At 38.5% G+C, this 144179-nt stretch overlaps 6 protein-coding genes, 1 long non-coding RNA gene and 1 pseudogene across 10 annotated transcripts; 6 read left to right on the plus strand and 2 right to left on the minus strand.

Moving 5' to 3' along the window:
- Window positions 1–1565: 1565 nt before the first annotated feature.
- On the plus strand, window positions 1566–3737 carry LOC104245672 (protein SRG1-like). The gene is made up of 4 exons (XM_009801320.2): window positions 1566–1811; window positions 2249–2496; window positions 2949–3273; window positions 3474–3737. Exons 1-4 carry the CDS (start codon window positions 1566–1568, stop codon window positions 3735–3737), a joined length of 1083 nt encoding a protein of 360 aa, XP_009799622.1.
- Window positions 3738–20779: 17042 nt separating this feature from the next.
- On the plus strand, window positions 20780–36659 carry LOC104245671 (protein SRG1-like). 3 transcript variants are annotated; one of them, XR_011405296.1, is made up of 6 exons: window positions 20780–21337; window positions 23208–23455; window positions 24765–25089; window positions 26961–27224; window positions 27988–28267; window positions 36408–36659. XR_011405296.1 is itself a non-coding variant. In XM_009801317.2 (5 exons), the coding sequence occupies exons 2-5, from the start codon at window positions 21086–21088 to the stop codon at window positions 27222–27224; spliced, it is 1089 nt and encodes a 362-aa protein (XP_009799619.1). In that variant the 5' UTR covers window positions 20794–20962; window positions 21072–21085; the 3' UTR covers window positions 27225–27391. The 3 variants fall into 3 exon arrangements, 2 of the variants coding, with proteins under 2 accessions (XP_009799618.1, XP_009799619.1); XM_009801317.2 differs by lacking the exons at window positions 27988–28267; window positions 36408–36659 and having other exon boundaries at window positions 20794–20962; window positions 21072–21337; window positions 26961–27391; XM_009801316.2 differs by lacking the exons at window positions 27988–28267; window positions 36408–36659 and having other exon boundaries at window positions 26961–27391.
- Window positions 35232–37234, plus strand: LOC104222488 (oxoglutarate-dependent flavonoid 7-O-demethylase 1-like; annotated as a pseudogene).
- A 391-nt stretch (window positions 37235–37625) lies between these two features.
- LOC104222489 (uncharacterized) lies at window positions 37626–41239 on the minus strand. Of its 2 annotated transcripts, none has more exons than XM_009773717.2 (9): window positions 40834–41239; window positions 40077–40169; window positions 39448–39552; window positions 39240–39360; window positions 39021–39112; window positions 38775–38903; window positions 38489–38668; window positions 38269–38385; window positions 37626–38085 (listed from the first exon to the last, which is right to left on the minus strand). In XM_009773717.2, exons 1-9 carry the CDS (start codon window positions 41149–41151, stop codon window positions 37909–37911), a joined length of 1332 nt encoding a protein of 443 aa, XP_009772019.1. In that variant the 5' UTR covers window positions 41152–41239; the 3' UTR covers window positions 37626–37908. The 2 variants fall into 2 exon arrangements, with proteins under 2 accessions (XP_009772019.1, XP_009772018.1); XM_009773716.2 differs by having other exon boundaries at window positions 39021–39119; window positions 39208–39360.
- A 1553-nt stretch (window positions 41240–42792) lies between these two features.
- On the plus strand, window positions 42793–50832 carry LOC104222490 (oxoglutarate-dependent flavonoid 7-O-demethylase 1-like). Its single transcript, XM_009773719.2, has 4 exons — window positions 42793–43436; window positions 43557–43801; window positions 44550–44874; window positions 50481–50832. The coding sequence occupies exons 1-4, from the start codon at window positions 43191–43193 to the stop codon at window positions 50739–50741; spliced, it is 1077 nt and encodes a 358-aa protein (XP_009772021.1). The 5' UTR covers window positions 42793–43190; the 3' UTR covers window positions 50742–50832.
- A 1647-nt stretch (window positions 50833–52479) lies between these two features.
- LOC104222491 (oxoglutarate-dependent flavonoid 7-O-demethylase 1-like) lies at window positions 52480–64149 on the plus strand. The gene is made up of 4 exons (XM_009773720.2): window positions 52480–52824; window positions 53477–53724; window positions 63398–63722; window positions 63810–64149. Exons 1-4 carry the CDS (start codon window positions 52567–52569, stop codon window positions 64074–64076), a joined length of 1098 nt encoding a protein of 365 aa, XP_009772022.1. The 5' UTR covers window positions 52480–52566; the 3' UTR covers window positions 64077–64149.
- Window positions 64150–64240: 91 nt separating this feature from the next.
- On the minus strand, window positions 64241–71575 carry LOC104222486 (ABC transporter B family member 9-like). Its single transcript, XM_009773715.2, has 12 exons — window positions 70899–71575; window positions 69555–69609; window positions 68767–68942; window positions 68430–68651; window positions 68106–68344; window positions 67473–67998; window positions 67079–67352; window positions 66325–66988; window positions 66007–66235; window positions 65666–65932; window positions 65321–65584; window positions 64241–65237 (listed from the first exon to the last, which is right to left on the minus strand). The coding sequence occupies exons 1-12, from the start codon at window positions 71139–71141 to the stop codon at window positions 64593–64595; spliced, it is 3804 nt and encodes a 1267-aa protein (XP_009772017.1). The 5' UTR covers window positions 71142–71575; the 3' UTR covers window positions 64241–64592.
- Window positions 71576–107419: 35844 nt separating this feature from the next.
- LOC138886460 (uncharacterized) lies at window positions 107420–134837 on the plus strand. Its single transcript, XR_011405193.1, has 3 exons — window positions 107420–107499; window positions 108429–108487; window positions 134750–134837. It is a non-coding gene; the product is annotated as an uncharacterized lncRNA (long non-coding RNA).
- The last annotated feature ends 9342 nt before the right edge of the window (window positions 134838–144179 follow it).

A 144179-nucleotide genomic window follows, 5' to 3' on the forward strand; every position in this document is an offset into this window, starting at 1 on the left:
GAACTTTCTTGTAAACTATATATGTATATACTACTATAAATTGCTTATATATAGCTATATAAATATATATATATATATAGTATGTATATAGTATGTATATATAACGGTGTATTATGTGTATATATAATTATATATTGCCTTATATAATTAAATGTCTATTAAAAATAGCAGACTTATCATCAAATCTTTTGATGACTTAGCAAACCTTCTTGATAAGAAACTTTCTGGTTTAAATATTAGACCAATTGATTTATCAAAAAACTTTGCTGATAAAATTGAGACTGTTTCTGATTATAAAACTGAAACATGGTCAGAGCTTAATAAGCTCAAGGGTAAATCTGTCGTTAAAATGTTCTAGAATCGTAAGGACTGATAAAATTGAGACTGTTTCTGATTATAAAACTGAAACGTGGTCAGAGCTTGTGCTTGAGGAGGGTATATAGCTTTAACAATATATATATATATATATATAAGTTATAGATATAGTTCAAATTAAAGTTTACATTTAATACTTCAAATTAAAGTTCAATACCTTCAACATAATACTTCAAATTAATCTAACAAATTAGAACATTAAGCATAATACGTCTAATAATTTTAAATAACACAAATTGTCTCAAATCAACTTAAAATCTTAAATACGAACGTCTGGAGAACGCGCAAGACAACTCTTTATATGCCTCCTTAAAGAGCTTGTGCCCTCCTTTCGACGACGAGTGTAGACTCGACCACAGTTCTTGCACTTTATTATGTAAACTTCTTCATTTTCTTCTACCACATTAAAGTGTTCCAAAACAAATGGGTGCAATGTAGAATCACCGGGCATGATTTAACTTGAATTAAGAATTTGAGTTTGAGAAATGAGAGATGAGTGAAGACTTGAATACTTCAATTTGAGTTTGAGAAATGAGAGAGATTGATGAATTTGTGAGTAAAAATGAAAGAATGAGGGGGTATTTATAGTTGAGAATTGAGAAAAAGTGTAATTATAAAAAGTTTGGGGTTAAAACAAAGTTTGAGGGCCAAATGACTATTTTTTAAAGTGCCCAACGGATAAATTTTGAAGGCCAACAACTAGATTTTAAAAATCTGACCGTTGGTCTTTTTTTAATTTTTTTTTTAAAAAAATTAGCCATTGGAGCCCGTTAGGCCCGTTGGGCCCGGTTGAACCGGCCCAGGCCCGCCTGCTGGTCCCGGGCTCACGGGCTATTTGTGTTGAACCGGCCCACCATGGGCTTTTGCACCACTAAAGCCCAGACCCGCTTGAACCAGCCCGTTAGGCCTGCGGTCCTGGGCCGGTCCCGGGCCAGGCCCGGACCACAATACAGCCTTAAAATGGCCTAGCACTACTTTGTACTGCATATAATAATATTTGTTACCTCCTAAAAAATAGAACGTCAATGGAGTGTCGATTAATGCTGGCAAAAACTGACGTTGGACATCATATATATATACACACACCCACGTTTTTATATAGTATTTTACACGCACCCCAATCATTTCAGATCTCTATATATACGTTTGCTATCTAAGACAAGTTCTCTTAGAAAAAACCTCATTAATCGATGGAAGAAGCTGCAAGCTCGAGAAAGATAGGTAGCACATTGAAAGTTCCTAGCGTTCAAGAGCTGATAAAGCAACAAGTAGCCGTTCCGCCGCGATATATTCGTGATGATATTGAAATGCCTATGACATCATCCATTTTACCTCAAGTTCCGGTCATTGACATGGAAAAACTGCTGGCCATTGGAAATGATGGTTCAGAGCTTGAGAGGCTTCATTTTGCTTGCGTAGACTGGGGATTTTTTCAGGTATATGTATATTTCAATGATCAAATGTTGTTCGTTTTAAGATTTTAAGTTGTGGAGAAATGGTTACAAGGTTTGTTTCTTATAGCCCGTTTGGCCAAGCTGCAAAAATCAACTTATTTTGAGAAGTGCTTTTTTTCAAAAGTATTTTTGGTGAGAACAGTTTATGTTTGGCTAATTAGTTTGAAAAGCACTTCTGAGCAACAATTAATGTTTGGCCAAACTTTAAAAATTGCTTCTAAATGTATTTTTCTGTTTCTTAAAAAAGTGTTTTTTGGAGAAAAGCTACTTTTTTCTGTTTCTCCAAAACTGCTTTGGCTTCTTCTCAAAAACACTTTTTTTCCTTCCAAAAGTTTGGTCAAACACCTCAATTTTTGGCCAAAGAATATGTTGATGTTACAACAAAATTTAACAATCTTTTTAATACTAGTTTCTTGCAGTTGGTGAATCATGGAGTGAGTTCATCATTAGTGGAGAAGGTGAAGTTAGAAATCCGAGCATTTTTCGATCTACCATTGGAAGAGAAGAAGAAGTTTGAGCAGGAAGAAGGGGATGTTGAAGGATATGGGCAAGCCTTTGTTTTCTCTGAAGAGCAAAAACTAGACTGGGCAGACTTGTTTTATATGACCACTCTCCCTACCCGTTTGAGAAAACCTCACTTATTCCCAAAGCTTCATGTCTCACTTAGGTACCTCTCTCTCTCTCTCACACAAAAAAATCAGAGTTATAACACAAAAAAGAGTTACAAGAGAATATGAATGAAAAGAAAAAGGAAACATGAAAAGATACACAAGGTATACATACTATTTGCTAGTCGTATTTTGTTTCTCCAATGACCATTTAATTCTTTTGGACAATAAATTTTTGTTAACAGCTAGCTGCTATATAGTAAGGCACTGTTTGTTTTTCTTAAGATTAAGATGTTTGAATTTGATTACACATATGAATTAAATTGTTGCGTTAAGATTAAGACACCTGAATATAAATATATATATGATTGGATTAGTGCTAACTATATATATATATGTGCCTTGATCTTCTAACATGTGTATATTAAGCTTAGATGTATATTCTAGCATGTGCCTTGATCTTCACTCACTTACTCATTTAATGTTTGTATGATATGATTGGATACTTTAGGGACATCATGGAAGCACACTGCCAAGAATTCAAGAGCCTAACAATAAGCATTTTATGTCAATTGGCAAAGGCTTTAAAGATGGATGAAAAGGAAATGAAAAATCTGTTCACAGATGGTATGCAGTTAATAAGGATGAATTATTATCCTCCTTGCCCTAAGCCAGACAAAATCATTGGCTTAAGTCCTCATTCTGATGCTGATGCCCTCACCATCCTTCTCCAGCTTAATGAAACTGATGGTCTCCAAATTCGAAAAGACGGTATTTGGGTTCCTATAAAACCCCTCCCAAATGCTTTGATTGTTAACGTTGGCGATATGATGGAGGTAAATAAGATTTTCCTTGTTATATGTTAAGTCTTGCTTTATTTTTCGTGTCATCGCATTTCATATATATATCGGAAATAACCTCTCTATCTTCCTAGACCATACTGAATATGTTGTTGTATCTTACTTCTGCTATTGAAACATCTAAAGTTTCTTGAAAAGGGATTTAATTCAGGTAAATGTGTTAATTGACTTGGCAGATAGTGAGCAATGGTGTTTATAGGAGCATTGAGCACAGAGCAGTTGTAAACTCAAACAAAGAGAGACTATCTCTTGCAACATTCTATATCTTTAATCTCGACTCTGAGTTAGGTCCTGCACACAGCCTCATTGGACCACATAATCCTGCAAAATTCCGAAGTGTTCGTGTAGAAAAATATTTACAGGATTTTTTTGCACGAAAACTTGATGGAAAAGCGTTCATTGATTGCATGAAGCTAGAGACCAAAGATGACGAATCCTAGGCCGCATTTGATACTCTACTTGGTTTATTAACTTATCAATATCACATGAAGCATTTGTAAGTTACTCTTCCAGCTTGCTTGGATGGTTCTTACCCATTGTATTGTATTAATATATTGTATTGTATTGTACTATTCTGTATTGTATTGAATTATTTTTAATTATTATTGTACTGTATTGTTAAATCCGTTATGATGTAATAACAAAAAAGTTTAATTTTATGTAACAATAAATTTGATATGATGGATCGTTATATCATTTCCCTATCATGTTACGCACTTACTTATTACTTATTATTTTATAATCATATTTCTCCATTTACCCTTTTTCTGTTTAACTCCACCTTGAATTTTTAGTTGTTTTGTCGCTACCTTTTTGTATACAGTAAAAATCGGGTTTGCCCCTTTTTATGAATAATCGAGACCGGGAGTGACAGGACAAGGTTCGACCCCATGTCATACCGAACCGAGACACAAAGTAGATGGCTGAGCTCGTGACTCAGGGACCAATCGAGATCGAGACCAACCTGGATCGAGATCAAGCGGAGTAAAGATCGAGCAAGATCGAGGGGAGCCTGGCAAGTCAAATAACGGAAAGCCGAGATATCCGCGATCGGGTGAGGATCGCAACGGAAATCCTGGCACGTATCGAGAAGATGATGATTAATCAGCCAATCATGGGATTTCTTACTGTATTTAGAATTATACCAAGAATAGGACTCCCCTACTATATAAAAGGATCTGATCATTTGTAAAACACATCATTTTCACGTTACATAGAGCAATACACTGTTTTTCTCCTATGCTCTCAATATTCTTTTACTTTGTTCTTGTATCAACTGAATCCTCACTTGGTTCTAGGGTGATAAAATTCGAGGGCCAAGGCTGCTTGATTCATTTGTATTGCTTAAATTTTTATTTACTGTCAATTTCAATATCAATCTACATTTTGCTCAGTTTGTGCAAAGTAAAATCACGTATGCTTAAAACCACAGTATAAATTTAATTGTTATCCATTTTTAGGGTAAACAGGTTGGCGCCCACTGTGGGACTAAGGATAATAGTGATTGCCTGATACTAATTTTCGTAACACACATTATTTTATGCTTGTTCTTTGAAGTGTCTTTGATTACAAGATTTGAAAATGTCAAACTCTCCGTCAGCACCTTAACACATTGACAATGGTCTCAGCCACCACGGCGAGAATGAGAACTTTGCACTAGGGAACGTTGTGCCCCTGCTGGCCTCAATGGAGTTTTGGCTATAGACCCAATCGACGTCAGTTCGCATGTAGCCATCAATGGAAATTTGGTCGTCGATCCCGAAAGCAGCGTTCGTGGGGGTACCCGATCAGCTAGTCAGAATGCATATGGCGGTGAAGATGGCGAGATCAGTCTGCGGGTAATCTTTGAAATGTTGCAAGCCCAACAGGCAGCAATAGCTCAGCTCCAAAATCAGAACCATACGCCAAGCAGGGTCGAACTCAAGCCATCCCAAGAAGTTGTATACGGGGTTGAATTGGCTTTGAGAAAATCAGAGGAATCGAAGACCAATCCTGCTATCTTAAAGATGCTCGAGGAACTGACAAAGCGAATTGAGACAGGGGAAAAGAAGATCAAGGAAAATCATAAGAAGATGGAAACTTATAATTCCAGGGTCGACCAAATCACAGGGGCACCACCGATATTGAACGGACTAGATTCTAAAAAGTTTGTACAAAAACCTTTCCCCCCAAGTGCGGCTCCGAAGCCAATCCCCAAGAAGTTCTATATGCCCGAGATCCTTAAGTATAACAGGATGACTGATCCAAACAAACACATCACCTCATACACGTGCGCCATCAAAGGAAATGACTTGGAAGAGGATGAGATTGAATCCGTGTTGTTAAAGAAATTCGGGGAAACCTATCAAAGGGTGCTATGATATGGTATCATAATTTACCGCCTAATTCTATTGATTCATTTGTTATGCTTGTAGATTCTTTTGTAAAGGCACACACCAGAGCCATTAAGGTCTCAACAAGAAAGTCGGACCTTTTCAAGGTAAGGAAAAAGGACATCGAGATGCTTAGGGAATTCATATCTCGATTCCAAATAGAACAAATGGATTTTCTATGGTCACCGACGATTGGGTTGTTCAAGATTTCACTCAAGACCTCAACGTCCGGAGTTCCATAGCTTCACAGCAGTTGAAGCAAAATTTGATCGAGTATCCAACTGTCACTTGGGCCAATGTGCATAATCGGTATCAGTCGAAGATCAGGGTCGAAGATGATCAACTGGGGACTCCTTCTGGGTTCGTTTATCCTAACAAGCCCGTGGATAGAATCAAGAGGGATATCGATCGAGAACCAAGGTCTAATAGAGATCGATATCAACCGTATAATAGAGACCGTAGAGGCAGCGGGTCTAGGAAAAACTTTGCATGGAATGAGGGGAGAAATTATCAAGGTCAAAGTTCACGGGGACTCATGAGCAAGGGTGGTTTCGACATGGATGTTGGGCCCAAAGAAGCGCCACGATTGTCGTAATATAACTTCAACGTAGATGCATCCGCCATCGTATCAGCCATCGAATGTGTCAAGGATATTAGATGGCCTTGACCTCTGCAGACCAATCCGGCCATGAGAAATTCCAACCAAATATGCAAGTATCATGGCACTCATGGCCATAAAATAAAAGATTGCAGACAGCTAAGGGAAGAAGTAGCCCGGTTGTTCAATGAGGGGCACCTTCGGGAATTCTGAAGTGATCGGGCTAAGAATCACTTCAAAAACAGAGATTTTAGTAGACATAACGAGTAAAAAGGACCACTGCACATGATTTCACATGATCGTTGGAGGGGTCGATACTCCTCAAGGACCAGTATTAAAATGCACCAAGGTGTCGATCACAAGGGAGAAGCGAACTCAGGATTACATAACGGAAGGAACCTTGTATTTCAATAACGAGGATGTAGAAGGGATCGAACAACCCCATAACGATGCACTAGTAATATCAGTACTTATGAATAAGACTTAAGTTAAACGTGTTTTGATTGATCCAGGTAGCTCGGCCAACATAGTTCGATCGAGGGTCGTAAAACATCTCGGCCTACAGGATCAGGTTGTACCCGCAACCCGAGTTCTAAACGGCTTCAATATGGCATGTGAAACCACCAAAGGCGAGATAAGTTTGCTAGTAAACATGGCTGGGACCATCCAAGAAACAAAATTCCATGTGATCAAGGGCGATATGAGGTATAATGCCCTATTCGGGAGACCGTGGATACATAACATGAGGGTAGTGCCTTCGACCCTTCACCGGGTTCTAAAGTTCCCAACCCCGGAGGGAGTCAAAACAGTCTATGGAGAGCAACCCGCCGTCAAGGAAATGTTTGCTATCGATGAAGTGATACCGATATCGGTGCTCTCATCAACGAAAGGGTCAAGTTCGAAGGGAAGCAGAAGGTCAAATAGCAACCACAAACACCGACCTCGACCCAATTAGGGAAACAAGGGACTAATAAGGATGATGACTACGGGGGTTCCTCAATCCTTCATAGTCCTCGATGATTTCGATGCCACCAAGTCAATAGTCGAAGAGATAGAACAAATGATACCAGTTGAACATCAGCCCAAGCGAATGGTATACCTGGGCACGGGGCTAGGCCCCGAGTTCAGGTGAAAACTTATTCAATTCCTTAAAACTAACATGGATTGCTTTTCTTGTTCCCATCTCGATATGACAGGGATCCCACCAGAAATTACCACCCATAAACTGATCTTGGACCCGAAATTTTGTCCGATGACGAAGGCTAATCCGAAAATTGCTGGCTAGAAAACAAAAACCGTTTTTGCCAATAAAAGCCCCAAAACTAGTAAGGGCAAAAAAGAAAGCTCCAGTCTGAGGTCAAAACGCTTTCATCAAAGACGAGGTAACCAAACTTCTCAAAATAAGGTCCATCCGGGAAGTAAAATATCCCGAATGATTAGCGAACGTAGTAGTAGTCCCTAAGAAGGGAAACAAACTTAGAATGTGTGTATATTACAAAGACCTAAATAAAGCATGTCCCACTTTTACTTTGCCTAATATCGATCACATAATTGATGCCAAGGCCGGCCACGAGATCCTCAGTTTTCTCGACGCCTATTCCGGGTACAATCAAATACGAATGAACCCGGAAGACCATGAAAAGACCTCGTTCATCACCAAATATGGTACCTAACACTATAATGTAATGCCATTCGGACTAAAAAATGCTGGTGAAACCTATCAACGCCTAGTAAACCGAATGTTCAAATAACAAATAGGGAAATCTATAGAAGTTTATATTGATGACATCTAGTTAAGTCCTTGCGAGCAGAGGACCATTTGAAGCATTTGTAGGAAACTTTCAGTATACTAAAGAAATACAACATGAAGCTCAACCCAGAAAAATGCGCGTTTGGGGTCGGCTCTGACAAATTTCTCGGCTTCATGGTGTCCAATCGAGGAATCGAGATCAACTTGACAAAATGAAGTCTATCGAGGATATCACGAAAGTAGACAACGTGAAGGCCGTGTAGAGGTTAATATGGCGCATAGCCGCCCTTGGGCGATTCATCTCGAGGTCCTCTGATAAGAGCCATCCGTTCTTTCATTGCTGAATAAGAAGAATAACTTCATGTAAACTTCAAAATGCTAACATGCCTTGGAGGAGTTTAACCGGTACTTGTCGAGCCTGTCGCTGCTTCACATGCCAAGGGTAGACGAACAAATTTACTTATATCTGGTAGTATCTGAGATAGCGGTAAGTGGAGTCCTAGTCCGAGAAGAACAAGGTACACACTCTCTATCTATTATGTTAGTCAGACCCTAGGTAAAGTCGAAACTAGGTATCCTCATCTAGAAAAATTAGCACTCGCTTTGATAAGCGCCTCTAGGAAAATAAAATCTTACTTTCAATGTCATCCCATATGTGTTGTAACAACTTATGCTCTTCGAAATATTTTTCATAAACCCGAACTTTCAAGGCGATTGGCCAAATGGGTCGTAGAACTCAGCGGGTAAAAATCGAGTATCAACCCCGAACAACCATCAAGTCTCAAATCTTGGCAAACTTCGTGGATGACTTTACGCTGGCCCTAGTGCCTGAGGTTGAAAGAGAATTATTAGTCAACTCGGGTACATCTTTGGGGATCTGGACCCTCTTTACACAGGGTCTGTCGAACGTAAAGGGGTCCGGACTCGGCATCGTGCTGAAACCACCCACAAGTAACGTGGTTAGACAATCTATTAGAACTGTAAGATTGACTAACAACGAGGCCGAATATGAGGCCATGATTTCAGGTCTGGAACTAGCCAAAGGCTTGGGAGCAGAGATGATCGAAGCCAAATGTGGCTCCCTTCTTATTTAGAATTAGGTTAATGAAACCTTTGAAGTTCAAGAGGAACGAATGCAAAGATACTTGGATAAGCTACAAGTAACCCTACACCGATTCAAGGAATGGACTTTGTAACATGTGCCTGGAGATCAAAATAGCAAAGCTGATGCCCTCGCAAATCTAGGCTCATCGGTCAAAGATAATGAACTCAATTTGGGGGTTAGCGTACAACTCATAAGGTCAGTGGTCAAAGAAGGTCACGCTGAGATAAACTCCACAGGCTTGACCTGGGAATGGAGAAACAAATACATAGAGTATTTGAAGATTGGGAAACTTCCTTCAGATCAAAAGGAATCGAGGGCCCTACGCACGAAGGCAGCCTGATTTAGCTTGGCCAAAGATGGAACCTTACTCAGAAGGATGTTCGACAGTCCGCTAGCGATATGTCTGGGACCGAGAGATACCTAGTATGTTTTGAAGGAAGTCCACGAAGGAACATGTGGGAACCACTCAGGTACCGAATCACAGGTTCGAAAGGTAATTAGAGTCGGTTATTACTTGATTGATATGGAAAAATACGCAAAGGAGTTTGTGCAAAAATGTGAAAAATGTCAAAGACATGCTCCGATGATTCATCAACCCAGGGAGTTACTACATTCGATTTTATCCCCATGGCCATTCATGAAGTGGGGGATGGACATTGTCGGCCCTCTTCTGTTGTCACCGGGTAAGGCTCAATTTGTTTTATTTATGACTGACTATTTCTCTAAGTGGGTTGAAGCACAGGCCTATCAGAAGTTCAGGGAGAACGAAGTCATCGATTTCATTTGGGACCACATCGTATGTAGATTCAGAATACCATCCGAAATTGCATGTGACAACGAAAAACAGTTTATCAACAGCAAGGTGACCAAATTTCTCGAAGGCCTCAAGATCAAAAGGATTTTATCAACACCTTATCACCCTAGTGGGAATGGGCAAGCCGAATCGACCAACAAAACCATAATACAAAACCTCAAGAATAGGTTGGCCGACACCAAAGGAAAATGGAGAGAAGTCCTGCCTGAAGTCCTTTGGGCATATCGCACAACTTCGAAGTCCAGTACCGGGGCTACCCTGTTCTCTTTGGTTTATGGTGTTGAAACTTTAATACCGATCGAAGTTGGGGAGCCAAACATCAGATTCCGATATGCGATGAAGGAATCAAATGACGAGGCCATGAATACGAGCCTGGAGCTATTAGATAAACGACGTGAATCTGCCTTTGTTCGATTGGCTGCCCAGAAACAACAAATCGAAAGGTATTACAAACGAATGACCAACCTTCAATATTTTAATAACGGGGACTTGGTACTGAGGAAGGCCATGTTAAACACCCGAAATTCGAATGAAGAAAAGTTGGGTCTGAACTAGGAAGGGTTGTACCAGATTCTCGAGATCACAAGGAAAGGATCTTATAAGCTCGGAACGATGGACGGAGAACAACTACCGAATAATTGTAACGTAACACATCTCAAACGATATTACTGCTAAGGTACAACCCTATTTCAATTCTTTCTATTTTTTGACTAACACTTGCAGGTTATCGACGAGGAGCAGTACGAAGCCTTTAGGTCTGAAAACACGCGTTGCACTCTTTTTCCCTTGAACCGTTTTAATCCCAAATGGGTTTTTCGGCAAGGTTTTTAATGAGGCAATGATGGATCGTGCTACCTTAGAATTGAAGGCCAATCATGAATCAGTATCAAAGACTATGTTTATAGTATCTGAGATTTCTCTGCAATCAACCTCGAATACTAGGGGGATTAACCTCGGATATTGAATTATTCTAGCAAGTAAATCATTTCGAAATGAAAGGGTTTCAATAGGTAGGATTTATTGTAAGGGCCAAACGGTCAAAACGAACTGTGCCCACATAGATTGCTCGAGCCTTGACATAAAACATGTACGAATGTATGATTATTTTTAACAAGAATAAAGAGAAGTACTTTCCTTACGACAATTTAATGTCTTGGAAAAATTTCCACTTTACAACCCTATACCTTTGATCTATTATGGAAATGAGTCCAAGGGCCGATTGTAACCAGAGTTCGGATAATCACTCCCATACTCGAGGATTGCCATACATAAAATAAACACGAACAAATCAAAATATTGAACGTAGAGGGCATAAGACCTCTTAGGCAACCCTCAAAATTTAAAGGCCACGCCATACCCACTCGGGGACTGTTATCTTAGGCAAGCCTGGATAACTCGGGAAAGCAAGCTCACTGGGCTACACCCGAACTAAAGGCTAGGACCAATTTAACATGGTTCGGAGATGTCCAAAATCCATAACAAATATAGGCCTTTGAAAAAAGAAAAAAATTCTTTCACAACCTGTCCTAAAGTCTACCCTCGACAGAATCTTAAACTTAAGATATTTTCGAGAAAAAACTTCGGTAACACTGAACCCCGATAACGCCTTAAACTAGAAGGGCAATAAAGGCAAGGTTTGTTCGAACCCTCGAACACAACCTTATTATTTTGTGCTAAGGCATTCCAAACTTTGTGAATACAAGCAGTAAAACAAAGGAAAATTTTTAGAGCTGAAAAGGGTGGAAAGCCTTATATATAAATGATCTTTTTACAAAGGCTAGATCGACCAAATACAAAACTTACAAAGGCCTAAGGGCTACTTTTACTTCAAGTTCGAGATATCATTCTCACTCGACTAGAAAGCCTAAGGGCTACCTTATTTCGAGTTCAAGCAGGTTCTCACTCGATCATTAATCTTAAGGGCTACATAAACTCAAGTTCGAATAATCATTCGAGGTCCATCGATTAGAAATGGTCGAGGGCAATGCCTATTATCAGTCCTTACCATCCCAAACCTTGGACCCTTAAACACAACTTCATGATCTTATGCTAAGGCGTTTTGACCCTTACATGAAATAACAAAAAGACAACAGAAGCCATGGAAGGGAAAAAGTTTCATATATTCATCAAAATCTTTTTCCAAGGGCTATATGGCCCAATCAAGAATTCTTTACAAACGTCGCCTCAACATAAAAGCAAAAATTACAAAGCCTAAGCAGCATGGTCCTTATTAGAGGAAGCTTCTTCACCCTTGTAGTCTTCTCCACTAGATTCACTCAAACTCTCGGAGTCTTCCTCAGAGAAAGCCAGTTTTCGAGCCCTTATTTCTTCTGTTCTGGCAATCTCGATTTCAGTGGATATATCGAAACCCTGAACACGGGTTCTCTTGAGGGCCGCCCTTCGAGCTTGTCACTTCGCATGATCCACCATGCTTCTGGCCTATTCCTGGGTAGCTTCGACATCGACCTTGTATTGGATTGCATTGGCTTGGGCCTTGATATTGGCCACTGCCGCCTCAGATTTAGCCACTTCGAGCTCTTTGTCCAAGTCGGCTAAATTGGATTGAAGCTCATAAATTTTCTCTGATTGTACCATGGTTTTCTCCCTTACAGCCCAAAGCCGAGACTCGGCCGACTCCAGCTCTACTTGAAAATTCCGTTTTTGAAGCTAAGATGTCCATACACCCCCTGAACTTTTCAGCCTCGGCTCGTACTTCATCTATGTGCCTTTGAAGGTCCTTGATCTGTTCGAGCCTCTGTCGAACATGTAGAATTGGATCATTAATTGTTATCTCCAACTCATCTTCACTATCATGAAGCACTCAGAATACCTGCTCGGCCATCTCAACATGCTCATCTCGAGTCGTCACCAATTCTGCCTGAAGCTTCTTACTGAGAATCTTGTAGGTATCGCATTTCTCAGTGAGGCCCCGAACCTCAGCCTTGCATTCTTCTCAGATTCGAAAGAAGGCCTCGTGATGCAACATTGAAGCATACGAGTAAGGAAAAAAATGTTAGAATTATCTACAATTCAAAGTTTTAAAAAGATAATGGAATGGCCCTCGAACTTACTTGATTCAAAGCGTGTTGGGCCTCGTTGAACAAACAAGCAACTTCCACCTCATCTATCTTGGCTTGCTCTTCTTCGGTGACCAAGCATCGGAGATAGCTACAGGGGCAGAAAGAACCCGAGCATCCTCCAGGACCGAGATGATAATTGATCGTTTACGCTTGGGATCGACACTGGGGGCTGGAAATTGATTGTTTAGTTTAAAGCTCGAGGAAGCCTCACTCGAGCTCTTCTTTGGTACATCCAAGTCACCCAGGCTGGTGACATCTTCCACTCCAATAAAATAGCCACGGAAAGGTTCTTCTGCTCCATGGACCCCTTCCTCGTGGCAAGTCTCCACTACCTGAGCGTCATGTAGCATCGACTCAGTAAATGAAGGAAATGAGGGGGAATATCCAATATCTACCACCCAAAGTAAATCTTTTGGGGCACCACCTTCATCTTGGGAAGCCTCGAGCATGGTTTCGACACCAGCATCGACCGCCTCCTTGATAGCCTTCTCACCTCGAGCTAAAGTATCTTTAGCTCCTTCTGGCTCGAGGACTTCATCAAATCGAGGCAGAAGCAGTTTTAGCTCCCGCCGGCCCAGTAGTTCCTTGAATCTCGGTGCCAGCTCGCACACGAGCCACTAGCCCAGAGTCTTCATCATTTTTTTCTTCTTCGGCCTCATCCCTTAGCTGTTGGACTGACTCCAAAGTTGGGGGATGACGTTCCCCTTGGCTTTATGGGCCATTTTCTCTTGGGGTTTATGCCCCTCAGATTTCATGGAAGTCGAAGCCCTTTTCCTCTTCTTCTCCTTTACCGGCTTCGAGATAGATGGTGGGGGAAGGATTTTTTCATCACCATACGGGGGCCTCATTACTACGTCCTTCCCGAGGCCTATACAAGGAAAAAAGATGAGTAATATTGATAAGAGACCCGAATGATAGCCGTTCTAAGAAAATTACCGTGGTTATGGGCCTCCAATTAACCCTTTGATAACTCCGTCCAAGCACACATGGAGTAAGACTTCTACGACACTAAGCCTTTAACCCATTACCTGAGATCGGGGATTACTTCCAGCATGTGGGCCACATCTGCAACATAAAAAACATAGATGAGGAAAGAAGATGAGAAGAAAAATGGCAAAGATAGATATTCAAGGCAAAGCAATACTTACGATTCATGTTTCATTTTTTTAGGAAACGACATGTCTTCAGCAGGGATTAGGTATGAAGTCTTTATTCAGACGAATCGGCCCATCCAACCTCGATCTTGGGTGTCGTCTATGCTCGAGAATGGGGGTTTGTGGCTTGGTGGTAAAGCTTGATCAATCCTCCTTGATAAAGCCAGGGACTGTAGAGATACATAAGGTGATTGAGGGTAAAAGGATGCCCCTCGATCTTGTTTAGAAAAATTGGAGAAGAATCACGATCCTCTAGAATGATGAATAAATATGACCAATGGTCATATCGTACTCTTGTAAAAGGCAATGATGATGGGGTCTAAAGGACCCAATGTGAAAGGATAAGTGTAAACACTTAGAAACCCTTCCACATGGGTAGTGATTGACTCATCAGGCAAGGGCACCTCCATGTGTTTGTTAACATAATTGCAGTCCTCTTTAACTTGGTCGAGGAGATGTTTGGTAATTGTGCATATATACCTCGACATTGGTTCGTATAAGCCTGGTACCGAGGGTGTATTCTCTACCTTAAAATCAGCAGCAGTGGGGCACTTTGTCAGAATGAAGTCCTCTAAGAGGAGTTCTGCCACGGCTCCGTCACCGGCGAGCCTTGATGAAGAAAAGGTTTCCTTTTGTGTAATGGTTTTTGAAGTCTTAGCCATTTTTACTTTTACAAATGAAGAAGAATAAAAATTGGGAAGAAACGCTTGGTATTTTGTGAGGAAACGGGCGAAGAAACACATATCTGAGAATATAAAGCTTTGAGGAAGGAAAAAGAAAAATATTTGAAAGAAAAGTTTGGGCAAAAGAAGAAGGATGCATTTATAGATTTAAGATGACGGTTCAATCTGGTAATGGCCGACCGCCGACTGGAACGTATTAAATGCTTGGAAAACTGCACCAACAAGACATTTCAGTTACCTCTGTTACTTACGTCATGATGCTTATGTCATGGTGAAGATCGAGGGCTCAAGTCGTTTCTTGTCATTACTTTCCAAAAAATTAGGAGACTATCTATATACGGTAAAAATCAGGCTTGCCCCTTTTTATGATTAATCGAGACCTGGGGGTGACAGGCCAGGGTTCGACCCCATGCCATACCAGACCGAGACACGAAGTAGATGGCTGAGCTCGTGACTCAGGGACCAATCGAGATCGAGACCAGCCTGGATCGAGACCGAGCGGGGTAAAGATCGAGGGGAGTCTGTTAAGTCAAATAACGGAAAGCTGAGATATCCGCGATCGGCGAGGATCGCGGCTGAAATCCCGGCACGTATCAAGAAGAGGCCAATTAATCAGCCAATCGTGGGATTTCTTACTGTATTTAGAATTCTACCAAGAATAATACTCCCCTACTATATGTCGCGCCCTCTTTTTTCCCTCCGCGGAGAGAAGTCCGGGTTTCGACGTTCATATGGGAAATAATTCATTTTCTTTTGGGAATTAGGTATTTGAAGAGTTGTCACCTAACGGATTACGGTGCGTTAGGGCACCTAGAGCGATTAACTTTTAGATTGGTTTGCATTACCAGAGATTTAGGGTAAAGGCTCGAAATAACCTTGAGGGGAAGGTGTTAGGCACCCCTCTTGGTCCACAATGGTGGGTCCCGGCCGAACTTATACTTATGAACTAGTCCATTAACAAATAAATAGTTTTAAACACATAATTACAAATAAGAGCAGGTTTCGGACATTACATGACTCAAATGATGAGACAAAGGAAAGGCTTAAACAAATTGTATACACATGGAAAGTAAAGGGAATTTGGGAAGGAGGGGTCCTAGGCTGGTTAGCCTACAGGATCACCCCACGCAATGTCCAGGTGACATTCCTCAATGAGGGGCTACACGTGACATTAACGCGTAGTCATCATATCCATATCTACCCTTCCCACCCCTTAGCGGTTATTAAGCGAATATTATTTAGCGATCTCTATGCGCACTGTTACCCGTCCCTTCTTAATGGTCCTGGAGGAAATTAGGACCTCTACCTATAGGCAGTTCTAGATAGACCCTAAGGTTTAAAGGAGAAAATACTAAGGCAACAAGCAAGAACACATAGAACTTTACATAGAACTTTAGCAAATAAAAGCAGGAAGGAGCAAATAAGAGGCTTAGGTTTACCTCCGCAGATAATGCATGTAAACAACATGACTCAAACACAAACAAGGGCAGTATTATTAAACAGGATCCTAAGACATGATGTCTAGGTGAGTATTAGAACACAAGAGACATGCAGATTTTTTTTAAACTTAGAAGCAGGGGCCTAATCAGTTTGCCTATTTAAGCATGTTAACCATTAAGCAGTAAACACAAAGAGGCAGTTTCCAGTTTTATAAGAAATTTGATTACCTAAGGCTTACCTAGGCGTGGGATAATGCTCAATTATTACCAGAACTATTAAAACAGGATATGAGATATTTTACCTAAAGCATGCTGTTCTAAGTTTTACAAGATACGAAATTATTACCAGTTTTACTTAAATAGGATAAATAGACATGAGACTCTTTTATATCCTTTTTCATGCATCAATAGTTTAATTAGGTGTGACTGAGCGAGTATGAACGAGATCCTAAACATGGTATCTAATATACACATATAAGGTTCAGAATGGTTTATATGCAGAGTTCCTAAAGCAGGATTTCTAAATGCACAGCATGTTACAACATGATTTCAAAATATGCATAAGTAACAGTTTATTTTAATGTTATCGTTTATTCTAGAAATAGGATTTCTAAGTGATAATAAGGATGTCAAAATGAGATGCTGAAAATAGTATACATGAAACCTAGGAGCATGGTATCTAATGCATGATATGCTTTGCATGTATTGGTCTTAAACATAAATTCTAATGCACATACAAAAAAATATAAACCTACAACATGTTTTCTACCCTTTGATAACATGTATAGCTACCCTCCCCTTTTTCACTAGCCATCCCCAGTATTCATTTACAATGAATATTACAAACCAACATTGAATGAATTACATTAATAGATAAAGAAAAATAAGAAGTTACACTATAGGGAGCCTGCAAGTAGGCCCAGATTTCAAAAACCTCAATTGCTCAGATTGTTTCATAGCCTTTCTCAATATCCAGGTATGTCAGAGTTCCCTAAGGACCTCAAGGGATCCCGAGCAGTGCTCACACCCAGATTTCACAACCATATTTGAGTAAGTGCAGTGTGGAAGGGCCAACTCTAATGCATTAGAGTTCATAGGGATCTCATAAGAAGTCACACATTAGAGGGGGCAGAACTTAGAGATCTAAGAATAGAGTGAGAGTGCTTGACTTAGTTTTGAAAAAAAGTTTAAGTAGGAAAACAATTTGAAAAGAGACTTGAAAATAGTTTTGTAAAACAACAGAGGAGTTATTCAATAATACAGTTTTGAAAAGAGTAGGGCAATCAACAAACAACAGACCAACCTCAGAACCAAAACAAGTTCAGCATCACACATAGAACAAAGAACCAAGACAGGTTTAACACCATAAGCCTCCACACAGGGGTAAATGAGAATTGGGGACAGGTAAAGCACATAATGGTAAACACATAACATACATAAGTCTTTGGAATTGGTACAGATATGCTCAGAAACACTGATTAAACATAGTCACAAAATCAACAATGCTTAAGGGGTTCAATATAGGATCAACATAATTTAAAATCAATCCCAAAATCATACGAGTTTAGGAGTGCAGACTACTTTACAAGGGGATTCATACCAGAAACCAGATAGAGCAAGATCACATGGAGATAGACTACATAGAGGGAGGTAACATGTTCATACTAATCCTAAGGAAGGGGAGTACATGCTAATAGTGTAAACATATCAACTACAGGTTTCACAGCAAAACCATAAGTAAAAGCAGACTAGAAACATGATGAATTAAAGTAATAAAGGACCATATTGTTTTTGGAACTTGAATTGAAATCAGAACATACCAGTAAAGAAGGTAGGAAACACAAAGTGATGAACAAGAGAGTAGAGTAATCAGCCTTGGCTTGCAGCCGACTGACTTAGAACAATAGCAAGTAACTAGAGAAAAGAGAGCAGAAGAGAGTTTTTGTGTGTGAGAGAGAGTTTTTGAACCAATGTGTTCGTGTCCATGTGCTAATGAAAGAGCAAGGTACTTATAGTTTGAAAACAGGTAGAAAATAAGGCAAGAATCATAGTTCAACAGTAATTATGGAACTATGTACTAATTAGAATCAAATCAGTATAAGTACTTCCTTTAATTAAGGAGTTAAATTTAAACGGTAACAGACAAATACTAAATAAGGAAGAAAATCACATAAGGCTGAATATAACAAATAAGGAAATATTTTCAGCATAGTACAAGTACACAACATGTATAGAGACTAGGTTCAGCAGATTCTAATCAAGGAAAATACTTAAGAATCAATTGACAGCATGTTCGACCATAGATTAAGGTAAGAAAATATCTTAAAGGTAAAAATCAGTAGAGAATATCATAAGAAATCAGTGAAGGATCAGCCATAGAGATTTAAAGATTCAAAAATAGCATATAGTACTAATTTAGGAGAAATTGACACAAATTTATGAGAACAAGCGGAATAAACACATAATAGGCATGAATCATAAACCCTAATAAACCAAATAGGGTAAAATCACACAAAATTAGGGATTCACATAGAGCATAGCATGAATTAATAGAACAAACATGACATAGGCGGAAGAAGTAAAAGTCAGAGACACTGATGAACAAAATAGGGTAAAACCACAGAGAATCATAAGGCACATGAGAAACAAGCACATATACAGATTAAGCGAACATATTATCACAAAACAGACTCAGAATCCAGAATTTAAACCAAGAAACTTAGGGTTTTCAACATAATAACTCAGATAAAAAGAGAAAACTCAAATAAACGTTTAAACATAGTGAAAATCATAGATTAATACGAAAATCAGAAGGAAAAACCATTTTGAAAAGGGGTTAAGAAACCCTGGTTTGAAGATGGAGAATCGTTTTAGAAAAATCGAAAAATCTTTAAGGAAAACAACAAAATAGCTCGGAATATACCTAGATCTATTACAGATCTAAGAAATCAAGAGCTAATAATTAGGGTTTCAGAGAGATAACCCAAAAAGAAAGAGAATCAGCCTAGAAACCACAGGTTCTAGCCGGAGACGGCAGGATCTTACTCGGACAGGCCAAGATTGGCCTGAGAATGACATGAAAAATCATATGAGTGAGTTGAACCGCCTCTGGTTCCTTTGAAGACCTCAAGGCAGCAGTAACCCGACGTAGGAAGGAGCCATGAGTGCTGGGATAGTGGTGAGACCACCATAGTTACCAGCAAGTCGAAGACCGATGAGAGCTTTAGGTTTTAGCAAAGAGAATTTGAGAGGTGAGGGAAGAGTATAACGGCGGAGTAAAAGAGAGAAATGCGCGGGGGGGGGGGTATTCTCTAGGGTTAATTAAGGAAAGGGGAGATATGGACCGTTGTTTAAAATTGATCAACAGTCCAGATTAGACAAAGGATTGGGTCGGGTAGGATAAGGTATTGGGCCTGGGGTATTTGAGCCGTTTTAATTGGGTTGGGGTCTGATTTAATTAGGCTATAATTGAAATAAAAGTGGCTATTTTTTAAATACCCAATGTAAATTAATTAAAACAATTTACAAAATATATGTTAATTATAAAAATAAATTTCATGCATAGAAAATAATTTTAAAATGTTTATTTAGTATTAAAAAAATACACATGATTAATTTCTGGATGAAAATAGTATAAAATCATATGATTGGGCTATAATTGCAAAGTTATTACAATTATAGCCAAAAGGTACCAATTTGTCTAATTATGAAATAGTTTGGTCTTAATAGGACCAAAAATAATACATTACATCAAGAAATGCTTTTGAAATCATTTGTGAGGTAATTTTGTAATTATTTTTTGGAAATAAAATGCTGTATAAATTAATAAAAATATAGAAAAATTGTGGAAAAATATCAATTGCTAATCAATGCATGATTTTTGAAGACATATATGCAATTTGAAATATTTTTTGGAAAAAATTGGGTATCAACACTATATAAAGGGGATTTGATCATTTGCAAAACACATCATATGCACGTTACATAAAGCAATACACTATTTTTCTCCTAAGCTCTCAATATTCTGTTACTTCATTCTTGTATCAACTTAATCCTCACTTGGTTCTAGGGTGATAAAATTCGAGGGCCAAGGCTGCTCGATTCATTTGGTTTGCTTTAATTTCTATTTACTGTCAATTTCAATATCAATCTACGTTTTGCTCAGTTTGTGCCAAGGAAAATCACGTATTCTTAAAATCACATTATAAATTCAATTGTTATCCGTTTTTAGGGTAAACACTTTTCTTCATATCCTATCCCTTTTATCATTTTCCATCTACATGTCTTTTCGGGTAAAATATAAAATTGATCGATTCGCCAAAAACTAATTGCATTCGCTAGTAAAAAAATATATAAAAAATATGTATATTATAGGTATATAATGCACCTATATACACATAAGTGAAATTCGAATGCCCTAATTGTGAAGATGGCACGTGGTTGTGGACAATTCCTAGGAAACTTTGAAAACTATAAAAATTGTTTTTCTTTTTTCCCTTTGGATCACGTGCGTGAGCGACCTCCATTTCTCATTATATTGTTCTAGTTAGAGTTGCAGTGCCCCGGTGGGCGATGTGAAGCTGATAGTTGACGATGATGCCAAAGACAAAAACAAAACAATAAAAAAGTATGAATAAATGGCACAGGAATTGGGAAATTGACAAAGTTAGGTAAATGGAATCTATAGCTAAAAGGATTCTATAAGTCTTGTTTTGTCTTTTTGTGTTCATTGAAACATTCTATATAATCAAAATCCCTCCATACATGAGAACTGAACAGGTTTGACTAAGCCGATGAAGTCAACGCCGGCAAAATTGAAATTTGGAAATTTGTTAGTTCCAAGTGTTCAAGAGCTTGCCAAACAGCACCTTACCAATATTCCGACCAGGTATGTCCGTCCAGAACAGGAATCTCCGGCCATATTCGCCGGAACGGCGGTTCCTTCTGTCCCAGTAATCGATCTTAAAGAGTTGATGTCTGGTGATTCCATGGATTCTGAGCTTCAAAAGCTTCACTCAGCTTGCCAACAATGGGGTTTCCTCCAGGTTTATTTTCATTCGTAATTTGCTTAATTATTTTTTGCTTTCTGTGGCCTCTTGTATTCATAATTTGGCGCTTATGGGATTGTTGACATATTCATTTGGAGTTTTCTTTCAATTAAAGTTCCTAAACCCGAACCAGAGGCGGATCTAGAATTTAAAGGTGGCGGGTGCCAAAATTTTCTTTAATGTACACCTTATAAGAACTACTAATATATAATTTAACTACTAATATATAATTTGTTCGGAACGATTGTCCGGTTGATCTTTTAGTTTATTTGGGCAATTTAATAAGCACTTTATTTGCAAATATAAAAATTACATCAATTTTCCAGACCCTACTTATGAGATTTCATCGGGTATATATGTTATTATTGCCGTACGAAAATTACATCTCAGACATTAAGAAGCAAATATAATTAACATTTTAAAGAAGGAATCACACTTTTATCATTAGTAATACAAGTAAAATCAATATTTTTCACTAGGGAACTATATTTTTTTGTATGCTAAAAATAAATTTGCACAAGTAAAATAAAATCTTTAATAAGGGAACTCCATCGATCAGAATTAAAAAAAAAAAAATTCAATAGATAAATTATACCCCATAAATAAATGCGTAATTAGATAAACTACAAGATCTAAAAACTTAAAATCATAAATCTAATGCTTGCGAAATATTCATCATAATTTATTACTAAAGAGATTTAAATTGTATTGACCAATCATAGAATAACACAAATTTTTTATGTTATAATAAAAAAAAGAAATTTTAAATTAATTTTGATCTCAATCTAAATCAAGACCCTAGTTTTTTTTATATTGAAAGAAGAAACTAAAAGATTTGAGATTAAAAGAAATGCTTATATTATGAAATTTCTAAATTTTGGAGGCTCTTATTTGAGTGTTCTTGCTAAATATCATAGATAAAGTAATAGAATAAAGGAAAACAAATAAAATAATAAACGACAAATAAGAAATTGGAAGGTAGCCAAAAAGGAAAATGAGTGGGAGAAAAAAATATAAAAAGCACGATGAAAAGGAAAAGTCAGACAAGGTTCAAGATAAATTCCAACTTGAATTTTACACGAGAAAAGCTTTCAAAAAGGTCTACTAGTCATGGCACCTTTGTCAAGTTTGCGGATGGGGTGGCAGGATCATATATTTAACCTAGTTTAATTTTTTTTATACATAAATATATGATAATTTTACCAACCGAGCGGGTGTCATACCACCCCCACCCATAAGGGTGGATCCGCCCCTGACCCGAACCCTTCTTTTGTCAACCAGCGAAACTGATATAACCTTTTCTATGTGGTATTTTTGAATCTTAAAGCCTTTCAATATACTCAACACTACAAATTTGTAACAACAAATCTAATTCATTTAGCTATTAAAATCTAAAATTTTAGTACGATATTTTTAGTATTGTAGCTGGTTTCGAAATTTTTTATGTTTCACTAATTACATGACACACAGGTCTAAAATATTTTACAATGTTATGACAAATATAAGTACTATTTTGATGTCAAGCTAATAAATTTTCTTGCATTTCGTAGTTCTTTTCCATTTTATTTTTAAGATTCTTAATAAAATTTCATCTATTTAGCTCATATAAAACAATCTAACACATGCTAAAACTTGGACGGTACTGGAGTACTTATTTTCAGCTTTTCCATTTTCCTCCAAAAAAAATGGGACTTAGATTTAACTGCTCTCAAGGATTAAGCATAACATCACATTAATGGAGTCTAAAAATGCATAAGATTCCATGTCCCTTTCCTTCTCACTTTCTCACCTTCTGGGAGATCTAAGCTTTGTAATTGTGAAAATGTCTGAAGCAAAATTTTCTAGCACATCTGTTTGAATGTTTTAGGTTATAAACCACGGAGTGACACCTTCAGTAGTGGAGGAGTTCAAGAGAGAGGTTACAGAGTTGTTCAAACTTCCAATGGAAGAAAAGAAGAAGCTATGGCAACAGGGAGACAGCTATGAAGGTTTCGGGCATTTATTTGTTCTATCGGAGGATCAGAAGCTCGATTGGAGTGATATGTTTGGCATAACTACTCTTCCCCCTCATATGCGGAAAATGGACTTGTTCCAAAAGTTGCCTCCCAAGCTCAGGTGCCTTTCTCCTCACTATCTCTTTCTCACACTGTGGTAACTAGTGGCAAAACTAGTGATTTTGGTAAGGGTGTTCACGATTTAATATGAATAAAAAGTAGGAGTAATACTAATCTATATACATGGTATCATTTTCTGGCGAAGAGTGTTAAGTGTTAACCTTAAAACAATCACATTCATTTCTCAAATGATTCTGAGGTCTTTAAATAAAATCAAGTGCAAAAGGTCCAAATTTGCCCATCAATTATTGTACCATTAATTCTTGAACTATGAGTTAGGTCCCTTCACTTTTCCTCGGCGACCTACAAGAAAACCGGTAAGATCTTAGCATCAACAATTTATAACCAGAAAATGAGAAGGACCCACGTAGTTTCACCCAAGCTTCATTCTGGTCATGGGTAGATCACCCAGGTTCGAGTCCATAAGCAGTGACAATTGACTTATGAAGACTTGTTTTCGCTATGGCTCCAGTGGGCTTAACCAAGCCACTGCCTATGATGTAAGATAGTTTGTTATTCACAACTTGGGAAGTGGGTTGTTCCCACATCGGAAGAGAGAAGACAATTTTGAAGTTTTTTAAGTACTTGTCCTTTTTATGTCTTTGATTTAGGACACATACTTTTAAGTATGTGCAATTAAGTACACTATATATTTATATATTATAATCAAGACTTGGGCTTGGGTGCGGACCGGGTCGGATCCTAAAATTAATTATTTTATTTTTGTGACAGAAAAATCAAATTATTTGAATTTTAAATTCAAAATTCGAACAAATAGTTATGTCTGTTATGAAAGGGTCCAACCGAATATGTCTGTTTGTGAAACAAGACATCTTTTCTGAAAGGGTCTGTTGGTTGTCTATAAATACACAAGAATTTCCAACGAAGTGGCACACAAAAAAAAAATCACAAGTATTATTACAGGCTTTGTTGTATCCTGAAGAGAATCGTTTTGTATTTCCCTAAATTAGTATACAGGCGATAACTCTTTAAGAACAGTCGATTTTCACGCCTCAAAGCCATTTTTTGTTTATTATTTTCTAACATATGAGTCACCAACACATTCTTCAACCGGCACGCGGTCAGAGCCCTGGCTCCTCCTCCTCCTGCTACGGAGCTTATTGGTTCCCTGTTCTATTTCACAATATGTACCTTGAGCTATAATATTCTTGTGGCATAATAATGCGGACTTGAGATTAACCAGACTTGTGACTACTTTTTCTGTGGGAACTTGTTTTCTAACTTGAGCCTTGATCTTTAGTCTCCTCATTTATGTTTGTATGATATGATTGAATACTTTTGAAATGCAGGCACAGCATGGAAGCATACTGCAAAGAAATGAAGAGCCTAGCAATAAGCATCCTATGTCAATTGGCAAAGGCTTTAAGGATGGATGAAAAGGAAATGAGAGATCTATTCAGTGATGGTATGCAGTCAATGAGGATGAATTATTATCCTCCTTGCCCTGAGCCAGACAAGACCATTGGCCTCAGCCCTCACTCTGATGCTGATGGCCTCACCATCCTTATTCAGCTAAATGAAATTGAAGGTCTCCAAGTGCGAAAAGACGGTGTTTGGGTGCCTGTAAAACCACTCCCAAATGCTTTGATTGTGAATATTGGCGATATGATGGAGGTAAGTAATAACTTCCTTGTCGAGTAACTGATTTCTCAAAGGGTGGTAATGTAGTGAAAATTGCAGTTTTGGTGTGCAAGTTATAGGTTAAGTCTTTGTTTTATTGACGGTGTCATCTTGTTTCAATTATTAACATTTCCAAATTTGCTTGAAAGGATTTGATTCAGACTTTGCGAGTTAATAAATTTACAGATAATTCAAAGTATCCACCCTTCCTCTGAGAAAAATAAGATCCTTTGAGGAAGGTGGAAGTAGGACCAGAGGTGGACCCAAAATTTAAACTTGATCGATTCAACCTTTAAGGTTTTTAACATGGGAAAAGGGCCAAAATTGTACCTCTACTATTGAAAATTAGTCACGTTAATACCCGTTTCTACTTTCCATCCAAAAGCATACCTGCCGTTAGTAAAGTATATAAATTTGTCCCTAACCCTAACAGATTTCCTATGTGGCACCGGGGACCACAAAATAACTTGCCAATTAAGCAAATTTTGACCCGTTTATTTTAGAAACCCGCCCCACTAAAATTTGCCTAAAAGATGGTGGTGTTAAGAGTTGTTCAAGGAGGAATCAGGTTAAATTTAAACCATTGCTAGTGACTGCCATTGCCGGCGCTGAAAGCTTTGAAGGTCCACTAAATAAATTGCTGCAGATTTTCTTTTTTTTTTCTTATTCAAATATTATATTATATTTTACCTAAACCTAAAGCAAAACCAACGAAAAATCCACCATGCCTCCACCTCTGTTCATCTTAATGATTCAGTCTAAAATTTACCACCTTCACCTTCACCCATCACCATAAAAAGGAAAACAACCAGCTACCTCCCATTACTCTCGAGGGACCAAGACTATTCCCAAAAATTTCGCTTCTCCCTCATTTATGAGACCAACTCTCACCATCTCCATTATCTAAAATTATTTTCAAAGGAGTAGAGATACCCCTTCTGTCCGATAGAATTTCTCTCACATCCCCTATCGAAAGTTGTCACAAGAAAAAGGATGAAAGTGGAGCGACTTCTGTTGAGGTTTTCAGTTTGGGCATCAGTCGGGGGTCTTCTTCTTTTTTGTTGATTAAGGCTGGGAGTTGTAGATTATCCGATGTACAGGTGAATTGATGGCTGATGGCTGGTGTTGTAGTGGAGTTCCACCAGTGTTTTTTTTTTTTGGATGGTTGTTGGAGGATAGGTCACTGCTATGTCTAAAAGATGGTGGTGTTAGAGTTGTTCAAGGAGGAATCAGGTGTTTGGAAGGTTCTGATTTTTTAGGCTGTCTGACGTGGTGCTCCGTTAGGCAAGTTATTTTGTGGTCCCCGGTGCCACATAGGAAATCTGTCAGGGTTAGGGACAAATTTATATACTTTAGTAACGGCATGTATGCTTTTGGATGGAAAGTAGAAACGGGTATTAACGTGACTAATTTTCAATAGTAGAGATACAATTTTGTCCCTTTTCCCTTTTAACATTGAACTTATTATTTACTTTTGAACTTGAGTCCAGAAATTAAGATTTGTTAGAAATTTTATTGATTTTTGGTTGTATATTTATGTTCCATGTAAATGATACTGGGTTCGATTGAACTCATAGTATATAGACTCCATACACCACTGAGTGGGCAGTCTTAATGTTTTCATGTGATTTAGTTTGCTAAATTATATGGCTAATTAGGTTAAAACTTGCTTGATTAGAACAAATTGGAGATTATATGACTTATAATTAGCTCAAGACATGTGGATTAAATAAAAAAACTATTGCTAATCCATTCACTTGCAAGTGAGAACTTATATAATCCTATTTTTGTAAGGAAAGAGCTCATTTTCTAATAGGATACTAATAAAAATTTCAATGGTGTAAATGTGTTAATTGACTTGGCAGATAGTGAGCAACGGTGTTTATAGGAGCATAGAGCACAGAGCAGTTGTAAATTCAAACGAAGTGAGGCTATCTGTTGCAACATTCTATACCGCCAACCTTGACTCCGAATTGGGACCTGCACACAGTCTTATTGGACCAAATAATCCAGCAATTTTCCGTAGAGTTCCCGTGGAAAAATATTTACTGGATTTTTTTTCACGAAAAATTGATGGAAAGTCGTATGTTGATTTCATGAAGGTAGAGACGAGGGATGACGAGTCCTAGGTAGAGTTTGATACTCTTGTTAGTTAGTTTATCTATATCACATGAAATGTTCTTATAAGTTACTTTTGCTGGTGTAATTTGGAGTTCCACTGTTTGATACTGTAAAATAGAAAAATAGTACGTACGCTCTTTGTTTCATTATATGTGAAGAGTCTTTTTATACTTGATACGGAGTTTAAAATGTTTAAGTTTTTGTATTATATTGGTATAGAGAAGGAAATAGTTACGTGGGTTAGACATTATATTTTTGGGTTGTACATCTTATCTTGCCTCATGTCTGGATTGATTTTGTTTTAAGGATGGCCTCAGGCTTTTTCACGACTTTATTTTATGATAACTGTTGCACTATTGTACAGAGTCACCCGTTGCCCCATTTTTATTTTATGTGATTGTACAAAGTCACATGATATTCAATTGCATGTTCTTACTTTTTAGGTTCATTATGTTATGATTGGGTCAAAGGTTCGCTCGGTGGACGTCAGACTTGTCAGATGCCCATCTGCGACCCTTCAGTTTTGGGTCATGATAGATTAATTAATTAGATTTAGGTATTTAATGGAGTATTAATTAGGTAAGATGTTGACTATGATCAGAAAACTTTCAGATATCACGTGTTTCCTCATGTTTATAAAATGATATTCTAGGCTACCTTAAACAGAACAAATAAAAGTACCCATGTATTATAGGACCCCCTTGTATATACATATTACACGTTACAATTTCATATCTTTGTACGCTTACTATCTAAAACATGTTCTCTTAGAGGAAGCTGGGAAAAAAAACTCATTGATGGAAAAAGCAAGCTCGAGAAAGCTAGGTGGTTTTTTGAAAGTTCCCTATGTTCGAGAGTTGGCAAAGCAACAACTAGCTGTGTGATGATATAGAGAAGACTATCTTGACATCCAATCCTTCATCCTCTTTCATATTGCCTCAAGTTCCAGTTATTGACATGGAAAGACTGCTGGCAGTTGGAAATAATGATCATCATGATGATTCAGAGTTTGAGAGGCTTCATTTTGCTTGCAAAGACGGGATTTTTCCAGGTATATTTCAATGATCAACCACTGTTCATTTTAGGTAAGTTATAGGAATAGTGTAAATGGTTAGTGATGACTCATTAGTCATCAACAATTACCCAGGGCGACCCTTCCATAAAGCAAGTAAAGCAACCACTATGGGCCCCATGTGTTTGGGGGCCTATTTTTTATTACACCTAATAAACTATGTATAACTTTTAAAAAAATGTTCTGTAAAGTGAAAAAGTTTGATTTCTTTCTTTAACAAATAGATAAGAAGGATTTGCAACTGCTATGATTTCTACCAAGGAAATTGCACTTGAAATGAATATCGAGCCCGAATTTCCTAAGAAACGTGTGATATATAGGAAGTGACAATTTGATGCGAATGTTGATAATGAAATCTCAAAATCTTTCGAAGAGTACTTTAGAGTTGATTACTTTTATACATAATAGACCAGACTATTTTTTCATTTCAAAATAGATTTGAACAATTCACAGCATATGAAAATATTTTTGATTTTCTATTTGGCGGTAAAAACTAAGATCACTAGATGTTAAAAATTTGAAAAAAATATTGCCTTAATCTTGAATGTTCCTTAAAGCATAATAATCAATTCGTATTTAATGGTTTAGATTTATTTTCTGATAAAAGTATTAAGGAAAATAGTACAATTAGAAGATAGCAGTTTAATTAATACACTTAATAAAATAAAAAGATTTTATTCTTTTTCAAATGCCTAAATTGCTTATGGAATAATGTTAATAACTCATGTTACCGTTGCTTCAGCGGAAAGAAGTTTTCATAAATAATATTGATAAAATCTTACCTAAGATCAATAATGTCACAAGAAAGGTTAAATGGATTAGCCATATTGTCAATTGAAAATATTTATTAGGAGTTATTGATTATAAGTAAATTATTAACAACTTTGTATCCAAGAAAAGCTAAAAAAAATAGACTTCAAATAAATAATAATTTTTTTAAAAAAGAATTAAGGCCCTCATAAAGTTTGGCTTCAAGCCACAAATCGGGCCGCCCGTGCAACCACAAGCCAAAAGAATATAATATACTCCACTTTACATATAACAACAAAATTCAACAATCTTTTAATACTCGTTTCATGGATTTGTACAAATATTTCTCATCCTAGGTAGCCTTTTCTTGTCCCACCAATTATTATATGCATTTTTTTGGGTTGCCTGCTTCTACTTTTATACAAAAACAAAGCTTGATGGTGAGATCTATTTTCGTGTCCCACGAATCTTATATACTGATTTACCAAACCTCAATGCAAATGGAGAACTAGAACGAAATTAGAAAGTAAAGAATAAATTATCTTTTTTTATTTTTATTTTTTATGAAGTAAGGTGTTATATTGATGGCACCAAGAAGATGCAGAAATTAGAAAAAACTTTGGACTAGCTCCTGAATACAAAAACAACAATTGAAGCAGGGAGCTAAATCCAAAGATCAAACTACTTGATTGTTAAACTGAAGTAAGAGAACTAATGAAATCTACTAGGGAAATTGCATCATTTACAGGGTCTAAATTACTCCAACTGAAAAGATTCATCAAACACTTGGATTTCAGTGAACAGCTAGGAGTTGAAATGCCATCAAAACATGTGGTTCCTTTCGGTCCAAATACACCAGAAAATGCAAGCTGGAATCATCTGCATGTTGATTGCCAAAGTCCCACATCGGTTGTGGGCAAAATGTTTAGGGAAATTTCACCTATAAAAGGAGGCCTAATGTTTAGGATTGAAACACACCTCTCATTTGCTTTCTTATCTTCTTAAGGCATTTGTATCTTCTCTCTTTTAGTATTATTTCACTTGTATTTTTGGAGTGGAATAAAATATTGGTTGTGTCCGAGGAAGTAGGCAAAATTGGCCGAACCTCGTAAATTCTAGTGTTCCTTTTATTGTTGCTTTATTGTCTTATTTATTATTTGGTGGCTGCAATAATTTTTGGTATAGTAGTTGTGACTCATTCACACTATATACATTTGGCTTCCGCAACAATTGGTATCAGAGCCAAGGTACTGTCTAAGTATGCTCTGTGGTTGCAGCATAGTCTGATCTTCCACATCAGAAAAGATTTATCTTGGTAACTGTGTCAAGGTTCTGTCTTAGTATGCTCTGTGGTTGCAGCTTAGTCTGATCTTCCACACCAGAAAGGAAATAATCTTGATTTGTGTCGTCAGCTATTAAATAATATTCGTGTCAAAATGGGAGACAATAAACAAGAAGAATCTACATCAAGTGTCAATAATACGTCATCGTTGGCATCTTCACTTATGACAAGAATTGCGTCAAATGCGAAATTTGCGGCAGAAATTGTTGACGGATCAGGACATTTTGGGATGTGGCAAGGCGAGATTCTAGATGTCCTTTTTCAACAAGGGCTAGATCTTGCCATTGAAGAAAAAAGACCAGATGTTATTGGAGAAGAAGATTGGAGAATTATCAACCGTGTTGCTTGCGGTACCATTCGATCCTACCTTGCTAGAGAGCAGAAATATCCATACACAAAGGAAACTTCTGCAAGTAAATTATGGAAAGCACTGGAGGATAAATTTTTGAAGAAAAACAGTCAAAATAAATTGTACATGAAGAAGAGACTGTTTCACTTCACCTATGTTCCTGGTACCACGATGAATGAACATATCACCAGTTTCAATAAGTTGGTCACAGATTTGCAAAATATGGATACAACTTATGATGATGGTGACTTGGCCTTAATGTTGTTGGCGTCACTTCCTGATGAGTACGAGCACCTTGAAACTACTCTACTCCATGGAAATGACGAAATTTCTCTCAGAGAAGTTTGTTCAGCTTTGTACAGCTATGAACAAAGAAAGCGAGAAAAACAGAAGGGCGGAGAAGGAGAAGCACTGTTTGTGAGGGGTCGTCCTCAAAATCAAACGAGGACAAAGAAGGGAAGATCCAAGTCAAGATCCAGACCCAGCAAAGATGAATGTGCCTTTTGTCGAGAAAAAGGGCACTGGAAGAAAGACTGTCCGAAGTTGAAGAATAAGGCCAAACATAACAATGGAAAGGCCATTATGGATTCAAATGTAGCTGATTGTGATGATTCAGACTTCTCATTAGTTACAACAGAGTCATCAACATCATCAGACATATGGTTGATGGACTCGGCTTGTAGCTATCATATGTGTCCCAACAGGGACTGGTTCGTGGAATTTCAAGAAGGAGAATATGGAGTCATCCACACAGCGGATAACAGCCCTCTTACCTCATATGGCATTGGTTCAATACGATTAAGGAACCATGATGGAATGATCAGAACATTAACAGATGTTCGATATGTACCGGATTTGAAGAAGAATCTCATCTCTGTGGGAGCCCTAGAATCAAAAGGGTTCAAAATCATTGCAGAAAATGGAGTGATGAGAGTATGCTCTGGTGCACTAGTGGTAATGAAGGCTAATCGGAAGAATAATAATATGTACCGCTATCGTGGCAGTACAGTTATTGGGACAGCGACAGTGACATCCAGTGACGACAAAGAGGCAGAAGCAACCAAGCTATGACACATGCGCTTGGGACATGCTGGAGGAAAATCCTTGAAAACTCTATCAGATCAAGGATTGTTAAAAGGAGTAAAGGCTTGCAACTTGGAGTTTTGTGAGCATTGTGTCAAAGGGAAACAGACAAGGGTTAAATTTGGTACAACGATCCATAATACTAAAGGCATTTTGGATTATGTACACTCTGATGTTTGGGGTCCTTCCAAAACACCTTCATTGGGTGGGAAGCACTATTTTGTAACCTTTGTTGATGATTTTTCTCGAAGAGTGTGGGTGTATACAATGAAAAACAAAGATGAAGTGCTGGGAATTTTTCTCAAATGGAAGACGATGGTGGAGAATCAAACAGGCAGGAGGATCAAGTGTATTCGCACAGACAATGGAGGTGAATACAAAAATGATCATTTCAATAAGGTCTGTGAAAATGATGGCATCGTCCGACACTTCACTGTTAGACATACACCACAACAGAATGGAGTGGCAGAACGTATGAACCGGACCTTGCTGGAGAAGGTACGGTGTATGTTGTCCAATGCTGGCTTGGGCAAAGAATTTTGGGCTGAGGCAATTACATATGCATGCCACCTCATTAATCGTCTACCATCTGCTGCTATTGATGGCAAAACACCATTTGAAAAATGGTACGGAAAACCTGCTGTAGATTATAACTCTTTGCACGTGTTTGGCTCAACTGCATATTATCATGTGACGGAGTCAAAATTGGATCCAAGGGCAAAGAAGGCTATTTTTATGGGAATTACTTCTGGAGTCAAAGGATATCGCTTATGGTGTCCTATGACAAAGAAAGTAATATTCAGCAGGGATGTTACCTTTGATGAATCTACTATGGTAAATAAGGTAACAGAAGATACCAAACAAAATGATGGTGCTTCTAAGCAGGTGGAGTTTGAGGGAAAATTTATTTTTCCTACACAAGAAGCAGAGGAGGAAACAAATGAAGATTATCCTCTGGAAGAAGAGCCAGTAGAGAGGGAGATTCCAACTCAGGAACCTCAACAACAACTTGAATCAATAGCAACCAGCAGGCCAAAAAGGACAATAACAAAACCTGTTCGTCTCATAGAGACAGTTGCTTGTGCAACCTCAATTGTAGCTGATGATGTTCCTACCACTTATAAAGACGCAGTCCAAAGTTCAGAAGAAGATAAGTGGAGGATTGCCATGAATGATGAAATACAGTCCCTTCATCAGAATCATACATGGAGATTGGCCAATCTCCCGAAGGGAAAGAAAGCAATTGGGTGCAAATGGGTATTTGCAAAGAAAGAAGGATTTCCTAACCAAGAAGATGTTCGCTACAAAGCAAGATTGGTGGCCAAAGGATATGCTCAAAAGGAGGGAATTGATTACAATGAAGTATTTTCTCCAGTTGTAAAACATTCCTCCATTAGAATTATGTTGGCTTTGGTAGCACAGTTGGATTTGGAACTAGTTCAGATGGATGTAAAAACTGCGTTTTTACATGGAAACTTGGAGGAGGAAATCTACATGACTCAGCCAGAAGGATTCAAAGTTGCTGGAAAGGAAAATATGGTGTGCAAACTTGAAAAATCGTTGTACGGATTGAAACAATCTTCTAGACAATGGTACAAAAGATTTGACAAGTTTATGTTGCGGCAAGGGTACAAGAGAAGCAAGTACGATCATTGTGTGTATTTGCGCAAGCTTAAAGATGGTTCCTTTGTATATCTTCTCCTATATGTTGATGATATGTTGATAGCTTCCAAGAATTCAAAAGAAATTGATAAGTTGTAGATTCAACTGAAGAAGGAGTTCGAGATGAAGGATCTGGGTGAGGCAAAGAAAATTCTTGGCATGGAGATAATAAGAGATAAACGTTCAAAGAAACTCTGTTTATCTCAGAAAGAATATTTGAAGAGAGTACTACAACGTTTTGGCATAGATGACAAGACTAAGCCAGTTAGTACTCCACTTGCTCCCCATTTTAAGCTAAGTACTACTATGTCGCCAATGGATGAAGCTGAACGAGAGTATATGTCAAAGGTACCATACGCAAATGTTGTTGGTAGCTTGATGTATGCAATGGTTTGCACAAGGCCTGACATTTCACAAGCTGTTGGAGTTATTAGCAGATATATGCACAATCCAGGGAAGGAGCATTGGCAAGCTGTGAAGTGGATTCTACGGTATATTCATAATACTGTAGATGTCGGGTTAGTTTTTGAGCAGGAAGACAATCAGTCTGTAGTTGGATATTGTGACTCAGATTTTGCGGGTGATCTGGACAAACGAAGATCAACTACTGGTTATGTGTTTACTTTTGCAAAGGCACCAGTTAGTTGGAAGTCTACTTTGCAGTCAACAGTTGCTTTGTCTACAACAGAGGCAGAGTACATGGCTATTACAGAGGTTGTGAAGGAGGCAATTTGGCTTCAAGGGTTGCTAAAGGAGCTTGGTGTTGAACAAAAAAGTATCACAATTTTTTGTGATAGTCAAAGTGCTATTCAATTAGCGAAGAACCAAGTTTATTATGCAAGGACGAAGCACATTGATGTTCGATATCATTTCGTACGAGAAATCATTGAAGAAGGTGGAGTCACGGTGAAGAAAATTCATACTACAGAGAATCCTGCTGATATGCTGACAAAAGTGGTGACTGCAGTCAAGTTTCAACATTGTTTGGATTTGATCAACATTGTTTAACACTGAAGATTGAAGATGAAGACACAACCAAAATTTGTTACTGAGAGAAAATTGAAGATGTGGAATTTTGCAAGGTGGAGATTTGTTGGTTGCCAAAGTCCCACATCGGTTGTGGGCAAAATGTTTATGGAAATTTCACCTATAAAAGGAGACCTAATGTTTAGGATTGAAACACACCTCTCATTTGCTTTCTTATCTTTTTAAGGCATTTGTATCTTCTCTTTTAGTATTATTTCACTTGTATTTTTGGAGTGGAATAAAATATTGGTTGTGTCCGAGGAAGTAGGCAAAATTGGCCGAACCTCGTAAATTCTAGTGTTCCTTTTATTGTTGCTTTATTGTCTTATTTATTATTTGGTGGCTGCCATAATTTTTGATATAGTAGTTGTGACTCATTCACACTGTACACATTTGGCTTCCGCAACACTGCAAGATCTTCTTGATGGTTCTATCAACTTTCCAGAGACTCCAACTTTCCACTGCTTCCTTTATAGTGTGAGGAGTTGCCCAACTTACGCCAAAAACTGATAAGAACATGCACCACAGATCAGCAGCCACTGAACAATGCAAAAACAAGTGATTGACTGATTCTGATTGTTGTTGACACATATAGCATCGAAAGTAAAGAATAAATTATCAATTATATATTAAAAATCATTTACATATATGAGCAGTTGGTGAATCATGGAGTGAGCTCATCATTGGTGGAGAAAGTGAAGTCAGAAATCCAAGCATTTTTCGAACTACCAATGGAAGAGAAGAAGTTTGAGCAAGAAGGGGATCTTGAAATATGGGCAAGCCTTTGTTGTATCTGAAGAGCAAAAGTTAGACTGGGCAGACTTGTTTTACATGATCACTCTCCCTACCAATTTGAAAAAACCTCACTTATTTCCTAAGCTCCCTCTCTCACGTAGGTACTCTCTCTCTCCCCCATTATAGAAAAGAAACAAGGCACGTTAATGTTACACAAAACCATACTCTTTATAACTCATAGTCATGCTCAACTATCAGACTATAGGTCTGCCCCTGTACCTGATTTAATGTTGGACTGGGACATACAAACTTTAGAAGCATGAGCAACCCAGTGTACGAAGCATCCCGCGTTCACGCATGGTGCAAGGGAGGGCCATACCCCTAGGGGTTTGTAATATAGACAACCTACCCTGATACTAGCGTTAGTGAAAATATTACAACGGGTCGGGTCGGATATGGTTCGGGTCGAAAACGGGTAATGAAAAAAAACAGATAAATTATCCGACCCGAACCATATTTAATACGGATAAAAAACGGGTTAACCGGCGGATAATATGAGTAACCATATTCTCCATGACTTCTTGCATATTGATTACTTTTGGGAGAATTCTTAGTCTCCTAACTTGAGGAACCCCCAATTTTAGGCTCTACAAATGTAAAGTTAGACCTATTGGTTATCTATTTTCTAAATGGATAATATGGTTCTTATCCATATTTGACCCATTTTTAAAAAGTTCATTATCCAACCCATTTTTAGTGGATAATATGGGTGGTTAACTGTATTCTTTGAATCATTTTGCCACCACTACATATATATATGTCAATTAAAGTTGAGTGACTTTTTGATTACAAAAAAATTGAATGTCTTTGGCTCAATAAAGTTGAAATTACCCCATGTTTTCTGTAATGCTCAATGCTTTATATAAAACTAATCTAAGTGGCTTTGCCTTTGAATCTAAAGATAGACCTAGTAGTGAAAGATTTAATTTATGTATATAGAGAATGCAAACAACTTCTTGTAGTATTGATAGCTTAACTAGTTGTATATGTAACTTAACTTTTTTTCCAGGTTAGCTAGTACTTATAAAAGTTTTCTGCACTGTGTATACAATTTTATTTTTCCTATCTAATTAATCTTTAATCATTCTTATTTATATTATCGGACCATAAAGGGATGCACTGGAACAATACTCAGCAGACCTCAAGGAACTTGCTATGAAAATTATGTACAAAACGGCAAGAGCTTTAGCCATGCAAGCTGAAGATATGGATGTACTGTTTGAAGAAGGGCTGCAAATGATGAGAATAAAAATTACTACCCTCCTTGTCCTCAACCAGAGCTTGTCATGGGCTTATGTCCTCACACTGATTCTATTGGTCTAGCCATACTCCTTCAGGTTACTGAAACTGAAGGTCTTCAAATCAAGAAACATGGAGCTTGGATTCCTATTTCACATCTTCCTGATGCCTTTATTGTCAACATTGGAGACATTTTAGAGGTGTGAAATAAAATTTATTGTCTTCTTTTTTGGCTCTCAATGGTTTATGACATTAATGGTGGTATAATTGGTTTGCAGGTGGTGACAAATGGAATTGATAAAAGCACTGAACATCGAGCAATAGTTAATGAGGACAAGGCGAGGATCTCCATTGCTACATTTTTGAGCCCCAAATTGGATGGTGATCTAGGTCCAGCACCTAGCCTCCTCACTCCTCAAAACCCTGCAAAATTTAGGAGGATTGGAGTGGCTGATTACTTAAAGGATTTCTCTCTCAAAAGCTCGTTGGGAAATCATACCTAGATACTATAGGATTAGAAGTGGAGATGATGGGGGCAATTGAATGTTGCATTCTTGGATGCTTTTTCTCATGAATGTTTCATGTTTACTTTCTTTGTTGCTTCTCTCTGTGATGCATTCCAATTTCCCCGCTTCTTCCCTCTCTGTGTTTATGCTTCTCTGTACTGAGTTCCTATGAAATAAAGAATTTTATTATATGACTATTGGTTTAGCAGAGATGTCACTGAGGCTGGTGCTAATTCTTGTAATATAACTTCTTCATCTACTACTAAACGAACCAAAAGGTAAACTTCCATTGTCTAAGATACTTTTGTAACAAGAAGATTAAGGAGTCGTTTTGGTTGACTATCCATAAAATTTTGCCAATTTTTTGTGCATAACAGATATGTATGGGACATATGAGATTTAAGCGTATCCATTAATTAACTATACTATAATTGGATACTTGGTCTGTATGATGAATATGTGTTCCTACCAAGTAAATGACTTCCCTGGGTATTTCTGCCTGATTTGTCCATGGTTCAATTTTAAGCAACCCAACATTATCATTTGAATGTAGCGAGAAATATTCTGCTTGGATAACAACACTGCTTTTAAGAGGAAGAGTAATTGTTGTATTAATGGCCTTTTTTGAAGCAAGTACAATCCGTCTTATCTGGAGCAAAGCTTAAAAGGTGAAGAGAACAAGATAAATTTATACTTCAATACAAAACCTAAAAAGCCAGGAATGAATTTAAATTCCACATAAGGATCAAAGACATGAACTTCATTTTTGATTTCTTAAAAACAAGCTAAAAGAAAGGCACGTGCATGAGTTCCAATTTAGTGTGTGTTTGAGCAATTGTTGTAGCAATGGCTTGTTTAGTTGGACGGGTTACACAGCTGAAAGGAAGGACGTGTCCACAGTCACGCCCTGTGCTATCTGGAGAAGGTGCTCAACATCTAATTCGGGGAAATGTTGTAAAAGCTTTAAGTTGTCAACGAAATCACCACTCAGTAATTTGCTTTTGACACATATTAGCATAGCACAACAGATCCTCAGAAGCATGTCCTGCAAACGACACATTACAAGTGGTGTATTCAGCCACCAGTAAAATGAATTTGGAATTGGTCGACAGGTACTTATCTATTTTCACTCTGTGATATTATTAGGTCAACCCTCTAAATCTATACATACAAAATACACACATAATATGCTGTTGTACAAATTGGATGGTAATGAAGGGAGAACAACCTGAAGGCCAAAGGGATTGCTTAAAAGTGTATCCCAGATCCTTAAGATGTGATGCAGGCTAAACTCCTGAGTAAGAAGCAGAGTGATCCACCTAAACGCATAGAATTGCGGCTCAACCTGTTTACTTGCACATAAAAGCAACTCTCAAATAATTTGAGGAATTAATTAGACCAGAAGATTAAATGCAAACAATTTGTCAGTGCTTAAGGAATAGGTTCACCTTTGATTTATATTCAAGATGGTGCCACAATTCCTCATCATTGGTTTTCAAGAACTTTGACAAGTTTGAAAGAGTGGAGTGGATACCCACAGAACTGCTATCTAATTGTTGACAGAAGTGATCCACACAGCCACTCATTAGTATAACAAAACAGGAAAAAGTATCTGCTTCTAAATTTGCCTGCATAGCGGAAAAGCAAATGTTGCTTTTACTATTTATGGGTTCTGAGAAGGAGTTGGGAAAGGCAAGAATTTAAATAATGAACAAATTTGAGGAAAACACTTACAGTATTGTGCTCATTGCTATCAGTGCTGAAGACATAGTATAATGGGGCCAAGACCTCATTCATGCCTTGCACATAACTAATTACCGGATTTAACTTTGCAAACAAAAGAAGAATATTTCTCATTGACTCCTGCAAAGCATAGATCGATAAAGGCATCACAGACTAAAGTCACCATGATTTGCAGGGTTAGTTGATGGTGAAGAAATACTTAATATCAGGAGTTGAGAGATATAAGTAAAATGTTACCCTATTCTTCCTAGATAGTGGAGAGTCTCCGGAGAAGAATTCTAAATCTGGATGAGTTCGTTGCAAATCACGGTCTATTTGAACTGAAATTTCTGAAAACTAGAAACACCATTGTTTTATTGTCATAAAAAAGTATATCTGTGAGCTAAAAGGTTCCAGAAGAAGTCACAGTGCAGTAGGTGCTTGCCTCAAAGTACTGATGCCATATACTAGCTTTACCTAAGCTTAGTGGATGATCCTCTTTAGAAATGTTGTAGCGTTCAAGGGGCTCATTTGCGTCGCTGCTAGTAGCATGTTCAAGGAATCTCAAGCTTTTATCTTTTCTCCTTGACAATTCTGACTGTCTAAATTAAGGAGTGTTATTTGATATACAGTCGTATAAAACAACACAACTAAGACCATAAACTACAAGGTAGTGGAAGCTTACGGGGTTTAGTAAAAGCTCCTCTTTGAGCTTAGCATATTTTAATCGACTCTCAGTCAACTCCTTTTCCCATAAATCACGAGAAGTAGGTAAATACCCCAATAATAGCTGCAATTTATTATCATGGCAAAACAATGTTAAAAGTAATAAAGAAGTTCAGACATAGAGTAATAGAACTAAAGATTGCAAGAATCTTGTATTGAATCTTAGAACGAATAAAGATTCTTTCAGAAGAAAAAAACTACTATGTCGGATTGGATTCAACATTATATTCTTCTACATTCAATAGAAATACTTTTTGTCAGCTTAATCTCATAATCTTGTTCACCATTCAGTTCTATCAGGTCATAGTATTCGTTCATCCAATACACACGCTATATTCGTTCTAGTTTAATCAGTGTCATTCTTCTACTTCCTATTCCAAAGTAACTTCCAGTTTTACATCTTTCTGATGCGCCGTTCGTCATTGCATACTTATTTAATCTCAATGATCAAGAAAAACAGACGTATGTTTTCAAAAGAAAATACTTGTGGTGATTACAACACATTGGCTGGAAACAAGTACATAATTTTGGTGAAAAAATGATTATATTAAGGGATCAGGTAATTAATAGTAAGCACAGGTATTTTACCTTCCAAATTTTTGCTCGCAAACTCCCTCCATCAGGAATACCTGAACTGGCAACTCTTTGCAACTTCTCCAAATTAATCTCCTTCTCAGAAATCTGTTTCACCAACATCACAGAAACCCCAGAATTGGCAAAACCATTAGGCTATTTTACATATATAGTCAACAAGTGAGCATTTTGCATAGAAGCTCTAAAATTTACTTTGTGTGCAGGAATTATACTAGGAACTAGGAGTGGCAACGGGGGGTCGGGTCGGATATGGTTCGGGTCTAAAACGAGTAATGAAAAAACGGATCAATTATCCGACCCGACCAATATTTATACGGATAAAAATAAAATAAAAAATAGGTTAACCGGCGGATCCATGAATTCTTGCATATGATCACTTTTGGGAGAATTCTTAGTCTCCTTAACTTGAGGAACCCCCAATTTGAGGTTTTACAAATGTAAAAGTTAGACCCATTGGTTATCCATTGATTACTCATTGATTATCCATTTTTTAAATGGATAATATGGTTCTTATCCATATTTGACCCATTTTTAAAAAGTTCATTATTCAACCCATTTTTTAGTGGATAATATGAGTGGTTAACTGTTTTCTTTTAACCATTTTGCCTATTAATTGAGATAAATGGTAGTATGTGGATTAGCAAGCAAATGCCTTGGCTGTCTGAAACATGATAAATAAAGTATAGATCATCCATAATCAAGAGTGAAAATAATGAAAACAACTAATGAAAATTATGTTAACCAGTCTCACCTCATGTTCAAGATCAGATCTTTTTTCATTATCATCATTAATGATTGCGTGTACAATTGCTCCCAAATTCTTATTTGCCTTTTGGGGAACACTAAGCTCCTCGTCAAAATCATAAGTTTGATCCTTAATCATATGTTTCAAAGCAAACCCATGAAGCTCAAAAGTGCGTAATTCTTCACCTGCAGATTCATCTCTTTTATCAGACCCCATATTGTAATTTCCTTCTTCTCTACCAACCACAAAGCTACCAAGCATTTCAGGAAATACTAATTTCCTCGCTTTTTCTGAAACCTTGAGCTTGCTAATTTTGGGCACCATTTGCTCGAATTTCTAAGGGTGAATTGGAAAAGAAGTTTCTGCTTTCACTTCAAAAGTTAAAAAAAAAAATTAAGTTTGGAAGGATTGAGGCATTGTGGGGGGGGGGGGGGGGGAGTTTGGTTTCCTTGAATTTGTTTCAGAGCAAGAGAGGAATGACAGTTAGCCGTTGAATGGTAGGCGGGATTTTTTCATCTAGCGGAACAATGAACTTTTACACTATTAACTTAATTAAAAATCAACTATTGGATATTCGGAGTTAACTTTACCCACTATATTAGTAATATCATATAACTATTTTTTTGGTTAAATTTGTATACGAAATCGAGCTCGCCTATAACATGGTAGGTCAGGTTCGGAATATGACAATAAAGGACCGAAGATCGATCCCATGTCCGACCGGGCTAGAACCCGGGGTTAGGACGCCTGGCTTCGAGAATATCGAGGCCATGATCCCAGAATCGATCCTAGTCCCGAACGAGCTCCAAGCAACATTGTTAACATAGCCAACAGAAGGCCAAAATGTCCGTGACTAGTCGGATATTACGACGGAAATCTCGGCACTTATCAATAAGGGGCCCGCAATCAGCAAATCAAGGGATTTTTTAGCATTTATAGAATTGTACCTAAAGTAGGACTCCTCTACCATATAAAGGGGGCCTTATAATTAATTTAAGACACTGTAACACACATCCAAAGCAATACATTATTATTTCTCTCTTTAAGCTCTTATTCTTCCGTATCTTAGATCAACCGAAGTGCATCTAGTCCCAAGACTGTAACTGTTCCATTCGTGTGATTTGAGTTTACTTTATCATTGCTTATTTCAATTGCAACTTAATTTATCGCTTTATGTCAAGATAGATTCTCCACAATTTTTTATACCCTAATCGAAATCTTATCGTGGATAAGTTCAGTGACTCTTATTAAGCTAATCTTCTCTAGTTGATTATAACACCCTAATCCAAATTTTCATAGAGTATTTACTTTATTTCAGTCTTGTAATTGTCGCATGAAAGTTGGAATAAATTATTACCTGCATATATACGCGATAGTGCTACATTTTTAGGAGTCGACAAGGCTTTGTAAACGTATCTTTCAACAAAACAAACAAGTTCAAACAAATAAAAACGTAAAATGTCAATTATTTTGGGTACAACATGACCCCACAATATATATGGTGATCTTACATTCTCACAAGAAATCTTCAACTTAATAATTAAAATCTATAATAAAAAATGTTACACTTCAATTTATTTTACTCCGTGTTCAATCGTTTAATCATCTTAATTTGACTAGGCACTGATTTTTTTTTAGAAAAAAAGACTTTTTAGTTTTGTAGTATTAAATTAAAAATGTGAGTAATGTACCAAAATATTATTTGAATCTTATGGCCTTAATCATGTCATGTCATGTAGAGTGTTAAATTTAAAACTACCAAATATAAAAAGCAATAATTTTGTCGAAACAGCTAAAAAGGAAAGTAATGCGCAGTGAGTTTATTTTTTGGAACCGTCCCACATGTATGATGTATCTAGGACATTAATTTCCTTATGGCTTCTAGAGGTTAACTGTCTATTTTCCGTTTGGTCTTTGTCTATAGTATTCTTACCACTACCAATTGGACCCGAAAAACGTGTAGATGCAAAAGGTGTAAGTTTTGATGACCTCTCACGCAATAATCTTATCCCTCCTTTTCAATTTAGGTGAACCTATTCATTTGTTAGTCTGTTCTAAAAAGAATGTTATCTTTCTAAATTTGGTAACTATTTAGCTTAAACTTACAACTCTATCTTTAATGAGAAGCTTTTATAACTACACAAATACTCTGGATACCTTTTTGAGTTGTTTAGGACCACAAATTTCAAAAGTCTTCATTTTTTTTAAACTCCGTGCCTAGACAAACATGGTCACATAAATTAGAACGGAGTTCTTCCTCATCGTAACCTTATAATCCTTGTTGAATAATCAAATTTTGGGATCAGAAAATAGTTTAGGACTGGACAGAGATAGAAAGGAGCAACGTCGTAGAATAAATCAATATGGCCATGGAAGCACATACGACTGAGCTAGGAGGTTCCATGAAAGTTCCTTCTGTTCAGGAGCTGGCAAAGCAGAAATTGGTGACGATTCCATCGCGATATGTACGCGATGATCAGGACCGTTCAATCTCATCATTAGACAAGGAAGTTCCAGTCATTGACATGCAACATTTAAACTCTACTGACTCTATGAATCTCGAGCTTCAGAAATTGCATTTTGCAGCCAAAGATTGGGGTTTCTTTCAGGTACTTATCTATATTTCCTAGTGTTGAGATTTTACAGGTTGTAACTGAATATATTCAAGAAAATAGAAGTGAAATACGAATAATTTGTGTATGCACTCAATATGCTAACATTATTTGCAGTTGATTAATCACGGAGTAAGTTCTTCAGTGGTGGAGAAAATGAAATCTGAGATTCAAGAATTCTTCAATCTGCCATTAGAAGAGAAGGCGAAGTTTGAACAATTGGCAGGGGATACAGATGGATTTGGGCAACTGTTCGTTGTCTCTGATGAACAAAAGCTTGACTGGGCAGACATGTTTTGCTTAAAGACCTCGCCTACACATTTAAGGAGGCCTATATTTTCCAAACTTTCCCTTCCATTTAGGTATGTATAATGTCCTTTTCTAGTAATCAACCATAATATTCAACAGTTGTCCTGAGCGGAGGGTCTATTGGAAACAACGTCTCTATCTTCACAAGGTAGATGTAAGGTCTACGAACACACTACCTCCCCAAGATTATACCGGGTACTTGTTACAAATCTAATATCAGAATATTTGTTAGGTGTGTGTGAGAATAAGTCCACATGAAAAGTAGGGAAAAAGGTACTTATGAGACTTGAATATTCTTAATGGAGTGAAACATTAGAGGAAAATCATGTTGGCTTGGACCAAAGCAGATGTCGAATAATATTATACAATGTTAAGAGTATTTTTGAGTGGTTTATTAGATGCCGATGGTAAGCAACTTCCACTTCCAACCAAGAGATTGTGAGTTCGAGTCTCCCCAAGAGCAAGATGAGAAGTTCTTGGAGGTAAGGATGTCGGGGGTCTATTTGGAAACAGCCTCTCTACCACAGGATAGGGGTAAGTTCTGCGTACACACTACCCTACCCAAACCCCATTAAGTGAAATTATACTGGGTTGTTGTTATTAGATGCCGAGCTAAGGCGGCTACTGTAGGTTCGCCTGAACCATTGTTTTTGCCTTGAATTATGTATTACAACACATATTAGAAGATCATATGATTTTGAACGTACTAACTCTAGATTCTGAATTTCTGATTTCACCTCTGAACTTTATTACCTAAATCGGAATTTAATTTTATAAATCCCATGTTCTTGGAATATGCAGAGAGACAATTGAAGCGTACTCAGAAGAAGTAAAGGAGCTAGCAATGAAAGTTCTGGACCTGTTGGGTAAAGCTCTGGGGATTGAAGCAGAAGAAGTGAACAACCTTTTTGGAAAAGGGATGCAATCAGTGAGGATGAATTACTATCCACCCTGTCCACAACCAGAACTTGTGATGGGACTTTGCCCTCACTCTGATGCATGTGCCTTAGCAATCCTTCTTCAAGTCAATGAAACTGATGGTCTTCAAATTAGGAAAGATGGAATTTGGATTCCCGTTTTACCCCTCCCCAATGCCTTCATAGTCAATGTTGGAGACTCTTTGGAGGTACTTTCTCCATTCAATTTCCACTACTTATTACTCCCTCCACCGTCTTATTTTATGAAGGTGTTGGGGACATTTCAAATATATTTCCCTCAATTTCAAGAACATTGTTACTTTTTTTTTTAAAACTTCTGGGAGTATCAATTTCACAAGCATTTTATTAAGTGGTCTTTTTTTACTAAATAGTGTTAGAGTTAGTGTTAGTACTGATATTTCATAATTGCATTATTATTTGAAGTAAAGGAAATACCAAGAAGTGACATTCTATCTATGTAACTTCCTCCATTCTTTCAAATTTGCTTATTTACATTTAATTTGCATTGTAAGCTATTGGTAAAGACGTCTGTTAGCGGAAACGTAAAAGAAAGAACACAAGATTTAACGTGGTTCGGATCAAAATAATCCTACGTCCACCAGAGAACAATTGTCCTTTTAATATTAACAAAGGAAGGGGAGATTTCCCAATTACACTTAAGAGAATTTCTCTCTTAACTCTCTACTCACTACAATGTATTGTATTATTTTGGGATGATTTCTACAAGTGAAGGAGTGCATCTATTTATAGAGGTAAAGACCTCCTCTTGATGTCATTGCTGACATCAAACTACCTCCTCTTGATGTCATGGGTGACATCAAAGGAGGAAGCTTCCTCCTAGCATCCACACCAACTCTTTCCACCAACTCTTCCAATTGGCATGCCATTGTTGACTAAACATAAACCAACATTTTCAATCTCCACCTTGGTTTGCGTTTCGAGCGTGTGAACAACTCTGGCCAAAACTTCTAAGCTTACTGGGCAACCCCGTTGTAAGAAACAAGAAGAATCAAACCATTGTTGAACATGCCACCTCCACCTAGCAACTGTTCTCTTCGGAGTTGCATCAGTTGATGCACACCCCCGCCAAGTCCTTGCAGTGTGCAAACTTAGCGAGCGGGACTATCTTGGTCAACATGTCTGCAGCATTATCATCTGTGATAACCTTCACGACCTTGATAGTTCCCTCATCAATAACATCTCGAATAAAATGAAATCTGACATCAATGTGTTTAGTGCGCTCATGAAATCTCTGATTTTTCATTAGATGAATAGCACTCTGACTATCACATCTAAGAGTTGATTCCAGCTGAACTAAACTCAATTCCGCTACTAAACTTTTCAACCAGATAGCTTCCTTTACCGCCTCCGCTGCTGCCATGTATTCTGCTTCTGTCGTAGACAAAGCGACAATCGACTGCAAAGTCGACTTCCAACTGACGGCACTGCCAACGAGGGTAAAGATGTATCCAGTTGTGGACCTTCTTCTGTCAAGATCTCCTGCATAGTCAGAATCCACATAACCGAGAATTGAAATACCTGTACCACTTTTTCGAAAGGTAAGACCAACACCAGAAGCTCCTTTGAAATATCTCAATATCCACTTGACAGCTTCCCAATGCCTCTTTCCTGGGTTGGACATGTATCTACTTACCACACTTACAGATTGAGCAATATCTGGACGTGTGCATACCATAGCATACATAATACTACCAACTGCACTGGCATAAGGAATCTTTGACATATGCTCCACCTCATCCTCGGACTGAGGCATTTGTGACTCTGAAAGTTTAAAATGAGGAGCTAATGGTGTACTTACAGGCTTGCACGTTTGCATATTGAATCTCTCGAGAACCCTTTCAATATACCTCTTCTGAGAAAGATGTACAACATCGTCTTCTCTTGAAATCTCCATACCAAGGATTTTCTTTGCAGCTCCTAAATCCTTCATGTCAAATTCCTTACTCAATAGTTTCTTCAAAGCATTTATCTCTGTAATGTTGTTAGCAGCAATAAGCATATCATCAACATACAACAGTAAATAAATCATTGAGTTACCAGACATCTTCTTGTGATACACACAACTATCAAATGCACTCCTTGAGAATTCATGTGTAGTCATGAATGCATCAAACCTCTTGTACCACTGTCTAGGGGATTGCTTCAAACCATACAAAGACTTCTTTAGTTGGCATACGTGATCTTCTTTTCCCTCAGCTAGGAAACCTTCAGGTTGATCCATATAGATTGTCTCTTCTAGATCACCGTGTAAGAAAGCAGTTTTGACATCAAGCTGTTGAAGCTCCAAGTCAAATTGTGCAACCAATGCTAGTAGCACGCGAATTGAGCTATGCTTCACGACCGGAGAGAAAATCTCATTGTAGTCAATTCCCTCCTTTTGGCTGAAACCTTTTGCAACCAATCTCGCCTTGAACCTAACATCTTCCACTTCAGAAATTCCCTCTTTCTTTCGGTAGACCCACTTGCATCCAACTGTCCTCTTCCCCTTTTGTCTTTTCACTAAGACCCATGTCTGATTCTTGTGAAGAGACTCCATCTCTTCAGTCATGGCTAACCGCCATTGTGCGGCATCCTTGCAAGAAGTTGCTTCAATATACGAGGAGGGCTCCAGATCTTTAATCTCTTCTTGTGCAGCTACGAACGCATATGCAATCAAGTTTGCTTGATTTATAAGGCGTTCCGGTTCTCGTGTTTGCCTCTTCTCCCTCCCCTTCGCAATTGTGTATGGTTCATTGACAGCAAGTTCTTCAACGCCTACATCTTCTGACTCATCTTTAACCTGAGTCTCTTGATCCTTTTCCTTGGCAAGCTCCACCGGAAGCTCCACCTGCTCGTTGTTCTTGTTTCCTGAAAACTCCACGGAAACTTTACGGGAATCAAGTATAGAGGATTCATCGAAGGTGACATCTCTACTAACTATAAATTTGAGTAAAGACAAACACCAAAGTTTGTACCCTTTTACTCCATCCACATACCCTACGAATATGGCCTTCTTAGCCCTTGGTTCAAGCTTTCCTTCATTAACGTGATAATAAGCTGGACACCCAAATACTCGTAAGTATGAATAGTTAGAGGGTTCACCTGACCATACCTCATTCGGAGTCTTAAAGTCAATTGCCGATGCTGGAGATCGATTGACAATATGAGCAGCAGTGTGAACTGCTTCAGCCCAAAATACTTTGGACATTTTGGCTTGTAGGAGCATACAACGAGCCTTTTCAAGAAGAGTTCTGTTCATTCTCTCGGCAACTCCATTCTGCTGTGGGGTATGCCTGACAGTCCTATGTCTTGAGATCCCATGAACCTTGCAGAATTCATTATACTCTTCATTGCAAAACTCCAAGCCATTGTCTGTGCGAAGATACTTGATTTTCCGCTCCATTTGATTTTCAATCAAAATCTTCCACTCTTTAAATGCTTCAAAAGCATCACTTTTTGCCTTCAAAAAATACACCCAAACCTTTCGTGAGAAATCATCAATAAAAATGAGAAGATACCTCTTTCCGCCCTTCGATGGAAGTTTAGAAGGACCCCATAAATCTGAATGGATGTAGTCTAGCACTCCTCTTGTCTTGTGTTTGCCAGTGCTGAAGCTGACCTTCTTCTGCTTCCCTAGAACGCAGTGCTCACAGAAGTCAAGCGTGCTGATCTTCTCACCTTCCAAAAGTTTACGATTGCTCAACATCTCCAGTCCACGTGCGCTCATATGACCCAGTCTCATGTGCCATAGTCTTGCCTTGTCATCATTAGATAACTGCACTGTAGATGCATTTGCAGAGCCAACAATGGTGCTTCCGGCCAATGTGTAAAGGCCATTCTCCAGCTTGCCTTTCAGCATGACTAAAGAACCTTTAGTCACCTTCATAGTTCCTGCTTCGCTCATGTACCTGTAGCCTTGTTCATCCAGAGTACCCAAGGAGATCAAATTCTTCTTCAGATCAGGAACATGACGGACTTGTGTAATAGTCCTCACGATTCCATCATGGCAGCGAACCCGAACTGAGCCAATGCCAACTATTGCACAAGTTGCATTATTGCCCATTACTACGGTTCCTCCACTTTTCTCGTAGCTGCTAAACCAGTCTTTTCGGAACGTCATATGCAGAGTACAAGCAGAGTCTAACACCCATTTGTTTTCATAACTACTATTATTATTACACGATGTTGTTAGTACATAATCATTATCAAAATTATGTACCTGTTCAACTGTAGATGCACTCGCCTTTTCCTTGGACTTTGACATTGGGCAATCTCGTTCAAAGTGCCCCTTCTTGCCACAACCCCAACACTCTGTATTCTTCTTGTTCACACGAGACTTTGATCTGTGCTTTGATTTGGTCTTTCCCTGTTGGCTAGTCCGGCCTCTTACAAAGAGGCCACTTGCCTGGTCATCTCTATCTCCTTCAATGTGCCTCCGCACATCACTAGAGTTAAGTGCCTGCCGCACTTGCTCAAGCTTGATAGGCTCCTTGCTATACATCATTGAATTCTCAATATCACGATATCCTGAAGTCAATGAAAATAGCAAAGCACATGCAAGCGTCTCCTCCTCCCTTTTAATTCCTGCAATCTGTAAGTCCATGACAAGTTTATTAAACGCATCTAAATGATCTTGTAACGAAGTACCTGGCCCCATCTTAAATGTGTGAAGACGCCGTTGTAACAACATTCTTGTTGTCACTGATCGGTCTTGGTATAGCCCTTCTAGCTTTTCCCACAACTGTTTGGCCGTCTCTTCGGTACCCGTACTCACTTCACAAAGCACGTTAGGTGCAAGGGATAGTTGGATTGCACTCAATGCATCCCCTTCAATCTTCTCCTTGTCGGGAGCTGATATATCCGTAGGATACTTTCTGTCAATAGCATGGATTGAACCTTCCCTCCGCAGTAACGCCATCATCTGGATCTTCCAGATATTGAAGTTGTTGCGTCCATTGAATCTATCAATTTCAAACTTCATGGAACTCATATTTGCTTGTTCTTCCTCCTTGGATCGTTAAAGGATCCTGTCGCTCTGATACCAATTGTTAGCGGAAACGTAAAAGAAAGAACACAAGATTTAACGTGGTTCGGATCAAAATAATCCTACGTCCACCAGAGAACAATTGTCCTTTTAATATTAACAAAGGAAGGGGAGATTTCCCAATTACACTTAAGAGAATTTCTCTCTTAACTCTCTACTCACTACAATGTATTGTATTATTTTGGGATGATTTCTACAAGTGAAGGAGTGCATCTATTTATAGAGGTAAAGACCTCCTCTTGATGTCATTGCTGACATCAAACTACCTCCTCTTGATGTCATGGGTGACATCAAAGGAGGAAGCTTCCTCCTAGCATCCACACCAACTCTTTCCACCAACTCTTCCAATTGGCATGCCATTGTTGACTAAACATAAACCAACATTTTCACAAGCATAAACCAAAACTTCTGGGAGTATCAATTTCACAAGCATTTTATTAAGTGGTCTTTTTTTACTAAATAGTGTTAGAGTTAGTGTTAGTACTGATATTTCATAATTGCATTATTATTTGAAGTAAAGGAAATACCAAGAAGTGACATTCTATCTATGTAACTTCCTCCATTCTTTCAAATTTGCTTATTTACATTTAATTTGCATTGTAAGCTATTGGTAAAGACGTCAATAATACTAAACACCAAGGATTGAAGATTCTGAAACTATGACTATTATGAGTTTATTTGTTTTAACTGTCTAATAACTTGGTACTGTGCTATATCAAAATTTAAAGCTCTTAACTTTTCTTTTTCCAGATTTTTTCAAATGGAATTTACAGAAGCATAGAGCATAGATCAGTGGTGAGCGCAGTGAAAGAAAGAATCTCCATAGCAACATTTCATAGTCCAAAATTGGATGGTGAATTAGGTCCAGCTAAAAGCCTTATTACTGCTGATAGTCCACCGATATTTAAAACTATAAATGTACATGAATATTTTAGAGGATTCTTCACCCGTAAACTTGACGGGAAATCATATGTGGACACCGTGAGAATCACTTGTGAAAATGACCTATAAAACCTTTTATATGAAAGATAAAATAAAACAAATCACTGCTTATGTATTGGAATCATGCTATGCTTTGATATATAGTTACAACTTTTATGGATGGTTGTTACTACCATCGTTTTATAATCGTTTGTTTCGTATTGTAATATTTCGTGGACATAATATTTGAATAGATTATATCGTTTGTTATTGTTTAAATAGTAAATTTTTTTGTTATTTACTTTGAATGCATTGTATTGTACAATAAGGTACTAAAATACTTGTTATTGCTACAAATATTAAATTTATCAATAATTACAATAAATTAATTTGATACAACTTCGCCATCGTATGTGGACACCATGCGAATCACCAGTGAAAATGACTCTTCCATCTCAATTCTCAACCATAAATTATAAAGACTATTCCGTCCGACTTGTTCCAAATTTTAAATTATCTGACATTATTTTCTAATTAATAAATTTGTTTCTCAAAGAATGATATATTTTTGTATTTAAAATAATATAATTTTAAACTTTTTATTTTTTCTGTAATGAGAAGTTTTATAGCAAAACAAATACAACAACAACAACTCAGTATAATCTCACTAGTGGGGTCTGGGGAGAGTAGAGTGTACGCAGATTTTACCCCTACCCTAGGGTAGAAAGGCTGTTTCCAAATAGACCCTCGACATCCTTCCCTCCAAGAACTCCCCGCCTTGCTCTTGGGGTGACTCGAACGCACAACCTCTTGTGATCACATATAACAAAACAAATGTTATGACATATTTATTACGATCACATGTGTAAAAGTATTTTAGCCACACAAATATATTATGATATGTTTAATACCATAAATTCAGAAATATTTTTTTTGAACTTTATGTCGGATCAAATCAAGTCATATAGATTGGAAGAGAGAGTATTAAAATAGTGGAATCGAGTGAGAGGATTTTGTGCTTTCTCAATTTACGCAATCAAACAATAAGGGGAAAAAATAATATTCAGGTCGTTTTCTCCTGCCCAACCTACTAATTATCTGTCATTATAAAATGTCTATGAATTAATTACAGCTATATGAATTTTTGCATTGTTGATGAGGGTTCAATTCCTCACTTCTCCTGTTTTTCCCTTGAATTTTTTTTTGAGGGAGAGCCGTGAATACACACGCAAATACTGTTAACGGAGAAATTTGATTATGATGTGATATTCCACCTAATATTTTTAGATAAAATTTGATTTATTTATACAGTATAATTTTATAGTGAAACGATATCAATGGACTCTCCTTAACAAAGAGTGGCTCATCAACAGCCTCACATTAATTTTTGTTGGTTGAGTGAGATGTATCTTTTTCGTGTTCACATTATTAGATTGTACTATTACATAACTGGTATACATAAGAAATTGATTATGTATAATACTTCTAGAAAACATTTTATCATTTGCCCTGCACTGCCAGGTAAGCAGATACACACATTTACTACATTTTCTTTTTTGTTTTGTCGTCAATGTTCTTTCCAACAGTATCCAGACAATTATTTGGAAACAAAGAACTTTACTTCTTCTCCTCCATGCTTTTCTGAGTCCGAGGGTCTATTGGAAACATCATCTCTATCTTTATTAAATAGGGGTAAAGTTTGCGTACATATTATCCTTTTCAGATCCTAAATATGGAAATATATCGGGTGTGTTGTTATATAATTTAAAGTCAAATCGTATTCTTCTATATTATAAAAATGAGGTTAGGTGTGCCTAATTCTTCCCCCACCATACACACACATAAGAAGATACTATATATAAATTTGTGTGTATGAATAAACAAGAGCAAAATTATAATTAAGCTAGTAGTTATAATGATGGAGGAAAATTTGGCAACGACGCTAGGTGGAACGTTGGCTGTGCCAAGTGTTCAAGAACTGGCCACAGACTCACCGGAAAAAGTCCCGGCGCGTTACGTGAGAGATGATCAAGATTTTTCTCCGATCAAATCATCTACTTCTATTAGTTTCTCTGATAATATCCCAATCATCAACATGGAAAGCTTGCTTCTTGGAGATGAAATCGAATTGAAGAAGCTTGATTCTGCTTGCAAAGACTGGGGATTTTTCCAGGTTCTTTTTTCGAATATATAATTTACTTAAGCTGTATATTTGTAAATAAGTAGTATCTTGAAGGTTAGGAGTCATTTGGTATATATCAGGGCGTAAAGGAAGTAATCTCATTAGAACGTTTTATTACCTCTCTAGGTATTATACCATTTTCAACATGGGATAATAATCACAGGATGTAATCCAAATCCCACCTAATTTTTTAAACTTAAAATAGGCGGTGAATGTATTATCGAGGTTAACAATTCCTTGAATAAACCAACCAAATGATAAAGATGTCCTTCTCCTAAAGCTACATCTCCACCAAAATCTTTTGAAAAAGTCAAAGTTAAAATAAAAATAAAAATTTATTCAAGTTTATTTAGTTTCAAGCGAAACACATGTTTTGAATATTTATACGACATGATCTCAATTTTATTTCAATGAATAAAACAACTTGTACTAAATAATTCAGAAATTATTAATTTCACTATTAGAATTCATACATTATAATCCTATATAATTTTTTTTCCGTGAACCAAAAGAACCATTAGGGGGAGTTAGTAGTTACAGTGCATATGAATATTTTTACGCGTGCAAATTGGACTTATTAGATTCTCAAAAGTTTAATTTAATTGCATATTCCTTTTTATTGTTGTTTGCAATGATTACACAGCTGATAAATCACGGAGTGAGTGGTTCATTAGTTGAGAAAGTGAAGAAGGACACTCAAGATTTCTTCAACCTCCCAATGGACGAAAAGAAAATGTGGAAGCAAGTGGATGGAGATTTGGATGGTTTTGGACAAGCTTTTGTTGTTTCTGAGGAGCAAAAACTTGACTGGGCTGATCTCTTCTTCTTGACAACCCTCCCTCCTTTTTTGAGAAAACAACATATGTTCCCCCGTCTCCCTCTACCATTCAGGTACCCTCCACTCTCTCTTTAAATTTTATAACAATGTATGAGTAATTCAAATTTGTGTCGCATAAATTTAAAGTTACGAAAAGTTTTGCTATTTTTAAGGCTCGAACTAGAAAATTCTGATAAAGAATGAAGGAATATTTTCCATCTCACTATAACGCTCTGTGATCTCTCCAGCGTTATTGTCATGCTTGTACTTTTATAAAACTAATTAGAAGGGAAAAAGAGAAGAAGTCGGACAAGTGTTAATCAACTCACACCTTATTACGTACTAGAATATAAACCTTGTAAATACAACTCACACACGTACATTACAACTAAGTGCCCTATAGTTAACTCACAATATACTGGAGTTTCAACATAATATGCTGGAAGTTTATACACAGGTACTCCAATCTTCAGTATATTATGTTGTAACTTTCCGTGTGTTGGAGTTCCAGCATAATATGCTGGAAGTTCATACACAGGTGCATCAATCTCAGTATATTATGCTGGAATTTTTCGTGTTGCAGCAAAATAGCAGTTATTACAATGACTTCTTTTTATGCTCCAGTATATTATGCTCGAAAGTCCATTTTGTCTTTTTTTTTTCTTAAATTTATTTTTTTGATTTTTTTCTTTCTGGCTCTTTTTGTGTGTTTGGTTAGTGTGTACGGTCGAAATCGGGCTCGTCCGATTTCTGATAGACCAGGTTTGAAACATGATAGGTTGAAGATCGATCCCGGGTTCCATTGAACCAAGATACGAAGTCAGAATACCCGTCCTCGATAACATCGAGTCCATGACCCCAGAATCGACCTTGACACCGAATGAGCTCGAGAAAACATTGCCAGACCGGGTAATGGAAGGCAAAATATGCGTAACTGGTCGGGTATCACGGCGGGATTCTCGGCGCATATCAACGAGAAACCGGTTAATCTGCAAATCATGGAATTTTTACTTTTTATAGAATTGTGCCTAAAGTAGGACTTCCCTACTATAAAAGGGGGTCTGATTATTTGTAAAACACATTGTAACACGCATCCCAAAGTATTATAATATTATTTTCTTCCTACAAGCTATTGTTCTTCTATATCTGATACCATTTGAACTACATCCAGTTCGAGCGAGGCGTACTTTTTAAGGCTATAATTGTTGTCATACGGTTTGAATTTACTTTCTTATTGTTCGCTTTATTTATAATTCAATTTATTGCTCTGTGTCAACTTAATCCATGTATCTTTAAAACCACTTAGAAATTTGATTGTTATCCAATTTTGAGGGTAAAAACGTTAAGGATAATAGTGGTTATTTGATACAAATTTTCATAACACACTATTTTACACTTGTTCTTTGAAGTGTCTCTAATTTCAGGCTTAAGCTTAAAATGTCAAACTCACAATTAGCACCTCTACCTGCTTACAATGAGTCTGGTCACCACGGTGAAAATAATAACATAGTGCCCGATAACGAGACCGCTCGTTGATCCCATCGAATTCCAATTGCGGACCCGTTGGACGCTAATTCGCATGTGGCTATCGAAATAAGCCTCCCTACTGACCCCGAGAATAGCATCCATGGTGGAGCCCGGTCGACAAACAAGCATGTCACTTGCGCCATCAAAGGAAATTACTTGGAGGATGATGAGATTGACTTTGTCTTGCTGAAGAAATTCGGTGAAACCCTGTCAAAGGGAGTTATGATATGGTATCACAACTTACCCCCTAACTCTATTGACTCATTTGCTATGCTTGTAGACTCTTTTGTCAAAGCAGACACTGGGGCTATCAAGGTCGAAACCAAGAAGTCGGACCTCTTCAAAGTAAGGCAAAAGGATAATGAAATGCTCAGAGAATTCGTGTCTCGGTTTCAAATGGAACGGATGGACCTACCATTGGTTGCTGATGATTAGGCCGTTCAAGCTTTTACCCAAGGATTTAATGTTCGAAGTTCGGTGGCTTCACCACAATTGCAGCAGAATCTGATAAAATATCTGGCTATCACTTGGGCTGATGTGTATAATCAATGCCAATCAAAAATCATAGTCGAAGATGATCAACTTGAGGCTTCTTCCGGGTCCGTTTACCCTGTTAGACCCATCGACAGAGTCAAGAGAGATATAAATCATGAACCAAGGCCGAACACGAATCTGTATCAAATGTACAATGAGGATCAAAGAAGTAGTGGGTCCAGACAAAGTTTTATGCGAAAAGAAAGGAGAAATGTCCAAGGCTAGAGCAGCCGGGGACTCATGAGCAAGAACGATTTTGATAGGCCTATCGGACCTAAAGAAGCACCAAGGTTACCAGAATATAACTTTAACTTTGATGTTGCTGCCATCGTATCGGCTATCGGACACATCAAAGATACCAAATGGCCTCAACCTCTGCAATCCGACCTAGCCCAAACGGATCAAAACCGGATGTGCAAATATCATGGCACTCACGGCCACAAAACAGAGGATTGCTGACAATTGAGGGAGGAGGTAGCTCGGTTATTCAACAATGGGCATCTTCAAGAATTTCTGAGTGGCCGAGCCAAGAATCATTTCAGAAATAGGGACTCTAATAAACAAACCAAGTAAAAAGAACCTCAACACGTCATTCACATGATCATCGGAGCAGTCGATGTTCCTCAAAGTCCGATGTAAAATGCACCAAAGTATCCATCATAAGGAAAAAAGAACTCGAGATTACATACAGAAGGAACTTTGTCTTTCAGCAACGACGACGCAGAAGGAATCGTGCAGCCCTACAACGATGCACTAGTAATATCTGTACTCATGAATAAATCTCAAGTTAAACGTATGTTAATTGATCCGGGTAGTTTGGCCGACACCATTCGGTCGAGGGTCGTAGAACAACTCGGCCTATAAGACCAAATCAAGCCTGCAGCCTGAGTTGTAAACGGATTCAACATGACATGTAAAACTACTAAGGGAGAAATAATGTTACCAGTAAACGCCACCGGGACCATCTAGGAAACCAAGTTTTATGTGATTAAAGAGGACATGAGGTACAATGCCCTGTTGGGGAGGCCATGGATCCACAATATGAGGGTAGTTCCCTCGACTCTTCACCAAAGACAGCTCAGTTTAGTTTGTCTGAAGATGGGACCTTGTTCAGAAGAATGTATGATGGCCCATTGGCAATATGTCTAGGACTAGGAGATACCGAGTACGTTATGAGGGAAGTTCACGAGGGCACCTGCAGAATTTAGGCGCCGAATCATTGGTTCGAAAGATAATCAAAGCCGGCTATTACTGGATTAACATGGAAAAAGACGCGAAGAAGTTCGTACGAAAATATGATAAATGCCAGGGACATGCTCCGATGATTCACCAACCCGAGGAGTTGCTGCGTTCGATCTTATCGCCATGGCCATTCATGAAGTGTGGAATGGACATCGTTGGCCCTCTTCTATGGGCACCTAGTAAGGGTCAATTTATATTGTTTATGACTGACTATTTTTTCTAAGTGGGTGGAAGCCCAGACATACGAGAAAGTTAGGGAGAAGGAAGTCATCGACTTTATTTGGGATCACATCATATGTCGTTTTAGAATGCCATCTGAAATCGTGTGCGACAACGAGAAACAATTTATCGGCAGCAAAGTGACCAAATTTCTCGAAGACCATAAGATCAAAAGGGTCCTGTCAACACCTTATCACCCTAATGGAAATGGACAAGCAGAATCGACCAATAAAACCATACTCTAGAACCTCAAAAAAAGGTTAACCGACGCAAAAGGAAAATGAAAAGAAATCTTACCTGAAGTCCTATGGGCATACCAAACAACCTCAAAGTCCAGTATCGGGGCCACCCGGTTCTTGTTGGTTTACGGCGCCAAAGCTCTAATATCGGTCGAAGTCGGTGAACCACATATCAAATTTCGATATGCTACCGAGGAATCGAATGATAAGGCCATGTGTACGAGCCTAGAGCTATTGAATGAAAGGTGTGAAGCCGCCCTTGTTCGGATGGCTGCCCAAAAGTAGCGGATCGAGAGGTACTACAATCGAAGGGCCAACCTTCGGCACTTTAATATCGGGGACTTAATACTAAGGAAGGTCACACTAAGCACATGTATCCCGAACTAAGGGAAATTGGGACCAAACTGGGAAGGACCATACCAGATCATCAAGATCACTGGAAAGGGATCCTGCAAACTCGGAACAATGAAGAGCGACCAACTACCGAAGAATTGGAATATAACTCACTTGAAGCGGTACTATTGCTAAGGTATAACCCCATTCATTTCCTTTTTACTTATTTTTGAACTAATTCTTGTAGGTAACCAACAAGAAGCGGTACAGATTTTTAGGTCTGAAAGCACGCGTTGCACTCTTTTTTCCTTGAATCGGTTTTGTCCCAAATGGATTTTCTAGCAACGTTTTTAATGAGGCAACAGTAGATCGTGCTAACTTAGAATAGAAGGCCGGTCATAAACCGGTGTCAAAGATTATATCAACAGTATCTGAGGTTTTTCCCTATAATCAACCTCGAATACTGAGGGGCATTGCCCCTTAGATATCGATTTTAGCAAGCAAAGAAACTTCGTGATTGAAGGGTCTCGATAGATAGGACTTATTATAAGGGCAAAACGGTCAAAACAACCGTGCCCGCATACACCGCTCGAGTCCTTCATGTACGCATGTATAACTATTTAGAACTAGAATAAAAATAAGTCTCTTTCTTGCGGATAAGTATTTTGTCCTTTTAATTTTTTTTTGCATTTTCTCAGGGAATTTCCTACATCCGATCCCCTAAAGGTATCGAGCCTAAGGGACACCTTAATCTGAGTTCGAACAATCACTCTCACTTGGGGACTACCGTCCAAAAACAAATTCGGGCGGTTCGGGCTGTCAGAATTCGGGTGCACAAGACCAATTAGGCAAGAGCCTGAATTTTAGAGGCCCCGCCATCCCAACTCAGGGACTGTTATTCTAGGCAAGCCCCGATAACTCGGGGTGACAAACCCATTGGGCAACACCCGAACTAAAAAGGCTACGATCAAATTAAAACGGCTCGGAGATGTCCGAGACCCGTAACATAAATAACAAGGCCTCGAAGTTTCCTAAACGGTTCTAAAAGCTACCCTTGGCAAACTATAATCTAAGAAAGTACAAGTACTTTGGGCGGAAAAATTTCAGCCACACCGAAACCCCACAATGCCTTAAAAATAAAATAATGTTAAAGACAAGGCTTGTTCGAACCACCGGACATAAACCTAACTATTTCATGCTAAGGCATGTTAATCTTTATGAATATAAAAAAGCAAAAAACTTAGAAATTAATGAAGGGAAAAAAGGCTTTATATATATCAAAAAAAATTTACAAGGGCCAAAAGGGCCTCAACCAAAGAGAGAAACGAAAAAAATTTAAAGATCCTAAGTGGCCTAGTCTTCGCCGGGGACTGCCTCGTCACCCTTGGGATATCCTTCGTCTTCGCACTTGCTTAAACCCTCAGAGTCATTATCATTCTCGGGATAAGCCAACTTTTTAACCTTGGCTTCGAGCTCCTTGGCGCTCTCGATTTTGGCCGACAAGTCGAAACCTCGAGCATGAATTTTCTCGAGAGCCTCCCTTCGGGATTGACACTTTGTGAGTTCATTGAGATCCTTTGCTCGAACTTGGGCCACCTCGGCATCGGCCTTGTAAATGGCCACCATCTCCTCAGCATCAACCTTGACCATTTCGGCCTTCGATATGGCTGTCTCAAGCTCCTTGGCTAGATTTTCTCGATCGGAGACGGCCGAATTTAGCTGCGACTGAAGTTTCTCAATCTTTTTGGCCTATACCGAATCCTTTTCCTTTACAGTTCGAAGTTGGATCCCAGCCAAAGCCAGTTGTGTCCGGGGAGACTCTTTTTCTGAGGCCAAGTGGTCCATGTTGCTTTTCCACTCTTCGGCCTCGACCTTCACCACATCTACCTTTTCCCGTAGCTACTCGATCCGATCAAGCTTCTGTTGGACCTATGGGTTTGGACCGTTAGTCACCATGTCTGATTTGCAGTCACTAACTTCAAAACTCTTCTTACCTGCTCAACCAGGTCGGCATGCTCTTTCCGAGCCACCCCTAACTCAGCCCGGAGGCTCTTAACTTCCCCTTTATTTTGCTTACTGAGAAGTTTGTAATTATCTCTTTTCTTAGTGAGCCCTCGGATCTCAGCCTCGTACTGGTTCAGCTCTTCCCGATAGCGAAGAAACATCTCGTGGTGAAGTACCGAGGCCTACAAACATAGAGAAAGGAGTTATGATCACCTACAAACTAATCTAAGTATAAACTAGAAATTATTAAGAGGTATCTCAATTTACCCGATTTAACACCTGTTGAGCTTCATTGAACAGGCAGGGTACTTCCACCTCATTCATCTTGGTCTGGTCCTCCTCTGTCACCAAGCACCGGAGGTAACTAGACACCCTTAGGGGAGCAGAAAGAACCCGGGCTCTTTTGCGATATACATAACGATCGACCACTTCTGGTTAGGATTCAAATTCAGAGCCAGGAACCGGTTGACTAGTTTGGTCCTTGAGGAAGGTCCATTTATCCCCAGTGATGGACTTTTTCTTGGCATCGGTAAATTACCCAACCCGGAGACGTCCTCTGTAGCGGTAGAGTATACACTATCAAAAAAGTTCTGAAAGGGGTCTACCGCCCCTTGTGCCTCTTCGTTGGGGCGTCCTTTCAGTGTCTGAGCCTCGGTAAACATAGGCTCGGTAAATAAAGGCAACTCAAAGAGGTCAATCACTCTGAGTACCTCCTTCAGGGCACTATCTGCTGTCCGGGAAGAATCGGCTACGATCTCATTATCAGCCTCCCTAACTCGAGGCAAAGTGGCCTCGCCCCCTTCTGGTTCGGAAGCTTCGGCTAAAGCTCCCCTGTTGACCTCCCCAAGTCGAGGCAATTCACTTTCAGCTCTTACCGCTTCGGAGGCCCCTCGTACCTCGAGCCTTGACCGCATGCGGGCTACTAGTTTGGAGGTTTCTTCTTCTTCTGACTCGTCCCTCAACCAGTGGAGTGAGTCCGAAGAGGGCGCCCGAGCACTGGTGCTACCCTTAGATTTACGCACCAGACTTTTTTTGTTCTTTTCTTTTTTGAGCTCGGAGAACTTGGGTCCTCTTTCTTTTCTTCTCATCACCCTGCCTCCGAGCAGGGGACTTGCCGTGTACATCCTCGTTACCGGATGGAGGCCTCATGGAAATATCCTTGGAAAGACCTACAAAGGGAAATGGAATGAATAAGAGCTCTACGACACGAGGACAAAATCAAGTATTATTCACATGGGAAAGGAAACTCACTGTGAGAGCAGGCCTCCCACCATCCCTTTGAAAGCTCACACCATGCCCGCTTGAAATACGGTTTTTGGGACACATGGCCCTTGACCCACTCCTTGAGTCGAGAAATTGCATCTGGAACCCGAGCAATAGCTGCATCAGCAACAAACATCGATAAGAAAGGAGGAAAAGTGTAAAAAATAAAATTTTTGGGAATAACGGAGCTTTGCTTACGTTTTGTGTTCCACTCCTCAGGGAACGACATGTCCTCGGCCGGGATCAGATCCGAGGTCCTCACTCGGAAAAATTTGCCAAGCCAACCTCGGTTTTGATCTTCATCAATGCTCGAGAACGGGGCTTTAGAGGCCCGGCGTGCAAGTTTAATCACCCCCCCCCCCTCGCGGAAGAATTAGGGGCTATATAGGCGCATAAGGTGGTCGATAGTAAATGGGCATCCATCAATCTTGCTCACGAAGAATCGGAGAAGGTTGATATCCCCAGAACGAGGGGTGGATCTGACCAAGGCACACCTCGTACCTTTTACAGAATTGGATGATCACCGGGTCCAACAGGCCCAACATAATAAGTGTAAACACTTAAATATCCCTTAACGTTGGTAGTGATATCTTCTTCGGGTCCAGGAATCACCACGTCGTTTCCGGCCCAGTTGTAGTCCTTTATGACTGAAGGGAGGGTTTCTTCGGTGATCGAGCAAATATATCTCAATACTTTCTCGTCCCGGCCCGGAATGGGTGAAGGTTTTTCAACTTTAAAGTCGGCGGTCACCGAGCACCCGCCAGGAATAAACGCGCCAAGAGGAGGTTCCGCCGTTGGTTCCTCACCGGCCGGTCGTGATGAAAAAGCAGTTTCTTTTTAGGAACTATATTAGACGTCTTCGCCATTTTCTTTTGAGTAAAGATGAAGGAGAGGAAGTTAAAAGAGTACGCATAATGGTTTGGAGTGAAGATAAGTGAGAATTCTTGCAAAGACCTTAAGAAATCTGGGCACAAGTGTTGGAGAATGCAAAGATTTTAAGAACAAGAGTAGAAGAGGTTTGAACGTAAAGGCTGAATGAATGAAGGATGGAGTATTTATAATTTTCAAATGACGGTTCAAAATTTGAAGTGGCCGAACAGCAACTGACGAGCATTTAATGTCATTAAGACGTGATAGACGAGACGTTTCGTTTAGATTGTCGTTTCTGACGCGAGGTATCGAGGCAAGAATCGGGAGCTCATCTCGTTTCTCGTAATTTATTCTCCAAAAAATGAGGGGACTATCTGTATACGACAAAATCGGGCTCGTCCGATTTCTGACAGACCGGGTTTGAAACGTGATGGGTTGAAGATCGACCCCGGGTTCCATTAAACTAAGATACGAAGTCAGAATACCCATCCTCGATAACATCAAGTCCATGACCTCGGAATCGGGCTTGACCCCGAATGAGCACGAGAAAACATTGCCAGACCGGGTAACGGAAGGCGAAATATCTGTAATTGGTCGGGTATCACGGCGTAATTCTCGGCACGTATCAATGAGAAACCGGTTAATCTGCAAATCATGGGATTTTTATCATTTATAGAATATGTGCCTAAAGTAGGACTCCCCTGCTATAAAAGGGGGTTTGATTATTTGTAAAACACATTGTAACACGCATGCCAAAACATTATAATATTATTTTATTCCTGCAAGCTACTGTTCTTCTGTATCTGATACCATTTGAATTACATCCAGTTCGAGTGAGACGTACTTTTCAAGGCTATAATTGTTCAAGTCATATGGTTTGAATTTACTTTATTATTGTTCGCTTTATTTATAATTCAATTTATCGCTTTGTGTCAAATTAACCCACATATCCTTAAACCACATATAAATCCAGTTGTTATCCGATTTTGAGGGTAAACAATTAGCTTGTGTAAGAAGTGGTTAAAAGATATCACAGGTTAATCTGGTTTAACTTTCCTCCAAAATTTAATGAATTCGAAAGGAAATAATTTCCTGATTTTCTTTCCTTTAAAACAAACACATATAACCAAATGACTCCTACTTTTTCTTCTCTACTTTATTTGGTCTGAGTGCATTTTTTTTTTTTGGAAACTCAGTTCTGCTATTTTCTTTGCAAATACTATTTAGATTAATTTCCATAGGGAAGACGAACCTTGAATAATACATTTGATAGGGCAAAAAAAGTTTTACATGTCACCTAAATGAGATATATAGGTAAGTGTTTATAAAAAGTGAAATTAATAATCTGAAAATTAAAGCAAGTTATCTGCTACAACACGTTAAGATACGTTGATATTGTTAAAAAGTGGTACTATTGTTAGTATACATGAGTTAAATCCGAGCTGATATGAGATGTGGTTGTCTCATGCCAACTAAAATCCAGGATATTGGCTAATTAGTTGATGTGTTGAAGCAGAGAAACGGTGGAACTATATGCAGCTGAATTGAAAACATTGGCTTTAAAGATAATTAACTTTATTGCGAAAGCATTGAATATAGATGAAGAATACATGAGTGAATTGTTTGGAGAAGGGATGCAAGCGATGAGGATGAACTACTATCCACCCTGTCCCGAGCCAGAGAAAGTGATCGGTCTTTCTCCTCATTCAGATGGTGTTGGCCTCACAATTCTCCTTCAACTTAACCAAATGGAAGGACTTCAGATCAAGAAAGATGGCATGTGGATTCCTATTAGTCCTCTTCCTAATGCCTTCATTATCAACATTGGTGATATCTTAGAGGTCATTAATCTGCTAAAACTGTCTTCTCTTTTCTTTTATTTTACTATATCAAACTATATATTAATATGTGTATATATTTATTTGCAGATAGTGACTAATGGAACCTACCGTAGCATTGAGCATAGAGCAACCGTTAATAACGAGAAGGAGAGACTCTCAATTGCAACATTTTACAACCCTAAACTTGATGGACTAATTGGTCCTGCTCCAAGTATCATTTCCTCTGAAAATCCGGCAAAGTTCAAAAATATTGGAGCTGCAGATTATTTCAGAGGTTTATTTGCTCGTAAGCTTGATAAGAAATCGTACTTGGATGTTATGAGAATTGAAAATTATGAGAATCCAGCAAGTTGAAACTCCTTAATATCCCTATATTTGTATTATATTTAAGTTATTATCCTAAATTAATAAATATACTTTTAGACTATTTTCTTCTAGTAATTGTTTTTGTTACTTAAGTTAGACCTTCCAGTCAAGCATTATCTGTCAAAGATGTTTTCCTGATGCAATTGGGGTCATTTTGGTGGAAAATGATGAATTACTATATGGTAATAGTTTCAACAACTCCTGGATTTCAGCTTTTGACGGTAGAAATGCTTTTGTTGCTGTACATGGGTGTGATGTCATAATCCAACAAAGGGTGTACCCCTTTTGTACAAAAACAATATCAGAATTTTATCGCGAAAGGTAAAATTGTTCTTCGACAATATTTTGAAATACAAATCATAAAACCCCAATAGACTGTACACTTAAGCAAAAAAGTGAAAAAGAAAAAGGGAGAAATCTAAATGAGTGGGAAAAAAGAAAGACAAAAAGTGACCTTATCTAAGTCTTAGTCACAAGATGAAGAAATAATCTTGTTTTCAGTGATCAGGCTGAATTCATATGCAATGCTACTAAGGATGCATAAACTCCATCTTTTATGTTCATAAGAACATCATGTCTACCTTTCTCAGCAATTACTCCATTCTTCACAACAGCAATGATATCAGCCCCTTTGATTGTGGTTAAGCGATGAGCTACTACCACGGTTGTCCTATTTACCATTACTCGATCCAATGCTTCTTGTACTATACGTTCTGATTCTGCATCTAATGCACTTGTTGCCTCGTCTAGCAATAGGATCTTTGGATCCTTCAGTATTGCTCTCGCTATAGCTATTCTTTGCTTTTGTCCGCCTGATAATTGTACCCCTCTTTCCCCAACTGATGTATCATATCCTTGAGGCAATGAGGATATAAAGTTGTGCGCATTTGCTGATTTTGCTGCTTGAATGATCTCTTCTTCTGTTGCATTCCCTTGTCTGCTGTAGGCAATGTTGTCACGAATTGTTTCGTTAAACAGTATTGGTTCTTGACTCACTAGGCCCATTTGTTGCCTTAGCCAACTTAGCTTGAATTGTTTGATCTCCACACCATCCAAATATATCTCTCCTGATTCAGGATTGTAGAACCTCTCTATTAGGCTAATGACAGTTGATTTCCCGCTTCCACTCTCTCCCACTAGAGCAACAGTCTACAAAGAGAAGCGAAATGTTAAGCCAGTCGAATAAAAGATAAGGTACGTTATTATAATGTAGAGGGAGTACTAGGAAATACCTTTCCAGAAGGGATGGTTAGGCATAAGTCCTTGAAGATTTGGACATCCGGGCGAGTTTCATATCTGTAACTCACATGTTTAAATTCAATATCTCCACGAATAACAGCTAGAGTAGTGCCAACATCAGAATTTGAGTCAATCTTGGGTTTTCTATCAAGAATGTCAAATATAGAAGCTATAGAATCCTTGGCTTTGTTAGCATCTGGAGCCATTCCAGTGCTTTGAGTAACTCCAATAGCTGATAGTGTCAATGCAAAGAAAACCTGCAATTTTAAGGGTTTCTCTCAGAAACTAAACATAGATATGCAAGAGCTGAAAAGAAAGAGAAAACCAAGTTCTTTTACCTTAAAAACTTGGCCAAATGTTGCTAATCCATGATGAATAAGGACAGATCCTATGTAGAAACAGAAGGCATTTGTACAATACAGTATAAAAGAACCAAAACCTAAGCTAGCTCCACTAACAATTCCTATCTTTACTCCTTGCTTCATTGGACCTTCACATTTATTTTGGTACATGTCCATCACTTTCTCTTCTGCACAGAATGATGCCACTGTTCTAATACTGCCAACAGCATCATTTGCTATTTGGCTAGCTTCTTCATACATCACCTGGAGAGACACCATTTTTAATTTAATTCAAGCACCTATAATGAAATTTATTTAAGATGAGAAAAATGGAAAACCTTGGCATCGGCACTAAAGCCTTTGTACAACTTGGTCTGGAGGAATCCTTGCAAACCAATTAAAGGCAATACGAGAAGGATTATAATTGCCAAAATCCAATTAGCAGTGAAGGCTATCACAAGACCAGCTACTACAGTCGCTATGTTCTGTACAATAAGTGCCAGTGCATCACCCATAATCGTCCTGACTGTAGAAGCATCAGTTGATAACCTTGCACCCACTGCACCGCTGCACTCAAGAAAAATCCACTTATTTAGCCTATGATACTATGTTAAGTTAGAGGGAAGAATTCAATGCTTATTGATTTGTTAATGAACCTTGAATTTGCAGGGTCATCGAACCAGCTGATTTCTTGGTGGACTACTTTCTTAAACGTCAAAGAACGAATTCTCTCGATCAATTTCCCACCTGCAACTCCAAATAAGTAGTTCTGGAAAGGTACAACTAGCAAAGTCACCACACCAAGGCCAACGTACATGAGTGACCAGAATCTTGATTCAATTCGCAACTTATGTGGTGGGTAAAAGAATATTTTAATAGCTGTTGATAGCAAGAGTCCAAATAAGGGGAAAATCAGACCATGTATGATCGCAGCCAACGATCCAAGTAGCAAATAAGGAAGCTCAGGTTTGTTTAGTTCAGCAAGCCGCCTAATGGAAACTTTCTTTCGTTTATCTAAGCTTCCTTTATCTTCTTTTTTCTTGCCCTCATCTCCTATCTCTGATTCATGAATATCAATTAGCCCCGGAACAGGATAGCTGAGTGTGAAGGAATGTCTAGATGATCCGTGGCTTGTTGATCGTTTCACTGCTGACAATCGCTGGCTTGATGACCTGCTCAAGTTATTCTCCAAATCAGTGGTTGAATCTACCTTATCAAGGTCCATACTTTTCATGTTTTCTTCTTCCCTATTCCCTCCCTGCATTCGCACAAGCTGGGAATACGCCCCATTTGGATCTTGTATCAACTCAGAATGCGTTCCTATTTTCGTGATGAGAGAAGAAAAAAAATGCTTATAGCTTAGTTAAACACAAAAGTAAAAGCTTGTTAAACATGCTTTAGAAGTATTACCTTGTTCTAGTAGTTTTCCAGCATTAACCACTGCTATAAGGTCAGCATTTCTAATGGTTGTTAGACGATGAGCAACAACCACAGTTGTTCTATTCGCCATGACTTTCTCAAGTGCTTCTTGCACGATTCTTTCTGATTCAGCATCTAGAGCACTTGTAGCTTCATCAAGGAGAAGTATTTTTGGGTTCTTTAGAATAGCCCTTGCTATTGCAAGTCTTTGCTTTTGTCCACCAGATAGTTGTGTTCCGTGCTCACCTACCATAGTGTCAAGCCCCTATAGATCGCAGCGATGAAGAAGATGAGTTTCAAGTTAAACAACTTTTTGGACAGTCATTTGCTTATTTAACAGCTAATTGTAGGTGTGTGAATATGGAATAATGGGAAAATATTTTACCTGGGGGAGTTTGTTAAGGAACTTAGCAGCATTAGCAAGTTCAATAGCTGTCTTAATCTCGTCATCAGTAGCATTTTCTTTACCATAACTGATATTCTCTTTTATCGTTGTTGCAAACAGGATAGGTTCCTGACTTACCAATCCCATCTGCTGCCTTAGCCATTTGAGTTGAAATTTCTTCAAATTGACACCATCTATGAGTACCTCTCCGGCTTCCGGATCATAGAATCTCTCCAGTAAACTGATAACTGTGGACTTCCCACTTCCACTTTGTCCAACCAAAGCTGCAGTTTTCCCACTAGGTACGACAAGTGAGAATCCGCTAAAGATTTGCACATCTGGCCTGGCTGGATACCTGAAGTACACATCTTTAAGCTCAATTTCACCCTTGACGTCTTCCAACACAATCCCGCTGGTGTCAGATGTGTCAATCAGAGGTTTCCGGTTGATTGTCTCAAACATTTTGTAGGCTGCAGCTTGTCCTGCTGCAAATGCATTCAATGATGGTGTTGTTTGGCCTAGTGACCTGCAAATTGATAAGAGAACAAACAAAAGGGTTGGCACTCTTTAGCCTACAGTAATTTTCCAATGCAAAAAATTTAAGATGCTTTTAACAGAGAATTTTATGCTTACATTCCACCAGTCATTATAGCCATGATAACACTGATGACATCTCCACCATTATAACCTTTCTCAATTATCAGTTTGGAACCATACCAAACGGCTAGTCCATAAGTAGAGAAGACTACGAGTAAGACTGTGCCAAGTCCAACGCCTGAAACAAGCCCTTGTTGAACAGTAGCAGCACAGGCAATTTTTAGTTTGCTGTCATACTTACTTATCGCCAGCTTCTCTCCTGTGAATGCTGCAACCTAAAGTTAACAAGCTTTTAGATTAAATGTGCAAGCTTGGTACAAAAGAATGTAGAAAGATTTGGATAGTATTTTGAGTCTTTACTGTTCTGATTGCTCCTATTGTTTGCTCTACTACATTTCCAGCTTGTGCATAGGCAACTTGTCCGCGACTTGACATTTTGGACATGATCAATGCCATAGCTCCTCCAGCAATGACAAGAGCAGGTATGCAAGAAACCAATACTATTGATAGAAGCCATCCTTTTATGAAGGCGATTATGAAGCCTCCAATAAATGTTGACAGGAATTGGATGAACTTCCCGACCTGGAATCATTCAACATAGGTTTATTTTTTATTGGTAATTTCTTTTTCTTTTCCAAGAAAACTAAAACATTAGTCAGTTGCAGTACTAGCATTTGTTTTTAATAAGGAACTGCACCTTTTCACCTAAGGCATCTTGAATGAGAATAGTATCTCCAGACATTCTTCCAATGACTTCTCCAGTTGTTGTTTCAGTGTCAAAGAAGGCAATGTCTTGCCTTAAAATTGTTTTCAAGTACAATCCCCGAATTCGAGTTGCTTGTCTCTCTCCAGTAACCATCCAACATGACATTTCTGTAATGTTACAGTGTCATTTAAGCTCTCAATACAGTGCACATTTTCTCTCCATTGCAATTTAGTTCAAGAACTCAAACTTACTAGTCTTCTTTTCTGGCTCATTTTACACTTTCCTCATACTTAGATTGGGAAATTGCCGTTTCTTGGGAATTTACTGATCCAAAAGATATATATCTATCATAATCTAAACCAAGACAACATTTTTTTCTAAGCACGGTGGGGTAGTAATTGATTGAACTTGTCCTTTTACTGCTATTATGCCTTTATAAAACAAGCACCGAACCGATATTCTTAAAGACATCCATTGAATAAATTACCGCTAATGAGTGGGCCACCTTTGACTATGACATTTATTTGGTGCAACTATATTCATACTAATATCGGACACATTTCAAATATTTTAGATGAATTTCTATGTATTATTTAAAAGAATAACTTTTGGTATTTTGATGTTTTAATTAGTTCAATGTTTAGCCTCTTTTTAGAAATATAGTTTTCTAAAAAAATTAATTTTTTTTACTTTATACTCATTTATAACTATAGACATAATACTTTTGTGTATTTACCAAGAATATTACTGACACTAAAAACCAAGTAGTGTACACTTACGTAGAAGGGATGCAATGCCAGACCCAATAGCGAGGTAGACATAGTAAATGGAAACCTGGAAATAAGAAAATAAAATAAAATGTAAAAAAGAGAGAAGAAGAAGAAGAAGTTAAAGGAGAAAAGGTAAGACATTTTAGTCAAAGGCTTTTGTTATTAGACCACTTACGAATCACTGTATTCACAATGTTGATTTGGACGTGAGACAAAAAATTAGAGTGCACAACTGCACATAGGTATATGCTTTTGTTCTTTCCCACTGTCTAGTGGGAATTTCGCAAAGGAAAAATTGAAAGATTTTGAAATTAAGTAAAGCAAATAAGTTATGATTGCGTTACATAGCAAAAACCAAATGGAAATCTACATGAGAAAATCATAATTATGTTTGCCACAAGGCAAAAAAGTGAATTCTAATTGTTATTCTCTTGTAAATCCAAAAATTGACATGTCCTATAAAAAGTCAAAAAAGTAGATGCGGGGCAGCACTAAGGATACTTCTCTAATCCTTCTTGTAAAAGGTGATTAGCTGATAGTTTATTTTTATATTATTAGTGTATATAAATTTAAATTGTGGTACACCATCCCATTTACCTCTGCAAAATAGCTATAGGTTCCTACTCAGATGAGTGGAACTTGTCACTTCTTCAATAAAAATGAAAACAGACCAACTAATGATTACTTAAAATAGGATCTTACAAATGCAATCCAAGTATTTAATCTAACAAATGGATAATAAGTTTTAAAATGCAATTTAAGTAAGATGCTGATTACAATATAATAGAATCAACTTTAATACATATGGTTATGGACTTATGGGGTTAAATTGATGGCGCATTTATTAACTCTCTTCAATATGATTATCGTATATTAACACTAATTTGTGGAATGTAGTTATCTACTTTCCCTGAATCACCATTGCTTAAAGGAACAGATGAAGGGTTTAAGAAAAACCAGATTTTCATGCCTTCACACTAACACCCCCCCCCCCCCCCCCAAAAAAAAAAAAAAAAAAAAACCTCCCCCCTAAAAGAAGAAAATAGAAGCTTTTTATGTATGCTGTTTCTTCTTGTTGTTGAATAAGACCTTAGAAGGCAAGTTTTAGGTTTATGCTTATGGTTAGAACGTCGCAACTTTAACTGCATGAAACCAACAAATTAAATGGATAAAATTAAACTCTCTTAAAACAGGAAGATGAAAAACTCATGAATATCAAGAATAAACAAAAAGATTTCCATTAAAGAGAACAAACGAACAATATATAAAAATGACATTAAAACAAAAAAAAAAAAAAAAAAAGAACACGAGAAGTGGAGAAGGAAAGAAAAATATTTACAAGAAAATGGGTACCTTTGAAATTTTGTGAACAACATCATCATCAGAAGAAGAACCAAAAGAATTAACAAGTTGGCCAAAAATGAGTGTCATTAAAGGTTGAGATAATCCATTGCCAATGGCTCCTATCGTTCCAACGATCATTAGGGCAACATCCAGCCTATCTGCAAACGAAAATAACCTGTAAAATGGCACTTTCTGATCTTGATCTCTTTTTCTCGACCCTTTTTCTAATTTTTCTCCACTATTTTCGGCCATTTTCTTGAATCTTGAAGGGAATATAGAAAAATGATTATTAATATTCTTCCTTTTCGCTATCCCTTATTGTTTAATAAATCTTTGTTGTTCACTTCTATATGTAGGATTCTTTAAAGATATAACAGAATGGAGAGATAAGAAAGTAAGCTTTGAAGAATAAAATTCTTCAAAGGCAAGAAGAAGAAGAGGAGCTATTCCTTAGAAAAGTGGTCACGGGAAGAAAAAATGAAGTGGTCTGTGCAAATAATCAAGAATACTATAGTATAGTAGGCTCTTCAATTAGATACTTTGGATCTTTGGTGCCGCCTATTAGCGCATTTATAGCTGTAAATTTCTTTTTCTCCAAGTATAATTAGGACTTACGTACTTAAATTTCTAAACAAACTGCTATTCTTCTGCTTTTTTTGTGGAGCTTGGAGCGACGTAAAGTAGGTGATAGTTTCGAGTCGTGAAACCAGCGATGCTTGTATTAATATAGGTTGTTTCCTTTCAGATGGTACCCTTCTTCGGATCCTGATTGAACGTGGGATGTTATGTGCACCGGACTGCCTTTTTTGGACAGGGAAAAGGGGGTTGGATTCTTTGGTTATTTCTTGATCCAGTGGGCGTAGCCACATAGAATGAAGGGTGTTGAGTTGAATACCTTTGATCGTAAAATTATATTGTGTATATAAATCAAAAATTAATATATATATATATATATATATATATATATATATATATATATATATATATATATATTAAAATTTGAACGTTCGCCACTGATTTCTTCTATCTATTGGAAAAAAAAAAGTTAACTCTTCTAGAAAACTTTTGACCGTATTATTATAGTCAAATAGCACGATTAACACCACGGGAATTAAGCGGTAGCTTACTATTAAATTCGAGTATTACCTTACACAAGATGCATAGTATTCGAATTTCTACCAATCTTTTTCTTCCCTTCCCTTATCCATTAAAACAAAAAAAAAAAAAAAATACAGAATTATCTGTTCTAGAAACTTTTTGACAGTATGAGTTGTAACACAGTGTATTACCGTTTTTTATCTTCTTCTGTTTTCTGTTTTAAAAACAATTTCCATAATTTAGCACCAGTGTCACTCCACTCCATTGAGTAAGCATAATGTTCTAAGTTTTAATGATCAAAACTGCCTAAACAAGGGAAAGCTCTATGTATAGCAATATCTTGTCATTTTGTATGACTAGTACTACTAGTATGCATGAAGTTTTCGTTTCAATTAACAATTCCAATAAATTAAAATAGAGGACCTACGTAAGAATACAAGTATTTATTGAGGATTAAAACAGTTGTTTTTTTTTACTTAGGAGGTGAAAAGTTAACTAAGTTTCACACAACACGTAACATTAAAAAGGGAAAAGATAGGAAAATGGGTATTAAAAATCAATTAATTCTAAAAATAGAAGAGGTTTATAGAAAAGGGGAAAAGGGACGAAAGACAACACAAAGAATGTGACGACGAGAAAGTCAAGACTTAAACATGAAGAGTGTGAGTGTGGCTGTCTAACTAGACAATATATTTACCTTTACAAAAGAGTGGTATAAAATTTATTATTTATACTAAACTATTTGAATTTATTACCGTTTAAGTGATTTAATGAGGAAAAAGTACATATTAGTTAACCATAGTTAAATGAAAAGTGTGTGTAATACAGACATTTATGGTATGTGTCTGTTGATTTTGTATGAACATTGTTAAGTTTTTATCACAAAAGAGTTTGGTTTTGGTGTGAGGGTGCGATGAATACGTGGCATAACATAGAAAAGAATATTATGAATAAGAAAATTAAGAAAGAATTACAAGAAAATACATATGACTTCACACCATTGTCACACCTCCTTTTTACCTGCGCCCGCAGGGGCGTAGGGGAGTTTTTTCAATTAAAGGACAATCAAAACGGGATTTATTATTTAATTCAGAGTCGCCACTTGGGATATTTATGGTGTCCCAAGTCACCGGTTGAATCCCGAATCGAGGAAAAGATTTGACTCTGTATTGCAGTCCGCGAACCAGAAATCCGAGTAAGGAATTCTGTTAACCCGGGAGAAGGTGTTAGGCATTCCCGAGTTCATGGGTTCTAGCACGGTCGCTCAACTGTTATATTTGGCTTAAATTATCTTATTTTAACAATTATGAACCTATGTGCAAATTTTAACCTCAACCTCTTTTATTCAATTTTAAAGAAAATTGCAACGTCATTAAAACAAGTCTTGAACCACGTCACATAAATGCACCCGTGGTCTTTGGACATACTTTAACATCGTTGGGATTTGGATTTGGGTCACATAAATGCGCACCCGAGTTTAGGGAGGTAATGTTATTAAAATACGCGCCTAAAGAGACTAACGCGTTATTATTTTGGGGAAGGCCGTAAAATTCGCTAAACGGCCCGTCCCGAAATCTAAGTATTTTAATATATACAATTATCGAGGGCCCCACAATCTAGGTGCTTTATTTGGCGAGGCTCATCTCGTTCATTATTTAAAGGGCAAACCTAAGAGCAACTATGATTCTCTACTTTATTAGCCTCTAAAATAAAAGAAAGAGTCCTAGTTAATTATGTATTGAATTATAATACGTTGAACTATGAATTGAATTCTTCCAGCCAAGTCCAAATAATGAATTTGCTTGTGCACGATTGCAGCAACCCGACATTTCAGCCACCAGCGTTTGGGCTCAAAGTCGTGGATCAGTTCTAGAGCCCAACGTTCTTTTAATCTCCCCTAGGAGACCTTTCTGTGGGTTGGAAATCTTTGGGTTTGTTTGCCACGCATTCAAGCCCAATCTCCATGGTCCAAAAATTTCAGACTTTAACCAAACGAACTTACACTAATGCCTCAATCCTTTCCTTCAATATGCAATCAGTGGGCGAATCATAATAACTCAATATCGAAGCTAGAAGAGATACAACTTCTGAACTATGACTACATGATATCCAGGCTAGGGTTATTGACACTAAACAATGAAGTATAAACCATTTAACCATTTCTACTATCTATTATACATGGAATTACTGGTACGAACATAGACATTCTTCCTAACCTTTTAGGCTCCATCATATTCCAGTTTTAATACTTTATAGAACAGGGTGCCATACTTGGACTATACTAAAATTGAACCACACTAAAGTCGATTCTATTGAAGAGAATAGGCATAGGTTAATAGTCCATATACACAGTATCTCAAGTATTTAATTAACTTTACATACCACAAATATTCAGATAAGAAAGAAAGAGCAACATGATTCCCAGAATACACTACTTGTACTATGATGAAACAGACTAAACTAACTACTTTCACATTATGCTACTGGATTCCAAACAAGTTGTTATTGAAGACTGAAGGCCAAAGATCATTCATTCATCAAGCTTCATGTAATTACAACTTTACATATTTTTGTATCTCATCTTCTATGGATTCAAGGGATACCTGAAAATGGCAATACAATGAGAAGAGAAGGAGTAGTCAGCAGCAACAGATAACACAGCAACAACAAACAGTCATCCACGAACAGCCTAGTAACATGTACAACAAACCCAGGTAAATTTGAAACCAATCAAAACCAGGACACTCAAACTCAAACAGCTCAAACGACCTCGGAAATGAAATCAGAAAAAAAAACACTACTGCCACACTACACCCAAACTCATCTCAAGTTGTCTCAAAACCTTTGAAATCTTGACAGCAACAAAACTCAATCGAAAATCTACTCAAACTTTGACCAAAATTACTCAGCATGAAACTCTAGACCAATGTAACAACATTTTTTTATATGGAACAGTAGCTCCTTTCAGGGTTAAATGCTATAACTTTTAAGAATATTATCTAAGACCTGGCCTGAATGGAACAGTAGAACCCAATTGTGTATGCCTATATTCTCAGCCTGTTTTCAGCCTCAAAGACTCTATTAGCAATGCTCTTACAATACTCTCCAAAAAATCTCCCCCATTCTAAGGTCTGCCCTGTATTTTATACCCTAAGACAGACCCCTTTTCGAGCCTGTTTTAACACTTAAGTCATTAAGAAATGTGCTTCTTCCATCATATTCCCTGACAGCCACTACTAAGTGTCTAATTTCATTGTTTAATTCAAAGGTGTATGGGCAATGCTATATTTTAATCAATTCCTTTTAAGCCTCCACATACCATTATGTTTTGTTTCCCACTAACTATTAAACAAATGTCTATTTAATGGTACATTAGTACTTAGTGGACAGAACACTCAAACTACCCATTTCTTCAAGTTTTCAATTCCCAAATTACCCCTGAAATTACTGTGATTTACTGTCCTAGTCCAATCCCTTGTACCTCATCAGCTATAACCAAGTTCCTTAATCAAAATGAAACAGCAACTCAAACTACACAGATTAGATCAAATAGCAAACTGATATTAAACTGCTAAGATGCACATGTATATGGGAATAACTGACATTCACAATTCTAAACCAAACCTAGACAAAAATGAATGAAACATTGTAATATCATGAATTCATATGCAAAAAACTGATTGGCAACGGAGAGGAAAGAATCAAACATAACATAATAAGACAATTTGAACCAACAGTAATATCAAACGATCACAGTTTTATACAATCACTCACTGAACTTGCCTAACTTGAAACACTCAACAATGTAAATAAGAAACTAATCCAGAGTAAAACCAAACAGACAGGGGTTCGAGCGATTTCAACTAAATCCAATTAACTATAAAATCCAATTAATACAGTAATGAAAATTTGGACCAGAAAAAGGTCCGAAGGAGGGGGGAAGAAGTAATTGACAAACATAGCAATGAAACCTAATTAGGCAAACAACAAGCAACAGTCAAAGAAGAAAAAGGAAAAGAGGAGAAATACCTCAAAAATCAGAAACCAAATGAACTGCGTTCTCATTGACACTTCGTCTTGAAATTTTAAAGCCAAAACGGACCTTAATCGAGTGTTCTCGACTGAGAACACTCGATTAAAGTCGGTTAAGACCTCAAATTTTTAACTTCGTACACAGTCTGAAGTTTGATTCTTCTAGGGTTTGCCTTCGATTTGAAATTCGAAAGGCTCTAACAAGATTCAGACAGAACCGAGGCGGGATTTGGGACGGGGGTAGCTAGGTGGTTCAGTGGTGTAACTTTGGGACTGATTGGGTAGGTTTGAGGTTTGAGGTCTTGCCTTAGATCTAAGATTCGAAGCAGTCGGCCACGATTCGAGGGTGATGGTTAGAGGGGTTAGGTTGGGGAGGTCGAGGGGAAGCTGGGGTGTGAACTTGGTGGTCATTGGATAGATTAGGGTTTGTTTCGATTCTTCGATCTAAGATTTGAAACGTCTGGTACTGATTCGAGGAAAATTGATTCGGGATTTGGAAAGAGGACGTCGTGGGGAGGCTGTGGTGTAATTTTAGGGCTGTTTGGACCACCGGAACCGCCGTGAGGCGATTTCCGGTGGGCGGAGGGCGGTGGTTGAAGGCGGAGGGTGTTGGGGCCTGGATTACTTCACTAATGAGAAACTACGTCGTTTGGTTTTGTGTGGGGATCGAGTTATACTGGGTATAGGGAATGGGTCAAAAACGGGTTATGGGAGGGGTGATCTGGACCATTCGATCAAAACAAATCAATGGCTTGGATCTATTGGCCAGATATGATGTCGTTTGGATATATCTGGAGATGGACTGGACCGTTTGATCGTATGAGATTGACGGTCCAGATTCACAATGCCCAAACAATGTCGTTCTGGGTTGGTCGCAGGTGGACTGGATTTGGGGCGGGTATTGGGCTGATTTTTTGGGTAAGAACTGGGATGTGGCCAATTTGGCCCATTCCGGTTTCCCTTTTGTTCCTTTTCATTCTTTTCTTTTATTTCCTAATTAATAAAACTAAAATTCTAAATTAGATTATAAACCAAATTAAAAAATACTAATTAATTCCTAATAGCAATTATCACACCATTAAATACCAACTAAAATAAAATCACACAATTGGAGATTAAATGCTAAAAAATGCCAAGTACATATTTTTTTGTGATTTTCATTCTCGCAAATCCAAATATTGTTTAATTAATTCCTAATTGTAAAATTAACTCCTAAATGCACATGCAACACATATTTTTGTATTTTTGTTAATTAAAGTAAAAATAAACATGCACAGACAAGTACAAATAAATCACAAGCAACACAAAACTATTTTATTTTGAATTTTTTGGGAGTAGTTCTTGTAGGGCAAAAATCACGTGCTCGCAGCTGCCCCTCTTTGTCCGGAAACATGAAGAGTTTTCGTGCAAAGATAAAGTGAGCGGATACGAGCGATTTTTGCCCGTTCGGCTACTCCGTGTGAAGCATTTTTGAAAGATTTGACCGAACCTCTGCTTCAAAGGTTTCCTACATATCCCTGGCAAAAAGGGAATCAGGTCAATGTAGTTTGGGAAGTTTTGGTAGATGGGACTACCACGGAGCTGTGGTTTTACTGTTACTGCTGTTGTTGCTGCTGCTACCGCTTACTGACCTCCTGATTACACCATGGTAAAAGAAAACAAGAAGCTAGACTAGACTAGGAATTACAAAATCTTATCTAGGTCTTCAAACTTGCTCTTGTTGCCTTGCTTTCTTGTTGGCTTGTGTTTCCTCTGATGTTTCTTTCTTTCTTGTGAAATTCGAATTGTTTCTCCTTCAACACGCGAATTATCTTTCTTTGACCATTGTTGCCTCTCTTTTGACTTCTGCACTTGAGTTTATGCTGGGGTTTTTTGTTGTAACCCTCCGCTCTCCGGGCGGGCTCCTGACTTCTATTGCGACTTAAAAAGATAATACCTCCATTCTCCAGGCGGGCTCCTGACTTCAATAAACAACTTAAAGATAATACCTCCATTCTCCAGGAGGGCTCCTGACTTCGTCCACAACTTGAAATGATAACAACCTCTATTCTCCAGGCGGGCTCCTGACTTCTACTGCGACTTAAAAAGATAATACCTCCATTCTCCAGGCGGGCTCCTGACTTCAATAAATAACTTAAAGATAATACCTCCATTCTCCAGGCAGTCTCCTGACTTCGTCCACAACTTGAAATGATAACAACATCTATTCTCCAGGGGGGCTCCTGACTTCTACTGCGACTTAAAAAGATAATACCTTCATTCTCCAGGTGGGCTCCTGACTTCAACAACTTCTTCGAAATGTAATACCTCCATTCTCCATGCGGGCTCCTGACTTCAACAACTCGAAATGATAACAACCTCCATTCTCCAGGAGGGCTCCTGACTTCAATTATGACTTAAAATATAACACCTCCATTCTCCAGTCGGGCTCCTGACTTCCATATAACTTCTAAAAAATATAACACCTCCATTTTTCAAGCGGGTTCCTGACTTCAACAACTTCCTAAAATATAATACCTCCATTCTCTAGGCGGGCTCCTGACTTTAACTACAACTTTAAAAATATAACATTGGCATTGTTCTCCCTTGCCTCCTTAACCATTTTCCTTCTAACTTAAATTATCTTCTTTCAAAACTGCTTCTCTCAAAACTGGTGTTTCTTTCCTCTGAAAACTGTTGGGGATAACACCGGTGTTTCATTCAAAAATATGTTATTCTCCTCCTTCAAAGACTAATTCCCTTAAAGCTCGTGTTTTCCTTCCTCTGGAACTACTTCCCTTAAGACTTGTGTTATCTTCCTCCCGAAATTGCTTTCTTTAAAACTTGTATTGCCTTCTTCCGAAAACTGTTGGGGATACCGCTTCCCTCAAAACTTGTGTTAGACTTCCAGAAAATTTTCGAAATGAAAGAAAATTTTCTGCCCTAGTTTGACAATCTTTCTTGTGGCATGTCTTTCCGTCATCAATAACATTTCCTGTCCCTGCTTCAAATCAAAGAAAATTTGTTAGTTTAAAACATGGGGGACGTTCCTGCTGGGGATGGTTTTCCCTTTTCTTTTTTCCATGCTCTGCGTTGTTCGACCATCTTGAAACTTGGCCGATAACTTTCGACCTTCTTGATTCTTCTGTATTCACCAACTTCTCAACCGTTGTTTTCCACTTTTACTCCATACTTTCCACGACATCTTAGAGTAATCCATCATTTGGTCTTATAATGACGTCTTTCTTGTCCCGTCACATTATCTTCGGCCTGTCCTATCCACATTTTACTTTGCACCATATTGGAAACTGGTAGTAAGCTCCGAAAATCCTTCTCAAAAACAAACTACTATAAAAATCTTTAACCAAAAGAAATGAAAGATGATGACTTCAAAAGATAAAAAGAAAAGTCTTCCTAAAAAATTGTTTGAAGAGAAGAAAAGGAAAAGGACTTATCTGAATGGTATAACCGATCTCAATGATCATGTTGTGCATTTTTGGACTAATCAACCCAGTCTATTTACACCAATCAATCTTTCTGATGTCCCTTCCTTACTTTCAAAAGGTCCCGCAACCCATCTTCTTTTGCCGAAACAACATCCTTTTTTCTGCTTGACGTCTTGACGGATCCTTTTCATCAAGCTTATCTCGTTTGCTCCTTTTAATTCCTTGTCGCCTTATAGTGCCCTTCGAGGGGTTTTCACCAATAAGACTCTCTCATTTCTCTCAACTCACGTCTCCTTATGGTGCTTGTGAAGGTTTTCACCGATAAGACTCTCTCATTTTATTTCTCTCAACTTCTGTCACCTTATGGTGCCTGTGAAGGTTTTCACCAATAAGACTCTCTCATTTTATTTCTCTCAACTTTTGTCGCCTTATGGTGCCTGTGAAGGTTTTCACCAATAAGACTCTCTTATTTTCATTATTTTCCCTGCTTGGACCGGAGTATTACCCTGATATGAATCACTCTATTTGCTCGACTTGTCATCTCTCGAAAACTGATCAAAAGGTCTTTCTTTGGACCGTAATGTGGACTTTTGGATGGGATTAGAAAGAAAGGGTATCAAAGACTCAAAATAATTTGACATGGGTTTAAGATTACAACTTTTGGAATCACATTTCTCATTACAGATACAACCTCTGCCCCAGTTTCTTGCTTGGGGATTTTTGAATATTTTATTTTACTATGACCGAGCCGTGAAGCTACCTACGTACCCTTAACAGGGATCAGGTCAAATGTAGTTCACACCTGAATTTCCTTGTTGTTATATTTTTTCACTTCTTTTCTTTTCTCTTTTTCTTTCTTTTTTGTTATTGATTCCAAAAGAGGGGTATGAAAGAAATAAATATGGCTCAAAAAGGGGAATAAAGGGTAAATTGTTTAGATAGTAGAACAAATTGCCTTCGTCATTTCAATGTTCGAAATAATACCAAATACAAGCAATCAATCAATTATACCAAAGAAATGATACATAATATCTTTTTACTGCATCAGAATTGATAGCCATGTCTATGCATTTTCCTTCGATATCTGTTAAACATAAAGCACCATTGGACAATACTCTGGTTACAATGAATGGCCCTTGCCAATTCGGGGCGAACTTGCCTTTTGCCTCAGCCTGATGTGGAAGGATGCGTTTCAGCACTTGCTAGCCCACTTCAAACTTCCAGGGACGCACCTTTTTGTTGTATGCTCTTGCCATTCTATTTTGATATAACTGTCCATGACACACAGTTGCCAATCTTTTTTCATCAATTAAGTTCAACTGCTCCAGACGGGTTTTGACCCACTCATCATCATCAATCTCAGCCTCAACGACAATCCGAAGGGATGGGTTTCAACTTCTGCCGGTATTACTGCTTCAGTTCCATATACCAACAAATAAGGAGTTGCACCTACCAAAGTACGGACAGTAGTGCGATAACCCAGCAAAGCAAATGGTAATTTTTCGTGCCATTGCCTAGAACCTTCCACCATTTTCCGAAGTATCTTCTTTATGTTTTTGTTGGCTGCCTCAACTTCTCCATTCGCCTTGGGACGATATGGGGTGGAATTGCAGTGTGTAATCTTAAACTGTTGACATACCTCTTTCATCAAATTGCTGTTAAGATTAGCACCATTATCTGTGATGATCACCTTCGGGATTCCAAATCGACAGATGATATGAGAGTGAACAAAATCGACCACTGCTTTCTTGGTCACAAACTTGAAAGTTTTGGACTCAACCCATTTGGTGAAATAATCAATGACTACCATAATGAACCTATGCCCGTTGGATGCTGCTGGCTCAATTGGTCCAATGATATTCATGCCCCAAGCGATGAAGGGCCATGGCGCTGACATTGTGTGTAATTCTGAGGGCGGAGAATGAATCAAATCTCCGTGTATCTGGCACTGATGACATTTGCGCACAAAACTAATACAATCTCGCTCTATGGTGAGCCAATAATAACCTGCTCGGAGAATTTTCTTTGCCAACACATATCCGCTCATATGTGGTCCGCAGACTCCTGAATGTACTTCGGACATGACAGACGTAGCTTGTCTAGCATCTATGCATCTTAACAATCCTAGGTCTTGTGTTCTTTTGTACAAAACTCCTCCACTCAAGAAAAATCCACTTGCCAACCGTCGAATGGTTCTCTTTTGATCCTCCGTGGCTTGCACTAGGTATATTCCTATTCTGATGTATTCCTTGATATCATGGAACCACGGTTCGCCATCCAATTCTTCTTCAATCATGTTGCAGTAAGCATGCTGATCTTGTACTTGAATATGCAAAGGATCGACATAGGCTTTGTCCGGATGGTGCAGCATTGACGCTAGGGTAGCCAAAGCATCATCGATCTCATTATGGACCCTTGGAATATGCCTGAACTCCACTAATCTAAACCGTTGACAAAGATCATGCAAGAATTGTCGGTACGGTATGAGCTTCAGATCTCGAGTTTCCCATTCTTCGTGAATTTGGTGCACCAGAAGATCCGAGTCTCCCAAGACTAGAACTTCCCGGACATTCATGTCTGTAGCTAGCCTCAAACCCAAAATGCATGCCTCGTGTTCGGCTATATTGTTGGTGTAATAAAACCGAAGCTGAGCCATCACAGGATAGTGATGCCCTGTTTCAGAAATAAGCACAGCTCCTATTCCGACTCCTTTCATGTTAGCAGCCCCATCAAAGAAAAGTTTCCAACCTGGTTTTCCGACATGTTCTAGTTCATCAATGTGCATCACCTCTTCATCAGGAAAATAAGTCCTCAGTGGCTCATACTCTTCATCGATCGGGTTTTCGGCCAAATGATCAGCCAATGCTTGGGGTATCATCGTCGTCCGAGTCACATAGATTATGTCAAACTCTGTGAGCAAAACTGCCATTTTGCGAGTCTTCCTGTCGGCATAGGCTTTTGAAAGATATACTTCAACGGATCCAAACGTGAAATGAGGTAAGTAGTGTAGGATGATAAATAATGTTTCAATTTCTGTGCCACCCAAGTTAGGGCGCAACATGTCCTTTCCAGGTGAGTGTACTTAACCTCATAAGCTGTGAACTTTTTGCTAAGATAATAGATGGCTTGTTCTTTCCTGCCTGTGACATCATGCTGCCCCAGTACACAACCAAATGAATTTTCCAAGACTGTCAAGTAAAGAATCAAAGGTCTCCCTGGTTCTGGTAGAACTAGCACAGGTGGGTTTGTCAAGTAACCTTTTATCTTATCAAACGCTTCTTGACACTCATCAGTCCACTTGATCGCAACGTCCTTCCTCAACAACTTGAAAATAGGCTCACAAGTTGTCGTGAGCTGAGCAATAAACCTGCTGATGTAGTTCAGCCTTCCTAACAGACTCATCACTTCAGTCTTGTTCCTCGGAAGGGGCAATTCTTGTATGGCTTTGATCTTTGATGGGTCCAACTCAATGACTCGCCGACTGACTATGAATCCTAACAGCTTTCCGAATGGAACACCAAAGGCACACTTGGCGGGGTTAAGCTTGAGGCTGTACCTGCGAAGCCTCTGGAAGAATTTCCTCAAATCCTCAATGTGGTCGGCCTGATGCTTTGATTTTATGATCACATCATCTACGTATACCTCAATCTCTTTGTGTATCATATTATGAAATACAGTAGTCATCGTCCTCATATAAGTTGCCCCAGCATTCTTCAAACCAAATGGCATTACCCGGTAGCAATAAGTTCCCCATGGCGTGTTGAACGCCGTCTTTTCTGCATCTTCTTCATCCATTAGAATCTGATGATACCCAGCATAGCAATCCACAAAAGATCTAATCTCGCGCTTGGCACAATTATCGATCAAAATGTGGATATTGGGTAGTGGGAAGTTATCCTTCGGACTTGCTTTGTTAAGATTGCGGTAATCGACGCATACTCTAATCTTGCCATCCTTCTTTGGTACGGGCACGACATTAGCCAACCAAATAGGATATTGGGTGACCCGAATAACCTTTGCGTCCAACTGCTTGGTAACTTCTTCTTTAATCTTCACACTCATATCAGTTTTGAATTTGCTCAACTTTTGCTTGACGGGAGGGAACGCCGAATCAGTGGGCAGTTTGTAGACCACTAAATCAGTGCTTAAACATGGCATGCCATCATATGACCATGCAAAAACATCTTTGTACTCGATGAGTGCTTTGACTAACTTCTCCCGGATTTTTGGCTCGAGGTGGACACTTATTTTAGTCTCTCGGACATTGTCTGTGTCCCCTAAATTGACGGCTTCTGTGTCATTCAAGTTGGGTTTGGGTTTTTCTTCGAAGTGAATTAACTCCTTACTAATCTCTTCGAAGGCTTCATCATCACATTCTGATTCATAACCACAATCTACTTCTTGAACTAACATTTCGGAATCAGATTGATTTTTAAGACTGGGCTGAGAATTCCTTATGCATGCCATGTCATTAGAACCAGCGAAAAAAGAACTGTATAGAAAAGAAAACAAAACAAAAGGAAAACCATCAGGAATGATGAAGAAAGGGGAATTGTATTTCATTGATTGATAAAAGATAACAAGGTTTGCACACTCAAACAGCCTGAAGAAATGAAATCTGGATTACAACCCTGGAATAATCCATACAAACTTAAAGGAAAATCAAAGCAAACTACCAAGACTCCTTCCGAGTAGGGAGAGGATTAGCCTTCCAATTATTAAGCTTTGTTTTTGGCCCGACAAATTGCACCTCCGCATTGCTAGAACCCTCTCCGATTCCCACCATATTCACCATGTCGAACAACTGCTCCAATTTTTCAATCAACTCCTTGTCAGGATTAGTCGCAGAACTGGAAATTGTTGTCACTGGGTGACTCCTTGTACCGAACTTGACAAATGATTTGGAAATACGTGGGACCGGCTTTGGAAGGACCCTTGTCCTCTGTTTCAATTTCCTGGCTCTTTTTATGTCTGCGGCTATGGGCTTGAATCCCAGACCAAATATTCCCAAGTTTTCAGGAAGAGACACGGGCTGTATGATGCCTTGCAACGCTGATCCCAAACCCTTTTCCCGGTACAAAACCATTCTTCAACATTTCATACGCTACCATGACTGATGCGGCGTTTATCTTCGGATTCGGGATACATTTCCCTTCTAGAACTTTCTCGATCGACATTGCGTCCGAAACCTGGTAGACCCATGGTCCCTTGTCATCTTCCACTTCAATAAAAGACATAATGGTGCTATTGTGAGCGCACAAATTATCTTTGCCGTGCACCACTATTTCCTATCTGTCCCATTCAAACTTGATCATCTGATGGAGTGTTGATGACACTGCTTTAGCAGCGTGAATCCACGGTCTCCCTAACAGCAAATTGTAGGAAACAACGATATCCAGTACTTGGAATTCCATTGTGAATTCTACTGGACCTATGGTCAGCACCAAAATTATGTCCCCGACTAAGTCTTTGCCTCCACCGTCAAATCCCTGCACATAGATACTGTTCTTATGGATCCTCTCCTCTTCTACTTTCAGCTTGCTTAGAGTGGAGATGGGACAGATGTTTGCACTTGAACCATTGTTAACCAATACCCGAGTAACCACGGCGTCCTCTCATTTCACTATTAGGTAAAGGGCTTTGTTATGCTTAGTACCCTCTACCGGCAATTCATCATCGGAAAAAGTGACTCTGTTTACTTCGAAAATCTTGTTGGCTATCTTTCTAGATGCTTTACCGAGATCTTGTCGGGAATATGGGCCTCATTCAGGATTTTCATCAGGGATTGGCGGTGTTCATCTGAATGGATTAGCAACGAGAGTAACGAGATATGAGCGGGCGTTTTCCTCAACTGCTCTACAACAGAATAGTCATGCACTTTCATTTTCCTCAAAAATTCCTCTGCCTCTTCTTTAGTTACCGCTTTCTTTACCGGCATTGGATTATCTTTAGCTCTTCTTAACTCCTCGGGAGTAAAACACCTTCCTGAGCGAGTCAAACCTTGCACTTCACAAACTTCTTCTTTGACTTCTTTCCCTTTGTAAATCACTGTCACCCGTTCATAATTCCAAGGAACAGCCTTGCTATTGATTACTGGAAGCTGAGTTACTGGTTTTATAATAACAAGCTCTGTGCGAGCACCCTTCACGACCACAACGAGTTTACTTGTGACCCCTGGTACTACCACTTTAACTTTCTCTAGTTTCACTGCAACAATGCTTGACAACCCTCTCTCGGCTACCACCGCTAGCTTATTATCTACCCCTCTCAACTGGACCTCTGATTTCCCACTAGTTACTTTTTCCTTTGAGCTGGTTTCACTGGAACGAATCATCATTACCATCTGTGAGGGCTTCCTGGGCTCCCCCTCTTTGTGTATCAACTCAATCATGTGTGTCTCATGGTGAGCTGGCAGTGGATTCTGATTGATATTTGGTGCTTCTGGGGCTTGAACCTCGATCTGATGAGTATCAATAAGCTCTTGCACAACTATTTTTAGTTTCCAATACTTCTCTGTATCATGCCCAGGGACCCCTGAACAGTACTCACAACTCAGCGAGTGGTCAAGATTTCTAGGGGGAGGATTTGGCATTTTAGGCTCAATTGGATTCAACATGCCCAACTGCCTCAATCTGTGGAAAAGACTGGTATATGATTCCCCCAGTGGAGTGAAAGTCTTTTGCTTCTATGACCTCTCATTCTTGGGGGCTTGGTTTGGTCGGAAACCTGTTCCGGGGGGATTTCAGTAGGCCCTTGGGGGTGGATATGTGTTTTGTGGAGCTGGGTATGGATTTTGTGGAGCCGGCGTATGCCATTGTGCGTGTGCCGGGGTTTGGGTATAGGCTTGTGCATGATGGACGAAAAAATGGGGATCTGGCGGTGGGTAGTAGTGTTGTGGAGGGCTATATGAAGTGTGGGGGTAATTTTGGTGGTAGGGTCGTGATTGGCTATAGTAGGGTGACGGGCCTCTAGATCCGAACCAGGCTCCAGACTCAATAGTCGTGACATATTCTTTCTTCTTTTTCCCAAGTACACCCCCAGTTCCGTTTTGAATGGCCTGGGTGGTTGCCTTGATCGCTGAATAACTCATGATTTTGTTGGACTTAAGCCCCTCCTCGACCATGCCTCCCATTTTTACAACCACATTAAAAGACTTGCCAATTGCGGACACCAAATGACCAAAGTAAGTTGGCTCCAGAGCCTGCAAAATATAATCGACCATCTCGCTCTCTTTCATTGGGGGATCTACCCTTGTTGCTTGCTCCCTCCACCGGAAACCATATTCTCTAAAGCTTTCATTGTTCTTCTTCTCTAGTTTGGTCAGGGATAGTCGGTCCGAAATGATCTCAAGATTATATTGAAAGTGACAAGTGAATGCTTGGGCCAAATTGTTCCATGTGTACCACCTGCTATGATCCTGTCTGGTGTACCATTCTAACGCCGATCCACTTAAACTTTGGCTGAAATACGCCATCAGTAATTCATCTCTTCCGCCTGCTCCCCTCATCTTGCTACAAAAACCTCTTAGATGAGCCACCGGATCACCGTGTCCGTTGTACAAGTAGAATTTGGGAATTTTGAACCCCACAGGTAGTTGTACATCTGGGAACAAACACAAGTCTTTGTAAGCTATACTTACCTGACCTCCTAACCCTCTCATATCCCTGAAGGATTGTTCTATAATTTCATTTTTCTGAACATCTCTTCCTGTTCAGGATTTCTGGCCGGTTTTTCTGTTTTCCCCGGTAGGTCAGAATGTGGATCATATGGATAGGTTTCGGGCGCTTTGAAGGTAAGCTCCGGGGGATAATACTGGTTGTCCTAAGATTGAAACACAGGTTCACTCGGGGATTTATGGAGTGTAGCTGGTGGAGATGCCACAAAGACAGGGGTGATTGGCGGAGGAGGGTATGGAATTGATTTTGGTGGTGGAGCTTGTGGCGTATGAGATGTTGTGCCATGGTAGTGTTGATAAATGGGAAAACCTGGATCGGTGGCGGGATGATCCTGAGACTGAGCTAATGGTAGGATAAAAACAGGGTTAGCAGGGTAAGCTGACGGTGATTGCCCTTTGGACCAGGCCTGGTACATTTCGGCCATCTGTTACTTAAGCTTGAGCATCTCCTCTTTCATTTTATAGATGTCCAACTCCTCTACCTCAACACTAGTGTCGACATCTGGGATAGACATGATTTTCGGTATTGGTCCCTTCGATCTGGTTTGGTAATGATAATGTGCCAGTATCCTCTAAATAAACTAACTGCTTGAATTCTCTGGACAACAACAACTTTGTTAGTTTTAGAGTTTAACACATATGCAATTACACGTTGGGATGCAATGCACCTAGGCAATTAACCATTTTCTATCATGCATTTGCTTCGGTTGCGTGCGTTATTCCGGCCTCTCATAATTGTGCCCCTTCTTTTAAGCTTCCTTTATTCTATCCTTCTTTATTTATTTTTCATTTTCCCCTTTTTCTTTTTTTAGTGGTGGTCGAATCCTATAGAGATTGCCTACGTATCATATCCCCGCATGAATCAGACCATGCGTAGTTCTGTCAGATAAGTGTGCAAGTAAATAAAACATTTTTGGGATTTTTAGCTTTTATAAAACAGATGCATTCGATTACACAAACTCAATATCAACAAATTTAAAAAGACCAACAGACTCTAACGCAAAGATGACAAACAAACTCCGAAATCAAGATATCACACTCTAAAGAAATGCAGACTCGGAACAGAAAGAAAAATGCAAACCCAACATGACTCACAGACTCTGACAGAAAAGGAAATATAGATTCAAACGGAAAATTATGAGTACATCAATATCCCTGGTGCCCATGGGACATCGTTCGGTCTCGCCATGGGCCTATGTGCAAGATCCCTTTGAAGTCGGTCCAAATTGTTCATTATTTGCTTAACAAAGGTCATCACTGCTGCAAAGAATGTAGTGCGAGTCATATCCTCACAAATGTGGCACTTCATGACAATGTAATCAGCGATGTTTCTAATTTTCTCTCTTATGACGCCTTTCTCCTGAAGCAACCGCCCTATTTGCTGATTACGGGCTTCTAACACTCGAGAGTTCTGAAGGTGTTGATTTTGCAACTGCTGCATTTCTTCCTCTATCCGAGCCACCAGATCATAACAATGTTCCCTATCAGCTTTGAAATCTTGAGCCTGCTTGACTGCCTCATTCTTGAGAGTGGCTATCCTTCTTCTTAGGATAGTGATGGTCCCTTCATAAAACCGTGCTTACTCTTCTGCATTCTTTATCCATTTTGTCTGGATTCTCGCTAGACCAACTTCAGATTTTTCCAGGTTTTCTTGATACTCGAGGGCTTTCTTCTTCAGACCGTTTATGAGCCTTTTATCAGCTCGGCTTCTCTCCGGGTTTCTTTTCATTTTCTGGATTTGAGCTTTGAGGACTTCATTTTCCTGAGCTAGTTTTTTCTTTTCTCCCTTGTTTGCAGCGGCTTGAACACCATTTTCAAACTGAATCTCCATGACTTGCTTCTCCAATCTGCCTATTGTGGCTCTATACTCATGTTCTTTAGTCAACCAATCCCATTGTCCTTGCGACACCTCGACGAAGATGGGGTCTTTTGGCTGGCCTCCCAAACTCGATTTCTCTCTTATACCAAGCAAGGTATCCCGGTGAAACTTCACCTTTGGACCGATCACGTACACACGTATTTGCCGTTAAGTATTGACACTCGCTCCAAATTTGGCGGACTACTGCTTCATGAAATTGTCCTTTGGGCCCGATCTCGACTATTTGGCCACTAAGATCTTTATCTTTCGGAATTATTTGGCATCTCCCCAACTGCCTCAAAACTCGATAAGGGGTATAGGGCTGGATACTCCTGAGCCCGTCAAAAGGAAATGAGGTCCAGTGGCTGACATATATATGATTTCATCCACAGGCAACCATCCAAATGTCCATTCTATTTGGCTCGCGGTGACAGAATGGAGGCGCGTTGTCCACTCTGTGACCCCTTCTAGTAAGCTGATTCCGTCAACCCTCGTAGGAAATTCCTCTATGCAAGTTTTCTCCGTCGACCCATAACTCATAAATTGAGTACGACGACATAGGTGTTTGATCATCCATATCTGGAGCAACGCGTTGCACCCCTCAAAAAAATTTCCCCGGCTTTGTAGGTTGTGAGAGCGCGTAAGATTTCAGCTACTATCATGGGTGCGAGGGTGTTGTTGGCCTGAGTAAGTAAAGTGTTGACAACCCCAGATACTCGTATGTCAATGTTCCCGTCTTTTTTAGGAAACACCAGGAGTCCCAAAAAGGCTACCATGAATGCAAAACACCTATGTTCTTCCCACTTAAGGCGGTTTCCTTTGCTACAGATTTTGTTTTCCGGCTTGTTGAACCCCCTATGTGGCCATATCTGTTGTATATAAACCGCAAAGTACAAAAACCAGCTGCCAAGTCTGGATTGTGGACCCCCTGCTTATTTTCAAAGAGTCTAGGAACATGTGTACGGCTACGGCCCTTGGAGCGATCAGGTACTGGTGTCTCAGAGGAACTTTGGGACCCCCTATGTATCCGTCTATTTCTTCCAATGTTGGGGTAAGTTCAAAATCCGAGAAGTGAAATACGTTGTGAGCCGGGTCCCAGAATGCGACCAAGGCCTTTATGATATCCCCCTAGGATTAATCTTCAGTAACCCAGTGAGGCCTCCCAGGTATAGATTGACTGTGTCGCGACCTGATTCGCCCAAGTCATCCCACCACATGTGCAACTTCAAAGGGATCTTGTTCACAATTGTTACGTGCAAATTCTGACTTGTGCTCATTCTGCACATTTATTAGGGTGGTTAAGCAAAAATCACGATTCAATTGACTCAAAGATAACATGGACACTTTTCTCTTTTTTTTTTCATTTAAAATATGACCCGATTTTGCCAATACGGCCTTTCAGCACCTCGGGGTCGAAGATTTTAAGGCTGTGTCGGCTAACCAGTGAAAGCCTAAAAAAATGACCACAGGCGGCTGTTCTTGCAAAAATAGCCTTCCGACGCCTTTTTAGGGACATTCGGCTATTTCTAGCAAGAATGGCATCACCCTAATTATTTTTAAATAAATTTTTTGTTCTTTTGGCTAATTTTGCAAAAAGTGAAGTTGGACCCGATGGAGGTTGCCTACGTATCTCACACCCTGTGGGAATCAAACTGGCGTAGTTCGGGCCGATAAAACAAGCTTCTTTTGAAAACGAGGCTCCTTTTCATTGGCAAATAAAACTATTTTTTTCTTTTTTTTTCCTTTTTTTTTCATTTTCTCAAAAATTCGGCAGAGTTTCGACACTATTTGGACATTGTTTTTTTTTCTTCAAAACAGGCGATTAACTCTCTTTAACCCTCGTACCCCTATCTCTCTTTCCTCAAAATATTCAAAAGCCGGTCAGTATGTAAGTCCGAAGCAAACAAATGCACAAGTAGCAAGTAAGATGCATCAGGATGGTCTTTTGTCATTTTTGGTACACCTGTCCTAGACAGACCCAACCCCTGTGTTGAGTCTCCAAAGTCAAATGCACGTGATGCAAACAAACGTTCCTACTAGGGTTCCGGCATGAAGCTGAGTTATTCTAGGTTCATAACCTGGGTATTTGTTCTAGACTGTGTACTCGAGCGGACAACTCGAGTCGAGGAGGGGCTACGTACCGGGAACCAAAAGGCCATCCGGCTTAGTAACTTGTCCGAACCTCTTTCTTATTTTAAGGTATGACACTAACAGAATAGAGAGTCTCGACCAGCGAGCACATCCCCGAAGATGAGAAGAGAAGGGCTTCGCAGCAGTTTATATGCAGTTCAGATAATATCAAAGTGGTAAAAAGCATCACTTAGCACATTAGGCCCAAACATGTAAAAAATCAGATAAAACAAGTCAATTATAACAATTATTTAAAGCTCGAATTCTGAACCCTGAACCAGAGATTCTGGGTTCGATCCCCAGCAGAGCCGCCAGAGCTGTCACACCTCCTTTTTACCTGCGCCCGCAGGGGCGTAGGGGAGTTTTTCAAATTAAAGGACAATCGAAACGGGATTTATTATTTAATTCAGAGTCACCACTTGGGATATTTATGGTGTCCCAAGTCACCGGTTGAATCCCGAATCGAGGAAAAGATTTGACTCTGTATTACAGTCCGCAAACCAGAAATCCGAGTAAGGAATTCTGTTAATCTGGGAGAAGGTGTTAGGCATTCCCGAGTTCTATGGTTCTAGCACGGTCACTCAACTGTTATATTTGGCTTAAATTATCTTATTTTAACAATTATGAACCTATGTGCAAATTTTAACCTCAACCGCTTTTATTCATTTTTAAAGAAAATTGCAACGTCATTAAAACAAGTCTTGAACCACGTCACATAAATGCACCCGTGCTCTTTAGACATACTTTAACATCGTTGGGATTTGGATTTGGGTCACATAAATGCGCACCCGAGTTTAGGGAGGTAATGTTAATAAAATACGCGCTTAAAGAGACTAACGCGTTATTATTTTAGGGAAGGCCGTGAAATTCGCTAAACGTCCCATCCCGAAATCTAAGTATTTTAATATATACAATTATCGAGGGCCCCGCAATCTAGGTGCTTTATTTGGCGAGGCTCATCTCGTTCATTATTTAAAGGGCAAACCTAAGAGCAACTATGATTCTCTACTTTATTTGCCTCTAAAATAAAAGAAAGAGTCCTAATTATGTATTGAATTATAATACGTTGAACTATGAATTGAATTCTTCCAGCCAAGTCCAAATAATGAATTTACTTGTGCACGATTGCAGCAACCCGGCATTTCAGCCACCAGCGTTTGGGCTCAAAGTTGTGGATCAGTTCTAGAGCCCAACGTTCTTTTAGTCTCCCCTAGGAGACCTTTCTGTGGGTTGGAAATCTTTGGGGTTGTTTGCCACGCATTCAAGCCCAATCTCCATGGTCCAAAATTTTCAGACTTTAACCAAACAAACTTACACTAATGCCTCAATCCTTTCCTTCAATATGCAATCAGTGGGCGAATCATAATAACTCAATATCGAAGCTAGAAGAGATGCAACTTCTGAACTATGACTACATGATATCCAGACTAGGGTTATTGACACTAAACAGTGAAGTATAAACCATTTCTACTATCTATTATACATGGAATTACTGGTACGAACATAGACATTCTTCCTAATCTTTTAGGCTCCATCATATTCCAGTTTTAATACTTTATAGAACAGGGTACCATACTTGGACTATACTAAAATTGAACCACACTAAAGTCGATTCTATTGAAGAGAATAGACATAGGTTAATAGTCCATATACACAGTATCTCAAGTATTCAATTAACTTTACATACCACAAATATTCAGATAAGAAAGAAAGAGCAACATGGTTCCCAGAATACACTACTTGTACTATGATGAAACAGACTAAACTAACTACTTTCACATTATGTTACTGGATTCCAAACAAGTTGTTATTGAAGACTGAAGGCCAAAGATCATTCATTCATCAAGCTTCATGTAATTACAACTTTACATATTTTTGTATCTCATCTTCTATAGATTCAAAGGATACCTGGAAATGGCAATACAATGAGAAGAGAAGGAGTAGTCAGCAGCAACAGATAACACAGCAACAACAAACAGTCATCCACGAACAGCCCAGTAACATGTACAGCAAACCCAGGTAAATTTGAAACCAATAAAAACCAGGACACTCAAACTCAAACAGCCCAAACGACCTCGGAAATGAAATCATTAAAAAACACACTACTGCCATACTACACCCAAACTCATCTCAAGTTGTCTCAAAACCTTTGAAATCTTGACAACAACAAAACTCAATCGAAAATCTACTCAAACTTTGACCAAAATTACTCAGCATGAAACTCTAGACCAATGTAACAATATTTTTTTATATGGAACAGTAGCTCCTTTCAGGGTTAAATGCTATAACATTTAAGAATATTATCTAAGACCTGGCCTTAATGGAACAGTAGAACCCAAGTATGTATGCCTATATTCTCAGCCTAGTTTCAGCCTCAAAGACTCTGTTAGCAATGCTCTTACAATACTCTCCAAAAAATCTCCCCCATTCTAAGGTCTGCCCTGTATTTTATACCCTAAGACAGACCCCTTTTCCATCATGTTTTAACACTTAATCATTAAGAAATGTGTTTCTTCCATCATATTCCCTGACAGCCACTACTAAGTGTCTAATTTCATTGTTTAATTCAAAGGTGTATGGGCAATGCTATATTTTAATCAATTCCTTTTAAGCCTCCACATACCATTATGTTTTGTTTCACACTAACTATTAAACAAATGTCTATTTAATGGTACATTAGTACTTAGTGGACAGAACACTCAAACTACCCATTTCTTCAAGTTTTCAATTCCCAAATTACCCCTGAAATTACTGTGATTTACTGTCCTAGTCCAATCCCCTGTACCTCATCAGTTATAACCAATTTCCTTAATCAAAATGAAACAACAACTCAAACTACACAGATAAGATCAAATAGCAAACTGATATTAAACTGCTAAGATGCACATGTCTATGGGAATAACTGACTGTATTCACAATTCTAAACCAAACCTAGACAAAAATGAATGAAACATTGTAATATCACGAATTCATATGCAACAAACTGATTGGCAACGGAGAGGAAAGAATCAAATATAACATAATAAGACAATTTGAACCAACAGTAATATCAAACGATCACAGTTTTATACAATCACTCACTGAACTTGCCTAACTCGAAATACTCAACAATGTAAAGAAGAAACTAATCTAGAGTGAAACCAAACAGACAGGGGTTCAAGCGATTTCAACTAAATCCAATTAACTATAAAATCTAATTAATACAGTGATGAAAATTTGGACCAGAAAAAGGTCCGAAGGAGGGGGGAAGAAGTAACTGACAAACATAGCAATGAAACTTAATTAGGCAAACAACAAACAACAATCAAAAAAGAAAAAGGAAAAGAGGAGAAATACCTCAAAAATTAGAAACCAAATGAACTCCGTTCTCATTGACACTTCGTCTTGAAATTTTGAAGCCAAAACGGACCTTAATCGAGTGTTCTCGACTGAGAACACTCGACTAAAGTCGGTTAAGACCTCAAATTTTTAACTTCGTACACATTCTGAAGTTTGATTCTTCTAGGGTTTGCCTTCGATTTGAAATTCGAAAGGCTCTAACAAGATTCGGACAGAACCGGGGTGGGATTTGAGACGGGGGTAGCTAGGTGGTTCAGTGGTGTAACTTTGGGACTGATTGGGTAGGTTTGAGGTTTGAGGTCTTGCCTTCGATCTAAGATTCGAAGCAGTCGGCCACGATTCGAGGGTGATGGTTAGAGGGGTTAGGTTGGGGAGGTCGAGGGGAAGCTGGGGTGTGAACTTGGTGGTCATTGGACGGATTAGGGTTTGGTTCGATTCTTCGATCTAAGATTCGAAACGTCTGGTACTGACTCGAGGAAAACTGATTCGGGATTTGGAAAGAGGACGTCGTGGGGAGGTTGTGGTGTAATTTTGGGGCTGTTTGGACCACCAGAACCGCCGTGAGGCGATTTTCGGTGGGCGGAGGGCGGTGGTTGAAGGCGGAGGGTGTTGGGGCCTGTCTCTAGGTTAGAGACGAAGGCGAAGGGGGGGGGGTATGGCTTAGGGGGCATTGGGTGAGGTTTTAGGAATATATAGTGGGGTGGGGATTTGATCTTGGCCGTTGGGTCATTCACGATCAACGTCCTGGATTACTTCACTAATGAGAAACGACGTCGTTTGGTTTTGTGAGGGGATCGGGTTAGACCGGGTATAGGGAATGGGTCAAAAACGGGTTATGGGAGGGGTGATCTGGACCGTTCGATCAAAACAAATCAATGGCTTGGATCTATTGGCCAGATACGACGTCGTTTGGATATATCTGGAGACGGACTGGACCGTTTGATCGTATGAGATTGACGATCCAGATTCACAATGCCCAAACGATGTCGTTCTGGGTTGGTCGCAGGTGGACTGGATTTGGGGCGGGTATTGGGATGATTTTTTGGGTAAGAACTGGGCTGTGGCCAATTTGGCCCAGTCCGGTTTCCCTTTTGTTCCTTTTCCTTCTTTTCTTTTATTTCCTAATTAATAAAACCAAAATTCTAAATTAGATTATAAACCAAATTAAAAAATACTAATTAATTCCTAATAACAATTATCACACCATTAAATACCAACTAAAATAAAATCACATAATTGGAGTTTAAATGCTAAAAAATGCCAAGTACATATTTTTTTGTGATTTTCATTCTCGCAAATCCAAATATTATTTAATTAATTCCTAATTGTAAAATTAACTCCTAAATTCACATGCAACACATATTTTTATATTTTTGTTAATTAAAGTAAAAATAAACATGCACAGACAAGTACAAATAAATCACAAGCAACACAAAACTATTTTATTTTGAATTTTTTGGGAGTAGTTCTTGTAGGGCAAAAATCACGTGCTCACAACCATAATAAAAAAATGGCCCATGTTTTTAAGTTTTACCCGGCCTAGACCACATTGTACATATTTTGAAAGCACTAGCAAATTCAAAATTTGTGTTCTTACAATCATTGTTTCTAAAAGTTATGACGTTAAATATGTGTTCTCGCAACCATTGCTTTCAGTCTCTCTTCTTCTCACATCTTCTACATATGTTTCAAGGGGCCGTGTATTTTCTGCTTCTCCTCTTGTGTCACCTGCTTGCAATGTTAAGAAAATTAAAGAGTAGAAGTCCACCATTGAAGACCATTCAAAGTTTTGCTTTCAAAAATGGATTTTTTTGAATTTGTTAGTTTTGGATTGGGTGTTGTTCCAATTGATTGAAAATATCAAAAAGAGTTGAAAATTTAAATTTGAAGTGATTTGGAGTAGATTTGAGCAAGATTTGAGTTAAATTTCAGAAAGGACGCAAGGAAGAAGGCGAAGTCAATTTTTTGTATAATTATGTATAATCTTGTATAATAGTATATATGAGTGTAGAAACACACCTTATACACTTTTATACATCTTTATACAAGCGTATGTAGACGAACTTCTTTCACAATTTTCAGTTGCAATTCTTGTTCAAAATCCGTCCAAATCTCCATTAAATGACTTCAAATTTTATATACAACCTCCTTATATTATTTCTAATAAGTCTAAATAATACCCACTCCAAATTTTTCACAAAATCAAATTCGAAATTTAAACCCACATATTTAAGCTTGTTAAAAATCTAATTTTCACACCCAAATAAATTTGGTTTGTTGAACTAATATTTGAGTCATAGTTACTGATTCGAAAATTAATTTAAAAGCTTGAGAAATCTTTTTAAAAAATTAAATAGTAATTTTGAGAACCTATTGGAATTGGATATTGAATCTTAACCTATTATTTTTGGGTTAGTTGGTTATAAATTGAAATATGAGCCATAAATTGAAAAGTAAGGAGTCATGTTCTAATGTGAAATTTTTCCAAAAATTAATAAATGGAATCTAATAAAGAAAAAGAGATTCAGTATCAATGATAAAAATATTTATTATCAAACTTACCAAAAACGTAACACTCTACAACGACACATCTGACATAGAGATATTCTTTTAATAGTAATAACTTGTTTGGTGTATTGTTTTAATAGTAACTAGTATTAGTACCCGTGCGATGCGCGAACAAATTATTTCAAATTACGATGTATGTTGTTTGAATCATAATAACCTTAAAATATATATATCTCTCAGATAAAAATTATATAAGATAAGAATTTAATTATAAAGCAGGATATGAAATTATTAATCAAATCTCGTAGTAGACAACCAACCTTTTTAACATATATTTGTAGCAACCTAACCCCTTGATTTTAGTACTTGCATTTCGTTCCGTTGTCGATATTAAAGAATACTAAACATGTCATATTGTGATCTGTCTTGTTTGAGCACATTAGATCATATTATTTTAACAAAATTCTTACAATCACTTTATTTTTATCAAGAAGTCAAATATGTCTTATTCATCACATCATTTTTACGTAAATTCTTTTTTTGTTTTGTTCTTTTCTTATAGTTATTGTATTATTTAATATTTCATATTATTATACCATCATATAATTTTTGTTAGCTTATAATTAAATTAATGTCTTGCTTATTATCCTTTTAATAGTATGTGATAAAAATAAATGTTTTATTCTCGATATTTGAAATATTTTTATGCTTTTATCCTCTTATTCATAATATTTTAATCATTTAAATTTTTCAGTAATATTTTTAAATATAATTAATTATTTTATTTTATCTATATTAAAATTAATTTAAAGTATAAGTATCCTCACACTACCTCTAGTTTCTTTTTAATATATATTCTCTTTCCTACTATAAATGTTAATAAGTTTTATATTAATATTTTACATATAACCAAAATAATGTCATATTTTATTTTAAATTGTAACTTTTAATTAGTCTAAAATATTAATACATAAGTTATTTGATTATCATGTTCCAAATGTATTGAGTTATCTTATAATTAATTTTGTATTAGATGCAGTTAAATTTTCTTTCTTTTTTAGCTATAAGATAAAATTTAATTTTTATTATTAAGATTACCAATATTGGAAATTTATTTTGTATTTTTAAAAATTTATTTAATCATAGAAAAAAATCTTAATTTTATGAACACATTATTTCTAAGTATTGTAATAATATTTTTACTTATCATTTTAATTCTTTACGTAATAATTTTTTTAAATAATAATTTCATCTCAAACTCAAATAATTCTTATCATTTTATTTTCCAAACTGCACCATATTTTCAAAAAATTATGCTATGCATTCAAACTCAAATTAACTGCACTCGATTCAGATATTAATCATAAGTCTAAAATATTAATACATAAGTTATTTGATTATCATGTTCCAAATGTATTAAGTTCTCTTATAATTAATTTTGTATTAGATGCAGTTAAATTTTTGTTCTTTTTTAGCTATAAGATAAAATTTAATTTTTAATTTTCATTATTAAAATTACCAATATTAGAAATTTGTTTTGTATTTTTAAAAATTTATTTAATCATAGAAAAAAAATTCTTAATTTTTTGATCACATTATTTCTAAATATTGTAATAATATTTTTACTATCATTTTAATTCTTTACGTAATATTTTCAAAAACAAATCTCATCTCAAACTCAAATAATTCTTATCATTTTATTTTCTAAACTGGACCGCATTTTCAAATAATTATGCTATGCATTCAAACTCAAACTATCTGCACTCGATTCAGATATTAATCACATGAAATATTTTCTTAATTGTTTGAACATATTATATCTAAATGTTGTAGTAATATTTTCACTGTCATTTACTTCTTTACATAAATTCTTTTTTAGTTTTAAGATACAAATTTAATTTTTCTAAAATTACCTATATTAGAAATTTATTTTATAATTTAAAATTTTATTTTTATTATTGTTTTACTTTTCATAAATAAGACTTCAATTTTGTGGTATTATTCATAATTTGAGCATTCGCATCGTAGTTTTAAGAACTTTCTAATCTTAAATTCAAATAGTCTTTTCTTTTTATTTCTAATAGTAAATTTCTAATAAGTTAACATAATTTTTCTATTTTTTAATCTAATAAATAGTCTTATTACGTTTTATGTGGCTTTTCATTAACTCGTAACTTTATTTAATATCATTCTCAACTATTTTTCTTTAATAATATAAGATAAATATATAATTTTTTAATTATAAAATAAATATTTATTTTGTTTCAAAAATATTGCTCGAAAATTTAATAGTATTTTTAAGTATTGTATATTTACTTTATTTTATTTTCTAAACTTGTGATTTATAAATATCCTTACATTATCTCTAATTTATTTTTATTGTTCAATATTTTTACTTTTTTATTTTACAATTAGACTTGAGTTATGTGGACTTATATTATGACTTTTCTTATCATAATATAAAAAATTTTCTCATCTAAAATTTAAATAAGTTTTACAATTTTTCCTATGATAAAAAATCTTAGTTTTTCTTTCTTCTATTTATTCTTTATTATTGATTTTATATTATTCAATACCTAATATTATTATATTGTCATGTGAATTTTTATTAGCCTGTTTGAATTTAATATCTATTTTTACCACACTCATTCTAATATAATATAAATAGAAATTAAAATACTTTCTCATCTCAAATTCAAATAATTTTTATCATTCTATTTTCTTAATTGGACCATATTTTCAAAAAATTATGGTATGATTTCAAACTTAAACTAACTAAACTCAATTCAATTATTAATCATAGAAAATTATTTTCTTAATTATTTGAACACATTATATCTAAATGTTGTAGTAATATTTACGTATAAAATATTCGTTTGCACGATTTATCAATATTAATATGAATTTATTTTTCTTGTTATTAAAATATCTTTTGCTGATTATTTAATTTTTCTCTTACCTTATAATTAATTTGTATACTTTATGCAAGATCTTATTTTGCTGCTTGAATTTATTTAGTTTTTAAACTCAATAAATATTTAGTATCTTAAGTAATTTTTAGGTTTATTTTATATTTTAACTTACTCCAAAGTATAAATAGTCATAGGTTATCTCAATTTACGTCTTTATATTTTTTTTTCTATTATAGTTTTTAATTAATTTTTCACCTCCATATTTCTGGCTAACATAGAAGAAAATCTATGAGTAGATCAATATATAGATATAAATATAGATATAGATATAGATATTGATACAAATATACATATAAATTTAAATATAGATATATAGATTAGATTTCTCTAGATCTATTTAGATTATGTATAAGATTCATTAGACTAACTCCATTAATTATATTTCTACATATAATTTCTAATTATTAATATTGTCCTAAAATTGCCAAGTGACTTCATTTAGCTTGCCACTTGGCTTAACCACAATGCATACTACTCTCCTTTTAATATAATATAGATAACTTGTTTGGTGGTAACCAAATCTCATCGCTTTTTAGGAGATCGAGCAATCAACAATCCACTCATTTATTTATTTTTGTAATAAAATAAAAGTAATGCGGTAAAATGTAAATAAGAAGAGATAGAAAGAAGGGAGAAGTGTTTTCTTCTTTCACTTTGGTGTATTTTACCATTGCAGTTACATGGCCTTTTATAGGCATAAAAAGTAAAGATGATGGACATAAAGTAGGAAATTTAATTTTTAAGTTATTCACAACATGGGCATCCAATGTAGCATCCAATGTAGTATCCAATGTACAAACTATTCATAACACTCCCCTTGGATGTCCATGTAAGATAATGTGCCTCATTAAAAACTTACAAAAAAATATTGGGATGTACATAGTTATTTATAATATGCATTGCTTGCTGCCCCATTAAAAACCTTACCAAGAAAACCCAGTGGGACAAAACCTTGGTTAAGGAAAAGCGTGCAGCGTGTAGTTACTCCCCCTGATGAAAAATCACTTAATGTCTCGAAGACGACACATTCCAATCTTATATATCAGCTTTTCAAATATTGAGGTTGGTAACGCCTCAGTGAACAGATCAGCCAAATTATCACTTGAACGAACTTGTTTTACATCTATTTCACTATTCTTCTGAAGATCATGAGTGAAAAAGAATTTCGGTGAAATGTGTGTTGTTCTATCTCCTTTGATATATCCTCCTTTCAATTGAGCTATGCATGCAGCATTGTCTTCATACAATATTGTTGGAATATTCTCTTTCGAAGAAAGACCACATGTTTGTTGAATGTGTTGAGTTATAGATCTTAACCAAACGCATTCTCGACTTGCTTCGTGAATGGCTATTATCTCTGCATGATTTGAAGAAGTAGCAACCATAGTTTGTTTTGTCGAACGCCATGATATGGCTGTACCTCCACTTGTAAATAAATAGCCTGTCTGAGATCGACCTTTGTGTGGATCAGACAAATATCCTGCATCTGCATAACCAATCAATGATGGCTTGGATTCATTTGAATAAAATAAACCCATATCAATGGTCCCTTGGAGGTATCTGAATATATGTTTAATACCATTCCAGTGTCTTTGTGTTGGCGAAGTACTAAATCTTGCCAATAAGCTTACTGAGAAAGCTATATCTGGTCGGGAATTATTGGCAAGATACATTAATGCCCCAATTGCACTAAGATATGGTACTTCGGCACCAAGAAGCTCTTCATCATTTTCATGAGGTCGGAATGGATCTTTCTTTATATCAAGTGATCTCACAACCATCGGGGTACTCAATGGATGTGCTTTATCCATATAGAATCGCTTTAAAATCTTTTCGGTGTATGTTGATTGATGGACAAATATTCCATATTTCATATACTCAATTTGTAGACCAAGACAAAATTTTGTCTTTCCAAGATCTTTCATTTCAAATTCTTTCTTCAAACAGTCTATTGTTTTTGGAAGCTCCCCAGGAGTTCCAATGATATTTAAATCATCAACATACACGTCAATTATAACAAATTCAGATCCAGACCTTTTTATAAAGACACAAGGACAAATTGGATCATTCTTGTACCCTTCTTTCAACAGGTATTCACTCAGGCGATTGTACCACATACGACCTGATTGTTTCAATCCGTATAAAGATTTCTGAAGCTTTATTGAACAAGTTTCTCGAAAACTTTTATATGCTTCTGGCACTTTAAATCCCTCAGGTACTTTCATAAAAATTTCGTTGTCTAATGATCCATACAAATAGGCTGTAACAACATCCATTAGATGCATATCAAGTTTTTCTTGCACTGCCATATTTATGAGATACCTGAAGGTGATAGCATCCACTACAGGAGAATATGTCTCCATATAATCAATTCCAGGCCTTTGGGAAAACCCTTGTGCCACAAGTCGTGCTTTATATCTAACGACTTCATTTTTATCATTTCGTTTTCGCACAAAAACCCATTTATACCCTACTGGCTTTATGCCTTCAGGTGTTCGAACTATGGGTCCGAAGACTTCACATTTTCCAAGTGAAGTTAACTCTGCCTGGATAGCGTCTTTTCATTTTGGCCAATCATTTCTCTGTCTACATTCATTGACAGATTTTGGTTCAAGATCCTCATCTTGTTGCATTTTTTCAACAGCAACATTATAAGCAAAAATATTATCGATAACAATATTATTTCGGTTCCATCTTTTCCCGGTTGAGACATAACTTATTGATATCTCTTCATTTTCATTATTTTCAGGTACCTGGACCTCTCCTAAGGTCTTATCATTTGTTACGTCTTGGGGCTCTTCTTGAGCCACTACCTCTGTGTTATGTTCACTTTGATCACTTGCTCCTTTTCTTCTTCGAGGATTTTTATCTTTAGAACCGATTGGTCTACCACGTTTCAAGCATGGCTTAGACTCATTTGCTTTAATTAATTGTCCTGCCGGGATATCAACTCGAATTGGAGCATTAGCAGCTGGAATATGTGACTTAGTCACCCTTGGTAGGTTAGTGAATGCATCTGGCAATTGATTTGCAATATTTTGTAAATGAATAATCTTTTGAACCTCTTGTTCACATTGATTTGTTCGAGGATCTAAATGAGACAGTGATAATGCATTCCAATCTATCTTCTTTTTCAGCTGCTTATTTTCTCCCCCTAATGTTGGATATACTGATTCATCAAAATGGCAATCAGAAAATCTTGCCGTAAATAAATCTCCAGTCATCGGCTCTAGATATTTTATAATAGAAGGAGATTCATATCCAACATATATCCCCAACCTTCTTTGAGGACCCATCTTTGTGCGTTGTGGTGGAGCAATTGGAACATATATCGCACAACCAAAGATCCTAAGATGGGAAATATTTGGCTCCTGACCAAAAGCCAATTGCAATGGGGAGACTTTATGATAACTTGTGGGCCTTATCCGCACAAGTGCTGCTGCGTGCAAAATAGCATGACCCCATACTGAAATGGGAAGTTTTGTTCTCATAAGCATTGGTCTAGCAATTAATTGGAGGCGTTTGATCAATGATTCTGCTAGACCATTTTGTGTATGAACATGAGCAACCGGATGCTCAATTGTTATCCCAGTTGAAATACAATAATCATTAAAGGCTTGGGATGTAAACTCACCAGCATTATCAAGACGAATTGTCTTAATTGCATAATCTGGAAATTGTGCTCTTAGCTTTATTATTTGAGCCAACAATCTCGCAAATGCCATATTGCGAGTTGATAGTAAGCACACATGTGACCATCTTGTAGATGCATCTACCAAAACCATATAATATTTGAATGGTCCACATGGAGAGTGAATGGGCCCACATATATCACCCTGTATACGTTCCAGAAATGCAGGGGATTCCATCCTAACTTTAATAGTTGATGGTCTAATAATTAATTTTCCTTGAGAACATGCAGCACAAGAGAATTCCTTAAATTGAAGAATCTTCTGATTCTTCATTGCATGTCCATGTGAATTCTCAATTATTTTACGCATCATATTAGAACCAGGATGGCCCAACCGGCCATGCCAAATAATAAAATTATCTTGATTAGTAAACTTCTCGTTTACTATGGCATGTGTTTCAATCCTGCTAATACTTGTGTAGTATAAGCCGGAGGAAAAAGCAGGTAACATTTCAAGCACATATTTCTTACCGGACATTATTGTAGTAATATAAAGATATTCAATCTTTTCATCATTTTTAGTCTCAATATGATAGCCATTTTGGCGAATATCTTTGAAACTTAATAAGTTTCTTTGAGATTTACTACAATATAGTGCTTCATCAATAACCAAATTTGTTCCTCCTAGTAGTAATAAATTGGCTCTTCCAGAACCTTCAATTAATCTTGTACTACCGGATATTATATTAACATTCGCTTCTTTCATTACCAAATAAGAGAAATATCTCTTATCTTTTAAAATAGTGTGTGTTGTAGAACTATCCAGAAGACATATATCATCTTTATTAATCTTGAGTCCAACTGAAGACTGGGGAATTTTCATATTCTTCATAAAAAAAACAAATAATACATCATAAGAAATATGAAAGACAAACAGAAAAAAATTAAGAAATACATTAGGAATGTAGAAACTAGCAACACATGACGCATTAGGAAAATACACTCAAGAAAAATAAACTAGTTGCAAACATAAAAATAACAACTTTTATCGCTTCATTCCTCAGTAAGATGATTAGTTCTTCAGTCAATATCCTCAAAGAAGTTTCCAACTTCTAAATGAGTAATATTTATTAGGCCTTCAAAATCATCATCTTTATATGCAAGATGTGTCTTAGAATCATATTTATTTGAGGGACCTGCTTCATCATCATTATTTTGAAAGGTCAAGTGTGCCTCCACATTATTTTCTTTTTCTTGAGGGAGGCTTGATAAAGTTTGACAAAATGTTCTGGCGTACGACAAATGCGTGCCCAATGACCTCTCATACCACATCGGTGACACATACTAGCTTTACCTTTTGAATGATTAATTTGAGAACCCTTATTGTTCTCCAATTTATTTCCACCATAATGACGATAATTGTTTCGCCCCCTGCCACGTCCACGTTTACGACCATGTCCACGACCACGGTAATTATTTTGTTTTCTTTCAAACTTATCATATGTTGCTACAGCATTCACTTCCGGAAATGGAGCTGACCCAGGTGGGACGAGCTTCATGATTTTTCATTAATAGAGTATTATTCTGCTCAGCCACAAGTAGGCATGTGATTAACTCAGAATATTTCTTAAAACCTTTTTCACGGTATTGTTGTTGTAGCACCACATTTGAAGCGTGAAAAGTAGAAAATATTTTTTCCAATAAGTCCTCATCTGTGATAGTGTCTCCACATAATTTTAATAGAGAACTTACTTTAAAGATAGCAGAATTATACTCACTTACGGTTTTAAAGTCTTGCAACCTTAAATGTATCCACTCATACCGAGCTTTCGGTAATACCGTAAGTTTTAGGTGGTCATATCAATCCTTCAAATTAATCCATAATTCAAGTGGATCTTTTACAGTTAAATATTCAGTTTTTAACCCTTCATGTAGATGATGACGAAGGAAAATCATGGTCTTTGCTTTATCCTGATTTGACGCTTCATTTCCTTGTATAATAGTATTTCCAAGACCTTTAGCGTCAAGGTGAATTTCAGTATCAAGAACCCATGATAGATAGTTCTTTCCGGTGATGTCAAGTGTCACAAATTCAAGTTTTGATAAATTTGACATAGTGAAAACTATCATAAAAGATGAATAAGTTAGAGAAATAATTATAATAATAAACAATTAATGAAAACAAAACGATTAAGGTAAAAGAAATAAAAATAGAGCTATATCATGTTAACAATCTACTATTTTATTTTATTCTTGCCATAAAGTAGAAATTACATACTTGTTTCATTTCACTTTATATTATTGATATATATGTGTTAATAGAATTGAACGTGACTAACATTATTTATATGTTCCAATAAATATAAAGTAATTAAAAAATTATTGCTTGTCAATTCATTTCTCACAGTTCTTCAAAATGCCTTAAAGATATGTTTTGATCCAGGGAGTCCATGACATTAGTGCATAGCTAGTTTGATGACTTTGAGGTCCTCTAAGAGTTGAGCACGGAAGGAAATAGTTATTTAATCACTGCAATGTACTTAAACTATTTAAGATGCCCAAGCGCACAAGTAATCTGCAAACAGTGAGCATATGATATGTACTGCCATAAATAAGATGATTATAATGATACATACCTTAATAAAATATGGCTCAACTTAGCGGGAGTTAAGAATAAAATTAGAGCTTCGTGCTGATAACGTGTAATAAAATAAAAGTAATGCAGTAAAATGTAAATAAGAAGAGATAGAAAGAAGGGAGAAGTGTTTTCTTCTTTCACTTTAGTGTATTTTTTCATTGCAATTACATGGCCTTTTATAGGCATAAAAAGTAAAGATGATGGACATAAAGTAGGAAATTTAATCTTTAAGTTATTCACAACATGGGCATCCAATATAGCATCCAATGTAGTATCCAAAGTAGTATCCAATGTACAAACTATTCATAACAATTTTTAGTTTTTTTGGTAAATAATTCACTCATTTATTTATATTGGCGTCAAATTCCTTAGAGCATATGTATTCAATTGATTAACTAATTTGTTTGCAAATTGCAATCACTAATCTCTTGTATCTTAATAGCCTGTTTGGCCAAGCTTCTAAAATCGGCTTATTTAAAAAAAAAAATATTTTTTAAAAAAGTATATTTGATGAGAAGCAGTTTGTGTTTATCTAATTAAATTGAAAAATATTTTTAAGCAGTAATTCTTGTTTGGCCAAACTTTTAAAAAGTACTTTTAAATATATTTTTCTCAAAGGTGTTTTAGGAAGAATCTACTTCTTCAAAAATTGCTTCTACTTCCTCTCAAAAGCATTTTTCCCAAGAGCTTGGCCGAACACCTTAATTTTAGAAGGGGAAAAAAAGTACTTTGGCCCAAATAAGTACTTTTGGCCAAAAAGTTTAGCCAAACATGGTATAAATCGAACAATTATTTCTACTTTGTTCGAAGTAAATTAAATATACTGCTAGATCTATTGTAGAGTACAATTTTGCATCTACATTTAATTTAAATTGTTCTAGATTTACGCTTAGGTTTCGAGCAAATATTTCTTTATCGTGGTCAAAATATTAATTAGCATAAATTTACAGTAATTTTGAGCAATGAGTTGTGATATATTTTAAATCCTACTCGGTACTTCCTCTTTCCTTTATGTTCTTAGATTTTTTGGTTCATATTTAACCAAATTAAACTATATTTTCTTCTATGATTCAATATTATTTCTTCTTTTGTTTTACTATTCACCCCTTTATTTCTTCTCTTTTTTTATTTTCAAATATGAAATTTTATATGCCTTATGTCTATCTCTTTCTTCAATTTTACAGAAAGCACGACCAAATCAGACCCCTAACCTCACCCCTCAAACTCTCCACAAGGGTTTCCAACAAGATTATCATTTGGGACACGAAATCAAGAAGCGATAACATTAGAATGATCCCTATGACGTAAGTATCGCTATATTACCTCTCTTTTTCTTTGTAGTTTGTATTTTGGAAGGTATTTAATAGTTAAGAAAATACCTAATTTCTGTATTTAAGCTTCAAAAGATCAAGAAAGGTTGATAAATTCATTTCCTAATAATTAGAACTCACGGGACGGTGATCGAAAGCTGTGAGTTCGAATTATTCGACTTGTAGTGGACTGTTTTGTGGGTTGTTTCGTGTTGCTTTTGGGTTGTCTATTTTGCTGCTGTTTAATGGAGTTTTTGGAGGACAAATGGTGTGGAGAAACACCACATAATGGCGAAATGGTGGATTAGTTATTCTTTGTAACATTTTCGGGGTGTTTGACACTGCTATAGTTCTCGTTTTGGGTATGAAGTAATTGGGGTGTGTTGGGTTGTTGTAAGATAAATATAACTTGGATTTTGACTTGAATCCACTGTAGGAGGTAAATATATTGTGTTCTTGCATGTCTTAAGGTTATCTTGATGTTGATTAAGTAAATGGATGGACTAGACATGAACTAGTGAATAAAGTTGCTAATTGAGGATAGTTGAAGTTATGGATTATTTTCTTAGTTATAAATGTATGGTATAAGGTTGGAAAAATTGATGAATGACTTAATTATCATTTTAATGATACTATTAAGTTAAAATAAGAAGTTTATAAGGGGTGATATGGGGTATATGAATTCCAGTTGGAGCTTGCCGCTCGTTGTGAAGTAGTTGTGACTTGTTGTTATTTTATGGTGTCTTGTTATTGATAATTATGTATTGCTGAATTTCTCTGGTCATTGTTGTTGGTATATGGTATTGGAGAGGCTCTTGTTACAGGGGAGATGCTGCCCAAATTTACATAAACGAGCTACTAGTTTAAGTTTTGGACTTAGCCTTTACTCAACACTGATTTTGAATCTCCTTATGCTATGGTAGATTGAGTTGAGTTGTTTGAAGAATTGCTTGGAAGGTATTAAGGACTCAATGGAGTTAAGGTATGTTAAGTCTATACATTCTTTCTTTTTGGCATGATCCATATGATACAAACGAAACGAGTAAACGTACAACTTTCATAAATGACTCTATTCATAGAAGTACTAGGGAGGGCATATGTTCTTCATTCCCCATGTGTCATATTATTATATCTTCTATTCAAGGGTTTCATAAAAATACGTAAGTTGCTAAAGTTTATCCGAAGGCATATTGATCTTATGACACTCCAAGAGATCTTATTGACTCACTTCATTATGCATTGCATTCATTTATACATGTACATTGACCCATGACCAGATGGCGTTATATACGCGTATATTATATGTATATGGGGCATTAGGAAAGGTTATGGTATTATATATGCACCACCACCTGATCGACTGGTATACGTTGATGATTTCGCCTACAGTGGCTGAGATGATATGTGTGAGCACATGATTTTTGCTCTATGAGAACTACTCCCAAAAAAATTTCAAAAAATAAAATGGTGTTGTATTGTTTGTGATTTATTTGTATTTTGTCTGTGCATGTTTATTTCTGCTTTAATTAAGAAAAAATACAAAAATATGTGTTGCATGTGCATTTAGGATTTAATTTTACAATTTAGGAATTAATTAAACAATCAAGTTTGTTTTACAAAATGGAAAAATCACAAAAATATGTACTTTGCATTTTTTGCATTTAATGTCCGAATTGTGTGATTTATCTTTATTTGATGTTTAATTTCGTGTGATAGTTATTATTAAGAGTTAATATTTTTAGTTAATTGTCGATTTTATAATTAGGATTTTTAGTTTATTGTTGAAAAGGAAAATTGAAAAAAAAAAAAATAAGAAGAGGAAAATTCGGTTGGGCCAATTTAGCCAAGCCCAAATCCAAAAGACCAGCCCACACCCGCCCCAAATCCAGTCCACCTGCGACCAGTCCAGAACAACGTCGTTTGGGCATTGTGAATCTGGACCGTCAATCTCATACGATCAAACGGTCTAGTCCATCTCCAGATATATCCAAACGACGTCGTATCTGGCCAATAAATCCAAGCCATTGATTTGTTTTGATCTAACGGCCCCAGGTTTCCCCCGTAACCCGGTCTATTTCAGCCCGAGTCGACCCAGTCTCGAGGCATGACCAAACGTCACTATTTCCTTTAAGTGAATTGATCCAGGCCATTGATCGTGTTTGATCCAACGGCCAGGATTAAACCACCCCCTCCGTATATAATGTCACACCTCTTTTTTCACTTGCGCCCGCAGGGGCGTAGGGGGAGTTTTTCCAATTAAAGGACAATCGAAACGGGATTTTTTATTTAATTCAGAGTCGCCACTTGGGAGATTTATGGTGTCCCAAGTCACCGGTTGAATCCCGAATCGAGGAAAAGATTGACTCTGTATTATAGTCCGCGAACCAAAAATCCGAGTAAGAAATTTTGTTAACCCGGGAGAAGGTGTTAGGCATTCCCGAGTTCCGTGGTTCTAGCACGGTCGCTCAACTGTCATATTCGGCTTATTTATCTGGTTTTAATACATGTTGAACCTATGTGCAAATTTTAACTGTTTACCGCTTTTATTATTATTATTTTTAAGGAGAATTGAAACGTCGTGAAAATACACCTCGAACCACATCACATCAATGCACCCGTGGTTATTGACACATTTCAACTCTGTTGAGATTTAGATTTGGGTCACATAAATGTGCACCCGAGTTTAAGAAAGTAAATTATTAAAGGTGCGCCTAAAACGACTAGCGTATCATTATTTTGCGTAGGGCCGTGAAATTTTGCTAAATGGCCCATCCCGAAGTCTAAGTAATTTTACCAACACGTATAGAGGGCCCCATAACTTGTGTATTTTTGTTTGTCGAGGCTCATTTCATTCATATTTTTTTTAAAAGGAATTTGCAACGTCGTGGAAATGCATCTCGAACCACATCACAATCAATGTACCCGTGATTAGTGACACATTTCGATTTCGTTGAGATTTGGATTTGGGTCACATAAATGTGCACCCGAGTTTAAGAGAGTAAATTATTTAAAGCGCGTCGGAAGTGACTTGCGCGTTATTGTCTTTTGGGGAAGGTCGTGAAATTCGCTAAACGGCCCGTCCCTAAATCTAAGTATTTTAAAACAAATATTTATTGAGGGCTTCACAATTTTGTATTTTTTATTCGGCGAGGCTCATCTCATTTTATTCAAGGATATCCTAAAGCGACTATGATTTTCTATTTATTTGTCTCTAAGAATAAAAATAATCCTAATCAATTAGCACTAAAAGTTCGGGCTTCAAGTTCAAGTCCGGGTCCAAACAAAAGGAAACACCTTCTAGTTTGAACCCGCTACCTAACTTAAGATCCGCCGCCTGCCGTTGTAAATATTAACAAACCAGCTACCATTTCGATCCAGTTCAACTTTAGCTTTATTATATGAATTGGATTATTGGAATTAACTATGTGGAATGCAAAGCCATTTTTGAGCTCTTTTTACGATTTGTTGAAAAATGCATCAATGCTTAAAAATTGACATCAAGCTAACATTAATCACTAACATTAGTTACTAATATTATTTACATTGCTATTTAAAATGATGTTATTTACTCAAGTGAACTCGCAATTTCAGAATTAGACCTATTAAACCAACATGCTGATTTCCATAAACCATTTGAACCCGTTTTGTGACATAAACTATTTAAAACTATTTCACGACTACTGAAAAAAAGAATTAAATATAGTATATTTCATAACTAGTAATCACCAACTAAGATTAAGTACAATTGATATTCCATGTTTGTAGAAATAGATTCAATCAGTCCAGCTTATGCATTCCAAAGTTATTCCAATACATACTATGAATATCAAGTGAACTACTGCTTATACATCAAATTAAACACAAAGAAACAGGGTAAATTCAGAAATCCATTCCAACAACTCTTTACTTCCTTTCCATTAAATTTGGGGGCTTTAGAACGTGTACCTGGATAATGGAAATACAAGAAGATGAAGGAGCAGTCAGCAACAGTAATAATACAACAACGCAGTGACAGAACAACCCAGTGACAGATTAAAAGGAAGGAACCAGCAGAGTTCCAGCAACACCCAATGAAAACAGTAGCTAATAACCAATAGCAAACTCAAGAAGAACCAATTGAAACCCCAGAAATACTAACCAGCAACACCAATGAAACAACAACAATACTAGTTCTGATATTCAGTAGTAAAAGAAAAACTCACTTTTCAGTTTCTTAGCTCTCAAACACTGAAACTTTTAGGATTAAAAAAAAACCAGCCTGTTTTTTACTCTCAAATTACTGAACTTTTAAATGTTAAAAATTCAGCCTAATCTCCCTGAAAAAAGACTGAAAGAGAACTCCTTTTTTCCTTCCAAAAAAACCAGCCCCTTTTCTGTCTTGAAATGACCCTATTTATAACCCAAAAAACAGGTATGGGCAACATATTTTAATCAATCCTTTTTAAGTTTTTCATACTATTATGTTTTGTTCCCCACACTTGCATGCCTTGTTCCCCACACTTGCATGCCTTGTTCCCCACTAGCAAATGTCTTGTTCCCCACTAGCAAATGTCTTGTCCCCCACTATGTATTAAACAATGCCTTATTTTAATATTATTAGTGCTTAGTGGACAGAGCACTCAAATCAATCATTTTTAAAACTTTAAATCCCAAAATACCCCTGAAACTATTGAAATTACCATTCTACCCCATCCACTATATCCAATCCTCCTAATCAATTAACCAAACTATAGCAGTTATAACCAATCGTAATTGAGAAATCCTAATAATTGACTAATTAAACACATGAAACTAACTCCCAATCAACAACATTAAGATTCATCAAACTCAAATCACAATTTAAGTTTGAAACTCAATTCAGACCAAATATCATCAAAATAAAGATTCAGTGATTAAACTAACACACTTCTAGATTAAACCTAAACAAGAACAAATGAACGCTGTCCATATACTGAATGAAAACAAACTGACTTCATATGCAAGAAATGATGAACAACGACAAGAAAAGAAACAACATAACATAACTAAGAAAAGATAGAAACTAGAACGAGGCAAGATAATTAAAACAAGCAAGAAGAACGACAGATTCATGAACTTGTACTGCTACTCACTACGTTCGATCATGGAAACACGCAGCTCATTCATATAAGTTTAACCAAAAGACAAGATGAAAAGAAAAAGGAGATGGACCTTCATTGTTGCCAAAAATGGATTTCCCAAGTGATTGAATACAGAAAACTCTTTGAGCAGAGCTGTACAGCAAAGGCAAATAACGAACAAAAGCTTCAAGCTAATGTTCCAAGAAACTCGAGCAAATCTGGAACCAAGACCCCGTCGGAAAACTCGAACTCGCGGACTGAAAAATGAGTCATTTTTTAATGGAGGGTTTTGAAGGTTTTGAACCAGAGTTTCATGGCTGCTGGTTGCCGACTGTGGAGCTGGAGTGGCGGACTGTTGGTGACTGGTTGACGAGTGACGACGTTGGGTCTGTTGGTGGCGTTGGACATCGACGGAGAAGGATGGCCAGTGGTCCGCATTGCAGCGACGGGCGGACTAGCTGGAGCTCACGACTGGAGGGTCGTTGGGCTATAGGTTGTCGACGGGTTGATGGAGTCGACGGTGGTCGCTGGTAGTAGGGCTGGCGTGAAGGGAGGTGGTCGCTGGTTCGAAGAAGAAGAAGGAGGGAAGCCATGGACGTGGTCGTGAGGTGGGCTGTCGACGGGTTGATGGAGATGGTGGTCGTTGGTAGTAGGACTGGCGTGAAGGGAGGTGGTCGTTGGTTCGAAGAAGAAGAAGGAGGGCAGCCATGGACGTGGTTGTGGGAGCTGGAGGGGTCGTTTGGAGAAGAAGAAGAAGAGGGGGCGGGTGGTTTAGGGTTTTTTGTTAGGGGTTTGGAAATGAAATGAAGAAGGGGGGGTGGTTGTTTGGGCTATGGGGAAGACTGGGTCGGGGATGAGGTATGGGCCGGGTATCCGGGTTTCAATTTCAAAGGGGAAAAAAAATTGTTTGGACTTTAAATTGATTTGGCCCAAATATGACTTAACACTCTTTTATTTTGCCTTTCTTTTCTTAAACTAATAAAACTAAAAATTTCAAAAATCCTAAATTAACTTATAGGACTAGATTAATTTATAAAAGTACTACTAACTTTTAATAACAATTAACACACACAATCAAATAAAATCACATAACTTGAACATGAAATGCTAAAAATGCAAAAAATACATTATTTTGTGATTTTCTTTTTCTTAAAAACAAAACATGGTTCAATTAATTCTTAAGTGCACAATTAAATCTTAAATGTGCATGCAACATATATTTTTGTATTTTTAATTAATTAAAACAAACTAAACATTCACAAACAAAAATAATTATCCAAAATGTCACGCAAAGTTCTCAATTGTATCCAAAGGCAATTTGTTTTATTTTTCGATTTCTTTGGGAGTAGTTTTCGTGAAGCAAAAATCACGTGCTCACAACTGCCCCTTTTTGTCCGAAAACACAAAGAGTTTTCGTGCAAAGATAAAGTGAGCGGATACGATCGATTTTTGCCTGTTGGAATACTCCGTGTGAAGCATTTTTTGAAAAGATTTAACCGAACCTTTGCTTCACAGGTTTCCTACATATCCCTGGCTAAAAGGGAATCAGGTTAATGTAGTTCGGGAAGTTTTGATAGCTGGGACTACCATGGGACTGCAATGTTACTACTGTCGCATGTTGTTATTTCTGCTTTCCGACCTCCTTACTACACCATTGCTAGAAAGAAAACAAAAAGCTAGACTAGACTAATGATTACAGAATCTTATCTATCTTCGACTTGCTCTTGTAGTCTTCTTTCAGATTTCTGAAATGGGATTCATGTTGGGGGTATTTTTGTTGTAACCCTCCGCATTACTGACTTCTGGCTTGATCTTGAAATGTATTCCTCTGTTCTGCAGGCAGACTCCTGACTTCAACTTGAATGTGTACTCCTTTGTTCTACAGGCGGGCTCCTGACTCCAACTTGACTTTAAAAAATAATACAGCCTCCATTCTCCAGGCGGGCTCCTGACTTCAACGACTTCTTAAAAATATAACACCTCTATTCTCCAGACGGGCTCCTGACTTCATCAACTTAAGTTTTAACAACCTCCATTCTACAGGTGGGCTCCTGACTTCTTTGACTTAAAATTATAACAACCTCCGTTCTATAGGCGGGCTCCTGACTTCTTTGACTTAAAATTATAACAACCTCCGTTTTACAGGCGGGCTCCTAACTTCAACTACAACTCAGAATGTAATACCTCCATTCTCCAGGCGGGCTCCTGACTTCAACTACAACTCAAAAATATATACCTTCATTCTCCACGCGGGCTCCTGAATTCAACTACAACTCAAAATGTAATATCTCCATTCTCCAGGCGAGGCTCCTAACTTCAACTTCAACGTGAAATGACAACAACCTCCATTCTCCAGGCGGGCTCCTGACTTCAATAAACCTTAGAGTATAACACCTCCATTCTCCAGGCGGGCTCCTGACTTCATCAACTTCAAATATAACGACCTCCGTTCTAACAGGCGGGCTCCTGACTCCTTTAACTTAAAATTAACAACCTCCGTTCTACAGGCGGGCTCCTGACTTCGACTACAACTCAAAAATATAACACCTCTATTTTTCAGGTGGGCTCCTGACTTCGACTACAACTCAAAAATATAACACCTCCATTCTCTAGGCGAGTTCCTGACCTCAAATATTTCTTAAAGACATAACACCTCCATTTTCCAGGCGGGCTCCTGACTTCAACAACTTCTTAAAAATATAATACCTCCATTCTCCAGGCGGTCTCCTGACTTCAATTATAACTTAAAAAAAATATAACACCTCCATTCTCCAGGCGGGTTCCTGACTTCAACCTCTTCTTAAACAATGCGTTTTATTGTTGTTGTTCCTTCCTGCCTCCTGGACCCTTTTCCTTCTAACTTGAAATTATCTTCTTTTAGAACTGCTTCCCTCAAAACTGGTGTTTCATTCCTCTGAAAACTGATGGGGATAATGCCGGTATTTTATTCAAAATAGGTTATTTTCCTTCTTCAAAGACTACTTCCCTTAAAGCTGGTGCTTTCCTTCCTCCGAAAGCTACTTCCCTTAAGACTTATGTTATCTTCCTTCCGAAATTGCTTCCTTTGAAACTTGTTTGGCCTTCTTCCGAAAACTGCTGGGGATAACATTTTTCCCCAAACTTGTGTTATCTTGCTTCTTCCCCAAGTGGGTACCGGACTTCCAGAAAATTTTCTGCCCCAGTTTGACAATCTTTCTTGTATCATGATGTCTTTTCATCATCTATAGCATTTCTTGTCCCTGCTTCAAATCAAAGAAAAATTTGTTAGTTTAAAACGTGGTGAGTGGTCGTGCCACTCCTGCTGGGGATGGTTTTTCCCTTTTTCCTTTCCATGCTTTGCGTTTTATTACAAAACTTGCTGGGGATGATATTACTTGTTGGGGATGATATTCCTTTTGGGGAAGGCTTTTCTTTTCTCTTCCTTCCCCGCTTTGTGTTGTCCGACTATCGCGAAACTTGGTCGATAATTTGTCGGAGTTGTTCCTGCATCTCGCAAATCTGCTGGGGATCCTCTTGGAATTTGATCCATAACTTTTCAACTGTTGTTTTTCTCTGTTTTTCTCCAACTTCCCCTGGAAATTTGGTCCTCTTGGAATCTATACCCATTCATCATTTGGTCTTGCGACAAACTTCTTTTCACTTTGTCGCCTTATCTTTGGCCCGTCCTATCCACATTGTGTTTTTGCACCATCTTGACAACTGGTAATAAGCTCTGAAAATCCTTTTCAAAAACAAACTACTGGGGAGATAAAGTCTTTAGACCAAAAAATAAAAAAGTGATGATTTCAAAAGATAGAAAAAGAAAAAATCTTTCTGAACAAATGCTGGGGAAAAGGAAAGAAAAGAACTTATCGGAATGATATAACCGATCCAAACGATCATGTCGTGCATTTTGGATTAATAAACCCAGTCTATTTGTATCAATCAATCTTTTGGACGGTCTCATCTTACTGGAGATAAACATGCACTCATCTCTTTGCCAAATGCGGATCCTTTCCGCCAATCTTGTCTTGTCGTCTCATAGTGCCCTTCGAGGGGTTTTCACTACTAAGACTCTCTCATTTCTCTCAACTCCCATCACCTTATGGTGCCTGTGAAGGTTTTCACCGATAAGACTCTCTCATTTTATTTTATATTTTCCAGCTGGGGATCGGAGTGTTACCGATATGACTCTCTCTGCTGGGGATTCTTTCGGCTACCAATTCATTTCCAGCTTATGATCCTCTTCTCTGCTGGGGATCAGAGTGTTATTCCCGACTTCCGTTTGCATGACTTGACACTTCTCAGATACTGATCGGGAGGCCTTTTTTGGACATCAATATGGGTTTTTGTGTATGGCTAAAAGAAAAGGGGTAAAAAGTTCAAAATAATTTTGATGGGTAAAACATTACAACTCTTGGAATCAACTTTCTTTCCCAAAATTATAAACACAACTTCTGCCCCAATTTTTCTTGCTTGGGGATTTTTGTTTTTTGTTACACTATGACCGAGCCGTGAGGTGCCTACGTATCCTCTTTGAGGAATCAGGTCAAACATAGTTCCCAATTTCTTTGTTTTTCTTGTGACTTTTCTTTTGTCTTTATTATCATTATTTTCTCTTCTCTTTTTCTTTCATTTTCATTACTGATTCCAAAAGAGGGGTATGAAAGAATAAATAAGGCTCAAAAGGGGAAGCAAAGGTTAAAGTGTTTGGATGGAAGAACAAATTGCCTCCGTCATTTCATTCTCCAAAACCATGCCAAGTGCAAACAAACAACAATTACAATTAAAAGAAATCATACATAATATCTCTTAACTGCGTCAGAATTGATAGCCATGTCGACGCATTTCCCTTCGATATCTGTTAAACATAAAGCGCCATTGGACAACACTCTGGTTACAATGAATGGCCCTTGCCAATTCGGGGCGAACTTGCCCTTCGCCTCAGCCTGATGTGGGAGGATGCATTTCAGCACTTGCTGGCCCACTTCAAACTTCCAGGGACACACCTTTTTGTTGTATGCTCATGCCATTCTCCTTTGATATAACTGGCCATGACACACAGCTGCCAATCTTTTTTCATCAATCAAGTTCAACTGCTCCAGACGAGTTTTGACCCACTCATCATCATTAATCTCAGCCTCAGCGACAATCCGTAGGGATGGAATTTCAACTTCTGCCGGTATCACTACTTTAGTTCTGTATACCAACAAATAAGGAGTTGCACCTACTGAAGTATGAACATTAGTGTGATAACCCAACAATGCAAATGGTAATTTCTCATGCCATTGTCTGGATCCTTCTATCATCTTCCTCAGTATCTTTTTTATGTTCTTGTTAGCCGCCTCGACCGCTCCATTTGCCTTGGGACGATATGGTGTGGAATTACGGTGTGTAATCTTGAACTGTTGACACACATCTTTCATCAACCGCTGTTAAGATTAGCACCATTGTCCGTGATGATCACTTTTGGGGTCCCAAATCTACAGATGATATGGGAATAAACAAAATCTACCACTTCCTTCTTGGTTACCGACTTGAAAGTTTTAGCTTCAACCCACTTAGTGAAATAATCGATGGTCACCAGAATGAACCTATGACCGTTGGTAGCTGCCGGCTCAATAGGTCCAATAACATCCATGCCCCAGGAAATAAATGGCCATGGTGCTGACATTGTATGTAATTCTGTCGGCAGAGAATAAATCAGATCTCCGTGTATCTGACACTAATGGCATTTCCGCACAAAACTGATACAATCATGCTCCATAGTGAGCCAATAGTACCCTGCTTGAAGAATCTTCTTTGCTAATACATATCTGCTCATATGTGGCCCACAAACTCCAGCATGTACCTTTGTCATAACTATTGCGGCTTGACTAGCATCTATACATCTCAGCAATCCCAAATCTGGTGTTCTTTTGTACAACACTCCCCCACTGAGGAAAAATCCATTTGCCAATCGCCGAATGGCTCTCTTTTAATCTCCGGTGGCCTGCTCTGGGTATATCCCCATCCTGAGGTATTCCTTGACATCATAAAACCATGGCTCGCCATCCATTTCTTCCTCTATCATGTTGCAATAAGCATGCTGATCACGAACCTGGATATGCAATGGGTCAACATGAATTTTGTCTGGGTGGTGCAACATCGATGCTAAGGTGGCCAAAGCATCGGCAACCTCATTATGAACTCTTGGGATGTGTCTGAACTCTACTGATCGAAATCGCTTGCTCAGATCATGCAAACATTGTCGATATGGTATGAGCTTCAAATCCCTTGTTTCCCATTCACCCTGAATCTGATGCACCAGGAGGTCCGAGTCTCCCAAGACCAGGACGTCCTGGACATCCATGTCTGCAACTAACCGTAAGCCCAAAATACATGCCTCATATTCAGCCATGTTATTGGTACAATAGAAACGTAGTTGTGCCGTAACAGGATAATGATGTCCTGTTTTAGAAATAAGTACCGCTCCCATTCCAACTCTTTTCGCGTTTGTGGCTCCATCAAAGAAGAGCTTCCAACCTGGTTCCTCAGATAATTCCAACTCATCTATATGCATCACTTCTTCATCAGGAAAATACGTCCTTAATGGCTCGTATTCTTCATCAACAGGATTCTCAGCCAAGTGATCAGCCAATGCTTGGGCCTTCATAGTCGTCCTCGTCACATAGACGATATCGAATTATTTGAGTAATATCTGCCATTTCGCCAATCTCCCTGTGGGCATAGGCTTTTGGAAAATATACTTCAGTGGATCCAAGCGTGAAATGAGATAATTAGTATATGATGATAGATAATGCTTCAATTTCTGGGCCACCCAAGTTAGGGCGCAACATGTCTTCTCAAGTTGAGTGTACTTAACCTCATAGCCTGTAAACTTCTTGCTGAGATAATAGATGGTATGCTCCTTCCTTCCTGTAATGTCGTGCTGCCCCAGTACGCAGCTAAACGAATTCTCCAGGACCGTTAGATAAAGAATTAACGGTCTTCCCGGCTCAGATGGAACCAACACAAGTGGATTTGATAAATATCCTTTGATTTGGTCAAATACTTCCTGACATTCTACCATCCATTCTACCGCAGCATCTTTCTTCAGTAGCCAAAAAATGGGTTCACACGTTGCTGTGAGTTGAGCAATAAACCTGCTGATATAATTCAACCTTCCCAACAGACTCATTACTTCTATCTTGTTCTTCGGCGGTGGCAAATCTTGGATGGATTTGATCTTTGACGGGTCCAACTCAATGCCTCGCCGACTGATGATGAATCCCAACAGCTTTCTAGATGGAACACCAAATGCACATTTGGCTAGGTTGAGCTTAATATCGTACCTTCGAAGTCTTTGGAAAAACTTTCTTAGGTCTGCTACATGGTCTTCCTGATGCTTGGATTTTATGATCACATCGTCCACGTATACCTCAATCTCTTTGTGTATCATGTCATGAAACACAGTAGTCATTGCTCTCATGTACATTGCCCCAGCATTCTTCAAACTAAATGGCATTACTCGGTAACAATAAGTCCCCCACGGCGTAATGAAGGCCCTCTTTTCCGCATCTTCTTCATCCATCAGAATCTGATGATACCCAGCATAGCAATCCACAAAAGACCCAATCTCACATCCGGCACAATTATCGATCAAGATATGGATGTTGGGTAATGGAAAGTTATCCTTTGGGCTTGCCCTGTTCAGATTGCGATAATCGACACACACCCTGATCTTCCTATCTTTCTTCGGCACTGGCACCACATTAGCCAACCAATCAGGATATCGAGTGACCCGAATAAACTTTGCTTGCAGCTGCTTGGTTACTTCCTCTTTAATCCTCACACTCATGTCTGTTTTGAACTTCCTCAATTTCTTTTTGATGGGAGGGCATACCGGGTAATAGGAAATTTGTGAACCACTAAATTTGTGCTTAACCCCGGCATGTCATCATACGACCATGCAAAAACGTCTTTGAACTCAAAAAGTGCTTTGATTAGTTCTTCCCTGATATCCGGTGCAATGTGGATGCTTATTTTAGTTTCCCTGATATCAACTGCATCCCCTAAATTGATGGCTTCTGTGTCATTTAAGTTGGGCTTGGATTTCTCTTCAGACTGGCTTAACTCTTTGTTTATCTCTTCGAAGGCTTCATCCTCATCGTATTCCGATTCATCATCATAATCGACCCCTTGTACAATTAGTTCGGAATCAGTTTGATTTTTTAGACTGGGTTGAATATCCGTTGTGCATGCCATGTCATTAGAACCAATATAAAGAGAACTGTTCAGAAAGAGAAAAGAAGAAAACAAAATTAGAACAAATTAAGAAAAGAAAAGCTTTCACTTTATAAAAATACGGGATAACAGAGTTTCACACTTTGCCGAATACAAAACAAAATTGGATTACAACCCTAGAATAATCTAAAAACAAGAAAGAAAATACAGAGCCTACTACCAAGACTCCCTCCGGGTAGGAAGAGGAGTAGTTGTCCAATTGTTGATATTTTCCCTAGGCCCCACAAACTGTACATCTAACCTACTGGACCCTTCTTCACCTTCTATCATGTTGACATCGACAAACAGCCTTTCAAAGACCTCATTCAAATCTCCAACTGGCCCAATCAGTGGTCCGAGAACTTTTGGGACCGACAACTTTCCGATACATGCTCTGACAAATGATCTAGATAGGCGCGGGATTGGCTTGGGAAGGATCCAGACTCTTTTCTTCAACTTGCGGGCCCGTCTCACATCCGCCGCTGTAGGCTTGAACCCAACCCAAAGGTATCCAGATTTTTGGGCAAAGAAACCGGCTGAACAATACCCTGAAGATCAGCCCCTAAACCTTTGCTTGGCACAAACCCGTTCCTCAACATCTCCGAGGCTACCATGATAGTTGCAGCTGCTATTTTGGGAAGTGGGATACTTTCACCTTCGGGAACTTTGTCCACTGAAACCATATCGAAAATCTGGTAAACCCACGGCCCCTTGTCATCGTCAGTCTCTATGAAGGGTACGATGGCATCACTTACGGCGCTTGTATTGTCTTCCCCATGTACTACAATCTCTTGCCTATCCCACTCGAATTTGACCATCTGATGTAATGTAGAAGGCACTACTTTGGCAGCGTGGATCCAGGGTCACCCAATAGAAGATTATATGACACTGCCACGTCTAACACTTGAAACTCCATGGTGAACTCGACCGGACCAATTGTTAATTCAAGTATGATGTCACCCATTGTGTCTGTACCACCACCATCAAACCCTCGAACATAGATGTTGTTCTTGTGAATCCTGTCACCATCGACCTTCAGTTTGTTCAATGTGGCCAAAGGACAGATATTGGCACTGGACACATTATCAATCAGTACGCGAGTGACTACCGAGTCTTCACACTTCACAGTCAAATAAAGGGCTCTATTATGTTCTGTACCCTCTACGGGCAACTCATCGTCTGAAAAAGTGACCCTGTTGACCTCAAAAATCTTGTTTGCTATTTTCTCCAGATGATTCACAGAGATCTTATCCGGAACATGGGCTTCGTTCAGAATTTTCATCAATACCTGGCGATGCTCATCTGAATGGATCAACAACGATAACAATGAGATCTGTGTCGGGGTCTTCCTCAACTTCTCCACAATGGAGTAATCTTGCGCCTTCATTTTCTTTAAAAATTCTTCTGCCTCTTCCTCGGTAACTGGATTCTTTGTCGCTACTGGATTGACCCTTCTTAACTCTGCGGGGGCAAAACACCTTCCCGAACGAGTTAACCCCCGTGCCTTACATATTTCTTCCACAACTTTCTTCCCCTTATGCATTACCATTACCTGACTGTAGCTCCATGGCACAACTTTCTCGCTGATTATCGGCAACTGCATTACTGGCCTGATAACAATTGGTCCTATGCATGCCCCCTTCACGGCTACTGGCTTGCTTGATATCCCTTGCACCATTACTTTGACCGGCTCTAGATTCTTGGCAACATCAGACGAACTCTTCCCCATCACCACCACTGGCTTGCCTTCTACCCTTTCCGACTGTACTACCGCTTTTCCACTGATCAACTTTTCTTTCGGACTAGCATGGATCATCATTACTGTTTGTGAGGGATTCTTGAGCTTCCCTCCTTCGTGCACTAGTTCGATCATGTGGACTTCATGGTGTGCAGGCAACGGGTTCTGATTGATGTTAGGTGCCTCTGGCTCCTGGACCTCGATCCTATTTGTGTCAATAAGATCTTGTACGGCAGCCTTCAACTTCCAACACTTCTCAGTATCATGCCCGGGAGCCCCCAAACAATATTCACAACTTACCGAGTGGTCCAGATTTTTGGGAAGGGAATTTGGCAATTTGGGCTCCACAGGGCTCAATAGGCCTAACTGCCTCAATTTGTGGAACAGAGTAGTATAGGTTTCTCCCAGCGGAGTGAATGTTCTCTACCTCTGCACCCTTTCATTCCTGAAAGTCTGATTCCCACGGAAACCCGATCCCGAAGGATTCCTATAGGCCCTTGGTGGTGGATATGTGTTTTGTGGAGGTGGATATGTATTTTGTGGAGGTGGATATGTGTTTTATGGAGGTGGATATGTATTTTGGGGAGCCAGTGCACGCCATTGCGGGCGAACCAGAGACTGGGTGTAAGTTTGGGCATGATGGACAGAGAAATGTGGCTCTTGTGGTGGGTAGTAGGGCTGTGGAGGGCCGTATGGAATGTGTGGGTAATTTGAGTGATGGGGTCTAGGTTGGTAGTGAGGGGGGACCTCTGGATCTGGACCAAGTACCTGCCTCGACTGTTGCGATATCTTCCCTTTTCTTCTTTCTGAGCGCACCTCCCGTGCCGCTCTGGATGGCCTGAGTGGTTGCTTTAATCGCCGAATAGCTCAAGATTTTGTTGGACTTAAGTCCCTCTTCAATCATACTGCCCATTTTCACTACTTCGTTGAAGGATTTGCCAACTGACGTCACCAAGTGACCAAAGTAAGTTAGCTCTAGAGTCTGTAGAAAGTAGTCCACCATTTCCCCCTCTCTCATCGGAGGATCAACTCTTGCTGCCTGTTCTTTCCACCGGAACCCAAATTCTCTAAAGCTCTCTCCCGGCTTCTTCTCAAGTTTCATCAATGTGAGACGGTCAGGGATGATCTCAAGGTTGTACTGGAAGTGACCTGCGAATGCTTGTGCTAGATCGTCCCAGGTGTACCACCTGCTCGGATCCTGTCTTGTGTACCATTCCAGTGCAGACCCACTTAGACTTTGACTAAAGTAAGCTATCGGCAACTCGTCTTTTCTCCCAACCCCTCTCATCTTACTGCAAAACCCTCACAGATGTGCCATTGGATCACCGTGCCCCTCGTATAGATCAAACTTTGGCATCTTGAACCCTGCCGGCAATTGAATGTCGGGGAATGGGCACAGATCTTTGTAGGCCACACTGACTTGGTTGCCTAACCCATGGATATTCCTGAAGGACTGCTCCAGGCTTTTAAACTTTCGAAGCACTTCGTCTTGCTCTGGGCTCTTAGCCGGCTTTTCAGTCTCTACCGAGATCTCAAAGTGAGTGTTATAAGTATGAGGCTCGGGTGCTTTGAAGGTTGGATCAGGGGGTAATATTGGTTATCGTGAGCCTGAAACAACGGCTCGCTAGATGATCTTTGCAGCGTGGCTGGTGGGGGTGCCACGAAAACTAGAACATTTGGTGGAGGAGGGTTTTGATTGGGTTGTGAAGCTTGGGGATCATAGGCATTTCTTCCCTGATAGTATTGGTGACTGGGGAAGCTTGTCGAAGGGCCGGGGGGAGGGTATTCCGGCGTGTGTCCTGGTGGGAGAGCGGGAGCAACGGGAGGGTTAGGCACTTTTTGTACCCTGGCTAAGGCCAGCTACATTTCTTTCATCTCCTGTCTCATCTTATCCATTTCCTCCTTCAGCATTTGATTCTCTGTCCTTTCATCCTCGACACTTTGGTATGAACTAGTCATGATTTTTAGTATGGGCCCTTTGGATCTTGTTTGGTAATGGTAATCTGCCAGAACGTTCTAACAAACTAACTGGTTCGAAATCTCTTTGATAAATAACAAACTTGTTAGCATTAGAGTTTAACACATGTTGTAATTTCACGTTGGGGGATGCAATGTTCCTAGGCAGTTTAACCATTTCTAACATGTCTTTGCTTCGACTGCATATGTCATTCCGGCTTACTTTGTTTGTGCCTCGTTTAAGTGTTTCTGAAACTTTCTTTATCTCTCTTTTTATTTCTTTCTTTTCCTTCCTTTTATTCACTTTTCTTTAGTGGTGGTCGAATCTTATGTGGATTGCCTACGTATCATGTCCCCGCATGAATCATACCGGGCGTAGTTCTGCCACAAGTGCGGAAAATAAAGACACAATTTTTGGATTTTTCAACCTTTACTAGCAAAATGTTTTATTACAAGGCAAAACATTCTTGAAAGGAAATTGATAGACTTGATACAGACTACAGATTTTATGCCAAAAAGGGAAATACAAACTCCGACGGACAACAGACTCTGAAGATAAGGAAATTACAGACTCAAACTATGAATGTTTCAGAGTTTTGAATTTTGGCGCCCGCGGGGCGTCGTTCGACCTCGCCGCGGGCTTTGGTGCAAGGTTCCTTTGCAGATCTTTCAAATTTTCCATGATCTGGTGTACATAAATCATTATTGAAGCAAAGAAGGTGGTACAGGACATATCCTCACAAGCTAGGCACTTTATGGTGATGTAGTGCCCGATATCGTCGATTCTTCCCTTGATTCTGTCCCTTTCCATAAGCAATTGCTCTATTTGTTGATTCCGCGTCCCCAGCATTTGAGCGTTGTAAAGGAGTTGATCCTGAAACTCATTCATCTATTTCTCCATTCGGGCCATTAGATCATAGTAGTGCTTCCTATCTGCTCTGGCATCTCGGGCTTATCTGAAGATTCGCTCTTTGAGAGTGGATATTGTTTCTCTCAATGTAGCGATGTTCCTTTCGTAGTCCCCCTTCATTTGTTGCATAGACCGTGCTCGCTCTTCTGCCTTCTTTATCCATTTCACCTGGATTCTCGCTAGACCAGCTTTAGATTTTTCCAGGTTTTCTTGATATTAGAGGACTTTCTTCTTTATACCGCTTATGAGCCTTTCATCAGCCCGGCTTCTCTTTGGGTTTTTGGTAGCTATTTTCATTTCCTGGATTTGAGCTTTGAGGACCTCGTTTTCCTGAGCTAGTTTTCTCTTGTCTCCCTCATCTGTAGCGATATGCAAATCTTTCTCAAATTTCAAATCTATAACTTGCTTCTCCAACTTGCCTATTGCAACCCTGTACTCGTGCTCTTTAGCTAACCAATCCCATTGTTCTTGCGACGCCTTGACGAATTCCTGGAGATGGGGTCTTTTAGCCGGCCTTTCGTGCTCAAGTTCTCTCATGTACCAAGCAAGGTATCATGGCGCCACTTCGCCTTTGGCCTGATCCTGCACGCAAGTATCTGCTTTTAAACATTGGCATTCACTCCAGATCTGACGGACTCTTGCTTCAGGGAACTGTCTGTCAGGGCTAATCTCAATTACTTGAGCACTAAGATCTTCCTCCTGTGGCACTGTTTGGCATTTCCCGAGTTGTATCAAAACCCGATATGGCACGTAAGGCTGAATGCTCTTGAGCCCCATCAATAGAAAGTGGGTCCTAGCTGCCGGCATATGGATGACCTCGTCAACGGGCAACCATCCTAGTGTCCACTGTATTTGGCTGGCGGTGAGGGTCCGAAAGAATGATGTCCATGTCGTAACTCCCTCGGGTAGACTGACCCCTTTGATGCTTGTGTAGAACTCTTCTATGCAAGTTTTCTTCGAGGAGCCATAACTCAAAAGCTGGGAACGGTGGCAGAGATGCTCAGTCATCCATATTTGCAGCAACAAGTTACACCCCTCGAAAAAGTTCCCTCTGGCTTTGCAGGTCCGTGAGAGCTCAGAAGATATCAGATACTATCATAGGCGTAAGAGTGCTTTTATCTTGAATGAGCAAGGTACTGACGACCCCGGCTATTTTCAGATCAATGTTTCTGTCTTTCCTCGGAAATACCAAAAGGCCCAAAAAGGTTATCATAAAAGCCACTCGTCTATGCTTGTCCCATTTCTAACGGTTACTTTTGCTACATAACTTGTTACCCAGGTTGTTGAATCCTCCGACATGACCGTATCTGTCGTATATGAAGCGCAGATAACAAAAACCTGCGGCTAAATCTGGTTTATGGACCGTCCTGGGTATCTTTAACGAATCTAATAACCGATGCACAGTGACAGCTCTTGGAGCAACCAGGTATTTTTGCCTTAATGGAACTTCAGCATTTCCGATGTACCCGGCTATTTCCTCCAAAGTCGGAGTGAGTTCAAAATCGGAGAAGTGGAAGACATTGTGTGTCGGGTCCCAGCAGGTGACCAAAGCTCTTATGATATCCCCCCGAGGCTGGATTTCCAATAAACCCGTAAGACCTTTTAGATATTTCTTGACCTCATCTTGCCCTTCACCACCTAAATCATCCCACCATAGTCGCAACTTGAAAGGGATTTTAGTCATTATTGAAAAAGGTTCATTTTGCATCGTGCTCATCCTGCACATTTATTAAGGTGATTTGAGCAAAAAAATAAAATATATTTAACACAACCAATTGGCTATTTTTTTTATTTTTCACAGATTAAAAGAAAGATCCGGCTCCGCACACGGCTTCTCAGCACTTCGGGAACGAAGATTTTAAAGCTGGGTGAGTCAACTGGTCAAAAATCCAAAAATGACTAAAAGTGGCCGTTTATGCAAAGTCAGCCTTCCGGCGTCCCTTTCGGAAATATTCGGCTATTCTTGCCAAAAATGGCATCACCCGACTTATTTATGTTGACAATTAAAATTTGACAATTTTTGGCTATTTTTGTAAAAGGGGAAGTTGGACCCGATGAGGGTTGCCTATGTATCCCGCACCCTGTGAGAATCAAACCGGCGTAGTTCGAGCAGATAAAACAAACTTCTTTTGAAAACAAGACTCTTTTCAATGGCAAATAAACCCACTTTTTTTTCTTTTCATTTTCTCAAAATTCGACAGAGTTTCGACGCTATTTGGACATTGATTTTTTTTCAAAACAGGCGATTAACTACCTCTATCTCTCTTTCCTCAAAGTATTCAAAAGCCGGTCAGCATGCAAGTCCGAAGCAAACAAATGCACAGGTAGCAAGTTGGATGCATCAGGATGGTCTTTTGTCGTTTTGGTACACCTGTCCTAGACAGACCCAACCCCTGTGTTGAGCCTCCAAAGTCAAATGCACATGATGCAAACAAACGTTCCTACTAGGGATCCGGCATGAAGCTGAGTTATTCTAGGTTCGTAACCTGGGTATTTGTTCTAGACTGTGTACCCGAGCGGACAACTCGAGTCGAGGAGGGGGCTACGTACCGGGGACCCGCGAGATCGTCCGGCTTTGTAACTTGTCCGGCCTCTTTCTTATTTCAGGTATTGACACTAACAGAATAGGGAGTCTCGACCAGCGAGCTTCTCCCCGGAGGTAAGAAGAGAAGGGTTTCGGCACAGTTTATATACAGTTCAGATAATATCAAAGCGGTAAAAGCAGCATTTAGCGCATTAGGCCCAAATATGTAAAAATCAGATAATAAACAAAGCCAAATATAACAATTTATCTAAGCTCGAATTCTGAACCCTGAACCATAGATTCTGGGTTCGCATCCCCAGCAGAATCGCCAGAGCTGTCACACCTCCTTTTTCACCTGCGCCCGCAGGGGTGTAGGGGGAGTTTTTTCAATTAAAGGACAACCGAAACGGGATTTATTATTTAATTCAGAGTCACCACTTGGGAGATTTATGGTGTCCCAAGTCACCGGTTGAATCCCGAATCGAGGAAAAGATTGACTCTGTATTACAGTCCGCGAACCAGAAATCCGAGTAAGGAATTCTGTTAACCCGGGAGAAGGTGTTAGGCATTCCCGAGTTCCGTGGTTCTAGCACGGTCGCTCAACTGTGATATTCGGCTTATTTATCTGGTTTTAATACATGTTGAACCTATGTGCAAATTTTAACTGTTTACCGCTTTTATTATTATTATTTTTAACGAAAATTGCAACGTCGTGAAAATGCACCTCGAACCACGTCACATCAATGCACCCGTGGTTATTGACACATTTCAACTCTGTTGAGATTTAGATTTGGGTCACATAAATGTGCACCCGAGTTTAAGAAAGTAAATTATTAAAGTCGCGCCTAAAGCGACTAGCGTATCATTATTTTGGGTAGGGCCGTGAAATTTTGTTAAACGGCCCATCCCGAAGTCTAAGTAATTTTACCAACACGTATAGAAGGCCCCGCAGCTTGTGTATTTTTGTTTGTCGAGGCTCGTCTCATTCATATTTTTTTAAAAGCAATTTGAAACGTCGTGGAAATGTATCTCGAACCACATCACAATCAATGTACCCGTGATTAGTGACACATTTCGACTTCGTTGAAATTTGGATTTGAGTCACATAAATGTGCACCCTAGTTTAAGAGAGTAAATTATTTAAAGCGCGCCAGAAGTGACTTGCGCGTTATTATCTTTTGGGGAAGGTCGTGAAATTCGCTAAACGGCTCGTCCCTAAATCTATGTATTTTCAAACAAATATTTATTGAGGGCCCCGCAATTTTGTATTTTTTATTCGGCGAGGCTCATCTCATTTTATTCAAGGATATCCTAACGCGACTATGATTTTCTATTTATTTGTCTCTAAGAATAAAGAAAAATCCTAATCAATTAGCATTAAAAGTTCGGGCTTCAAGTTCAAGTCCGGGTCCAAACAAAAGGAAACCTTCTAGTTTGAACCCGCTACCTAACTTAAGATCCGCCGTCTGCCGTTGTAAATATTAACAAACCAGCTACCATTTCGATCCAGTTCAACTTTAGCTTTATTATATGAATTGGATTATTGGAATTAACTATGTGGAATACAAAGCCATTTTTGAGCTCTTTTTACAATTTGTTGAAAAATGCATCAATGCTTAAAAACTGACATCAAGCTAACATTAATCACTAACATTTGAGAACTAACATTAGTTACTAACATTATTTACATTGCTATTTAAAATAATGTTATTTACTCAAGTGAACGCGCAATTTTAGAATTAGACCTATTAAACCAACATGTTGATTTTCATAAACCATTTGAACCCGTTTTGTGACATAAACTATTTGAAACTATTTCACGACTACTGAAAAAAAGAATTAAATACAGTATATTTCAAAACTAGTAATCACCAACTAAGAATAAGTACAATTGATATTCCATGTTTGTAGAAATAGATTCAATTAGTCCGGCTTATGCATTCCAAAGTTATTCTAATACATACTATGAAATATCAAGTGAACTACTGCTTATACATCAAATTAAACACAAAGAAACAGGGGAAATTCAGAAATCCATTCCAACAACTCTTTACTTCCTTTCCATTAAATTTGAGAGCTTTAGAACGTGTACCTGGATAATGGAAATACATGAAGATGAAGGAGCAGTCAGCAACAGTAATAACACAGCAACGCAGTGACAGAACAACCCAGTGACAGATTAAAAGGAAGGAACCAGCAGAGTTCCAGCAACACCCAATGAAAACAGTGGCCAATAACCAATAGCAAACTCAGAAAGAACCAATTGAAACCTCAGAAATACCAACCAGCAACACCAATGAAACAACAACAGTACTAGTTCTGATATTCAGCAGTAAAAGAAAAGACTCACTTTTCAATTTCTTAGCTCTCAAACACTGAACCTTTTAGGATTAAAATAAACCAACCTGTTTTTCACTCTCAAATTACTGAACTTTTAAATGTTAAAAATTCAGCCTAAACTCTCTGAAAAAAAGACTGAAAGAGAACTCCTCTTTTCCTTCCAAAAAAACCAGCCCCCTTTTTTGTCTTGAAATGACCCTATTTATAACCCAAAAACAGGTATGGGCAACATATTTTAATCAATCCTTTTTAAGCTTTTCATACCATTATGTTTTGTTTCCCAAACTTGCATGCCTTGTTCCCCACACTTGCATGCATTGTTCCCCACTAGCAAATGTCTTGTTCCCCACTAGCAAATGTCTTGTCCCCTACTATGTATTAAATAATGCCTTATTTTGATATTATTAGTGCTTAGTGGACAGAGCACTCAAATTAATCATTTTTAAAACTTTAAATCCCAAAATACCCCTGAAACTATTGAAATTATCATTCTACCCCATCCGCTATATTCAATCCTCCTAATCAATTAACCAAACTATAGTAGTTATAACCAATCGTAATTGAGAAATCCTAATAATTGACTAATTAAACACATGAAACTAACTCCCAATCAACAACATTAAGATTCATCAAACTCAAATCACAATTTAAGCTTGAAACTCAATTCAGACCAAATATCATCAAAATAAAGATTCAGTGATTAAACTAACACACTTCTAGATTAAACCTAAACAAGAACAAATGAACGTTGTCCACATACTGAATGAAAACAAACTGACTTCGTATGCAAGAAATGATGAACAACGACAAAAAAAGAAACAACATAACATAACTAAGAAAAGATAGAAACTAGAACGAGGCAAGATAATTAAAACAAGCAAGAAGAACGACAGATTCATGAACTTGTACTGCTGCTCACTACGTTCGATCATGGAAACACGCAGCTCATTGATATCAGTTTAACCAAAAGACAAGATGAAAAGAAAAAGGAGATAGACCTTCATTGTTGCCAAAAATGGATTTCCCAAGTGATTGAATACAGAAAACTCTTTGAGCAGAGCTGTACAACAAAGGCAAATAACGAACAAAAGCTTCAAGCTAATGTTCCAAGAAACTCGAGCAAATCTGGAACCAAGACCCCGTCGGAAAACTCAAACTCGCGGACTGAAAAATGAGTCATTTTTATAATGGAGGGTTTTGAAGGTTTTGAACCAGAGTTTCATGGCTGCTGGTTGACGACTGTGGAGCTGGAGTGGCAGACTGTTGGTGACTGGTTGACGAGTAACGACGTTGGGTCTGTTGGTGGCGTTGGACATCGACGGAGAAGGCTAGCCAGTGGTCCGCAATGCAGCGATGGGCGGACTGGCTGGAGCTCGCGACTGGAGGGTCGTTGGGCTGTAGGTTGTCGACGGGTTGATGGAGTCGATGGTGGTCACTGGTAGTAGGGATGACGTGAAGGGAGGTGGTTGCTGGATCGAAGAAGAAGAAGGAGGGCAGCCATGGACGTGGTCGTGAGGTGGGATGTCGACGAGTTGATGGAGATGGTGGTCGTTGGTAGTAAGACTGGCATGAAGGGAGGTGGTCGTTGGTTCAAAGAAAAAGAAGGAGGGCAGCCATGGACGTGGTCGTGGGAGCTGGAGGGGTCGTTTGGAGGAGAAGAAGAAGAGGGGGCGGGTGGTTTAGGGTTTTTTGTTAGGGGTTTGGAAATGAAATGAAGAAAGGGGGTGGTTGTTTGGGATATGGGAAAGACCGGGTCGGGGATGGGGTATGGGCTGGGTATTCGGGTTTCAATTTCAAAGGGGAAGAAAAATTGTTTGGACTTTAAATTGATTTGGCCCAAATATGACTTAACACTCTTTTATTTTGCCTTTCTTTTCTTAAACTAATAAAACTAAAAATTCCAAAATCCTAAATTAACCTATAGGACTAGATTAATTTATAAAAGTACTACTAACTTTTAATAACAATTAACACACACAATCAAATAAAATCACATAACTTGGACATGAAATGCTAAAAATGCAAAAAATACATTATTTTGTGATTTTCTTTCTCTTAAAAAAAAATATGGTTCAATTAATTCCTAAGTGCACAATTAAATCTTAAATGTGCATGCAACATATATTTTTATATTTTTAATTAATTAAAACAAACTAAACATTCACAGACAAAAATAATTATCCAAAATGTCACGCAAAGTTCTCAAAATTGTACCCAAATGCAATTTATTTTATTTTTCGATTTCTTTGGGAGTAGTTTTCGTGAAGCAAAAATCACGTGCTCACATATAAGTCCAACCTCTCACCTCGCACCCCCCCCTAAGCCATACCTCATGTACATCGTCTCTCTGGAAGACGACCCCCCAAACCCTAGCCGCCACCAAATCCCTTCGCCGTAAACCCGGCGGCAACAACGCCGATGACCATGAAACTAACACCCCTCGAGCACCTAACCACCCTCTCTACAAATCCCTTACCTGTTTTGCTCGAATCAGCCTGTAGCTTCTCGAATCTTCAATCGAAGATTCGAACAAAACTTGAAACTACCCCAACCGGCCCCAAACTCACACCATGATGCCCCCAGACCTCCCTCGTTACCAAACCACCTTTGGTTTGGTTCAAATCAGGCTAAAACCGTTCAAACCCCAAGAACCCTAGAAAACCAAAGGCTGGAGTTTGTCCGAAGAAAAGGAATTTGGGTGTCCAGTGGACCTTAGTCGAAGTGTTCTCAGTTGAGAACACTCGATTAAGGTCCGTTCGACCTCAAAAAAAAGGGTCCGAGTCAGAGTCCAAGTCAGGATCGTCCAGTTTCTGAGTTCGGAGGTATTTCTTCTGTTTCCCTGTTTGTTTTCATGTTTTGTTGTTTGTTTGTTAAGATGAGTTCAAATTCGTCTTTTATCGATTACTCTATTCTTTCTCCAATCAGACCTTTTATATGGTCCAATTTTATCATTGCTTCTGTTTGTTGTCAATTGTTATATGTTATAATTTGTGTAATCGATTGAATAAGTGTCGTCGATTAGTCTGGTATGCTTGAGTGTTAGATTAGCATGATAATAGTTTAATTTTTGGTTCATTCAGTATGTTGACAATGTTCATTTGTTCTTGTTTAGGTTTAATCTAGAAGTGTGTTAGTTTAATCACTGAATCTTTATTTTTATGGTATTTGGTCTGAATTGAGTTTCAAGCTTAAATTGTTGATTGAGTTTAACGACTCGGATCTACTTGTTTGTTCTGTTAAGTGTATTCTAATATGAATCTGGCTTTTTTGAATTGTCCTATTGTTGTTGATTGGGAGTTAGTTTCATGTATTTAATTAGTCAATTGTTAGGATTTCTAACTTAGTAGAATTGGTTATAGCTGATGGATTTGGTACAGATTAAGGGATTGGGTAGGACTGTAATTTCAGGGGGCTTTAGGAGGGTATTTTGGGGTTTAAAAGGTTTGAAAATGGCTTAAGATGAATGGGCTGACAGTAGGGTACTAAAGTACCATTAAACTAATGCAATTGTTTAGTGTTAATGGGGAACAAAACATAATGGTATGAAAGGCTTAAAATGGGATTGATTATAAAATGTTGCCCATACATGTTTGAACAATTAAATAAAGGGAAGGACAATGGATGATGGGAAAAACATACTCTAGTGGGGAACAAGTGAATTAAAACAAAATATGTAGTAGTGGGCAGAAAATATTTTATTAATGAGCTAAGTGCTCCTTAGAGTTGGAAAGGGGCTGAAGTTTGGGTATAAATGGGGGTCTTGGTTCTTCTTTTTGGAGGGACCGAGGAGGAAAAAAGATTTTTGGAGAGGGTAGAGAGGGCATTGTTAACAGAGTCTTTGAGGCTGCAAATAGGCTGAAAATCTGGACAGAATTAGGAGGGTACCTGGAAAGGCTGGTTTGGCTGGTCTTTTGGGCAGACTTTAGAAGAGAAAAGGTCGGAAAATCTGAGGTCTAAAATCAGAAAGGGGGCTGTTGAATTTGAACAAAAAAAAAGATCACTGTTTGAGAGCATCTTGAGGTCAGTTTTTAGTCAGTTAAAAGAAACAGCTCAGAAAGCTTGTAAGGTTTCAATTTTGAGAGTGTTTGAACTTGAGTCTAAAATGTTAGATTACTGTTTCATCAACCCTTTGAGCAAACCTTCAGTTCACTTTCAAATCTGAAGTATTTTGAGTAGTTTGAGATTCTGTTCTGTACCTGTTTGGTTAAGTGTGAATCCGGAACTAGATTTTGTTTCAAAGAACTGCATCCCATGGTTTGAGGTTGATTGGTTTTGGTCATTGAGTTTTGGTTTAAGTTGCTGCTGCATTGCTTGAAGTCCTTTCTCCTGATCTTGTATTGATTAAGTCGCTACTCCTGGTGCATTGATGTTGTATTGACTTCTACTAGCCTGTTGCTGACCTCCTTCTCTTCACATTTTATTGCCATTTCCAGGTTAGTATCCCTTGAATCCATAGAAGATGAGATGCAGAAATATGTAAAAGTTGTAATTGCATGAAGCTTGATGAATGAATGATCTTTGGCCTTCAGTCTTCGGTAACAAATTGTTTGGAATCCAGTAGCATAATGTGAAAGTAGTTAGTTTAGTTTGTTTCATCCTAGTACAAGTAGTGTATTCTGGGAACCATGTTGCTATTTCTTTCTTATCTGAATATTTGTGGTATGTAAAGTTAATTGAATACTTGAGATACTGTGTATATGGACTATTAACCTATGCATATTCTCTTCAATAGAATCGACTTTAGTATGGTTCAATTTTAGTATAGTCCAAGTATGGCACCCTGTTCTATAAAGTATTAAAACTGGAATATGATGGAGCCTAAAAGTTAGGAAGAATGTCTATGTTCGTGCCAGTAATTCCATGTATAATAGACAGTAGAAATGGTTTATACTTCATTGTTTAGTGTCAATAACCCTAGCCTGGATATCATGTAGTCATAGTTCAGAAATTGCATCTCTTTTAGCAGTGATATTGATTTATTATGATTCGCCCACTAAATGCATATTGAAGGAAAGGATTGAGGCATTAGCGTAAGTTCGTTTGGGTAAAGGTCGAAAATTTTTGGGACCATGGAGATTGGGCTTGAATGTGTGGCAAGCAAGTCCCAAGATTTCCAACCCACGGAAAGGTCTCCTAGGGGAGATTAAAAGAACGTTGGGCTCTAGAACTGATCCACGACTTTGAGCCCAAACACTGGTGGCCGAAATGCCGGGTTACTGCAATCGTGCACAAGCAAATTCATTATTTGGGCTCGGCTGGAAGAATTCAATTCATAGTTCAACGTATTATAATTCGATACATAATTAACTAGGACTCTTTCTTTTATTTTAGAGACAAATAAAGTATAGAATCATAGTTGCTTTTAGGTTTGCCCTTTAATTAATGAACGAGATGAGCCTCTCCAAATAAAGCACCTAGATTGCGGGGCCCTCGATAATTGTATATATTAAAATACTTAGATTTTGGGACAGGCCGCTTAGCGAGTTTTACGGCCATTTCCCAAAATAACCCCGCATTAGTCTTTTTAGGCGCGTACTTTAAATAACATTACCTTCTTAAACCCGGGTGCACATTTATGTGACCCAAATCCAAATCCCAACGGAGTCGAAATGTGTCGCTAATCACGGGTACATTGATTGTGACGTGGTTCAAGACGCATTTCCACGACGTTGTAAATTCCTTTAAAAATAGTGAATGAGACGAGCCTCGATAAACAAAAGTACACAAGCTACGGGGCCCGCTATACGTGTTGGTAAAATTACTTAGACTTCAGGATGGGCCGTTTAGCAAAATTTCACAGCCTTACCCAAAATAATGATATGCTAGTCACTTTAGGCGTGCCTTTAATAATTTGCTTTGTTAATCTAGGGAGCACATTTATGTGACCCAAATCCAAATCTCAACAGAGTTGAAATGTGTCAATAACCACGGGTGCATTGATGTGACGTGGTTTGAGATGTATTTTCACGATGTTGCAATTCTCGTTAAAAATAACAATAATAAAAAGTGGTAAATAGTTAAAAATTGCACATAGGTTCAACATGTACTAAAATCAGATAAACAAACCAAATATGATAGTTGAGCGACCGTGCTAGAACCACGGAACTCGGGAATGCCTAACACTTTCTCCCGAGTTAACAGAATTCCTTACTTGGATTTCTGGTTCGCGGACGGTAATACAGAGTCAATATTTTCATCGATTCGGGATTCAACCGGCGACTTGGGACACCCAAAATCTCCTAAGTGGCTACTCTGAATCTTTAAATAAAATCCCGTTTCGATTGTCCTTTAATTGGAAAAACTCCCTCTGCGCTCTTCACGAGGGCGCGGGCCAAAATGAGGTGTGACAGCTCTGGCGACTCTGCTGGGGACATAAGTGGACCCAGAATCTCTGGTTCAGGGTTCGAGAATTTGAGCTTGGAATAATTGTTATAATTGGCTTTGTTTATTATCTGATTTTTACATGTTTGGGCCTAATGTGCTAAATGCTGCTTTTACCGCTTTGATATTGTCTGAACTGTATATAAACTGTGCCGAAACCCTTCTCTTCTTACCTCCGGGGATGTGCTTGCTGGTTAAGACTCCCTATTCTGTTAGTGTCATACCTGAAATAAGAAAGAGGTCGGACAAGTTACAAAGCCGGACGATCTCGCGGGTCCCCGGTACGTAGCCCCCTCCTCGACTCGAGTTGTCCGCTCGGGTACACAGTCTAGAACAAATACCCAGGTTACGAACCTAGAATAACTCAGCTTCATGCCGGATCCCTAGTAGGAACGTTTGTTTGCATCATGTGCATTTGACTTTGGAGGCTCAACACAGGGGTTGGGTCTGTCTAGGACAGGTGTACCAAAACGACAAAAGACCATCCTGATGCATCCAACTTGCTACCTGTGCATTTGTTTGCTTCGGACTTGCATGCTGACCGGCTTTTGAATACTTTGAGGAAAGAGAGATAGAGGTAGTTAATCGCCTGTTTTGAAAAAAATCAATGTCCAAATAGCGTCGAAACTCTGTCGAATTTTTGAGAAAATAAAAAATGGGGTTTTGTTTATGAAAAATGGTTTTATTTGCCATTGAAAAGAGTCTTGTTTTCAAAAGAAGTTTGTTTTATCTACCCGAACTACGCCGGTTTGATTCTCATAGGGTGCGGGATACGTAGGCAACCCTCATCGGGTCCAACCTCCCCTTTTACAAAAATAGCCAAAAAATGTCAAATTTTAATTGTCAACATAAATAAGTCGGGTGATGCCGTTTTTGGCAAAAATAGTCGAATCTTCCCGAAAGGGACGCCGAAAGGCTGACTTTGCATAAACGGCCACTTTTAGTCATTTTTGGATTTTTGACCGGTTGACTCACCCAGCTTTAAAATCATCATTCTCGAAGTGCTGAAAAGCCGTGTGCGGAACCGGATCTTCCTTTTAATCTATGAAAAATTAAAAATAGTCAATTTGTCGAGTCAAATAAATTTTATTTCTTAATCACCTTAATAATTGTGCACGATGAGCATGATGCAAAATGAACCTTTTTCAATAATGACTAAAATCCCTTTCAAGTTGCGGCTATGGTGGGATGATTTAGGTGGTGAAGGGCAAGATAAGATCAAGAAATATCTAAAAGGTCTTACGGGTTTATTGGAAATCCAGCCTCGGGGGATATCATAAGAGCTTTGGTCACCTGCTGGGACCCGGCACACAATGTCTTCCACTTCTCCGATTTCGAACTCACTCCGACTTTGGAGGAAATAGCCGGGTACATCGGAAATGCTGAAGTTCCGTTGAGGCAAAAATACCTGGTTGCTCCAAGAGCTGTCACTGTGCATCGGTTTTTAGATTCGTTAAAGATACCCAGGACGGTCCATAACCCAGATTTGGCATAGACGAGCATAGACGAGTGAGTTCAACAACCTGGGTAACAAGTTATGCAGCAAAAGTAACCGTCAGAAATGGGACGAGCATAGACGAGTGGCTTTTATGACAACCTTTTTGGGCCTTTTGGTATTTCCAAGGAAAGATGGAAACATTGATCTAAAAATAGTCGGGGTCGTCAGTACCTTGTTCACTCAAGATGAAAGCACTTTTGCGCCTATGATAGTTTCTTATATCTTCAAGCTCTCACGGCCTGCCAAGCCAGAGGGAACTTTTTCGAGGGGTGTAACTTGTTGCTACAAATATGGATGACTGAGCATCTCTGCCACCGTTCCCAGCTCTTGAGTTATGGTTCCTCGAAGAAAACTTGCATAGAAGAGTTCTACACAAGAATCAAGGGGGTCAGTCTACCCGAGGGAGTTACGGCGTGGACATCATTCTTTCGGGCCCTCACCGCCAGCCAAATACAGTGGACACTAGGATGGTTGCCCGTTGACGAGGTCATCCATATGCCGGCAGCTAGGACCCACTTTCTATTGATGGGGCTCAAGATCATTCAACCTTACGCGCCATATCAGGTTTTGAGACAGCTTGAGAGATGACAAATAGTGCCACAGGAGGAAGATCTTAGTGCTCAAGTAACTGAGATTAGCCCTGACGGACAGTTCCCTGAAGTAAGAGTCTGTCAGATCTGGAATGAATGCCAATATTTAAAAGCAGATACTTGCGTGCAGGATCAGGCCAAAGGCGAAGTGGCGCTAGGATACCTTGCTTGGTACATGAGAGAACTTGAGCACGAAAGGCCGGCTAAAAGACCCCATCTCTAGGAGTTCGTCCAGGCGTCGCAAGAACAGTGGGATTGGTTAGCTAAAGAAGAGAGTTATAGGGCGGAAATAGGCAAGCTGAGGCAACAGATTAGAGACTTGGAGTTTGAAAATAGTCTGCAAGTTGATGCCGGTCGGGGAGAAAAGAGCAAATTGGCCCAAGAAAATGAGGCGCTGAAAGCCCAAATCCGACAAATGAGGAGAGATGCTGACAAATAACAAAGGAGTCGGTCGGATGAGCAGTTAATAAAAGGATTGAAAAAGGAAATCGGTGAGTGCCGGGATGATTTGAAGAAATCTGAGGATACCATAGCACAACTCCAGGCACAATGGGCAATGAGAACGAAAGAGTGCGCACAGTACTTACAGCAGGCAAGGAAAGATTATGAAAAGACCATTGTCAGTCTAAAAAGGAAGGTGACCACCCTAGAGAGCAAGGCGGCTAAACAAGCCAAGGCTTTTGAAACCGAGAATAAACACTGCTATAATCTGATGGCCTCGATGGAAGATGAAATACAGCAGTTACGGAAACAACATCTACATGATTCTCGGGTTTTGAAGGCTAGAGGGGATCAGACAAAACGCCTACTCCTAGAGAAAGACCGAACCAGGAACAAGATCCTGACTATTGCTCATGCTATTACCAGGAAATGTCGGGAGTGTGAAAACATGACCCGCACTACCTTCTTCTCGGCGGTGATGATATTTGTAAAGCAGATCATGTATGAATTGGAACAGCTGGAAAGGAACCTTACACCTAAACCCGCGGCGAGGCCGAATGACGCCCTGCGGGTGCCAAAATTCAAAACTCTGAAACATTCATAGTTTGAGTCTATATTTTCCTTGTCTACAGAGTCCGTTGTCCATCAGAGTTTGTATTTCCCTTTTGGCATAAAGTCTGTAGTCTGTATCAAGTCTATCAATTTTCTTTCAAAAAATGTTCTGCCTTGTAATAAAACGTCTTGCTAGTAAAGGTTGAAAAATCCAAAAAAACGGTGTCTTTATTTTCCGCAATTGTGGCAGAACTACGCGCGGTCTGATTCATGCGGGGACATGATACGTAGGCAATCCACATAAGATTCGACCACCACTAAAAAGAAAAGAGAAAAGGCAAAGTGAATAAAAGAAAGGAAAAGAAAGAAATAAAAAGGAGAGATAAAGAAAGTTTCAGAAACACTTAAACGAGGCACAAACAAAGTAAGCCGGAATGACGCATGCGGTCGAAGCAAAGACATGTTAGAAATGGTTAAACTGCCTAGGAATATTGCATCCCCCAACGTGAAATTGCAATATGTGTTAAACTCTAACGCTAACAAGTTTGTTGCTTATCCAGAGATTTCGAACCAGTTAGTTTGTTAGAACGTTCTGGCAGATTACCATTACCAAACAAGATCCAAAGGGCCCGTACTAAAAATCATGACTAGTTCAGACCAAAGTGTCGAGGATGAAAGGACGGAGAATCAAATGTTGAAGGAGAAAATGGACAAGATGAGACAGGAGATGAAAGAAATGCAGCTGGCCTTGGCTATGGTACAAAAGGTGCCTAACCATCCTGTTACTCCCACTCTCCCACCAGGACACCCGCCGGAATACCCTCCCCCTGGCCCTTCGAATAGCTTCCCCAGTCACCAATACTATCAGGGATAAAATGCCCATGATCCCCAAGCTTCAGAACCCAATCAGAACCCTCCTCTACCAAATGTTCCTATTTTCGTGGCACCCCCACTAGCCACGCTGCAAAGATCGTCCAGCGAGCCGTTGTTTCAGGCTCACGATAACCAATATTACCCCCTGAACCAACCTTCAAAGCACCCGAGCCTCATACTTATAATACTCACTTTGAGATCCCGGTAGAGACTGAAAAGCTGGCTAAGAGCCCAGGGCAAGACGAAGTGCTTCGAAAGTTTAAAAGCCTGGAGCAGTCATTCAGGAATATCCATGGGTTAGGTAACCAAGTCAGTCTGGCCTACAAAGATCTGTGCCCATTTCCCGACATTCAATTGCCGGCAGGGTTCAAGATGCCAAAGTTTGATCTATACGAGGGGCACGGCGATCCTATGGCACACTTGCGAGGATTTTGCAGCAAATTGAGAGGAGTAGGTGGTAAAGATAAGCTGTTGATAGCTTACTTTGGTCAGAGTCTGAGCGGTTCTGCACTGTAATGGTACACAAGACAGGATCCGAGCAGGTGGTACACTTGGGACGATTTAGCACAAGCATTTGCAGGTCACTTTCTGTACAACCTTGAGATCGTCCCTGACCGTCTCACATTGCTGAAACTTGAGAAGAAGTCTAGGGAAAGCTTTAGAGAATTCGGGTTCCGTTGGAGAGAGCAGGCGGCAAGAGTTGATCCTCCGATAAGAGAGGGGGAAATGGTGGACTACTTTCTGCAAACTCTGGAGCCAACTTACTTTGGTCACCTGGTGACATCAGTTGGCAAATCTTTCAACGAAGTAGTAAAAATGGGTGGTATGATTGAAGAGGGACTTAAGTCCAACAAAATCCTGAGCTATTCGGCGATTAAAGCAACCACTCAGGCCATCCAGAGCGGCATAGGAGGTGCGCTCGGAAAGAAGAAAAGGGAAGATGTTTCAACAGTCGAGGCAGGTACTTGGTCCGGATCCATAGGTCCCCCCACTCACTACCAACCTAGACCCCATCACTCAAATTACCCATACATTCCATACGGCTCTCCACAGCCCTACTACCCACCACAAGAGCCACATTTCTCTGTCCGTCATGCCTAAACTCACACCCAGCCTCCGGCTCACCCTCAATGGCGTGCGCTGGCTCCCCAGAATACATATCCACCTCCACAAAATACATATCCACCTCCACAAAACACATATCCACCACCAAGGTCCTACAGGAATCCTTCGGGACCAGGTTTCCATGGGAATCAGACTTTCAGGAATGAAATGGTACAGAGGCAGAGAGCATTCACTCCGCTGGGAGAAACCTATACTACTTTGTTCCACAAATTGAGGCAATTGGGCCTATTGAGTCCTGTGGAGCCCAAATTGCCAAATCCTCTTCCCAAAAATTTGGACCACTCGGTAAGCTGTGAATATTGTTCGGGGGCTCCCGGGCATGATACTGAGAAATGTTGGAAGTTGAAGGCTGTCGTACAAGATCTTATTGACACAAATAGGATTGAGGTCTAGGAGCCAGAGGCACCTAACATCTATCAGAACTCGTTGCCGGCACACCATGAAGCCCACATGATCGAACTATTGCACGAAGGAGGGAAGCTCAAGAAGCCCTCACAAACGGTAATGATGATCCGTGCCAGTCTGAAAGAAAGGTCGATCAGTGGAAAAGCGGAAGTACAGTCGGAAAGGTTAGAAGGCAAGCCAGTGGTGGTGATGGGGAAGAGTTCGTCTGACGTTGCCAAGAATCCAGAGCCGGTCAAAGTAACGGCGCAAGGGATATCAAGCAAGCTAGTAGCCGTGAAGGGGGCATGCACAGGACCAGTTTTTATCAGGCCAGTAATGCAGTTTCCGATAATCAGCAAGAAAGTTGTGCCATTGAGCTACAGTCAAGTAGTGGTAATGCATAAGGGGAAGGAAGTTATGGAGGAAATATGTGAGGCACAGGGGTTAACTCGTTCGGGAAGGTGTTTTGCTCCCGCAGAGTTAAGAAGGGCCAATCCAGTAGCGACAAAGAATCCAGTTACCAAGGAAGAGGCGAAAGAATTTTTAAAGAAAATGAAGGCGCAAGATTACTCCATTGTGGAGCAGTTGAGGAAGACCCCGTCACAGATCTCAATGTTATCGTTGTTGATCCATTCAGATGAGCATCGCCAGGTATTAATGAAAATTCTGAATGAAGCCCATGTTCCGGATAAGATCTCTGTGAACCATCTGGAGAAAATAGCAAACAAGATTTTCGAGGTCAACAGGGTCACTTTTTCAGACGATGAATTGCCCGTGGAGGGTACAGAACATAATAGAGCCCCTTATTTGACCGTGAAGTGCGAAGACTCGGTAGTTACTCGAGTACTGATTGATAATGGGTCCAGTGCCAATATCTGTCCTTTGGCCACATTGAACAAACTGAAGGTCGATGGTGACAGGATTCACAAGAACATCATCTATGTTCGAGGGTTTGATGGTGGTAGTACAGACACAGTGGGTGACATCATACTTGAATTAACAATTGGTCCAGTCGAGTTCACTATGGAGTTTCAAGTGTTAGACGTGGCCGTGTCATATAATATTCTGTTGGGGCGACCCTGGATCCACGCTGCCAAAGCAGTGCCTTCTACATTACATCAGATGATCAAATTGGAATGGGATAGGCAAGAGATTGTAGTACATAGGGAAGACGATGCAAGCGCCGTAAGGGATGCCATCGTACCCTTCATAGAAACTGATGATGATAAGGGATCGTGGGTTTACCAGGTTTTCAATACGGTTTTAGTGGACAAAGTTCCCGAAGGTGAAAGCATCCCACTTCCCAAAATAGCAGTTGTAACTGTCATGGTAGCCTCGGAGATGTTGAAGAACGGGTTTGTGCCAGGCAAAGGAGTAGGGGCTGATCTTCAGGGTATTGTTCATCCGGTTTCTTTTCCCAAAAATCTGGAGACCTTTGGGTTGGGGTTCAAGCCTACAGCGGCGGATGTGATACGGGCCCGCAAGTTGAAGAAAAGAGTCTGGGTCGTTCCCAAGCCAATCCCGCACCTATCCAGATCATTTGTCAGAGCAGGTATCAGAAAGTTGTCGGTCCCGAAGGCTCTCAGACCACTGATTGGGCCAGACGGAGATTTGAATGAGGGCTTTGAAAGGTTGTTCACCGACGTCAACGTGATAGAAGCTGGAGAAGGTTCCAGTAGGGCAGATATACAGTTTGTGGGGCCTAGGGCCAATATCAACAATTGGATGGCTACTCCCCTTCCTACCCGGAGGGAGTCTTGGTAGTGGGCTCTGATTTTTCTTTCTTGCCTTTTTGGATTATTCCAGGGTTGTAATCCAATTTTGTTTTGTATTCGGCAAAGTGTGAAACTCTGTTATCCCGTATTTTAATAAAGTGAAAGCTTTTTTCTTCTTATTTTGTTCTAATTTTGTTTTCTTCTTTTCTCTTTATGAACAGTTCTCTTTATATTGGTTCTAATGACATGGTATGCACAACGGATCTTCAACCCAGTCTAAAAAATCAATCTGATTCCGAACTAA

The sequence above is a fragment of the Nicotiana sylvestris genome, chromosome 2 (genome assembly GCF_000393655.2).
Source record: "Nicotiana sylvestris chromosome 2, ASM39365v2, whole genome shotgun sequence".
NCBI lineage: Eukaryota > Viridiplantae > Streptophyta > Magnoliopsida > Solanales > Solanaceae > Nicotiana > Nicotiana sylvestris.

Coding starts and splice junctions, on each gene's coding strand:
- LOC104245672 (XM_009801320.2), top strand. CDS start 1,566: ATGGAAGAAGCTGCAAGCTCGAGAAAGATAGGTAGCACATTGAAAGTT. Junction 1,812..2,248: donor TAGACTGGGGATTTTTTCAG/GTATATGTATAT, acceptor AGTTTCTTGCAG/TTGGTGAATCATGGAGTGAG. Junction 3,274..3,473: donor ACGTTGGCGATATGATGGAG/GTAAATAAGATT, acceptor TTGACTTGGCAG/ATAGTGAGCAATGGTGTTTA.
- LOC104245671 (XM_009801316.2), top strand. CDS start 21,086: ATGAAGTCAACGCCGGCAAAATTGAAATTTGGAAATTTGTTAGTTCCA. Junction 21,338..23,207: donor AACAATGGGGTTTCCTCCAG/GTTTATTTTCAT, acceptor TGAATGTTTTAG/GTTATAAACCACGGAGTGAC. Junction 25,090..26,960: donor ATATTGGCGATATGATGGAG/GTAAGTAATAAC, acceptor TTGACTTGGCAG/ATAGTGAGCAACGGTGTTTA.
- LOC104222489 (XM_009773716.2), bottom strand. CDS start 41,151: ATGGTGCCCAAAATTAGCAAGCTCAAGGTTTCAGAAAAAGCGAGGAAA. Junction 38,669..38,774: donor ATAGCAATGAGCACAATACT/GTAAGTGTTTTC, acceptor TCCGCTATGCAG/GCAAATTTAGAAGCAGATAC. Junction 38,086..38,268: donor GCAATCCCTTTGGCCTTCAG/GTTGTTCTCCCT, acceptor TGTCGTTTGCAG/GACATGCTTCTGAGGATCTG.
- LOC104222490 (XM_009773719.2), top strand. CDS start 43,191: ATGGCCATGGAAGCACATACGACTGAGCTAGGAGGTTCCATGAAAGTT. Junction 43,437..43,556: donor AAGATTGGGGTTTCTTTCAG/GTACTTATCTAT, acceptor CATTATTTGCAG/TTGATTAATCACGGAGTAAG. Junction 43,802..44,549: donor AAACTTTCCCTTCCATTTAG/GTATGTATAATG, acceptor TGGAATATGCAG/AGAGACAATTGAAGCGTACT.
- LOC104222491 (XM_009773720.2), top strand. CDS start 52,567: ATGATGGAGGAAAATTTGGCAACGACGCTAGGTGGAACGTTGGCTGTG. Junction 52,825..53,476: donor AAGACTGGGGATTTTTCCAG/GTTCTTTTTTCG, acceptor ATGATTACACAG/CTGATAAATCACGGAGTGAG. Junction 63,723..63,809: donor ACATTGGTGATATCTTAGAG/GTCATTAATCTG, acceptor ATTTATTTGCAG/ATAGTGACTAATGGAACCTA.
- LOC104222486 (XM_009773715.2), bottom strand. CDS start 71,141: ATGGCCGAAAATAGTGGAGAAAAATTAGAAAAAGGGTCGAGAAAAAGA. Junction 66,989..67,078: donor TGGAAAACTACTAGAACAAG/GTAATACTTCTA, acceptor TCACGAAAATAG/GAACGCATTCTGAGTTGATA. Junction 65,933..66,006: donor GCTTTAGTGCCGATGCCAAG/GTTTTCCATTTT, acceptor GTGTCTCTCCAG/GTGATGTATGAAGAAGCTAG.